This window comes from Thunnus albacares, chromosome 19 (assembly GCF_914725855.1).
Source record: "Thunnus albacares chromosome 19, fThuAlb1.1, whole genome shotgun sequence".
Taxonomy (NCBI): Eukaryota; Metazoa; Chordata; class Actinopteri; order Scombriformes; family Scombridae; genus Thunnus; species Thunnus albacares.
The window spans coordinates 22,129,907-22,274,085 of NC_058124.1; the positions used below are offsets into that span (position 1 = coordinate 22,129,907).

Sequence of the window (144,179 nt, forward strand, 5' to 3'; positions counted from 1 at the left end):
TTCACAAGAAAAAATGTGGCTAAAAAACCCCCTAAGGATGTAGGGAGTGAAACAAAGACAAACAGGAAAAGAGCTGAATCACTAGTTGAGGTATTCTCAGGAACTGCCAGCACCCACAATCCTCACCTCCTGGCAGCGTGCAGCTGTTCTCAGTGGGCTGCCTGAAGTTGCTGTTGTCAGCATTTATCATTCTAATGAAAATCCCACCAGCATGGCGAGGCCGGACGGGTGCGGTGTCCTCCAGGAATTCTTCATAAAGCTCCAACACTCTGGTGATAAATATTAGTATGAACCAGCTCAGGGTATCACCTGTTCTACTTCTATATTTAGGTTCAATACAGAGGAGAGTACACATCTGTGCAGTTCATTGTGTTGTATTTTATTCCATCTGTGTAACTGTGAAGATATTATTATATGATATAAGCAGACAGAACAGGTATGATTAGTGAGCAGCTTGTGAGTTCGGACTGTAAAGCCAATGATGGTATTGGGAATTATATGATTTGGGAACACAAAGTGTGCATGCTCCCCCTGCTGGGACCATATCGCAACTTCAGAAACTGAACTACAGTGAACTCATAAGTCAAAGTTTAAATTGTGAGTCTGAATGCAGAAGTGTTTGGTATATAATCTCTCACTTTGGGAGGGAGGAATGTGTACAGAAAAGAAAGGAGAGGGGAAGGCACTATAAAACCTTAAATTTCCACTGATTTATCCATCAGTAATGATGTTTTATGAATTAAGGATTATGGATTTTAAGGATATAACTGATGTTTTTTAATGATTCTAATATATTTATTACATGCACATCTCAAGGGGTAAAAAAAACCCCATTAAAACTGACCCTTAATGTATACCCTAAAAGGATGTTACTTTTTCAATTAAGGTGAAATTTCACACCACTTACAGTGTAACTATTCAACAGTTATCAGGCTGAGCTACTGCAGTAGCCGTTATTCAATGTCAATAAGTAATAAGAAATTGTGAAGTTATTTAACTAGTGGAATGAGATAAAATAATAGTGCTCCATAAAATAGTTACCAGTTAACTAAAATGAGATTAGACATAAAATAAAGTGACGGGCAACATTAAATTTAAAAAAAAACAAGAAACTGATTAAATGCTTAAATGGTGTGTCACTGGTGGACTGCTGCCAGTGATATGTGGTGATAGTCCTCAAAGTAAAAGCAAAAACATGTACTAAAGACAGATTAAAAGTATTTCAACAACATTTATTTATGTTTTTTGTAAACAAACACATTGCCAACAGAAAAATGGCAAGTAAACTCTACTGTAATAGGTCAACTTTAATAATGCCAAGCCCAGTGTGCAGAAACATTAATGCCAACAGTGCAGAAACATGGCACAGCATCGTCGAGTGTGCAGTGCTTTACTGCAGCTCTTCCATGTTTTGCTTGTTGTGTTTGGGCAGAGGAGGCTGTGGGGGCTGCGGGGGCTGCCTGGACATCAACTCCTCATGGAGGGGCTCCGGGAGTGTAGGCGGCTGAAGGGTGAAGAAGACTTGTCTCAAATCCTGACAAAGTAAACAAACAAGAAAGACAAGGATATTTACTTCATTACATGACACATCTCAGTCTAGACGTCAAGTTCATGACACATCCAGGAAGTACTTACACTAACAGCAGGAGGTCCAGGCTCTGGTGGACAATGTAGAGCAGCCTGCTGGAAGTGGGGGAACGTTAAGGGTCCGTGGAGGCCGTCGTTGTACCCAGCAGGCATGGGTGGTGACCATGGCATGCTAAACAGGAAGTTACCATATGACGCATAGCTGCTGGGGTAATGAATGAAGTGAACAACAGGCAGAGGTGCAGACTGTCCTAATTCACCGAAGTAAGGGGCATCTGGAAAGAAAGTTGAGACTTTTAAGTTAAGTCTGAACAGTAAAATCTGAACAAATCAAAACCATAAAAATTTCTTTCTTATTTGAGCTTGAAAGGTCATTGTCCTTGGAAACAGCAGCTGACAAAACAGTCTCAACTCAAGGTTGACTTGAGCTTGTTCCTGTCAAAAGCTCCAGAACAAGCATGTAAGCGGACTAGAGCTGAAACTGTTTAGTCATTAATCGATTAGTTGATTGACAGAAAATTAATCAGCCACTATTTTGATAATTGATACATCATTTAAATCAATTTTTCCATGAAAAATGCTAAACACTGAATGTTTCCAGCTTCTGTAATGTGATTATTTGCTGTCTTTCTTCTTCTTATGTAATATGAAAAAACTGAATATCAAATAATATCAATAAGAAAATTGAAGACATCCCCAATGGGCTGCAAATAATAGTAAGTTGAGGCCCTAAAGTAGATCTTGACTTGAGATTGTTTTGTCAATCTGTATATTAATTTTAAACTGGGGTTTTTAGATTGAAGGACAAGGAGGTGCCCAGTTTATATTGTTACATGGACAATAACATGGACACTTATTATTTACATTCAACTCAAAGTACATACATGTATCTCAAAGTTGTTTTTTTTTTTGTGTTTACTGTACTTTTCATATTATTATTCCTTATTTTATCTGTTGTTTTTAATCACTTTGAGCTGCTTCAAATACATGATGTCTTAGGTTATTATTAAAAAGATTACTCTTAACGTGTAATGTAATAGTACTCAAATGTGTTTTAATGATCATAATTTTTTTGAAATGACGGTCAGAAAATATCCTTGTGAGTGTGTGGCAGCTACGACGTTTGCCCCGCGCGCTCTGCCGATCAGCAGCTCTGCGGGTGTCCAGTGAGCAATATTTTTTTCTTAGGATGGCGAAGTCATGACCCGCCCCACCCTGCTTCTGATTGGCTTATCCTGATATTCTTAACCTAACCCTAACCAACCCAACCAACGAAGGCAACGAGTACTAGCCAATCAAAGGCACAGTAGCACGGGTCATGACTTCGCCATCCTAGGGGGAAAAAATGGCGCCGATTACTCAGCCGTTAGCTCCTTTTAAATGGAAATATAGCTTGCTTAGCTAGCTTTAGCTCAAGCAGTGTGGACTATCTATCCGTCTATAAACTTTAAAAATTTAACTCGCAAATTACAAAAATGTTCATTTACAAAGCAAATACACAAATATGTACTTTTTTTTTTACTTTACTTACTACAAGACACGTCAAAAATGTCCCGTCATGTAGCCATGTTCATTGTCTGATATTCTTGGTGTTAAATTGGCTTTTATCTGTTGTTGGTCTGTTATCTTATTTGGGAAATCTACCAAGCCGCCAAATAAATATTATCAAAATAAATCTTAATGGGAAAATGCTTCTCAGGATCTCTTAAAAGTTGTTTCAATCCAGTGTGCGTCACATCTTCGATAATATTAAACTTACTAATAAAAGGTGTAACTTACATGGGCCTTCCTCGGCCACTTTTGAAGCAAAGGGCAGCACTTCTCTGCTGTCTAGGCCGGCAACACGCTCTCCTCCCGCGGTAGGTCGACTCCGGACATCGTGAAAGCTCCGACTGGCGGCGGCAGCGGCAGCGGCAGCACTCTCCGAGGTCGACGGACGACCACCTCCAGTCAGGGCGGCTGAGCTAACTTCAGATGTCTTCTCAGTTGCTGGTTTCGCCGAACTGGCTCCGGGTCGCTGCTCTTTCTTTTGGGGTTTACTTTGAGCTTTATTCAGATTTCGCTGGAGGGCTGTGAGCCGAGTCCGCTGTGTGATGAGATAACACTTCCAGCAGTCGCAATTAGCAAACGGGCAGAACTTGATGTGACCTTTCTGAGGGACGATGATCCCGTGGTGGCGACACCTGGTGCATTTCGGCTGTCGCGGTTGCTCGGTGGCTGCTGCCGTCAGCTGTTCTTTGGATAAACTCATAATAAATGACCAAGCAGCTCAATAGTTAAATTTCCTGTATTCTGAATTTATGTGTTAGGTGCCCGCCTTTAGAAGAGAGACCCCGTCACATATTATTAGCACTGCAGTGAACTAAATGAACTTTTTATAAAATGTATCATTTTCATGCGCGGGAAGATATTATTGGCTCATAGCCCACAGACCAGTAGAGACCAATCAAAATATGACCTTTTAAACTGATTAGGTGCTGTAATGTTGCTGCGCAAATTAAACCTTACATACTGTTCGGGTGATATCTGACCCCCCATTTTGACATTTGAAAGCAGCAAAAACACCCTAAATGACATTATTTAAGGCAGAAAGTTTATGACTTTTCCTAAAGTGGCCCGGTACATACAAAAATGTAAATTTATTTTTGTGCAGGTGGTATAAATATTTGTAAATGGAGGGTGTTCTGGGTCAAATTTGACCCGTATTTATTCAAAGAGATTTTAAAGTCACTAGAGGGGGTTAAATCAAGGTAAATGATGGTTATATAGAAGCTTGAAAGAGTGAAACTATAAATTGGCATGTCTATCAAGCTCAAGGGGACTTTGACACTGTCACAAGAACTGGGCATGTTCCCACCATATTGCAACATTTGTCAGGTTCCCACGCAGGTGGGCATCTGCACCTGCAAACATGCCTGTACAAAGTAACAAATAAAATCCATCAATCCCCACACAACCAACATAGTGGTTGCCCAACATAATCCTCTCTATAGTGGAGGGCAGCTTTCATAGGACTATAAAAAATACCTGTGCTCCTATTTCACTGATTTGGTGTATCTGTTATTCCAAGATGAAAAATGAGACAGTGAGTTGAGGAGAAAGTATTAGAAGAGGATGCCAACATGGAGGAAATGTCCTTGTGACTTGTCTCATAGGCGACACCTATCCTTCCCCACACACCAGCCACAGCAGCACAGTAGCCTGAATCTTGCTCTGATCAGTCTGCAGTCACACAGTTTATTAGTTTTATTCTAATGAGTGTTGTGGGGTAGCAGTACTTGCTGTTATGTTTTATTTATTACAACAAGAAATGTTTATTTATAGGCCTAAAAGTGCCACTGTGCCACTTGGAGATTGCAGTTAAGGCTCCTACCAAAATTGTGGTGTTGTTGCATGGTCAACCTGCAGAGGTATTACTGTTACATACAGTGTGTCCTTTTCCACAGCAGTATCTACATGTGCCAAAAAAGAGATATATGGAATTATTTTTTTCAAGTTTAATGTTAAAAATTATATTTCATGTTACTTTATATTCATACTCCACAACACTTCAGTAAATTGTGCTTTCTTGTCAACTGTATTAAATTGACATATAGTTACCTTGGAGATTAATATTTTACTCAAAATCCTTCAAACCATTTGTAGATTTAACACATGGTTATATATTAAACTCTGGCTGACTACACAGTAATGCATCAGCAATAATAATACAATCATTGTATATCACTGACAGGTGTTATTCTGCCTTGAGTACTTCTACTTGTAATACTTTGAGTACATTTTGCTGATAATATTTCTGTACTTTAATTTAAATAAATCACTGAATGTAGGGCCTTTACTTACAGTATAATGTATTTGTATTTGTGTATTTACACATTGTGGTAGCCTATTACTAGTTTTACTTAGTGTAAGTAAAAGAGCTCAATACTTCTTCCACCACTGCTAATCAGCAACGACTGAAGTATTCTTCAGCAGGTTACTTACACTATAATCCATGTACAGTATTCACAGACCATCACTGGGTGGCTGGAGTTTAACTGCAGATATCAGTCTGCTACTGCCATTCAAAACCACTCTGTCTCAGTTACATATGATCCAACAAGTTAAGCATTACACATTAATTTTCTGTGAGCTATTGTATACGCAATACAAATAAACTTTAGCGATAACATCTTTGTACATATTGAAAGAATTCAAGGAAACATGGAACTTCAAAGGCAAGAAATATGGCTCTGATAATACAGAAACAATGGTGGCAGTATGTCAAATAAAAGTCTCAATATCAATCAACTGGAGACTAAAAGGGGAAGAAACCTCTTCACTCTTTGCCCCCAAGGCTACAACTAACACCAGCAGGCCAAATTACATGGACTGGATCATTAGGAGTGCATGTATATGTCATAGTCACATTAATTTTTTGGTATGGATATGGTTATGGTTAAAATGTTATCACAACTGCTCAGCCACTAGTCATCTGTAAATTACTCTGGATTATTTGCAGTGTCCCTTTTTCTTATTTTAAGTTCTATTAATTGATTGATTTTTTAAATTTTTTTTATTGACCACTACCTACTTCTTTTGTGTAAGTGTAAAATTTGAAAATACAATAATATATATATAATAAAGCTGCAAGCAGTGATGATCTTGCACCTTTGTGCACATCGGGGTGTGCCGCAGTCGAAGTGCTGTTATTGCAGAACAACATGATGCAGCAATACATTTATCAGAGTGCAACAGACATGGACATACATTTCCCTGAATATTGGACCATTATGTAGAAATGTAGACCACACACTTTAAATTTCATGTAAATCAAAGGAAGTTTGTAACATAAGGCTCGCATCCTGTTGCCAGCAGGCAGTGATGCACAAGTGGGTCATTAATGCAGCAATACATTTAGCGGAGGTTGCTTGACATGCATATGTCATTGCAATATTGGATGTTGCACGAAGGAGTTGAATATCACTTTCTGTGACCACTATGTGGTGCTTGAGAACACTCACTAATTATACATCATATGTTGCTGTATATCATGTGTAAACACCATGTAAGTTTCATTTAAATCCGGTGATGTTTGTCACATAAGGTTGACTTCCTGTTGTCAGTGGGTGGCACTATGATTATGACTCAATATTGACATGTAGATATGTTTAGGCCTGGACTCCAATCAAGCATGAGAAGTTTGGGGCAGACTGGACAATGTACATTTGAGTTACTCCAACTCCATGGTGAAACATCAAAATTCACTGCGTCGCCATGGCAATGGCATTCAATGAAAACTCACAAGCTTGGTAACTTTGCATCGCAAAGGTCATTAGATGAAACGGACCCAATTTGAAGTTGCTCTCTTTAATTCTCTAGCAGTTTCTTAAAGTACAATGCCTGCAAATGGCAAAAACTGCAAAAATTGCACAGTAAATTCAAAATGGCTGACTTCCTTGCATTACAATACAAGTGTTTGGGCCCTAAAAAGATGAAAAACATTGGAATAATCTATTATATGATTATAGATAGATTATATAATTATATGATATAATGTGAAACGATTGTCATCAGATTTACAGCTAACATGACTTTTCAAAATTACAATTCATAAGCACAAGAGAAACATTTCATTTCCATGTTTATTTACATAGCGTAAGGTGTTGCAATAAAATTCCTTGTCACCATTTTATTATAAATACACCATTTTAAACAAGGCTTGATAACCCTCATTAAAATACATCCTTCAAACCCTTTGAAACGTAATAATAATAAAACAAATGCTTTTAAGGATACAACTATTTCATTTTTGCATCTTTTAAATGTTAGTAAATCATGCAAAGCAGAAATATAGAGTACGAAAATAAAACGATATATAGATTTAATGTGTTGCTTTACAAAGGAGAATTAACATCAAAACAAAAATATGTAGTGGAAAATAGAAATACTGAGTCTGGTGGCAAAGCTTAAAGATCTTTCTCAAAGAAATGTTAACAAATGGCTTTCAGCAATAGTGCTCTATGTAATCATCAATATACAGTACAGTACATACGTATGTTACTTGTTTGTGAAGGGAAAAAAAATCAAATAATGTAAATATTAGTTATTTAACATTCAAACCATACATTTAAGCCCTGTGTGACTACCATATCTATGACAGCAACTTACGAATTTATGACATAAACTGTTATTATTTTAAAGTTAGATTGTGATACAGTTGGACTGTAAAAAGGCTTACCTGATAACACAGTAATCACATCATTCAGAGTTATGGATAGCATTGTTCTTTCAGTCATGCATCAGTCAGTTTACAGTATAACCACTGCACCATCTAATAATATTCAACATCCTCTCAAAGTGTTAAACAGTATTTTGCAGGCACTTACAAAGCGTGGTTTAGGCCTTTAAATGAGTTCAAGATTAGTCTCAAAATGGTCCACTGTTAAGAGAATCTGATGAAATGTATGAGCAATTCTGTTTCTGTACTCTTGCATAAAATCATTGATTACAGTGAAGGTCACAGTCCAAATTAATGCCATGGGTCTCTGGAAGACATCTGAGTAAAGACCTGGAGAGGAGTGAAGACAATATCTGAAACAGATAAAAAAAAACAAAAAAAACAAAAAAAAACATTGCAAGACAGCATTAGACTCAAGGACTTCAAAGACACTGAATGACAAAAACATACCAAGAAAGTACAACTAAAATGCAAAGTGATGACATGTAAATCTTCTCTGTACGTACCTTGGAAAGTGTCCGGAAAGACAGGGACTTGTTTATGTTGGTCTTGAGGTTGCATGTGAAAAGTCCAGAATTGTCTTATTGTGTTTATTGTCATATTTGGCTACATAATCCTTCCATTTATGAGAGCTTGAGCTTTGCAGTTCATTTTACAAGGTTATCATGTTGTTGTAACTCCAAGTTTCATGACAGACAACTGGGAATGGGGCAGAGTTCAGTAATTGGTAGAGTATTGTTCGGCAGTGTAGCCCGGGAGAGAAAAGATCTTGAAGCTTGGCATTCTTAAAGTAGATACTCTTAGTGTTAGACTCCTTATTCTGCTCTGCAGAGTGGCATTTATCTTTCTTTAGCTATTTGTTTTTCAGTTTTCAGAAATATACACATGCACAGAAAAGTTTGTTTGTACACCCAATTTGGTTCTGTTAAACAATCAGGCTAATGGTCTTGAACACTTTAGGTTATAGTGTTACACAAACAATATTGAAAGTAAATAAAATCTTGTTTGTGGAACAGTAAATGCTTATGATATTAGACCTTATATTTAAAAATAAAAAATATAATGTACACTTGAAAGACTTGTGATAGTTACTGGAAATAATAAACAGCTCTTGTGTATGTGAACTGCTTACAGTACAGGAATCAGAAAGTCTGATAAGACAGCATAAACATAACTAAAGTAAAAGTGAAATATACAAAAAACAAAATTATTCAACTTGTATAAAATTAAATATTAAAAGTCCTGTAACAACCACATGCAGAGCAGAAAAATGGTAGTCTTTATTCCACTGAGAATTAGGCATCTGGTGAGCACTGTGGCTTTATAGTGTATCCTTCCCTTAGAAATTCATTCCTTAACATTGTCAACTGAACTCATTAGTATCGGCGGCCGTAGCTTGGTGAACTGTAGGAGGATGAAGAGAAGGTTGTTGTAAAACTTGATCCTGTGGCATCAAAGCTGCCTCTTCTGGAGCCTGACCTGGAACCAGTCCTGGAGCCAGACCGTGACCCAGTAGCGGAGCCAGATCCACTGATGCTATAGGGACTGTAAAGGCCTTTGCTTGACTGAGATGATGCTTCCAGTAGTCGCAGACCAGTCCCCTCTTCTATCATGCTTCTATCCAGAGCATCCTTGTATGAGATTTTAAGCTTGGTTTTAGGGCATGTGAGGTATTTTGAGTATGCACTAACATCTCGTAGTTTCTGTGCAGTGCGTGCATCTAAGGTGCCCTTCTTCACAGCCTCATCTATGGAGACTCTGTTGGTAACATCTGGTTCAATTAAACCACCAGTAAGATACTGGACCTCAAGGAATCGTTGTCCAGCCTCATAGTACAGCCAACCTTTCTTTAGAGCTTGGGCTGCTGACATTTTGGTTTTGGTTCTAGGATCCTCAAATCCATTATGGGCCTTCTGGGCAAGACTGATGCGGTCCACCATGATTTTATCCACAAGCCCTTTGGTCATTGCATCTGCAACAGTGAATTTCTCTCCAGTATTTGGGTCGATGATGCCTCCTGTGCAGGCCTGAGCTTCCAGCAACCTTTGACCTGTTATGTTGTCCACAAGGTTTCTGTGTATGGCCTCTGTGATTGACACCTTCTCCAATGTTTCTGTGTCCAAGATTCCAGCCACAGGGCCAGTTTCCTCTGTTGGGTCGCTCCATGTGGTTGCTGGTGTTTTGATACTAGGCACTGGACTCATGGTGTAAGAGGAAGAAGAGCCAAAGGAGGATGACCGTGATCTGACACCGCTCATGTTTCCAGACAGCATGTCTGCAAATTCGGTGATGGACAGAGTTCCTGATCGGTACTGATCCAGAGCTGACTTGTCAATCAGGCCCCTTGAAATTGCATCATCAATGTCATACTGCCGACCAGACCTTCTGTCAATGATCATGGATTTCACAACTCCATCAGATGAAGTGATGGTAATTTCCTCCCATTCACACTCCTGCTCTGCCAGCTCTAGATAGGTCTGGTGGTCAATAAGCCCTTTCTGATACGCCTCATACACAGACATCTCTTTGCCCGTCTCTGGATCAACAATGACGACCCTACGCTTGCGAACAGATGACTTGGATGATGTCTTCCTCTCTCGCTTCTTTTCTTTCAGCAGCAGAAGAGCAAGGCCTGTTTCTGGGTCTGTCATGCACCTCTCCATTAGCCCTAGGTAGGTGAGATTTTCCTCAGTGTTGGGGTCAAAGAAGCCTTTTGTGTCATCAGATGGGTCAGTGAGGATTTCATTCATTTCCTCATCAAAGAGGCCGCGTGCATACGCAGTTTCAACTGGCAAGCGGTGGCTCTCCTGTGGATCAATGATTCCACCGGTAGCAATTTGAGCCTCTAGCAGGCGAATGCCATGGTCTTTCAGAATGAGGCCCTTTTTCATTGCCTGGAATAGTGAGATGATCTTGCCAGAATAAGGGTCCTTGTAGCCGGTGACAGCTCGCTCAGCTGAGAGGAGTTTGTCTTTAAACTCTGGGCCAACAACACCCATCTTGACAGCTTCTGTGACATTTAGTTTCAGGTTTTTTATAGGGTCGATTACATATCCTGTGGCGGCTTGAGCCTCTAGGAGCTCAAAGGCAGTCCCAGGTCTGATCATGTTCTTCTTCATTGCTTGGTAAATAGACAGTCGGTCTTTGCTAGATTCTACATACACGCCAGCAATACAGCTGGTGCCCTCAAGGTATTTCTTAACTTCCCTGCTGACCTCCTCCACTGTAATGATGCCCTCAGTGAGATCATTGTATGTCTTTTGGTTGATGATCTGAGAACGAAGCAGCTCATCCACAGTGATTTGCTTTCTGAGACCCTTGAAGAGAAGTGTTCTGTCTGCCAGTGAAAGTAGCCTCAAACCACTTTCTTTATCAACTCTGCATCTTTTCAGTAGCTGAGCATAGGACTGTTTCTCATCTGTTGTTGGATCACTGTAACCTTGCACATCCCCAGTAGGTTCAGATATTCTGTCAATTGTCTCCTTATTGATGTATCCACGTTGCATGGCAACATCTATGGGAAGGTGGAAGTAGTATTCAGGATCCATTAATCCTCCAGTAGCATTCTGGGCTTCCAAAAGCCTCAAAGCATAATCCTCAGGAATCAGGTCTTTTTTCATTGCCTGGAAGAGAGAAATCACTTTGCCACTATACGGATCCTTGTAACCTGTAACTGCTCTCTCAGCGGAGAGGAGTTTGTCATGAAGTTCAGGGCCCACAAGCCCCTTGCGCACAGCTTCATCAACTGTTAGAAGTTCATCTTTAACTGGATCAATCATGAATCCTGTTGCTGCTTGGGCCTCGAGAAGATTCAAAGCAACTTCAGGCTTAATCTGTCCATTCTTCATCGCTTGATAAATACTGATCTTTGGAGGACTGTCTGACATTATTCCTGCGATGCAACCAGTACCAAAGAGATACTGTTTTACTGATGGCATTTCCATTACCTCACGAATAGACATTTTTTCTTGTTTCAAGAGGTTATATGAGTGCAAGTCAATAATTCGAGCACTGTAAAGCTCCTCAATAGTAACTCTCCTTCTGATTACATCACATGACATGCTCTGCTCTGACTTTAGAGTCTCCCTTTGTTCAACAATTTCAATGATGATGATTAGCATTCTTTCCTTTGTGATTTGTCCCAAGCGATACTGCTCCATGAGGCGGCGCCTCTCCTCCTCTGGAAGCATATTTGAGTTCATGACTTCCCAAATGGTCAGACTCTTTCCTGCAAAACTCTTATGAGGAATCTCAATTTGAGTGTTAGCTAGATCTGTTTGGGCTTGCTCCTCTGTGTATTGATAGGACTTCTCAACAGGAGCAGGAGTTTCAACCTTTGACAGAGACAGGTAGCACAGACCAGAGTTGGGATCTCTTACACATTTCTCTAGCAACTGCTTGTAAGTAACATTTTTGTTGTTGTTGGGATTGGTGAAGCATTTAATGTCACCTGATGGTTCATTGAAGGACTTGGCCATTTGTTTACTGAAATAGCCACGTTGAATGGCCACATCATTGGGAACACGATGGCTGCTGACTGGATCAATGATCCCTCCTGAAGTAAACTGAGCTTCCAGGAGAGGAATGGCTTGCTCCCTCAAAACAAGCTCCTTCTTCATGGCTTGGAATAGAGAAATCTTATTGCCTGTATATGGATCTTTGTATCCTGTCACTGCTTTTTCAGCTAAGAGAAGTTTCTCATGAAGCTCTGGGCCAACAACACCAACCTTCACAGCGTCATCCACAGAGTATTTCAGATTTTTAACTGGATCAGTTATGAAACCAGTTCCAGCTTGGGCCTCAAGTAGTGCAATCCCAGTGTTTTGTTGCAAAACTTTGTTTTTCATTGCTTGATATATGCTCAACTTCTCATTTGACTCTTCCACTGTGATACCGTCAATGCGGTCTGTGCCTTGCAAATACTTCCGGACCTTATCAGTTTCACTGACTTCTTTAGGTGTCTTTTTACCCTGTTGGAGCAGGTCAAATGTAGCCTTATCAATGATGTTGGAATCAAGTAATGAGCTTGCAGTGACTGGTGCCCTAATGCCTTCAAAACAGGCCTCTTCCTTTGTTTTGTCCTCTTTTTCATCAACCATTGTTATGACAATCTTTACCAACCTTTCAACTGTCACCTGCCCCATTCTGTACTGGCGGATCAACTCTATTCTTTGCTCCTCAGTGATGTATTCAGAGTGTATGATTTCCCAAATTGTGACTTTTCTTCCTTTGAAAGGCCCATACTCCAACTCCATAGTTGCCTGGTTCAAAGCCTGTTTTGTTTTAGCCTCTGTAATCTGTTGGTCTTCTTTAGGCTTTGAGGCCTTCTTTGAGAGGGAAAGCAATGGTAATCCAGTTTCTTTGTCTGTGACACATTTTTTCATGAGCTGTGAATAGGTTGTATCCTCTTGTGAGTTAGGATCATAAAAGACTTTTGTTTCATCAGTGTTCTTGTTCAAAGTCTTGCTGATTTCCTCATCAAAATATCCACGTTTGCAGGCAACCTCATGTGGGATGCGATAGCTTTTATTGGGGTCAATGATTCCACCTGTTGAGAGTTGTGCTTCAAGCAGACGAATGCCGTGGTCCTTCTTTATGAGGCCTTTGTTCATGGCTTCAAACAGAGACACCTTTTTCCCTGTATATGGATCTCTGTAGCCGCTGACAGCTCTCTCTGCAGACAGTAGTCGTTCATGGAGTTCTGGGCCCACAAGACCCGACTTGACAGCTTCATCAACAGGGATCCTCTCATTTTTGACAGGATCGATAATAAACCCGGTTGCTGCTTGAGCTTCAAGGAGGTTAACCACAGTCTCTGGTGACAGTAAGTCTTTCTTCATAGCTTGGTAGAAAGGCATTTTCTCCTTTGTGGGTTCATTCAACAGCCCAGCAATGCTCGGTGTTCCTTGTAGTGCCTTTTTCACAGGCTCCATCTCAGAGATCTCTTTGACTGTTATTTTGCCATTACTCAATTTGTTGAATAAGTCTTTGTTTATAACCTTAGACTCTAAAAGTTCACTGGCAGAGACTGTAGCCCTCAAACCATTGAACACATTTTCATTATTCTTTTCCTTGTCTTCCACAACAGTGATGACAATTTTGATAATCTTTTCCACTGTGATCTTGCCCGTCTTGTACTGACGAATCAGTTCTCTTCTTTGCTCTTCGGTGAAATATTCTGAATTTATGACTTCCCAAATGGTGACTGTTTTTCCTTTGAACTTTCCAAAAGGCACATCAACGTTTGATTTACTGAACACCTCTCTTGTCTCTAAATCTGTGTATGTTCTCTCACTTTGAGCAGCTTTCTCTGTTACCGGTAATATCAGTAGGCCTGACTCTGCATCCTTGGTGCATCTCTCCAGTAATTGTTTGTAAGTGAGTTGCTCCTGAGTGCTGGGGTCAATGAATAATTTGCAATCATCACTGGGATCAGTGAGTTTCTTATTCATATCTGCATCAAACTGACCCTGCTTGTAAGCTGTTTGCAGTGGTACTCTATGACTATTGATAGGGTCAATGATGCCACCAGTTGCGAGCTGTACATCTAGGAATTTGGTGGCCTGCTCCTTTTCAATAAGTCCCTTTTTCATGGCCTCAAAAAGAGAGATTTTGGCTCCAGTATAGGGATCTTTGAAGCCGGTGGCTGCTCGCTCTGCAGACAGCATCTTGTCATGGAGTTCAGGGCCAATTAACTGATCCTTAACAGCCTCATCTACAGAGAGGAGTTTATTTTTCACTGGATCTACAATGTAACCAGAAGCTGCTTGAGCTTCCAGGAGCATTGCGGCAGTGTTTGGAGTAATCTTGTTCTCTGTCATGGCCTGATAGATGCTCATTTTCTCTTTGGATGGAGTCAAGACACCTCCAACACAGTTCTGACCCTTAAGACATGATTTAACTTTATCTGTCTTTCCGAGGTCTTGCACAGAGGCTTTGCCCTTTTTCAATTTGTCAAATTCTTTTTTGGTCAGGATACCAATTTCATGGAGCCTTTCAGCAGGAACTTTCTCTCTTATTCCATCAAACGCTAATGGTGATTCTCCATCTTTCTTCACTCCGTCAACTTCAACAGAGCCATTGTAAACTTTCTTTGTTGTTCCCACCATTGTCATGGCCACTAATTGCTCCTCAGGAACCTTGTCAGTCTGGACCTCAATTTCCTTTGTTTTGGATGTGCTCTGTTTTGACGCAACCTCAAGATTCTGAAGCTTCTCTCTGAGCTTTTTATTTTCCTCTCCCAAGACTTTTTCTTGTTCATTCCTCTTCTTTTCAAGCACCTCCATTTCCTTTTGCTTGTTTTTCATCTCTGCTTCAGCCTCCTGTTGTTTCTTCAAAGCTTCATCCATAATGGCCTGAAGTTTCTTCTTTTCTTCTTCCATTAGCTTCCGCTGACGCTCTTGCTCATCTTTGAGAGCTTTGGCCTTGTTCACTTCATCCTCAAACTGTTTCTCAAGCTTCATTTTCTCATCTTCAACAGCCTTTTCTCTTTTCAACAACACTTCCTTCTCAGTGAGGAATGACTGCTGAAGAATGGCCTTCTGTTGCTCAATTTGTTCTTGTTGGGCATGTGCCATCTATTTAGAAAAAAGAAGAAATAAATCAGTAAAATGTTAATAAAACATCACTCAATAATTGCATGTAACTTGAATGAATGAATATATATATATCATCAAACCTAAATTATTTACTATATTTAATAGTGACCATTTTCACTATTCAGTATTGTGTTTTGAATGACATTCATATAAATTGCTGAGTATGTTACTTTTTAGCTCTGCAATTTACATTAAATGTTACATTTGCTTCCACAAATACTGTAGTTAGTGTGTTCAACAGGATTTTGTTAATTGTAAGGGTTGTATTCTGTATATTGTCTGACAGTGTTAATTTACATCACAATACCTCTTTAGACTTTTTCTGAAGCTCCTCAGCCTCTTTTTTCAGTTTCTCCCTCTCTTTTTCAAGGTCAGTGATGGCTTTCTTTAAGTCATCAGCTTCTCTGGTGCTCTGTAGCCTCTGTGTCTCCAACTTTTGCACAACAGTTTCTGTAGTTTGTCTCTCTGTGTCTTGAAGACGAGTTTTTGCTTCATCAGCTTGCTTCCTGAATTTCTTAGCCTCTTCTTCAGCTTTTGCCTGAGCTTCGCTGAGCTCTTTCACTCTTAATTTCAGTTTCTCTGCTTCAGCAGAAACTTCAAGCTGCCTCTTTCGCTCAGCCTCTAATGATTTTTGGAAGCCCTCTGTCTCCTTATCAAGCCGCAGCTGGATCTGTTGTTTGTCTTCTAGTAGTTTTTTAGCCTTTTCCTGTGCCTGGTTCTTCTGTTTCTGGAGCTCCTCTGCCTCAGCTTTCAGTTTTGTAGCTTCTTGGATGGCCTGCATTTTCTCCTTGAGCATTTTCTCTGCAAGTGTCCTCTGTTCAGCCAAGTCAGACTCAGCGATCTGTCTCTGTCTGGCTGCTTCCTCAGCCTCCACACTGAGCCTGGCAGCGTCCTCCGCCAGGCTCTTCATTTTCTCAGCTTCTTCTGCAAGTAATTTCTGTGTATTATCTTTGTCTTTCTTCATGAGACGCTGGTTTTCATTCTCAATTTTGAGCTTAAGTTTCAGGAGCTCATCCATCTGGATCTTAACTTTGGACAGTTCATCCTCCACCTGTGCCTTTTGCTTGACAGCATCATTTACTTCACCCTTCACTCGCTGAAGCTCCTCATCTAACACAGCTTTCTGTTTGTCAGTTTCATCCAGTTGCAGTTTAACCGTCGTAAGTTCCTTCTCAACCTGAGACTTCTGCTTAAGAGCTTGTTCAGCTTCTTTTTTGTGCTTGGCCATCTCTGAATCAGCCTGCTTCTTCTGCTTTAGAGCTGCTGCCTCAGCTGCTGCTCGCTTGGAGGCCTCCTCCTCTGCTTCTTTTTTCAGTCTCTCTGCGTCTTTTTGAGCTTTGGCCTGTTTTGCAGCTTCATCCTCAGCAGCTTTTTTCTGTTTTTCAGCCTCCTCAGCTTTTTGACGGAGCAGGGCAGCCTCTTTCTCTGCTTTCTCTTTGGCTTTTTCGGCTGCTTGAGCAAGTTTCTTGGCCTTTTCAAACTCCTCTTTCAGATTTTCCTGTGCAAGAATGTCTTCTTTATTTTTACTGAGCACATCTTGAGCTTTTTGTTCCGCAGCGCTGCATTTCTGTGCTGCCTCTTTCGCCAGAATAGCCTGCTTCTCTGCATCTTTCTCAGCCTTGTCTTTCTGTTTATTCGCTTCAGCAGCTTTCTTTTTCAGGCGGTCAACTTCCTCCTGAGCGGCTTTGCATTGTCGACCTGCCTCTTCCTCTGCTGCTGTAATCCTCTTCACCTTCTCCTCAGCTTCTTTCCTTTTCTTCTCTTCCTCTGCAGCAAGTTTTTTCAGTTTCTCTGCCTCTTCCTCAGCTTTGAGTTTGCTCTTCTCAGTCTCCTCTGCAATGCCCTTCAGCTTCTTTAATTCCATCTCCAAACCTGATTTGTCTTTTGATGCTTTCTCAAAGTTGATCTTAATGATATGAATTTCTTCTTCAACAACTTTCTTTTGTTTAATAGTTTCTTCCACAATTGTTTTTTGTCTCTCTAACTCAGAATCAGAAGAGCTCTTCAGGTGTGTGATTTTCTCTGCAATGTCTCGTTTATGCTGAGCAGCCTGATCCTCCAGCAGCTTCCTCTGATAAGCTTCATCCTCAGCTTGTCTTTTGAGTCTTTCATTCTCTGCTTCTTTAGCTTTCAGGGCAATCTCTGCTTCAGTCTTCAGACGAGTTGCCTCATTGATGGCTGAAAGTTTTTCCTTGAGAATTTTTTCAGCTTCAGCTCTTTGCCGAGCTGCTTCTTCCTCTGCAATCTGTCTTTGCTTCTTCGCCTCTTCAGCCACTGATCTCAGCCTGGTTGCTTCTTCAGCAAGTTGTTTCATTTTCAACACTTCAGACTCAAGAAGCTGCTTGCTCTTCTCTGTTTTCGACAGTGTCTCCTTCTCTGCTTGAATCTTCATCTGCAAAAGAACATCCATTTCACTTCTGACTTTAGCCAGCTCATCTTCCAGTTGTTTCCTCTGGCTTTCTGCAGCATTCACCTCATTTTTTAGACGGTGGAGCTCATTATCCAACAGGCCCCGCTGTTGCTCAGCATGTTCAAAGTCAGCCTTTAAGCGTATGCATTCTTGTTCTGCAGAGAGCTTTTGCTGGGCTACTTGTTCTGCAAATTTCCTTTGTTTTTCCAACTCTTTCTCTGCATTGTCCTTCTGTTTAAGTGCAGCTTCTTCAGCCTTAGCCCTTTTCTTGGCATCTCGCTCTGCCTCAACCTTCTGCCTCTCTGCTTCCTCTTGAGCCTGGCTCTTCTTTTGAGCCTCCTCCTCAGCTTGTAGCCTCAAGCGGAGAGCCTCATTGGCTTTCTGTCTCCATGTTTCAAGCTCCCTCTCTGCTTGCTCCCTGGCTTTGCTAGCTTCGTCTTGTTGTTTCCTGAGTTTTTCAGCTTCCTCTTGCAACTGAAGGACAGTGCCCTGCTCTTTCTTAAGGGATTCCTCGAGTTTTGTTGCCTTTTCATTGAATAAGATGGATTTACTTTGTAACTCTGTAGCAGCACTCTTCTGTGCTACCTCCTCTACTACCTTGATCTGTCTCAGTTTCTCCTCCTCAGCCTGTTTCATGCGCCTCTCTGCCTCCTCGGCCTGCATTTTGAATTTCTGCAGGTCATCCAGTGCTTTCTGTTTTTGTTTGGAAGCCTCTTTTTCTGTCTCAGATTTACGCTTCAGCTCATCTTCTGCATCTTTCTTTTTCTGAGTCTCTTCAGTCACCTGCTTGCGAAGCCTTTCGGCCTCATCCTGAGCAGCCTTCCTGAGTTTCTCAGCCTCAGTAGCCTTGACTCTGAGCTGCTGTAACTCAGCCTCAGATGTGGCCTTCTGTTTTATTGTTGTCTCCAACTGAATTCTAATTATGTGGATTTCTTCCTCGATCTTGGTGCGGCTGATCAATGCTTCTTCCAGCTGCTGACTCTTGGACTTGATCTCCTGCTCTGACAGACTCTTCAGGCAGTCCAGTTCCTGCTGTATGTTTTGCTTTTGTTTCTCAGAATCCACTGCGACATCTTGCCTCTTGCTAGCCTCCTCTTTCATCTTCAACTTTAGCTCCTGGGCTTCTTGTTCGGCTTTGGCCACAGATTTAGCATGGGCCTCAGCCAACTGCTTTTGTTTATCTAACTCAGCCTGTATCTCTGCCATCCTTTTCATCTCCTCTTCTTTTAGTTTTTCAGAAGCTTTCTGTATTAGTAGAAGCAAAGATAGAGTAAAGGGAATTGAGAAAATGTTAGAAGTGTTAAATACAAATCTTCAATATCAAAGTAGTTATAAAACATGTAGGTACATTGACATGTAAATACATGAAAATAGGTTACAGCTATAGTTAATTATCTATAATAGACTAGCAGTTCTTTTAACTAGAGGGAAAATACTGTATTGGGAAATGCTTGTCATGTTTATTTAATGTATGGCACACAGACACTTCACAACACAACACCACACTTTGCTTTCATGCAGTTGAAGTATTTTAATTATTTAATATTCTATTAAATTGCTCTTCATCTGTGTAATAAGGCCTGGCACAATAAGTACTGTACAATGTGGGCTTGTAACAAATAATAGAAAATTATGTGTATGTAATAATAATAATTAGTGATTATATGTCATGTTATATTCATATGTCAGTGTCATATTTGATATTGATATGGTTTGTTGTTGTATACTTCAGTTACCATTTAACATTCTTGTGTTACTGTCTCTCCTCAGTCTTTACAGTCGCAAAATAAAGCAGCTTTTGATAAATGTGTAAAGTAATTGAGAAGAAAGAGGCAGGGAATAAATAATTAGCAGCATGCTAATAATAAGCACTGTGGGAAAGATACCAAAGGCCTTAAAGAAGTTAAGAAACAACCAAATAATTTGAATAAAATTATTATAAGGAAGCAAGTCAGAATTCAAAGAGTACACATCAGAATACTAAGACCACTAAGAATAATAGCATAGTGATGCAGCAAACACAGCATGATTTCATGTAACACAGAACACAAAATAAACTTGGATTAAACCTGCAGTGCGGAACTTTTACTTTTAAATAAATGTCCGTAACATTCAAGCCCTTGCCAGACGAGTTCACACAATGCTGATTAACCCTATCACCGCCAGGTAAATCTCTCTGTATTTCACAGCAGAGGTTTTTAAACTGGTGTCGGAGGCGACATTCCCGCACTGGCCAGATGAATGCATACTGTGCATGCTGTATAGGCAGAGCATGCACACCTGAGACTTACGCCGGCCAAACGGCTAACTTCCAGTTAGCCCTCTGCTAACTTGAATGGGGATAAAATACTCTAATTATGCTGCTCTTCTAGACTTTGCAAATGTTATTGGACCAAATGGATCTAATTCTGATAAGGAAAAGAGTAATTTCGCGGGGGTTGCGGAGTCGGACTGGAACAATGGGAGAAATCCCGGTGGGCCGGTTGCTATGTGGGCCGCTTGAGCAGCCCATTATACAAAAGCAAGAGCGAGAGAGATACGTCATCGATCCAGCAGCAGCAGCTGCAGCAGTAGCACCCCGGTCTGTGTAAAAAAAGTCCAGGGCGGTTTTTTTGTCTGACCCTGGGGGGTGTGTGACACTCAAAATTATTTATCTATCATAACCGCAACAATAACAACGGAGTAGGCTACAGCAGAGCCTATGATGTAAACACGTGTTGACAGTGTTTTTGTAATTACTCTCACTGCCAGAAGGGGGAGACAAAAGTCCTGCACTCCAGCTTTAAAATGTAAGTGACAAAACAAAAATCCAAGATCAAATTACACCGATTCTGATAACATGAAGAGATGAGTTTTACTGTTTCGTACGAATGGTGAGTGCATAGTGTTAATCGTACAGGTGATTGATACCCAAAAGGAAGGTTCAAAATTTTAGAAATCTGCCATAATTGTCTCTAAATAAGCTCTGATTTGGGTATTAAGAGCTGAAATAATTAGTTAATTCATTGATTAGTTAACTATTTTGATAAAGGAATAATTGTTTCAGTAATTTTTCAAACAAAATGAAAAAAATTCCAAACATTCTCTGATCCTAGCTTCTTGATTTAGAGGATTTTGATGCTTTTCTTTGTCGTTTTTCACTGCAACATGAATGTCTTTTGGTTTTGGACTTGTGGTTGAACAAAACAAGACATTTGGAGACGTCACCTCCCACTCATAAACTGAACGATTAATTGATTAAACAGTATTGTCAAAAATGCAAATAAGTCATTCAAAAAGGGTAAATGCTTGTATGTCACATTATTAGTGCATAGATTGGCATTACACTAGCAAAGCAAAAAAAGCTAACAGGAAGTTGCTGATTGCTCCGTCAGAGACAGAATAATTCCTAATAAACTTAAAAGGGGCTCAATTATGAAAGGTCTCCAAAAATTCTTGAACCTTCCCTTCACTGTAGACAAGGGTCTGATGTAGAGAGGAATGACATGGACTGAGAGCGTCTTCTTTTAAATACCTGGTACTTTGGGGTTAATTCATCTCTTAAGTGCGTGATTAATATTCATCATGACAAAGCACTGGCAAGCAGTTCAAAAGGATCAAACACAATACAAAGTTAGAAAAGAAGAAAGGGGGAAAAAGTAAAGCCGTAGTTTGAAAAATAATATATCTGAGAAGGCAAGTAACCAAGCTGAAGCCTTCAAATCACAAGTGTGGGTGATTTCAAGAGGAAATAAAGAAGCAAATATCCACGGAGGGTTGAATCGAGGGCAACTGGACTTCTTGGTTATGCAACCAAGAAGTCCAGTTGCCCTCGATTCGACCTTCCTTGGATAACCATGACCTGGATGACTGAGAATCTTTACAGACAAATAAGCAAATACCAAATAAAAATTGTTGGACAAGCAGTTGAGCAGTTGAGGAGAATGTGACTGAATTTGGGGCTGATGCTCCGCAGCCAAATCAGAGTCATGTGTACAGACTATGTGACATGATTTGAATAAATACACAGTGTAGGGGGAATGAGAGACATATGCTGTAGTGGGGATGTGATGTGCTGCAACACTAGGATGAAACTGTTTGCTTCACCAATGCACACTGTCCTATTGTGCTAAACAGATTTGGACTCTGAGTAACACAATCCACCATCTGGAGTGCCAACATTTTCAAAGTATTTAATGACAAATGATTTCCCATACATTAATCAGTTAACAGGTAAGGGGTGACATTGTTTGTGTTAGTGGGGCTTTGGGTTTTTGACAGAAGCCTGTTGCTACTGACTGTGTAATTACCTCGTTATCCTCCAGGCGTCGCTGTGCGTCCGTGATGAACTTAATATACTGGCTGGTGAGCGTCATCAGCTCGCTGTAGCGAGTTCTCAGAGTAACATACTGTAAGAAATTCAGCGGCATTAAGTATTTAACAGTGTATTCACTTGATGTCTAACTCAAAACCGTACTTTTGGTATCAATTTCCAACACTCTTTATAATACATTTACTTCCAAGGATTACGTTTGTAATACTATAGTTAAAAACATTTTAGATGTGTTTTTAGCAGAATAATGACAAAAAGTTCACAGTCACTCAATTTCAGCACCAAAACCAGACGTGTGGACGTTGCTCTTCTCACATTTAAGTGTATACAAAATTAAGTGACACCAGCTGCATCAAATATAACACTTCTTCAGTCTTGTTTGTAAAACCTACCTCTTGAATGATATTATCAGATACACACTCCATTTTGGGTTTCTTTAAAGGAGAGGCAATGGGATCCTGGAGGGCTTTGTAGGTCAAAATCTGAAGCTCATAATCCTAAAAAAAAAAGAAAAAGAGAAAAAAGTTAGTCGAGCCATAAAGTAAACTTGTTGTTTTTGTAAAGCTTAACAACCATCTGTACATACCTTGACTGAATCAATGTAAGCCTTTGCATTTTTCTCGCAATTTTCAATCTTGTCCTTGTTTTTCTCGATCTCCTCCAGGAGTTTCTGCATGTATAAATAAAAATATTAAACACTGAAATAGGCTACAACATTTGTTTTAATTAACTTTATTGCAAAAAGAAAAATTCACAGCTAGTCCTGATATTATCGTTACTATAAACACACATTCATGGTTCACAGTCAGCAAGTATTTAAAGTCAGTAAAGAAAGACTCTTAACATGAGGAAATGTTATTTTGTTATTTTTAGTACATTTTCAGTACATGTGTATTATCAGTGTATCCACCAGGGGGCGACATAATGACTTTTCCTCTCTGTACCCCACACAGCTTATTCTTTTCCTTTACAATACCTTCTCCTCTGCCAGTTGCTCCTTGAGAGCCTTGCTGTCACCAATGGGCACTGCTTGGATTTTCTCCTGCCTCTGCCTCGCCTCTCCAAGCCAGCGGATAAGCCACTCGTAGCTTTCGCGGTAGGACTTCATGTGGCGCCCGAGGAGGTCAAGCTCCCGCTGCCTTAGGTCGATCTGAGCAAACACAGCCTGCCAGCGCTCCAGGAGGCTGCTCACCAGCTGACGGTAATGCTCGAGCTCAGCATCGCGCTCGCTGTGGATCCGTGTCATCTTGTCATTGATAGCTGTTGCCCTCTTAAGCTCGTCCTGCAGGCGGTCAAATACCACCTGGTCGGCTTCTGCTTCAGCATGCATTTTCTGTCAGACAAAAAAAAGCAGTGATCATACACAGATAAAGGTCACATCACTTGTTCATGCAGATGAACCAGGTATTATAATTCTGAATATGAAAGCAATGCAGGCCAGTATAGAAACAAACCCAGATTAGAGCTTCAAATCCAAGATTGCCAAATATAAAATAAAATGTGCACACTGATTGTAGATATGAAAGAACTGGAAACATCTTGACATGTTCTCCACAAGAAATAATACCTTTAGCTGAGTGCGATGGTCCTCCACCTCTTTCTCCTCAGCTGGCACTTTGTTGACATCTCGCAGATGAGTCTCATAAGTCTTCAGTGTGTCTTCTGCATCTTTAGTGTTTCTGATCACTACATCAATGGTTTTCAGCCTGAAAATGAAGGGTTTACACTTTATAAAAGAAACAATACCAGTTGGAAATTCAACAGTAAGCATTCAGAGAGTCACAAAGCCTCACTTGTCCAGATAGACGGAGGAGAGACCATAGACGTGGTCCATCTTCTTCAGAGTGACGTCCAGTTCGGAGCGCAGCATCGGGGCGGAGCTGGACTGCTGAGGAGACGCCAGAACCTCCTCTGTCTTCTCAGTGATAGAGCTCAAGTCCTTTTTCAAACCCTCCAACTCTGACTGGACTTTCTGTTACCAAGAAAAAGGAATAGAGTTTAGTGAACAAATTATATAGTATCACCAGGATTAAGCCAATAACATCCACATATCACTATTTAGTCAACATTAAATCAAACAATATACATATTTTCATATAATAGCCTCAAAAACATACTGTTGCATATTAAAAGGACTTTGTAATTGAGATTAATTGAGGTTATTCTGTTTCCTTCTACATCTGACTTTGTGCTCATGTTTTTTAGAGCTGCATCGATTGGTCTGCAACTATTTTGAGAATCGATTCATCATTTAGCTAATTTTTTAAATAAAAATAGTGGTTTTAGGTTCTTAAATTTGAGAATTTGCTGCTTTCTCTTGTCTTACATTACATAAAATTGAATATTTTGGGGTTTTTGACTGTTGTTCAGACAAAATAAAATATCTGATGATGTCATTGTGGACTCTAGGAAATTGTCGTAGATATCTTATCTCAGGTCTTATTTTTCATGATGATACCATTTGCTCTGCAGTCTTCAGTGCGCAGGCTTTGAGAGGCTCTTTGTCCACAGGCTGGCGAAGGCGTGTCACTGTTCGATTCTCGCAGCCCTCCAGCCTCAGACGAAGGTCTTTGATCTTGGTCAGGTAAGTCTTGCAAACAGACTCGTCTTGCTCTCCTGGAATATAAAAAGGTATAACGTATATTATGCTTTGGCAGAGAGCACAACCTCTGGATACATAAGCTGGTTGTTAGTTCAAGTTAGGTTTTGCTTTGGACGTAGGATAAAGCTTGTAGTATTTGCACACAAAAAACCATACTCTACAAAAACCACAGCACAATCTTAAAAGTACTACAGTAGCTAAAGAATCTCTGTTTTTAAACTGTTTTCTATGTAATGCATTTTGGTACAAGGTGTTCAAATGATAAAATCTAAAACATATATAAATCACTTTAAATAATTTGGAAAAATTAAGCTGTTTAAACGGCAGGTTTTACTCTCTGATTCGTTTCATATTACACACAATAAATTCACTTCATGCTTGACTTGTTGCATGTTGATTAGTCTTCAGAGGTTTATCGGCTGATTAATTCATTCACTGATTAAGCCTGAAAAGTCAGTTACAGTGAAACCCATGCACAGAGACAAGAAAGCAGTGAAGTTAGGAGGAATACTAAAATCAGCGAGGGTAATTAAGATGATCAAGTTAATGGATGAAATGAAACATGACAGCACAACAGCCCTCAGTGCACACAAAGTCCTGATCAGCCAATCAAAAGCTCCAACTGGACATCTGACACCTTACCTGCCCTGGGTGGCACATAGCCTGTAATATGAATCCAACAGTCAACTTACACACAAATGACCATGGGTGAATTTCAACACATGTGGCTTGCAAATGATTGATTTCATGAGAATATGATCTGACCAGCTTGAAACAAAATAAAATGTATAATAATGACTTGAAGGCCATGTTTTGGTGATGATAAAAGAACCTATAGTGACATATGAAAATAAAAAGTACACACCTTGCTCTGCAGTGCTGACCAGTGTGTTGTAGTGTTGGTTGGCCTTGTTGTAGTTGGACTCTACTTGCATACGGTCCTCTGCCCCGAACGTCTGGGAGTCCTGGCTGTCTCTCAGGAAGTCCTGGTAGTGCTGCTCCAGGTTCCTCAGTGCCAGCCGGTACTCCTCCACCCTCAGGGTCTTAAACTGTAGGTGACACAATGAAAGTTATGAAAGTTCAACACTAAAGCTGGTTATTTACATGCAGATGAAGTATATTAACTAGTAGAATGTAAAGTGGCCAATAATCAGCCAACATCAAACTGATCTTGTCCCATTTTAAAAGATATAAATCAAATATATTAAACATCACTACTCAACAATACGAGCATATAGAAAATCCACTACAAATTAATTGTCTTAAGTAGTTTTCATACCTACTATACACACAGGCAGAAATCTAATGTATATAATTATGTAAGATGTAACAAATACAGACAACACAACTATTTTCCTATCCTATTAACTGATCTAAACTGTCATTTGTAAGAGGCTGTATTCATGTGTGCTTCAGTGAGTGTGTGTTGCTCTCTCTCTAATATATCCTAATTGGTTACCATGGTGATGTTCCAGGTGTTGATGATGTGGATATCTCTCATCAGGTACTGCCAGGACAGCATGCTCTTCATGTCCACAAACATCGTCTGCCACATTGTCTGCAGCCTCTGCAGATTTCCATCCAGTCTGAGGAAAGTAAAGTGGAGTTAGTGCAATCTGTGAGTGTGTGGATATTAACTTATATAAGACACCCTGGGGCGACTCTCAGCTCACCCTGCAACGCTATTCACAGCGTCCTTATTGGTCGGCGGAACAAGGAAGCAGATAGACGGTACAGACGCCTCGCTGCCTTTATCATTCAGCACTTTCCACTTGTGGGGCTGCGAGTTGTTCAGCAGAGCGCATTCATCTCCTCTGTGGACTGTTATCTGGAGGAAGATAAAAACAGATGTTCATAACTGACTGGTCAGTGGACTGAATCCACCACTGGAGATTACTGTAATTTACTGGCAATCTGAAAACAATAGAAAAATGTACTGTCCACGTAATTTCACTTTATTGAAAATTAATGAAAAGCTACTCAATTCTTTGATGAGATTTTGGCTACTATAGTCAAGAGGAAACACGGGGATCCACGCAAGGATCATTTCATGTACAAAAAACAGATTTGATCTCCTGATTACCTCCATCTGTTTGAAGTCGCAGACGGCCTGGACAGGCAGTTTACCCTTTATTGGGGTGGCAGGGTTACGTGGTTTCAGCTGGATGATGGTCTTAGCTCTCCGCTTCAGGCCTTCCAGGTGAGTTTTGAACTCATTCAGTTGCTCTTTCTCGTCCTGTGAGGAAGACAATAAAGTATGAAGCTCAACAAACAAACATTTTTTTTTATGGTAGTCCATGCACTATTATTACTGTTATTGTAAAGCTGCACTAAAAAAAAAGCTTTTATATACATATATTTCTACGAATAAATGATTTTTTTCACCATCTCCAAATGTACTAGTGACTCAAAGGAAATGTCTCAGTAGGAGCTCAGCTGCTTAAGTGTCTCCAGCAGCTCTGAATCAGATGCTGTATAATTTGCCAGTAAACAGAATAAGATGTACTCTTTCATGTTACTCCAAATACTAACAATGTTTTGATAAGCGTAATAACAGTGAATAAACCTACAGCTGCGTCCTGCACAAGGTCTTCTAGCCGTGTGACTGTAATGGAGCGGTCACATGTGTATTTCCTCTTCATTGTGTCTTGGATCTTTTTGATCTTCTCCTCTGCCTCTTTCACATCAGAGAAGAACTAGATGAGGGGGAAAAAAGTAGAGAAATTAAGTTGTAGTGTTGTTTTGAGTTCATTAAATGTACCATTTATACAGAGAGCAAAGGTATGACAACAAAAAGGGCAACAAATTAACTGAGGAGAGAAGAAGAACTTGAAATTATGCTTGGATAAATAACCCGACTAAGATAACTCTTTATGGATAAGGTAGTAAACATACTTGGAAGTAGGCAGTGTTTTCTTTCAGGTGGGTTTCGATGCAGCAGCACAGCTGGAGAATCCAACTCCACTGAGTCTGCAGAGCTGCAGTAAAGGCCTGCAGAGGGAGAGAGGGAGGGAAAGTAGAGAGGAATTAAAGGTGTATAGATGATGAGGAGGACAAATAATGTATGCCAAAACAGTTCAAGTCAATTTTATCTGTATATTCCAATATCACAAAAGACAAATTTACCTCGATGGGTTTTCAATTTAAAAATTATACATTAATAATACAGTCATGTTTGTTTAAATTAAGATTTCTACAATGTAGTGTGGTGTATATAGTCTGCAGTAGTGCACTGAGTCTTACCTCTAAGGTCTTCCTGGCAGGGTGTCCGTCTCTCAGCAGTTTGTCTCCTGTGGCCTGGACACCGTTCATCTTCTTCTCTCTGAGCTCCAAGTCTCTCATCAAACCCTGTTCAGCAACAAAAACATTAATAAAGCAGAATCATATCACTGTCATCCTCACCAGAGAGCACTGTGGGTAAAAAAATATCATATAACAACACTGTTACTCTACCGAATAGTTTTCTTTCTTGGCTGCCATGTTGGTGTTACGTTCACTCCAGTCGTAGTTGACCTCTTCTTCCTCTTTCTCATTCAGCCACATCAGCTCTTTGGTGGCTGCAGTGACGAATGCATGAAGCTCGTCCAGGTAGCGCAGACGGGCCTTAGAGGCGTTCTAAGAGTGGACAGATGACACCAGAGTTGTGATATATTTTAAAGGACTGAAAGAGCAGTTTGGAAGGACACTGGAAGGGAAAAGAGGGCTTCAACAAGAAGACAGTTCATTGAAGTTTTTTACTAGTCGTTTACAGTTTTTCTCTAATTTAGTGTTTTTTTTCTGTAACTTACCAGGAGCTTGCCGTACTGCAGCTCAAGTTTTCCCAGATAGTCACGGTAGGCGGCTTTACTGGCAGGTGAGATTTGACTCTGGAGCAGAAAAGAGGCAAAGTCAGAGGTCAGACAAGCAATAGTTAACGCTGTTTTGCCCAAACTGTCAACACAGTTACGTGAATTAACACAGACACTAAACAATTAAGGGAAAAGAAAAATGGAGGAAAAAGAGGAGTGGGTAATAAAGTAGGGAAAAAGTATGTAAGAGAACATTTAAAACACATTAAAACACCCCCTCAACATAATAAAGCTGTGGATTAAAACATCTGCACTTTTCAGTCCTTAAAATGTCCAAGAGTTTTTAAAATGATTTAACACTGATGCAGCTAACAACAGTGTGTCCTGCAAAGCTGCAGTAGAGCTGCTGGCAACTGCACAATAAACATGTAATCAGTTTTGTTTTTCTGACTCCAATTTTCCTGTTGACCGATCATACCTCATCAGCCTTTGCCCTTTCGATCTTGGAGCGGAATTCCTCCACAGACTGGTGCAGGCCGCGGTGGCTGCCCAGCTGGGATTCAACAGTGGGAAGGTCGGTGCCCCACTCCCCATCATCCACCCGGCGCTGGTTCTCCTCCACCCAGGCCAGCAGATCTTGGATGTAGCGCATGGTGACTTCATCCAGCTCAGGCCGCACCCTCATGGGGGCCTGTTGCAGGACCTGGGCTGTGTGGATCTGAGTCATGGGGATCTGAGTGGTGGTCACACCGGACTTGAGACGAAGGTTGTACTCACTGCGGAGGTTCACCAGCCTCTCGTGGAGACGGTACACTCTGGAAACAGAAAAATGTTGGTTAGTGCTGAAATTATTAGTCGATTTTTCATGTTCATAAAATTGTTTCAGTCATTTATCAAGCAAAAATACCAAACATTCACTCGTTCCACCTTCTCAAATTTTAGGATTTGCTAAATTTCTGTTACCTTTGTAATTTATATTGTTGGTTGCATGTTTTATCAGATTAATCAGTTAATCAAAAAAAGACAAATTAGGAGAACAAAATAAAATTTGTTGCAATCCTACTGTCAAAGCTTAATCATTTCTACTGTTGCAGAGTTTGATTAGTTCATTTCTTCTGCACCTGCGATACATCTGCTCAGCTTGAAGGTGGCGTCCATCTTTGAGCAGCTGAACATCATTGAAGAGGAAGCGGATCATTCCTTCTGCTTTTTCTAAATCTGCCTCCATCTCTGCTGTGTGCTGAGCAGGTTTTCCTGAGCTCAGCATCCTCACATCCTGCAACACAGAGAAAACAATTCAGCTGTGCACTGGGCTGTAATGATTTTTGGTAAAATGCTTTTTTCTCCAACACAGGGTGGAGTTCTCACCGTCTGCAGAAGAGTCTCCACTTGGTTGAGCTGCTCCTCGCACACCCCCGACTCCATCTGGACCTTACTGACGACCCTCTGAAGTCGCTCCAGCCTGCAGTGGGAGAGGGGAGGGGGAGAGGGGAGGTCAAAGGTCAAAAATCACTTTAGACAAGGTAAACTACCTGACATTCCTGTTGGCCTCCAGGGTACATTTTCTGCTTTGTCTGATGAAATTAAGATAAACCATCTCATGACAAATAAACTAAACAGACAAAAAAGTTAAGTGAAGTAATTAAAGCACTTACTCCGTCCTCTGGCGGAATAAATACTTAAAACTGTATCCCTGATGCAAGAAAGCCATGATGGACTCCTTTAAAGCTCTGTCTGTCCACTAAGGTAGAGACGATATTTTCGAATCTCTCCACGGAGCTCTCTGAAGTCTGGAGGAACCAAAACCCAAAGCTACGCCCTGCCAACCTTGTGATTAAAAAATAAGTTTATGAATGACTATCAAATGACCATATTATTGTGAGATTGTTGCCGTGGCGATCGCAAGGTTGTCATGTGTTTTCCGTAATTTGATTTTTGTTGCCCCCACCCACAAAGCCAACTCAGTGTAATTTTATTTCCAAAGTGGACTTAATCATTAGGAAATGAGTCATCCTCATGGTCACAGAACAACGGTCGTGTGATGACTCATTTCTGACTTTTTGTGGTTTTTTTCACCAGCTTTTAAAAATATGTGAAGTTTGCTTTGGCAACAGAGAGCATCTGTTAAGATTTGGGTGCCTACTTACCTCTCAAATTCTGTCCTGAGGAGACGCTCTCTCTCCAGTATAGCGACGTGCAGACGACCCCATTCCTTCTCTACATCGAAGGGATGGTAACCTGGCGGCACTTTGACGTGACCTGCCTGGACTGCACCCTAAAAAATAAGAAACAGAGTAAACTGTTGTTAAATAAATCTGTTTCGATTCTTTCAAAATATGGATACATTACCCCGTGGACTGATTTTGATCATTAGACTCTTGTGATTAATTTGGACATAAAGGTTTCAAGGATTTCGCTGTTAGACAGCCAGAACGACTTTTAAGGTTTCAGTTGTACACTCTGCCATGCATTGCACCTGGATTACTTTTTTTGAAAATGATCACAAAATGACAGACTATTAATAAATATAAAACATGTTCATATCCATGTATCTCCATAACAGTAACAGTCTGTTTTAACTGTCAAGTATAAAACTAGAATTTATCTCAGTTATATTTGGAAAAAAAATAGTACTTAAACGTTGAGGATTCTCTGAACATATTGAAAACTTGCAAAATAGCCTGCAGAACAGTTGGAGCTGCTGAGGACACTCACCTCAAAAGACTTGAAGATGTGTTTGGAACGGTTCTTGTCTGCCTCCTTCGCAGGAAGCTCTGTTTCCTTGAACTTCAGAAACTGACGCCAAAGAACCTGCAGATCAGAAAAATGACGCGTCAGATTATCATCAGGTTCTTCATCATTATAATCCTCATATAAACTTAAACAAAACAGTATTTTTAAAGTAGAAATAGCCCAGAGCCACTTACCTCAATCTCCTCATAGCTGGTGGGGAACTTCTTCTCCTCAAAGACGAGGATGTGGTGTCTGATCCACTGGAGCAGCACGGTGACCAGCTCGTAGTACTCCTGCCAACGCAGCTCCAGCTCCTAAAAGACACATGTACAGGTTCAGTTTCAATTTCTACATTTTCTATCGCTATAATATCTTCATAAATGTTTTCATTATCTTAGGACTTCTTTATCTTTATCTTGATCCTGCATTATGGTTTCATGGTGATAATGCTGATAGCAATATATATAGGATTTGTTTTCTTAACTCTTCATTGCTCTCATGATTTAAGAAAAAATATGACCAAAATATCAAATTTATAAATTAGATTATGTTTAAAATACTAGTATGAATAAAAATATATAAGCGATAAGGCATTTATTATTTACATAATTGCTCCTGCAGATGTAAGTGTCACCCCATCTCTTGTCTCTGCTGTTAACAGATCTTTATAATGATCTGGAGGAAAGATTAATTGATGATGAGGAAGAGGAAGACTTACATTGGCTTTGACACCATCCTGAACGTCTGGTACTCTGGGCATGACATCGTACAGAGAGGAGACATATGTGATGATGGATTTCTCGTCGGGATGGGGCACATCCACATCTACAGAGAGATAAAAAGAGGATTTAAAGTAAAAAAGTTACTGTTACTTTCAGTTAAATCCCAAAGGAAAGAGGAATGTTGCAACCATGTCAGTGCCAGATTTCTGCAAATACTGAAGAAAATCAAGTATAAGCTACACCTGAAGTGTAGTGAATAGCCCAAATTTTAAGAGTGAGAAGCACCTAAATAGAAATAATAACAATAATAATATTTACTAAAGAAAAATATTCAGAGTGATAAAGTGAATATGTGCGAGTCTTCTCACCCTCAGGATCCAGCAGTCTGGTGACACCCAGGTCTCTCTCTGCCACGCTGAAGGCCTGCTCCAGATTCTCCTGGTTGGTCTGTCGGTACACTTTACTCATGTCAATCAGAGTGGGCCTGCGGACAGCAACCAATCAGAGAGAAGAGTGAGTGGAAGTGGGTTGTTATTCTGTTATTAATGTCAATCAAGATTCAAGATTTGCCAGATTGTGTGTGACAGTTGAACATCGTCAGTGACATATTCATTAATTATCTTTCGGCGTTACCCTTCAGTGTTTTTGCAATTTATTTCAATTGTTTACCTGCTGGCTATAATTCCACAATGACGGCTGCCAGGTAAAAAATGTAATGTTACGTATTTCATGTTTTATTTTGCTTGAGGCAGTTTCATCATGAGTATAGTGTGTTATGTAAAGGGCAAGCAAAAACAAGATTCCTCACTACCAGAGAAGCTTAAAATCCCCCTATCGTTTTATACGCAAAGAAAAGAGGCATTGCCTTTGAGTACACTTGGCAGGAAGACGTAACTCCAGCAACATGTAGGTACAAGCACAGAGCATCTCACAACTCTAAGGAGATAAAAATGCACCTCATATCCAGAAATATCAAACAGGATGATTACAAAATGTACAGTAAATTCTGCACAGTTAAAAAAAAAAGCTTCAGAGTATTCATACACTTGCACAACTCTCTGGACGTAGTATTCTCTTTGTGTCCGTGGTGGTTCCCTCTCCACATAACAGGCCTGTCTGTAGGACAGTCGGTCCCTGCTCAGGTGAAAGATGTGAGGCTCAGATCCAGATTCTTGCTCGTCGCTCTGGGAACCTCGACTGGAGTGGGCCCCGGGGCTAAGGGAGCCTCGGCCCAAGTCGAAGGAGTTCTCAGCGGGGATGTCCTCACACAGCATGACCACTCTGTCTTCCAGGTCACTGACAGAGCCTGCCGTGCTGCTGGAGGCGCTGTTTAGCCGCCTTTTGGAGTGGAACTTTCTCTTCAGCTTCAGCATTGTAGTAACGGTCAAGTTCGACACACTAAAGGTTTCCAAGTGAGTGGAGTCCAAGTTTTAACTTTTGTTTTGCAAAAACTGTTAAAAAGTCATAACAAAAAGTTGAAGTTATGTTAACTTATCAAGAAAAATGTCATCCTTGCTCAAGTCCACTGTCCTGCTTGTATCCAAATCCTCTTCTTACTGTTTTGTCAGATTTCCACTGTTCCACTAAGTCATCACTAAGCCTCCGCACTGCGCTCCTTTGCAGCTCTGCAGCTGTTAAATATCTGCACGTCCTCCTCTTCCTCCACCAGGAAAGAATCTATGGCAGAGCGGTTAGCGTACTTATGATTTGCTACAACCTGCCGAGCCTCTAGTGAGCATACCTCCAGGGCGATCTTTTCTCAAATTAGAGTGATACACCCACACTGTCAAAGGAAATGCTTTCTCTTTTCTTAACGAATGATGCCAACTCCAGTAGTACGTGTTATTTTTGTTTCGCAGGGATCCTGCAGGGCTTGTTTTTCTGCGCAAACACAGAGACTTAAAGTGGCACTCCACCCAAAATATATGGTTTGAGTATGAAACATTTGCTCCATGTAGGCTTGAAAGGTGGCTGTTAAAAGTTAGTAGTTTTCTAAGTGAGGGAACCAGCAGCTTGCCTGTTACAATGGATTCTTATGGTGACAAGTTTTCTAAGCAGAAAAAACAAAAATCAACGCGTCCACAGAGACTTTTCAGACTTCTATTGCACCATGTACGTATGTTCTGGACAGTTGTTGCTAAATACAGTATATTTCTGCTGTCAGAATCACAGTGTATTTCACCACAGTTTGATGCAACAATAATCCTTTGCAACATAGCAGACAGATGGGCAAGTGGATTACACTACAGGAGCAGTTTGTGAAGTTTTTATGAGCGCTTTGATACTTTTTTCCCCTACAGTGAAACCATTGTAAGCAACATAAATTCAGGTTGACCGCAGCTGCTTCCTTTCAAGTCTACAGAGGAGTGTTTGATACTCAAAAACAAGATGGTTACACTTTACTTCAAGCGTAAATAAATTAACTGAGTGAGTGTAATGAGTAAAGTGGGGAGTTCAAGCCTCAGTCAACAATTATCTTGATTTTATGATTTATGACGACCGATCAACATTTTGTCCCGACAAGTCAAGTGCACCACCGTAAAGCTCAAATATGGTTTTGACATTCCTGTCTCTGACCTTACTGCAATAAATAACAAAAAACACAACATGAAATATGCAGGAGGTCACAGAGAAGACCTTTTAACTGCGTAAAATTCATGTCCTACGGTGTAATAAGATCCCAAGTCCAGGCAAGCTTTTCTAACCACAAAATGCAGTTTGAACCACTTTTAGCATCATCAACACTTTTTTTTGCAATACATTATTCATGCTCACTGTATAATCAGACCTGAGTTACTGTAGATGCTCAGACTTGTTTTTCTTCCCCTTTTTAGTCTTAGCCTGACATTTTGATCTATACACTTCTTGATAAGATCAGTGCCTACATTTTGAAAGTTGTCAATGTCAAATGTCTAAAATTATCAGTCTGGGGGCCATGCTCTGACCTTGATCTACTGAGGTTCAGTGTCTCACCTGTGTTTGTGTATGACGGCGTTGAAGAGCTTGCCATCCCTCCAGCTGGTGGTGAAGTTGTCACAGCGCAGGCCCTGGTATCCCTCCACCATCCTCTGAGACCACAGCAGCAGCTTCTCTTTGGCCGTCATGTCGTCTGACTGGCCGTTCACCTGAATGTCAGAGATCTGGAGGGGGAGAGGGTGCAACTAGTCAGCGATAAAAGGTGCAGATTGAGCAGATAGTAATTTTATTTCTTTAAAAAGGCACTTGAATCATAGCTCTCTTTTTAGCTGTTAATTGGGAGGGTTGCACTTCCAATTTTTGGTAACATGGAGCGCGTTCATTCTGAGTGTGATTGCACTTATTTTAAGTTACTCTGGACAAAAGAATCTAATTTAAAGTAAATATTTCAGGAAAAGGATAAAGAGATACACAAGAATAGGTTCAACTGAATTGAACAATACCCAAAAAAAGCAGAACTTTCCCCAAAAGGCACATACGACTGCCATATGTAGTGGTATATTTATTATAAAAGGATTTCATGGAAAAATGACTTTTTTCATAGTAGAATATGAACTCTTCTGTGATGTATTGAATATGACTGAAGTGTTGGGCAGGAACACTTTTTCCAGTGTATACGCTGATTTCTTCCAGACTTGAGATGAGTCACATATGAAACCTCAAATAAGAACCGCCACTTTTACTTGAAGGGCACATGAAATCCATTAAATTCACTGTTTTGGGGGGGAAACATGAAAGCTTCACAATTATATAAGTGCACAACAGAAATCATGTGAGTGAAAACGTCTACTATGAGTCACTGATCTTACAAGGTTATATATTCAAATCTATAATTTCACTAACTACTGTGGAGGCTGTAAATGAATGTCGGACTGTGTTACAGCCCAATTCACAGGCAAATTCCTCTTTTTTAAGAACTGCGAGGCTCAGCTATGAGTCACAAAAAATCCCTCTGCTATATATATATATAATGGTTATTCTCATGAAGAGCGACTACAACATAAACTGCAGATTTGATAAATACACATGTGCTTGAAGGTACATTCTAGCACTGTGTTGACATTGAGGGATCTGGCATTAATTTTACTGGTTTGATTTTGTAGTTGGTTGACTTGCTGAGTGTCTCTTCTGCATTCATTCATCACCCAGTGGCCACCAGATCTATAATCAGCTGTATAAACAGTACTTTTGAAAAGTCTTTGGTGTTTGTTTTGGTCTGCTTGACGTACCAGAAGGGTGGAGTTTACTACATAACCTGGCACACATTTATGAAAGTTGCAACAATCACAGGAAACCTTTTATAAGTCAGTTCTGTTTGCTTTTTTTTAAAAGTGTCTATTTAACTTGGCTTGATGCAGAAAACTCTACCTACTCAAGGCTGCAATTAAGTTAAAATAAATATTTGCAACTAATATTTGAGTATTTATATCACTTCTTTGTGATTTTTACCCACAGATGAGACCAGAAAAATAGACAAAACTGAAGAAAATTGACCGTATTTTAGCTCCAGATGATGCATTGATAAGGGCTGCAATTCCAGTCCAGATAGATTTCATGGTTTCTTACTGGAACAAAGACCCCTTTATTACTGCTATATACTATTTTCAGTGTTTTGGGGTATGCTGATGAGTCATAGCAGAACTAAAAGAATTCACTTACAGGCTGTTTTTTTTTGCAGGAAAGGGTGGAGGAGGGAAAAAAGAAAGCATTTCTGTTATTTTCCCTCCACAAGGGAAACCCCGGTGTGGTCGTGGTCAGCGAGTGACTCAGACACTGAATGGAACAAGAACCTCCACCCTCACACCCTCTTTTAAAAGTGCTGAAAGGATCCCAGCTCCGTCTCTGTCACGAAGCGGGCCCATTATTTAAACCAGTCACCTGTGTATCACTACACTGTGAGCAGCACCTGGGGGACTAAGAGGAAACTCACTATTGTTTGTGATGACTAGCATGTGCCAAGAGAAAGAGATTATGGGTTTGTTTTGAAGAAATAATAGCTGCCTGATGAATAAGTGTGCATACAATGAGGTTTTTTTGTTTTATGACCTGAAAAAGTACATTAGTATCAGACAATAGTTAAGTTTTAAAACACGGACCAACAGCGGGGAATCATTTCTCATCATTTTCACTGCAGTTTGATGTTTCCGACTGAGTCCCGAGCTGTCACACCCACGCCTCTTTCCAGCTTCCTCATGGGAATCACTGAGTCACGCAGGACAAGGAAAAGGATCCCACATCCACATCCTAACATAACCATCATTATAGCATCAAAGAATCTTCATGCGCTCCCTCGCTTTTTCTCTAAAATCTTCCCAACCATCTGCTAAACAAATATCCCAAAATGCCTCCTCATCATCGGGAACACATCTGCCCACTGACGAATGCTTTCCTCCAGTGTGGCTTGTGCTGCCAGAGATGGTATGAGCAATTTTATCCTGTTTATGTTTTGGAATGAGGACTGTCTGTTTGAATTAAACCTCTACATTTAGATTTGGCTGTACGTGCAAAAAAAAAAAAAGGCTTTGAAATGTACTGATTGACACGAGGACATCCCACTTTAAAAATGAATGAATAGCTTTTTTCTAGTGTTTAGTCTTTGTGCACTCAGGAACTCCAGAAACGGTGGTACTTGTGTTTAAGAGCCTAAGTGCTGCCAAATGTCCGATAAAGCCCATTTGGAAGTGATCGGCTGCTGGACTCTACTGTACTATAACTGCAGTGTCAACAAAGGATAAACTGAGACTGATGACTAAAACCCGGAGGGAACACTGCGCTTTGATTTTCCTTACCGTTCCATGGAAGCAAACTAATCACAATATAATGAAAGTAAACTGTACAAAACGCATGTTACTCATACTTAATCTAATGCAATTAGGTGCAAACGTGCAGTTTAAGATAAACACCAAACGTAGCTCAGAAAATATGACTCAGCTGTCTTAACAAGGCTCAGGCAGTTTACTTTGAATACATGTAAAATATAAATAAAAGCAATCTGTGCAGAAATGACTCACAATTTCAGTTCACTGCCATGATACTAATAATAATCTAAAGTGAAATGACTCCTAAAATGTGTCCTTCATTACCTGGAAGTGAAGGATGATGGTCCATATCAGCCCCAGAGTCAGCTTGGGGTTTCCATCTGCAATGTCATCATTCCTGATGTTGACCAGTTTGACCTGAAATGTTATGAACAACGATGAAATTATTTAGATTCCTGTCTGTTTATGATATTTTTCGGTTAGTTAAACTGAATGTTTATCTTCTAAAATCACAATCATTGTGGTATGAAATTGTTTTGTGATGTTTCCTGTGACAATGAGTCACAGCGGAGGGATACATCCTGCTAGTTGCCGTGCCAGGGCAAAACACTATAATAATAAAATTACATGCAACTACCAGAACGATGATACCAACATGACTTGGCTAACTGAGCTTTGGATAAATTTAATTATGCATTTTTTGCACAGAACAACAACTGTGGATTTTGCTCCTCATTTCTTACAACGTGGTCACAATATGAAGGTATCAGTATGGAGAGGAGGAATGATTATAGCAACCAATAAGTCTTTCACTGTACGTATGGCATGTGAGTTTTGTATTAAGATGGACTTGAAAAAATCCAAAATTATCCTTTAAAATTATGAAACACAATCTGAGCTAATGTGGAGACATAAAAAATGAAGCCACCATTCCACAAGTGGAACAAAAAAAGCAACGGTAGTTAATGAAAAACAGAAGCTAAACTAGGAGGAAAACAGAGAAAATCTAAATAAAAATGCTGCTTTTTTAGAGCAATGCATAAAAGATCTTTACCGACCTGTCTGTGTTTGAGAAAGTCCAGTGCAATCTGTACATTCTGCAGCTTGTGGAAGCGCATCCGGCCTTTCTCCCGCGGCTGTAAGAGACGAGAAGACACCAAACATCAGGAGGAGAGAACACATGAGGTTTGAATGATCAACAAACAGCAAGACCCCATGACTGAGGAACAGGTGTTTCAGTGTCCAGCAACACCCTCAGTGTTTAAAAAGAAAAGATCTACTCTATTTATCTTTACAGTCATGGTCTTGGAAACTTAAAAAAAAAAAAAAAAAAAGACAGCAAATTTGAAGTGTGATTCAAATTCTGCGTGGTTGTGATCAAAGCGTTTGGCCAGACCTTCACCAGATCTGACTCTACATGACCCTGAAATGCAATAAAGATCCAGCCAGGATGTTTGCAAGTGAAAGCATGATAATGAATGATAAACATTCTCAGTGATTCTCCCAAACATCAGTCGCAACTCTTGTTTTCTCACAGAACTACCGACAGCTTTTTCCTGTTTCTTATGAATGGTCCTGTGTTAACTGATGACTGAGTCCAGTCCAGCATCTTCAATACACGTCTACGATTTCTAAACCCTCAACCCCAGCTGTCTGTGTGTTAGCCATGACATGCATATATGCTTCAAGCTTTGAGCTTTTGAGCCAAGCTTTGTTGCAGAATTAGTCGACGTATCAGCTTGCAGTGATGCAACGTTGCTTTCAATACAGTGAGGTACAATCCAGTACTTGCAATCCTTGTTTGACCCTAGACAACCTTAAGAGGACAATACCAGTGGTTTGCATGTTTAGGCTTTAGGCTAAATATAAAGACTTTCAAGGCAAAAGAAGAACAAAATTTTGATTCCATTCTATGATTTCAGTCATTTGTGTCTTTTCATTTAAGCGCTGTATGAAAATCATCTTGCAGAGACAAGAAATGTCCTTGACATAATCCATTTCCTGGTGAATCTGGCACACAAAAAGGAATATTTTGAAAAAAATCTATTTGTCGGTGTGTTCAGTCGTACTGTGCTGACAAAAAGCACTGGACTCATGAACTACGTTGTTGGAAAATTACACAAAGAATAAAAATGAAAATGAAAATGAAAAAAAATTGTCATTTGTAGGATGAATCTCCTCTCATATTGGTCTCCATCCTAGCATTTGTCTTCTTGACTTTACATATGAAAAATAACTACCACTGAATGTCTTTAGTATAAGCAACAACTGCAGGACCTATACACAACTAGAAGTGATACAACTACTTAAACCTACTTAAGCCACTAATAACACTACATGCACCTCTTGTCTACTTAGATAACACCTGATAAACTTATAAGTTTCTGCCGGCTCACTGATCAAATGGAAGAGGACAATGTTGGACACAGAACGGGACATTACAGGGAGTGTGACTGTCATCATGCACGACCCAGCAGCCACCTGGGGTGGTGACACATGCCACGCCCGAGGAGGCGGCCAGCCACAGTCCAGGCGCCACTCACCAACCGAACGTTCCTCACAACGTCACGTTCCCTCGGCTACCACAGCAAGATTGCATCGCAAGAGAGAGGAAGGCAGAGGCAAAGGAGGAAAGGTCAGGGCAAAGGTCAGCAAACAGGAATTAGAAAAAGGGAAAAAAACCAGGGCTCAAACAAGTCAGTGCAGTAAGGTTACGAGATGAAAGCAAAGAATGAAGATTAGTGTTTTAAGGCTACATCACCAGAAGGTCCCAAAAGACCGGTGGTAAGGTAAGTAAAGGAAAAGAGAGCGCATAACCTCAGCATGTACTGAAATGTCCGAGAATCTCCAAAGAATCAAATTCAACACATGCAAGACTGGAGACAAGAAACCACCAGAATAATATAAAGATAAACATTTAGAGCAGTCTGAGATACAATGAGTAGACTGGACAGTAGAACACATATGACAGCAAATAAAGTCTGTAGGACAGGGGGGAGCAAGGAGAGAAATAAAGGACTGGACAGAACATGGGGTTACAGCAGAAGCAGATGTCCTAACATCTAAAGATCAAACGTCACCGAAGCTCACCAGTGTCTCTCCAGAGAGCACCTCCAGCAGGGAGATGAGGTTGTGTCCATCTCTGAGGTCCTCGTACAGGTCGGTGATGTGTCGCTGGGCCTGCGGAGAGAAGAGGGGAGATAGTGTTTTTAGTGATAATTTCCACTTCAGGGAAATATTTTCTCCAATCATGTCAACACCAGTGTTGAATAAGTTATTTTGCACACAGCATTGGAGTTGTTGACCACCTCAACATTAATAGCAAGGAATTCCACACTAGGCACGATTACATTTTAAAAACCTCTAAAAATTAAACTATAACACCTCAGCTAAAAATAAAGAAAGCAACATAAAGGGAAGGACCTCGACACAGCAACACAGTAAGGGATTTGAGCTACTGTCTGCCTTCTGCAGTCACAAAAGGGTCCATATTTGGGGTTCTTTTCAAGGATTTTTCTACAACATTAGTGTCATTTTCATACTGCAGTTTTGGTCGTATGGTATCGTTTCACCCACCAGGTTAACAAGGACAAGAAACATGAACGTTCAGATGATCATATGAGCTGTATACAAACACCCAGTTTAACCAGATTATCAAAAATGCTCATTTAGAGGTGAAAATTAAAGCAAATACTCAGAAATGTCGACTGCAATCCCTCATTGCATAGAAAAACAGCGTGCACATAACTACGAAGCACATAAGTACAGTCGAAATTGAGCCATGAGCACAGGCTGGAAAATATGATGAGCATTTTAAATAGAGAGACTGGTTAAAACTTTTAACTTTTAACTAGTTTGGTAAAAACTGGGGTTTGTTTGCAACTTCTCTGATCATCTAATCACTAGTTTTCCTTGGGCGTAATTTTCCTTTAAGACATGTAACTACAAACTTAGCAGAAGTTGCTGGTCACCACCTGTAATCTTATTGCATGCCGCTTAACACTTAAGTACATTTTTAGTTTTTAACTGTTTAACTGTAAATGGAGTTATAGAAAACATCTAAAGACTAGCTGCACTGCAGAAAAGGCTCTTATAGCCATTAGAAAATTGTTAAAATGAGGGGGGAAAAAAGGTTGAATGTTAGCAGCAGGTAAAGGACGGGGGAGGGGGAGGGGGAGGGAGGGTGAGAGGGAGGGAAAAATGTTAACACAGACATGCAGGCAGAAATGATTGTATGTCCACTCAGCACTCTGCTCACAGACAGGACCTACCTCTGCCTTCCAGTGCTGATGTGAAAGGATGGGAGGACAGGATGAAGGATGGAAAAAGGAAACAGTTTGATGAGAGAAGATATAAAACTGTGGGGATTTGTGTGGGAACAGAGAAAATAAAGACAAGCACGCAGACACTGGTTTGATAAGACTGATGTTAGACAAAGACAGTTGGTCATGGTCTGTATCATTTTATTTATTTGATTTTATCTTTGAAACTAAAGTAAAAAAAAAAAAAAAATGTTTTTCAGTTCTTGTGAATGTAAATGTGCTTCAGCAGTCTTGGTCTGGTCTTGATTCTAGTTGGATAAACTTACATAAAAACACTTATAAATAAAACAAGGAATAATGTCTGGTTTTCATTCCCTGTAATCTGAAGTGAGATGTAAAACATGCTACAGTAGATGGCACTTTTGAGACAGTTGACCACGAGAACGGAGTGTTCCCGGCCTCACAGTTTAATCCCATGACTCTTTCGTGACCATGAGTCCAAAACGCCTCGGGGGGGGGGGGGCAGCCAAATCGCCGACCCTCTCGCGTCTTTTTGGATCCAAATCTGAGGGATTTTCCGACAAAGAAACAACGACTGACGACAAAGCCTGTGAGTCATCTCGCATAGAGCCCCGTGTCACAGGACGCACATGGAAGACAGTGGACATTCCTCGCGGTTAAACACACTTCAGTTCCTGTGTGAAAACAAGGATTCGTCAACCTGAACGTGCCTCTGAGGAGCAGTGAGACGCAGCTGAAACACTCCAGGTAGAGACAGGTTTTACACTTGTTCCATGGCAGCTAAAACATTCCCTGAAAATATGATCAGTAACACAGTTAGAGTATAAAAATGCAGTTTATTAAAAACATGCAACTGCAACGTTCTTTGGTGTTTGTGTTTTATATAATTTAACTAGTCTGTTATTACTTGAAACCTCAGTGATCCCTATTATATACAAAAAACATTGTGGTCTGTTACATTATTTTCTTCTTTTCTTGTTGCCATAATATAAAATAACATTACATGATCTATTTGAAGGGTACTTTTAAGTAAAGTGTCTTACAGAAACGTTCCCTCTGACGAGCTCCACAAAATAATTCATAACCTGTCACCAAGAACACAAATATTTCTAGCATTGAAATCTTTTAATCTTGCCTTTTGCCTGCTGGGAATAGTTAATCAACAACTTAAAGGGGGTAAAATCTCCCTCCACTGGTCTGCTGAATGAGTAAACAGAACATTAATTGATTATCTGTCTGATAACATATAGTCTTAGTCAATAATTAAGAAAAATCTCCAAACATTTGCTGTTAAAAGTTTCAAAAATGCTAAGATAAGATTGCTTTTTCTTCAATTACTGTGAAAAGCATTGTTTATGATTAAATGATTCACTAATCCAATGAAAACAGAGTAAAAGTTCCCATCTCAAGTTCCCAGAACCCTGAGGTGAAGTCTTCATATTGTTTGTTTTATTCAACCAACAGCTAAAACAATATTAAATAAATTAAAACAAACAAACAAAAAGCAAACAAACAGAAAAGCAGCAAATCGCCACATTTAAGAAGCTGGAACCAGTGGATGTTTGGCAGTTTTGCTTGATAAAATCATCGTTATCAATCAATTATTAAAATTGCTGTTGATTATACTTCTGCAACTTATCGTTTTGGTCCTAATTAGTTGATACTGAATATGATAATCTGCTGCAGCACCACAGTCTGCACCTGACTACTTAGATCAGGAGGTTACATATTATACATATTATACGCAGGAAGTGTTTCCTTTTTAAGAGTCATAGGCCAGAACGCTTATGAAGTATTGCCTTACAGTATTAGGGGTGCAAACATATTTAGCAAGGGTGGCCCCCATTCAGTGCAGGAGTTCAGTCCTGGAGCTTCCTGTTCCCCTGCAGAGCCCTGAGCAGCCGCCCTGACAGTCTGGAGACCAGATGTGAAACCTGAGTGAGCCCGACCCACAATGCCACAAGTTCCCGAACGCCAGCTAAAGCGAGGCCAGGTGTCCATGACTCACTCTCTGACACGCATACAGTTAATGCAAATAGCATGTGTGCGTGGAGAAGAGATTTGTATAATGTTTTTCACCTTTTTCCAGAGCATTTCACTTTTTGGAGATAGGTGTGGCGAATCAAACTCCGATTTTGCTTTGCGTTCTCTTCCCGGTTGATGTACCGTTACTTACAGGTAATTTTTTCCAGAGAAATCAGATAGTCCAATATCTTCTCAGGAAATCTTTTTTACGTAATCTAAGCAATTGTAACCAGCAGGGATATGAAAGAAAAGGCTGGAATTTGACTTTAACAACAACAACAACTTCTAGGGTCATTCAAGGACATCTGGAGTCCTTCAGTAAATCACCTTGAGCTGTACGCCACAAATGAGCTGAAGTTGATACTTCTTAAGTATATTTTACTTTTTCAACCTAGCTGATTGTATATTTGTTGTGAAAATAAGTATTTGCGCTAGTAAATGTTGTTGCAGTGGGATCTTACCTTCATAAGGTGCTTGTTGACCCATTTTGTGAAGGTCTTTTTCTGAACTCGGTCCCGTTCATCTGTGGAAAGACAGACAAGACAGAAGCTCGGTTTAGCAAATACAACTGTTTAACATTTTCCCAGAATCACTAAAGTTTTATAGATGTCTTACCATCCAGCCACCCTATGGTTTCCATTAATGTCAACAAGCTATTAAAACCAGTTTACAGAAATATAAAACATGCTTGAGAGAAATAACCCATCACTCTGAATATTCTGTCATCTTTATTTTTTGTCAAAGTTATGATGCTGTTGGGTAGTAATTTTTAATTTGACGAGGATCTGAAAACTTTATATGTTACAAAATGTTGGTGTTTGGTTTCAAGTATTGAAATCTCTGATTACTGTAACCATAAGACGACTTGTGTTGTGTTAGCTGAGATTATCACAAGTACATTTCAGGTGTCTGTAAATTGTATTTACATAGTGAAATGAATGGAAATCAATGGCTGCTTGGAAGAAAGGAATTCAAACTAAAAGGTTGGTACAGTATCATCACAAACTCTACGTGCTGCCCATCGTCACAGCTTGCATTATCAACCAGTAGTGAGCAGTTACTTTTACCTTTTACCTCTCAGATGTATTTGTTTGAATAGTTTTTACAGGCCAGATGAGGTAAAATTATCAGGTATTACGCAAGAAAAAGGCAAATAATTGGAGCAAAGTCTGAAACAAATAAACAATTTTGTTTGCGCGGAGATAGATTTTTTCCTTTCCTATTCATAGTCATCTCACATCCAATAAAAGATTTATTTTGTGATCCCTCAGAGGGGTTCTGACCCCTGATACAAAATCTGAATTTAATGAGGTAAAGCATCCAAAACCAAAATCCCACATTTGATGAGACCCTACAGGGAATCACTGAGATACAAATAAAATTGAATTTGGTTTTCCCAGAGTCAAAAACAGTCTGATAAATATTTGTGCTCCCCAAAGCCAGAAACCCAAACGTTGTACATGTGATGCCAGCAGAGACAATAAACTGCAGACGATGCAGCAGATGACTCAACAATTGACCCCTACTCCCTCTTATGATTGTTTAAAATGCCTCCATTAAAACAAAGACAGGAAGGTGTTGTGCTTGTCAAGGAAAACGTGAGTAAATAACATCTGTCAGTCCTCTACAGGAACATGTTTCACCTTGCAAAACTGTTGGTTTTGATTTCACGGTGTGATATTCCAACAAGCGCCCTAACATACCAGCAGGTATAAGTTTGGAAAGTATCCAAAGTTTGGATAAGGAAAGGAAGGGTTTCACTTCTTCACCATGGTGCTTTAACAAGTGATGAGAGTGTTTGTCAAACACAGGAGGCCTGTAAGACTTAACGAAACAAGTCTGATTCGGAACAAAGTCGTTCAGATTCGACACAGTGTGACTTACTGTTTCAGATTTATAAATCTGACAAGACAGTGAAAGCCATTATGTTGAATTTTCTTATCAGTCAGACAATGTGAGGAACTTGATTGAATTATCTGGATCAAAGCTCATGTATAACAGAAGAAGTGATCGGATGGAGAGGGAACAGAGAAACCAAAAGAATACAACATCCTGTGGTGCCAACGCCCATTTCAGGGTCGCATTATGTCTCTGACTCACAAGCACGCTTGTGACTCGTGTCTAAACAGAGAAGTGGAAATAAACCGCTAAAGCCAAGAAATTCTGCTATTTCACTGGATCATGAAATCACTGCTTTGTATCAAGGTTGGATGAATGTGATTAAAACAGAAAAAAAGGATTGTTCTGCAGACAATAAACCATGCAAAAAAATACCAAACTGTGGACACATTAACTGTTTTGTTAGCTGCTCGGCTTCTTCGTGCCATTAAATACAACCTGAGGGATCAAGGTCAGATTGAGGCTGAAAGCACTTAATATTCCAAAACTAAAAGCAGTGAAATGAAGATGACAGAAAAGCAAACTTTACTGATCCGTCTTACAAATAATGTGTTTGCCAGGTTCACTTTTGTAGCCTGGAGCTGCAGAGTGAGCTGTGGATGTTTTCTTTCATCCTATGAGTCAAAGAAACCTCTAAGGTGAGGTGAGAGATATCAGGTCTCCGATATCGGGTGCTCATTGCTATATGGCTGCGAGACATAGACAAATCATCCTGTCACTCTGCTGCTGAAAAATGCAATTGTGATGTGAACAGTCAAACAGAAACAACTGCTTTTGAATATGATATTCTGTTTTTAGCACTTGAAGAAAAAACATGTCTGGCTGAAGCATATGATTACTGCAGTAGAAGGTATTGAAGGTATTTGAACTCTCTGCAAAGTTAAGTGTTTTTTTCATATCTGTCGTCTTTGTGATGAACGCTGTTTCTTCTGGAGCAGCAAAGATTTAGATCAGTTGGTTCATTTCTGAAGCAAAACAAGTGAGATGAGAGTGAATCCTGTCATAAATCTTTCTGTTTTTCAGTCTCTTCTCAAAATGGGTGTAAGCGAAGTTGACCAATAAAAAGAGGAAAAGTCATGACACATTAAGGGGTGTGGCCCTTTTAATAAAAGGGAGGCAGAAGACCACCACAGACAAAAAATGGGATTCTAACTGCTTTGCAAATTTAGACATTAAAATAGATTTATACCTTTTCTTCATAATATATAATAACCCCACAAAATAATGAAGATTTTCAAACTGTTTTGATAAGATTTGACAGTGAGCTGTTGAGAAACAAACTGAACAACCTGCACTAAAACTAAACTTTGAATCAGAGTTGTAGTTCCCAATCAAAGCTGCAGAGAAAATGCATAAAGGTCTAAGGCAGTACCAGTGAAACAAAGCAAAGATTGGGACAAACTCTACCTTTCCTGTGATCCATGGCCTTGAGCATCCCCTGGTAGTAGGAGTCCTCTACGAAGACCCCGTCACTACTAACACTGTCAGAGGAATAGTTTCTGAATCTCTGCTCCATCGCCATGCTGGCGTTATCTTAGTGATCAAAAACAAAATAAACGCCTCTGCAGGTTAAGAGGAGACGTTGTTATGAGACTTCCACTTCTTCTTATTGCCTGAAACACTGCTCCACAGCGAGGGATCCTGTAGTTATGTGGGAGTGTTCAAGCCACTGATTCAGTTCCTTAACATAAGTCTTGGTCCCTTTTTTCCTCCCTTTCCCTGTTTGCTGTGTCTGACATTCTACGCTCACAATTTTTTTTTTCTTTTCACCAGCTCTTGTAAAATGCCTGCCTGCAGGCTACAATGTCAGAAGCTGTCATTCAACACGGAGTAGCCTGTGGAGAAGAGAGGGAAGATTCTCCTCCTGGCCTAGCCCAGTTATGTAAACCCCGACCCCACCCATCAAACCACACCTCAAAGACCCTCACAGAGCACCCAACCAAAACAGACCTCTGCAGAGATTACGTACAAATGCACAGATAATGTAGAGTTTAAATAATGTCCACGTGTCTCTAAGTTGACTTTACAGTTGCACTGATTTTGAAATGCTGCTACTCAACCTCTTAACAGCCAAAAGTGATGATGTTTGAATGTTTTACTTCATTAACTATAAATTACTTCTACATTTTATACCAAGCTGCCTCTAGTTTGAGTTAATTTCACAGATGTATAACAATGTAAAACTGGTAATCACTCAGTGTTTTTGTCAGTTATCTGATAATCCTGTCATGATTTTGGCTGTTAAACAGCAACATTTTCAACACAATCAACGAAATTAACATGACTCATTTTCACAATGAAATGTGTCATCACTTTTTGTGTTGTGGATTTGGTTTCACATCACAAATCTCAAGCAAGTTTCTCCTTTATGAAAGTAAATTTTCATGAATGATTGGAAACAAATGGTTGGTCGTTGCGGCATTCTTTGGAGAATTGTTGGCAATAATGTAAAATATAAGCATAAATAATTGTAGTTAATAATCTTATACTGCACTGGTACAACCCTTCCAGTCACTACTAACAAGAGCATCAGCAAAACTGACAACAATGTCAATGTCTTTGGTTATTTTCATTGAGTGATGCACTAAAATCACTGTGCACATGCACTGTGTGTCAAAAACAAGGGCTTTACCTCAGGTCTTCTTACTGTAGGAAAGACTGAAAGCACAGAAACCCTGCTGTCCTAAAATCTACAGTGTGTCCAACTAACTACTGCATGAAACTTCCATTTTCAAAAAAGGCTGCACAGATCACTAATTGGGAAAAGTAGGCATTCCCTAATTTAGACCAAGCTGTACAAAATCAGTCCAGTGGAGATTGTTAACCTCAACTCAAGTGAACTCCACGTGCACAAACTAACAGTCCCAAGTGTGTGGTCAGAGGTGGGAAGGCTGGACATGCCACACAACTCCACAGGGACTCAATGAAAGGCCTGTTCCTAAACACAGAGGAGACCAGGAGGCAGCGGTGCCCGGCAGTGGGAACAATGTCCTCAGCCCTTTCTCAACGTGGTACAATCACAAGAAAAACCTCAAGTATGAAGGCTCTTCCTCTGTCAGGACATAGTTACAGAGAAACTGGCACCGACAACGTTTCTCTTGGGGGGGGGGGGGGGGGGGGGGTTGTGTACAGGAGAGAATCTAGCAGCAGAAAGAATAAAGGCATTGAAGATCGCTAATAAGAACAACCTGCAAGACTTTATTGGAGGGATTTGGTTTGGACTGTTTTTCTTAGATCAATTTCCAATCTTGTATAAAAGCTTCTGTCAAGCCAGTTCAATAACAAACCAGACAAAAAAAAAAGGACAAAAGAGGCAGTAAGACTTGGCTCTCAAAAAACTCTTAATAGGGTAACCACACTGCTGCAGAAAATGATCCCAGACACAAAGCAGCTATTGTGTGTCTGTGTGTGGATTGACTGAACAGTGCGTCTATGTGCATGAGTGCAAAAAGAAAAGGACAATTGTTGCATCTGTATCTTTTTCATGCAATGAAACACTTCAAACAACTTCTGCTTAAGATCATCTGCGCACATAATCTTCGGAGAGAATAAAACTCTGCATTGCAGTAAGCATGCAGACAATTTTATGCCTAGGGAGCTCTAAACCAGCACCTCCACCCTACCCCGTACATGTCCCATAGCACCTAAATACCTGCAGCACCTTTCACCTTTGTAAGCATCAATTTTCTGTGCGGATACTTACATAAGGATGTAAAATAGAGATTCTTCAGATGCCTGCAGAGGGAGGTGGCTTGTCAGGACATGAGAAATGGAAGCTGCTGATGTTGCCCCCTTCCCTAGACTCAATGTGAACCTATAAGCTGTGTATGTGCTAGAAATGAAACTCTAGACTTTAAAATGGGCCTTGAAGTCACTGACAACAGAGAGAAGTCAAAGATTCTTGTATCTCTAAATCAGCAAAGTATAACTTGTGTAAATCATCACATGCTTGACGAGAAGTTAAATGAAATTTCAAAGTTTTATGGTTAATGAACTGCAAGTCATGACATTATCAGACACTGCAGTACAGTTGGTGTTGATTTATTGATTTAAAGACCATATTTGTATATGCATGTTTAAACAGTAACAAAGAGGTGCAAAGTTTTTGGTGATGTAATTATGTGGCATAAAAAAAGTTATCAGCCACTATCTACAACAGGCTGGTTGGTACACACAGAGCAGCACTGTGTGGATATTTCTCTATTCCCTGTTACTGATAACACGCAGCGATAAACCCGAGCAGTGAGAGCTGATATGACTTTTATGACAGTTCTGCCGTGAGAAGCATACAAGTCTATGCATTCCTGTTGAGGGCGCGCCCACCCACCTCACAGACAGGAGGAGCCGCCTTCCTACGATAACACCCCACGCCCGAAAAAACTCCAGTCTGCCTGTTCCTCTGTGCGAGTGACAGCATGCGATGTCAAGTCCCACCGAGGACAACAATGTTAATCGACAGCGGGTATCATCTGGCTCGCAGGTCCTGAAGGGGTTTATGATGGAGGGATGTTGGTATGAATGCTGGGCGGTTCAGGGAGGAACTTCGCCAAGGTGAGGAATGGAAGCTCCCCCGAGCGTTATGGGACTGATCCAGCATGAAGCTGGCAATGAGGAGGGTATGCACTTCCACAAAAGAAGATGGATCTCTGACTGTCAAGATAACAATGTTATAACAGGATGTTTTTCCTTTTCAAAACAAACTCAGGTGCTGATAGGCTGTGGATAAAAAAAAAAAAAGTGGGGGCTGCAGACAGACAATAAACTCAATGAACCCAAAAGGCAACAATGGGCAATGTTGTCTTTAAAAGTTGTCCTTGGAGTTGCCCTCATTATGTTTCATTATGTTTTCTCTCCATGAGTATAAATGGACTGATGAGTCTAACTCAAGAGCATCATTTTAAGGGAGTACAGCCACACATGGTGTTCACTATCTTGCAGTTATGAAAATATGAGATCTGCATAATTGCTGGATTTATGATCTTCAGATATGACAGCCGAGCCAATATCAGAGAGGATGAGCTTGTTGTTCAACACAGTTTGTCTCCCTCTTCTGATGAAAAGGCTACAATACAAAACATGGGAAAAGTCTACTTTAATCAATTTAAATGTCTAACTAGTAGCTTCTGAGGCTACTGTTGAGAAACTCCAAGGTCACACACTGGGGAACTGCAGTGTTGACTTTTGTTCATGGATGGTCACTTCTGATTGTGGGAAGAGTGATTTGTGAGAGCGGTTGCCATGACAACACAGCACAAAACACACAGCAGTCGCGAGCGTACTGTTTACAGAGGAGCGGTTTTGGCCTCAGACCTCTGGGGAACTGTAAGTTTTAGGGGGGGAAAAAAAAAAAAGCGTTTCTCACAGCTCTTAAAATATCAAAGAAATACAGAGAAACTGAGAAATGACAGAATATCTTTGTAGCACTTTCAGCAAAGCAGGATCAGCAGGTAAACAAATAGTAAGTTAAGTTTCCCTTCACTTTGATTATTCAGGCTAATCCTCTCAGCACACAAACTGAATTTGCTCAGGGAGTTTACTCAGTCACTGTCAGAGTATTCATTGATCGTCAGTGACGAGTAAACATTCAGTCGTTCAACGTGGTGATCACGTCAAGAAGTGCGGGTGGGCTGTAGTGACTTATGGAAACACACACATGATCCTTTTTTTTTTTATCATCAGAGATCATTAAACAGACTCCACATCTCAGTTTGAAACATAAAGACAACACCCTAAAAAAGAGTTTGCATTACTATTACTGTAGGACTGCAATTAATGGTTAAATCTATTAATCTATCAATAATTTGGTCTAATAAATATCAAAGAAGAGTGACAAAATAATTATTGCAATTTACCAGATTCCAAGTAAGTATTCAAAACAACACTTATTCCAAAACCCTCCTTATTTTTTGATTATCATAAAAGATTTATTTAAAAACACAAATATTGACATTTGAGAAGCTGGAAAAAGCGAATTTTCGCCATTTCTGCTTAAAAATACTTAAACGACTTGGACTGATATCAAAAATTTTGCAACAGTATTTTTTTTTTTTTTAATTGACCATGTTTTCAGCTCTACATTACTGTACCTGCTCTGTGTGAGCAGAGCTGATGAGATCACTGATAAACAGAAAAATCGCATTAACGTTAATAAAATGACAATAACATCATAACACTGAAAAATCTTTGCTCGCTGCACTCAATTTTGGCCCTTGGGGCGTGTTGTATTCTGGGAGGAGGCATGGAAAAGTTTAACATCATCACCATCAGCCCCTCCCTACCGGAGCCTCCTCCTATTACAAGCGCTGAGAGAAGGAGACGGCGGCTGAGCGCTCGGACCTACCTGCGCAGCACATGCGGCTGTACAGATGAGACCCCACTTCTTCGCAGCTCATTTCATGGATGTAATTAGTTCGTCGATATATAATTTCCCGATCCAAGCCGCCGCACCAGGACGGCACAGCAGCATGCACCGTACCCTCCACTTCAGCCATCCTGGTGTGTGTGTTTGTGCTGCCGCGTGAACGCAGAGCGCGCCGGACTTTCTCGAAAACGCCCACAAATACGCGTATTTCTCCTAAGTGGTCCCAGCCCTTAAAACTTTCTCCTCTGCTCTACTCGAGCCACATGGAGGAGGGAAAAAAAAACATAGGGTCGTGTCAGATTGCAGACACTTTTTGAAAAGCCCGGCCCACTTTTGTTTTGTTTAGTGAGATGAATATGAGAGCTCTCCGCTGCTCCATCCTGCTCTGCTGTCGCCTCCGTGCGTAATAACGATTTGTGCTATTAAAGCGCGCCTGGGAGGGACATCCCCGAAATACATAGACCGGAGGATTGTATAGACTGCGGAGGACTTCAAGCTACGTCCTTATTTTAGCATGTGTAATGTCTATGCCTTTCCCATGATTACATAACCCCTCGAGGCTCCCTAATGCAAAGCAGAAACTAGTTTAACTTCTGGTAAGACACGTCTGATGTGTGATTATTAGAACCAGGGAGCGACGCTTCTTTTTATTCTCTCTCTGTGAGGCAGAGTGCAGGTTTGACAGCGAGCATATTGCAACGTTTGCCCGTCGGCTACCTACTTTCTCCCAACATTAACACATTTATGATCCACAACAGCTGTGGGTCATAAATTATTTTTATGATTCTTGTTTATTCCTCTTTGCGTAACATTGAGAAACACCTCACAATCACGAGCATTGTCTTATTTTCAGTTCAAGGCAGCCAACAAACTATTGCATGTCATAGTAATTAGATATTATTTATTGAGGAGGAGTGTTTTTTTAAAGTACAGCCTAGATTAAAGAGTATAATTTCAACAATATAAGATCTTCAGTTACAGCTGAGACAATGAAATCACAAATCAGGCAAATCTCAGATCTATTTTTTAATAACGTTAACTTAAAGGAACAATAAAGCTTTTAAATTTCCAGTTTAGGTCAGCCAAATAATATTCCAAAACTTTAAAAAGAGTGTGTGAATCTCTGCACTATGAATTTGTGCACAATAAGTATACTTTCAGTGTTTTTTCTTATTTACCTTCAACTAGTCTTTCATATTGTATTTTAAATTACAACCTATAACTGTGCGTTTTCTGTGGATGTTGTAAGTAAGTTTTTAAGCGTGCCTGCACATCTGGACAGTGATATTCAAAGTAGGAACGATAAGAAATGCAGCCATCTGATCTGATTAATTCTCTGGAACACAACAGTGTTAATACAAATGTTGCAGCAAAACACAGTCTGTGTTTCCAATGAAGCCTTTTTGAAAACATCAGTAAACACCAATAAATAAAATAACTAAATCTCTTATTACATCTACGTCTTTAATCTTGAACTTATTAAAAATGGGAGTTTTTTCTAAAAGGAATGATTCAGATTTTTCCACAAAGCGTGTCAAGGAGACACGGATGCTGGTTCTTGACCCTCTGAGACATAAACACAGATCAGAGCCAAGCTCCTGCATCAACATGTGACAGAGTCACCAACACGGGTACACCGTGTATTGAATTATATGTACTGTATTTTATTTATTTAACCTTTAATTAACTAGGAGAGTCCCACTGAGATTAAGAAACTCTTTTTCAAGGGAGACAGCCAAGACAGGCAGCAGTATAAATAAAAACACATAGTTACAGACAGAAAACATTGAGGACACTGTCCTATGACAGAAGACACGCCTGAATACTAGAGTGGTTTACCACTAATGTTTTTTTTTTGTTTTATTAGTTATTGCGAAAGGCATGTAGGGTGTATGGTGGGCGTGCATTGTTTTCAAAACATGCCATGTTGTTTCACTTTTTAGTTTAAGCAGAGTGGGCTGTCTTCCCTCCTCAAGCCTGTTATTACAACCACAGTGACAAGAGGCGGGCAAAGTGAGTCACAGCTGCTCACCAACAGCCAAAATCTGAATCCAATCCTACAATGTGCTGTATGTGGCATGTGGTTTAGCAGACAGAGCCGCCAGTCTGCAGGGCCGTCCGTGAACACCGCTGCAGATTTGGGTGTGGCTTCCTAAATGGATTTGATAAAGTCGGTGTTGAAGCTGGTGTTGTGAAGTAAATGGCTCTTCCTAATCTTTTGAATCTTCAGGGAGCTTCATACAAAATCATGAACGGAAATCTCAGGGCAAAAGAAAAGGTGAAAGCCAACAAGAGACGGCGCTTAAGTGTGTTCAAAATCAACAGAAGCTTCCTGCTGAACATCATAACTGTTTATGATTTCTAGAAACTCATAATCACTTAGCGCAAATGACGTCTTAATTGCGTGCATACCCACAGCACTTGGAGTCTTTTAAAGGTCCAGAGGATCAACGTGGGGCCTCGTCAAGGAAAATCATATAACTTCTCCTGCAGTTTGTTATGACGGTATCCAGGATACACAGTCCACCGTCCCCAGTGTCAAGTTTACTACCAGTAGCCAACCCCATGCGCGGCACTTGGTGAGCTTTTTTTAAACCTGGCTCTGGTTGAAATCCCTTTTACCTACTTTCACCTTCCTGCTGTGTCAAAGGCATCTTGTTGCTCCAGCAAACTATATTTCAACTTACAGGAGTGGACAAGTTGTGTCGTTAAATCCAGCATGTGACGCTGCTGATCTCTGACTTGTACTGGACCTGTAATGTAAACAGTGACAACACTACAGCCAGAAATCAATCACAACACGTCCCTGCTCTGTTAAAAATACATCATTAAAGTGCAGACAGAGTCTGGGAAGAGGAAATATGACCGTGGCTGATGTACAGGGTGTAGACTTATTGTCTGCACTGCGGCAAATACAGAGCTGAAAGCATATCTCTTCAAATTCAAATCAGCTGGATATTGACAGTAGGCAGAGATATCACGCAGCCTAGTTTTGCAATGCCTTGTTTGCCTGCTATTTACCAGTCAAACTACTCGCCCAGGGAACCTTGATCAGTACTTCAGCTGAGCAGTTTACTGAATACATAGTCAAGCGGTACAGATGGATTTAAAAGGTGGATTTTGGGGATAAAAAGAAAATATGTTTTTAATTTCTCACTTTTTGCTTTTGTTCTATGAATTCCACATTAAGTCTCTGCATGGCTATTCTCCTTTTTCTGATGACTTGTCATTAAAATGATAGTTCTCCTGTCATAACAAACTGAGGCAATTCACTGTGAAAAGTACCTTTATCTACTCAGGTGCGTCCTTTCCTCCACTTCCTTTGAAAAGGACTGTGCAGTTTATTATCTAACTCAGACCAGTGGGAGAGATAAAGGAAAAGTACAATACCTGGCTTCAATTTAGCAAAACAACCAAGCACACAAGATGATGAGCATCCTATTACAGTTTACACCATCCTGATTTGAAATTAGACAAAACGTGAGCACTGTAGAGCAGGTAGAGGAGTTATCATGTGACTTGAGGCTACTTGAGGCTTTTAGGTTGTTTTGCGCTGCTTCATCGTTTGTAGGAAGTCTGCCGAATTGTTTCAGACTACGTCCACACTAATAGGTTTTCATTTTAAAAAGAAAACGATCTCCGTCCACACAAGTGTTTTAGCACCGTTTCAGAAATAATCTGATCATACTAACACGCCTGAAAACACATATCGCATGACCATTCATATACAGGCTTCTGATTGGCCAACATGGCTAGTGTGATATCGCTGCATGCTCTTGACAGTGTTTTGTGTTTTCATTTGGATGGAGATTATGATGCTTGTGTGGATTTTTTTTGAGAATGAAAGGGGGAAAAAACGTTTTCAAAAATACCTGTGTATGTGTAGACTAGGCTTCAGAGTGCCGACTGTGCAAACTGGTTTTTCATATTATACTCAGAGGCAGAAAAAAAAAAACAATTGTCCTCCATCTGCACCTGCAGACTGTCTGTCAGATATCCTTTAATTTGACTCAGGGTGTGTCTCCTGCACAGGTGTGTTTGACAGCCTCTATTGTTGCAAGCTGTGTCAACAGAAAAATATGGTGAACAAAGGCGTGTCTGGTGACTTTAAAGGTCACAGATGCCTGGAGGTAACCTTCAGGCTGTTCAGTAGACTGAATAGATTCTTAATTCTTTTTCCCTGGAACCACATGATTGGTGTGTGAAGAGGATATGCTTAACTTTTAACTCTAAGCATTCCAAGAGGAAACCGGCTGGACAAGCCAATTAACAACACAGGAGTAACCACAAATAAAGTCAAGATACTCTGAATAGTAAAGAGCTTAAACTCACATTAAGTCACCTTAAGGGAGCCAAACAGCTCTGATCTCATTTCTACAAGGACAGAACTTGACGAAATGATGGAGTGATTTTTAAAGAGATACTATTCAAGGAAAACCCCCAGCAGAGAAGCAAAGCTAATACAAAGCTGTGACGAAGCCAAAACCCTCCAATCGCAAAGAATACTCCAGCTCTGACGTCATCAAATTACAGCCAGCATTCACAGGGTTAACTACAACATCTCCATACCACAGGAAACTGAGACGTGTGAGGAAAAAAAAAAACGGGGGGAGTGAGGAAGAGAGTGGAGTGTGCGCCACAAAAACACACACGACAAGAGAGAGCAGAGACGACGGATGAGGACAGCCGGCAAGAAACTATTTTGCACTGAAAAATCTTTGATCTACCGTCCTTTCAAGACCTTAGGGACAGTATCGTCATCTCCTCTGAAGTAAGCCTCAGTAGCAATGAGTTTTCCAGCTTTTCTTACCTTGCTTCTTGCGTATTCTCCACTGCCAAACAGCGATTAAGGTAACAATGTGACCCACAACCACCAGGGTTGGGAACACATGTCCAGGGGGGCTTGTCGGCATCGGGCCTGGTACAAAGTGGAGAGTCCCAGGCTCTGAAGACAGGTGGGAGGGCTGGTGGCGGGGGGTGAAAGGTGAGGGGGAGTGGTGGGGAGGAGGAGGGGGAAGCCCCTAGGGGTGTGTTGCCATCCCGGACATTAAACAAGAGCTGCAGCCAAGTTGTCCGTGACTTTTACAAGAGAGAGAAGAACGAATGAGCACCCCTCCCACTCCTCTCTTCCCTGTGACTCAGTGCTCTAGCTGAAGTGGCTGATCTCCCTCCCTCCCTCCCTCCCTCCCCCTTTTTCCCTCTACTTTACTCTAACAATTCCTCTCCTTCCTTTCTATCCACTCTTATATATAAACTTGCACTCATAGTCCAAAATTCGCTCAAATTCTCCAAGCATAAGTAACTCTTCAGCCCCGACGAAGTTAAAAAGATCCCTCCTCCTCTGAAGTGAGTCTACAGGTTTGCCCTACAGGAACTGGCTTGCTACTTCACTCGCTGCAGCCTATCTGCAGGAGTTAATAATATATGAGGCTGTTTTGTGTGACACACACAACACGCTCATTCAGGTCAACCTTGATAAGAGGCAAAACGAAGTACAAGTGAAATCCACCTTGAGCTTGTGTCAAAGTTCTTACTCATTCACTCCATAAGATTTTCTTTCACTCACTGAAGCCCCTTGCAGTTATTTTCCATTTTGGTTTACGAGTCACAGACTATCCAAGGCCAGCCCCTTCCTCCTTTTCCAAATGTTTACACTGAAGCCGTGCCTCCACATTTCATTTTTCCCCTCACAGAGCAACCCCCTCGCTATCAATTCATTCTCATTATGTAACTTTACAATGTTTCCTTAAATGCTAATTGCTTCCTTATGTTTGGACAGCTCAACCAGTGCCTATGAGTTTCCCAGAAGCCTATTTAACTGGATACTGTTTTACCACCAACTATTCCAGAATACAAACTACTTTTTTTAACCCTTAAATCAGTGAGTGCTTTTCATTTTTCTTCTGGACGAGACCTGTTATTAAAACAGTGAAGAGCCTTGGGGGGAAAATGTCTTTTCAAACGAGACAGTTTGTCTGACAGTGTATCTTTAAACTCAAGTAATTTAGGTATTTTCAAACCTGCCAATCAACCATAAATACCTCTGCTGTCTGTCTCTGTATGATCACCAGTGAATTCCACTGTGAGCATTTCCTTGTTCTCAGGATTAAAGCAACAAACCTTTTGTTTTCAGTGTTACCTAAGAGAACAGAGCTGTGCACAGACTGTAAGCCCTTGAAAAACTGCAACTGCAATAATATACACTTAACACCTGCTTGCATCACTATTGAGACATCAAAAGCATCATGCAGCATGGGCAAAATGCCATCTTTACCAGTGTTTATGTTCTGTTATCAGAACATTGTGCAGGCATTGGTGTGCAGCACTAACAGTGTCACTTTCATCTCTAAAGCCACACAGAAACCCAACACCAAGACAAGGGGCATGATCATGCAGTCAAGGCAATGCGATGCCGCACGCCAACCATGCTCCATAAAAGGAGCAGAAATAGACATTACAACTTAAACGTCAAGTTGACATTGACATGAGAACAATGTCAAATTTTTTTTACAGAGAAGAATTCAGGATGGTCTTATGATCTACAGCACTTCTACTGCCAGAAAAAAATCTAGGATGCAGCATGTTATGACATTAATAAATTTAAAAAGACAACCAGTTGAAATCAGAAGCTGCAACAGGGAAGAAAGGGTGATTGCAACTGAGTGAAGTTGGACTTAAGTTTTGGCAGTTCGTTCTGGGTGAGACCTTCTATGATCTTGAAAATGTCAGCCAAACACCCAAAGCTCTAGAAACTGGAAACTCAATTTCGCAATTAGTTACAGCGAAGACTGAGCAAAGGGAATAAAATGAAGGGAGCAGTACAGATGTCTGAAATAAATTCATTCCACCACTCCTTCATGGGAGGAGTCAACCCACTCCCACTCTCTTCACATGTGTTTGCTCAATGATTCCCATATTGTGATACATGCTCGGTATACTCACATGTATGCAATGTATCCCAATTTCACACACCTATACAGTCTTTTAAGTAAAAAGTTCTTTTGACTTTAGTTAAAAAAGGCTTAATAGTTAATGATATAACATAAAATAACATTTTCTTATCAGCACAGGTTGGTTTAGGTGAGCAATGAGAGGAATGTGAGAGATGTTTTTAATCTACAAGCTTCTAAAACAATAATGATCCTGGGAGTGGCACTGCCCTCAAAAGGCATGCAAAATGCAGGAATTTAAAGTCAGCCTTTTTTAGTTTAATTCTCTTAAAGCATCACCATGTGCAAAGATAGATTCTAAAATTATATTTTCTCATGAAAGGAAAAACGTACCGTTTGGTGGTCCTGAACAGAAACAACAGCATAAGTCCATCTTCTCTCAGCGTCTTCACAACTTTTAGAGAAAATACTGAACTGCCAAAGAGTCAGATCTGACCTCATAACATTGTGTCCTGATCAAAACCAGGGGGGCGTGCTGAAAAAGCAAGAGAAGAAAAAAAAAAAAAAAAAAAGGGGAACCGGAGGCAAGGCTGGGAAGTAAAACCTAGACAGCGTTGCAAGTTTGATTTAATTCATGAGGCTTTCCTCAGTGGAAACAGCATCTCATGCGTGGTGGTTTCTGACGAGCGTCACTGGATGGGATCCATGTGCAGGACTGCAGAAACTCCCAGGGACACATTCATATATTCATACAAGATTTAGACAAAGAGCGGAAAAGATGATTTTTGCCAACAAGCTACTGTGACAAAGGCTTCTCTGTGAAAGTCATAAAAAAGTTGGAGACAGTGCAATTATGCACCATATCCACAGGATATGGCTCATTCTGTATGACTACTAGAGCAGTGGCTTTGATTTAAAGCTGAAACAGTGAGAGCTGGAACATTTTGCTAATATTAGACAATAACCCCACTTTTTTTTTTTAATTTGACTTTTGGTCACACTGGCACACTTCTGTGGCTTTGTAAGTGCAATCCTTCCTTTTGGTCATGATTCTTTCTTTAGTTTAGTTGTGTTGAGCTGTGTAGAAGGTTTTAAGATACACTAACGATAAACAGTGCTGAAAAATTAATTGATTAATTTATTGGTGAAAAGACAAAATAAAATTTGACAATTTTGATTGATTAACTGCTGATAATGCCAAACATTCACTGGTTCCAGCTTCTCAAATATGACGAATTTCCACTTTTATGTATTATATTTTTTTGCTTTTTCAGGAAAAAACAAATTATTTTAAGTTGTAATTTATTTGAAGTTTTCTCCCTTTTTTTGTACATTTTTTCAATTAAATTATTAATCAAGAGATTCTACAAGTAACCAATAATGAAAACAATTATCAGTTGCAGCCCTAAAGATAAATAATAATACCATGCACTCTGCACTCTCATACACTCTATTCCAGGCAACATACAGTATGCGTGTCTTAAAGGCATGTTATCTATGCAGCTGTGCGTTATTCTTGAGCCAACCCAGGCCTTGTACTTCACCGTGATGCCTAGCATTCACCCATAATAATCTTGTGCTGGGGAGAGACAGAAAGTAGCCAGTCAGAGGCCTGCCCGCAGCCCACACCCCCCTGGATTTAACACCAGGGAACCCGATCCCAGACACTGCCAGGCAGCGTGGGTGGTGTCTAACTCAAGGTCTTCAGTGTAAAGTTGTGAACTGTAATTTGCTTCAGTCTTATTCTCTAAATAAACACTCACTGTACAACTGGCATTATAATAAAGAAAACACAGAGGGTGCAATTCTGGTAAAAAAAAAAAAAAAAAACAATCCTAGGAACACTTAAAACAATGTGTTGCCACTTAATTAGACATGCAAAGACCTGTCCTATAGGATTATCTGATACACCGGCTGTGAGAGACACACTCCTACCGCTTCAGCCTCTTTGGTCCTCTCCATAAGCTGAGACTCACCATAAAGTATTTCTATGCTGACACCTTTTGGTAAGACGACAGTACTGTTCCAATAACAAAGATTCCTACCTTGGCCGTGTTGAATCAAAGCCTCCATGAAGTCTCTATTGTAATTCATTTCCATCCGTAGCTCAAGTGGTTTCTTGATGATTTCTCTTTGTCACTATATTACGAAACAAATGCAACACATAGTACTGTACTATGAGACAGCAGGTTTGTAGCTCTGTGTGCTACTGTGGCTATTCCATTGAAGTACAGTATGGTCTTTTTAAATGTTGGAGTTTAAACTCATTGCAGGCTGGGCTAAAAAATTGAAGGGCAGATGAAAGGTGGCAACTGCCACATGTTCTCATCTGGACTGCTTCGGCTGGTTCGCCCCTTCTTGCGGAGGCACAGACAGGAAAAGCTGAGTGTGGCTTAATTGGACTCACATTTCCCAGTCTCTGCTTAGTCATATATCTGCCTTGACAATGGAAAGTTGTAACGCAGACTGCGTATTAAGGTAAAGCCTGGTGGTTTAATATGTGACTTAAGCAGAAGCACTGGTCAAACTAACATCTTATTCAGGCTTTCATCAACATTTATATGGGAACTGTGGGGAATATTACATGTTCTGTAAGATGCAGATAAAATGACCTGACTGGACGGTCAGTATCCTTTCATGCAGGTTTTACATGTTAATATTGTGCAGTAGCAGGACAGTACTTAGAGTAGGTCACTTTCTATCCAGCAGATGGCAGAATGAACTCCATCAGTCATACATGTCCAAACACAGCAGAACAGTAAGCACATGGATATTGGATCCACAGACTCATTAATTTTTATATAGTATATATGCAGAGAGAAATTTCGCCAGGTTAAATTAACTAAAAATGTGTACAAAGATTTGATTCTGAACAAGCCATATGTAGCTAAAGGCTTAAATACACTATTGAGGTAAAAAAAACAACAACTTTGAACTAAACTGTATGTATACAAGCATGTATATTTATTGTACTGGTCTCTTAGTAACACTGCTCTACAGTGCGATAGAGTCCAAGACAAGTTTCCCACGGGGATGTTGGACACACTGGATTTGTGGGTTTATGTGTAAGTATAGACTACAGACACTCTTGGATAACTGCCTGCTGTGTCTACTTGTTTGGAACGAGCATATATTTGCATTACTAGACTTATAATCTGATGCCTCTGCTTGTCAGAGACAGTATAGCCTCATGAACATACAGTAACACAAGCTATCTGTTTGGTTTCACCCCTAAATATCACACAGGAAGCCTTTGTAAATATTTGCCGTGTAGATAAAACAGAGCAGACATAAAGCCTCACAGGCCACACTAAATGCAGGGGAAAGAGAGAGTGGGCACAGAAAGAGGAAACAAAACAGCACAAAAACACACCAGGCCCTTTTTAACACACACATTCAACAATGAACATTGTGCAAGTATTTTTAAACTTTCCTATGTGAGATTCAAATTCAGATATAAAACTTCCACTTAATAACTGGCCATGCAAGCATGTCATAGGTTGGCACAATTCTTCATGCACCCAGTAAAATGACACCTAATTAGCAGTCTGGTTGTTATTTAGCTATATGGAAAATGACAAGACCATTACTTGCATCATTAGAAGATCAAATTATCTCTCTCTCAGCCTCACAAACACAAGCAGCGCCCATAGCAACGCCCAGATAGCCTCTACTGCAGACAAGAGGAAAAAGAAGGAAACAGAGGAGGAGAAAGAAGAACTAGGATGAGTTCAAACCTTCTAAGAAGTCAGGCCAGACCCTCTGAACCTGCTCAGTCTCAGGGTCCTCTGTGAGGAAGCCCCAGTCTCCCTGAAGCAGAGTTGTCTTCGGGGCAACAACTGGATACTCTGAAAAGTCTACGGTGGCTGGACAGTCTGCCTCAAAGGTTGCATTCTTCTCCTGCTTAAGTCCAAGACCAGAAGCTGTGACAGGTGCAAATTTGGATGAGGTTTCTAAGGGAACATGAAGCTGAGAGATAACTTTCATAGGAATGATCTCTGTCATTACTTTCTGGGTGTCTTCTACATCATAGTCAACCACATTTTCCTCTAATAGGTCTGTGAAATCATCTGTATCTGTTGATGGAGGGGTTGGTAAGTCGTGATCAGAATCAGCAGACGCATCGGTGATGATCATTTCCTCAAGAACACCTTCTTCATCTTCCTCTATCTTTTGCTCTCTGTCTTCAGTAAGTTTTGAGAACAAAGGGATTGTTTGGGGGTTCACTACCACATGTTCACCTGCCTCAACCTCAGGTACATCCTCTACAAGCCCCTCCAAGGCAAGATTCAGGGTCTCTCCTCTTGTTACATCTTGTGACAGTTCTTTTGAGGGCTTCTTGATTGTAGCCTGTTCTACAATTGTGTGAACCGCCAGATTCTCTTTGGACACCTTTGGTACAATTGGAGAGGAACTGAGGACTAAAGAAGCCGGTAGCTTGGCCTTCTTGACTGAGACATGACATCTGATGGATCTGTCCTCGACAAAGAGAGAATCAGTTCCAAAGGGTTTACCGTGACCTTCCTTGGGCCAACGGTCCTCTCCTCCACAGAGATCCTTGCCTCTCTTGAAGGTCTGAGTCTGAACCCCAGGCTGAACTGATGCATCACGCTCGCATGAGGCTTTTAGGTTTTTTGGAGGCCTCTCAAATTGTTCTTTCTCTTCTCCAACTCTCTTGTGACGGTAAATACGCCTGTCCATCACGGCCTCCTGGCTTTCTCCTCCAGCCCTAGGTTTTGGGATATAAGTTGTGGGGGCTTTCACTGTCTGAACTCGAGCAGAGGATGCAGGGCGATGAACCCTTTGTAGGGGTGCAGGCATGATCTCCAGTGGAAGGTGAAGGTAGTCACGCAGGTATGAAATTCCTTCATCGGTAAGATAGTAATAGGCATGTTTCCAAGCATATGTCTCCCTGACATAGCCCTTAGATTTGAGGGAGCCCATAGCACGGATCACCTTCAAGTTGGTGATCCCCTTGAAATCAGGGTGCATGGACTGTGGACGCTTGTCCTTCTTGGCCACAATGACACCATCTTGGAAGAGAAGCTCATAGATTGCCCTCAGATCGGCTAAGGGCATTACCATTCCAGCTACCATTTTGACTCCTTTAGTTTTCTTTTAGCTCTTCAAGGAATTTCTTCTTGAAATATTCCAGACTATTGCAACTTCAACATAATATTTGCATGCAGTAACATCCCCTAAAAATACTTGTCAAAATTAGGTCTTTCTGTATCTATTTTACTTTCCTGTGATGAAGCATCAATCTAGAAAATTGTCATCATGAGCCAGCATGGAGAAACTGCAATGCTCACAACCCCTCCTACCTTTCTCAGTCCCCAGTCGAAAGAGAAACAGTGTGGACGAGAGGCGAGAGTGAAAAAAGAAGTAGAATCCAAGGGGGTGTGTGCACACAGGATGCAAACAGAAACCAAAAGGATCAGAGGGAGCCGAGCAGAGGAGGTTTGTACCCTGTGTGGCTAAAGAGCATTACTGATACAAACCCACCACCACCTCATCTGCCAGCTTTAACAGAATGTGCAAGAATCAAACATATGATCAAGACAAAAAAAACCCTGCATGTCAGATAAAGTGAGCTACATAACAGCAGCAGCTTATCCTCACTCATCTAAGATTGTCTCACACTTTCTGACAAATACAGGCATCGTAACTGTTTTGGAAAAAACAATTTCCTCTATGTGAAAGGTAAAGATTGTGTGCAATTTGAGTTGGCATTGGATAATATTTACACAGTTGGTAAATGTGCAAATCAAACAGTGATTTGACAACCTTACTTATGATGTTTACATGACAGTATTCAACCACAAAATCAACCATGTCTTTTAAATTAGGTTGAGATATCTGAAGTGCTATTACAGCAGCTTGTCTAAGACACTGACGTCAAGAGCTGTAGACCTCCAATTTGGCTGCCAAACTGTGTCACTGCACATCAACTGAAATCCCTCCAGTTGCACTAACAATCATACATGAAATGATTATCTAGAAAACCATTCTTGCCATATATTGCAACTTACTGACAAATTAAGTAATTTAAAGGTCACGTGAAACACCTGCTGAGGAAAATCTTAAGTAAAATCTCACCAGAAAAGGGTACTATTGGTGCTAGACCCAAAACAATTACATACATTTAAACAATATTTTTTAAGGGACTTATGTATAGACCCAGTTGAGTCATTGATGAAGTGATGAAGTGTCAAAAATACTTTTAAAACTATCAACAGAAAGTAGGTCTCTCACCTCTGGGTGGGCAACACTATTATGACAGTGTATAATTTATAATTTTGAATGACAGTGTTTGACAAACACTACAAACTCAAGCTCTGAAGACCGAAATGTCTTTAATAAAAATTAGGACAAGCGATCGACAGTATGTGGAATGTCAGTATTTATATTTGGCATAGGAAAAGTTGACACGGCAGAGAAAGTGTGGTGCTGAGCTTTTGGTCAATGGTCTTTAACAAAAACAGAGTCTAATAATAACCAAATGAATAACAAAAGGACAGAAATAATCCAGACATTACCGCCTCTTGGTACACCACTGACAAAGTATTTTACACAAATCCAGGTCAATGATGAATGTTCCTTTAGAGGTCATGGATCTGAAAAAATATTGTGCTGTTCCTCACATGACTGATACACAGGTGAATATAAAGAACTGTAACACGTCTGCTCGATTGAAGGTTGGTACCAACATTGCTTACTTTGTCCATTTCTAAGCCCAAAACATCTAATTTTGTTAAATATTTCAAATAATAAACTACTTTGCCAGGGAAGGGAGATCATTATTTCCAGTGCAAATAATATTATTTCAATCATTTTTGAGAATCAAGTGCTATTTTCATAACCAATGCAGTGGTCTGTCTCAATGTGTTGTATTTTGTTTTAACATAGCTGCAATTATTCTTAAAAAAGAAAGAAAATAATTAAAACAAATCTGAATGGCAAATATGGACTGCATAACTTGGTGAGATACATATTTTTATACTTTTTTACATTTTTGGAAACTAACTCTTCATACAGTATACAGGTCCAAATTCTAGGCTTGAAATAAAACAACAAACTATTAAATCAGATTAAACCACACTACAAATGCATGGTATTTTACATGTAAATTGAAAGCTTTGCTCCTTTGTTGGTTACTGTCAGTTATACAGTTTATCTAGTCATATTGCAAAACAGTAATTAATATTATATCCTTTGTTCGGAGTTAAGATTTATAACAGATAGTCACAAAGTTGGAACACTGTATTTGTAAACCAGGTTGAGTGTATCCAGAGGAGGAATGGAGCTGACAGATAAAAAAGTTCATCTGATAAGCAGTTGAGATGACACACAACCACAGGCCTGAGGGGAAAACCACCATCCACACAAAACACAACACATAACAGAAAGCTGCAGCGGGTCTTCAATATGCCACTCTGACGAAAAGCAAGGGTACAAAATGAATAGACCTCTTTGTATGTAAAACTGCTGAAGGTGTCCAATATACTGTCAAAGTCATTATTTCCAAAGGTAAGGAGTTGTGTCAGAGGGTTCTTATGTTTCTTTTGGAAAAAACTAAACATCACTAAAGGTCAATCACTGACAGAGTCCATAATCTCTGGTCTCCCTGATTTTCCCTCAACAGTCGTAGCCCTCATCCAAAACCAGCCAATGCTGCAAACCAAAACGGAAAAGCCATCAAGTCCGTTTTTTCCCTAAGAAAAAACAATTGTGCCTGTGTTAAATGCTCTTTTACTCAACCTCCGCTTAGACTGATTGACACTGGAAAGCAATATGAAATCCAGGATAACTACGTTTGCCAATCCTAAAAAAAACAAAACAGGAGGTTTGGAAAATGCAGGGGATGGTGTTTTTTTCCCATTTTTCCCCTCCCAATAAGGTGCTAGAATTCAGTCGCCCTGTGATGGCTGTACTGTTTCACTGTCATCCTCTAACTTTATTACATTAGGATCCATATTAAGGTAGCGCATAAGTCTGTGCAGAGCGTCTAGCACAAGGCGAAATAATAAGATATAACTGAGAAGCTTCATGTTTTGCAGACATGGGGAGAACATCTGGTGTCACTGTTCTGTTTCGAGCAGTCGTTGTTCTAATAATTTATCCCCTTAATGAAAATCACCTTCTGCCTGCTTATTTGTCACTTTGTTTGTCAAAAAATAAATTTGAAACAGACTCTTTCTCTATTGGGAGCAATATTTCATAACAAATCGCTGTGAGTAACAGCATGCAGAAGAGGCACTAAAGCCTAAGGATTCCAGCAGGTCTGGGTTTAATGGTATTCACCAATAATTCTTCCAGTTCAATAGCTTTCTACAAGGACTCTCTCTCAAATACAATAGTATGTAGAGTCCTTGGTATCCCTTTCTGTGACTGACAGCTTATCTAACCTTGTGAACTCTCCAGATGGAGATAACCCCACCCTTCTGGGGCACGGCAAAGTTAAAACAACCACTCAAAATAGTTTTTCCCCATTTTAGGCTCCACTGCAGATCATACCAGGTGAGTGGTGTGCTGCCAATTCCTTGGTATTTTGATAGTCTTTCACAATAATGATAGATATGCTATACTGAAGTGGTAAGTTAAGATATCTGGAAGAATGGATCACAAATCATAAACATGGATGAAATCCTGCTTTTCTTGCATGGGCAGAGTCTTGATATATGACACAGCAGATAAAATCAAAAAGAAAACAGATCTCTCACGGCACAAGAATTCAGTGGTCTTTTTCTTTTTGATTAATCTTAAACCTTGAGGCCTGTGTTGAGTTCTTTCACTGGATGGACTGACTCTATCTCCATGTGCTCTCCATTACCTGTCCTGTCCTAAATCAAACAAAACAGCACCAGTAAAAGACTTTTGTTTGGTTACCAACCACCAAACAGATGGAGGGCGATGAAACAATGTGTACCTGCGTCAATCCTCCGCCAGCTCACAACTAAAGCCTTTAATATTACACACTGCGCACAAAGTATTGGCTATTACAAAACGCCAAATATATAGATAAATGCTGCTGAGTAATACATTCATTGCCAACCAAATGTAGTTAATATACCGCAGCGGAAAACTAATTTAAACCAAGACTCCTTGGAAAAATATCTCAACCTTCTCTGAACACCTGCTGTCGATGTGCCCTTGAGCACCAAAACATACTGATTATTCTGAGCCGCTACCCAATGTGAACTGTGAAGCACAGCCTGCCTGGATATAAAAAAATCGGGTTTACTGTAGCCGTGATGGAAGCTCATTGCCATGGTGGAGGTGGAAGAGGACGAGGGAACGGAGACAGCTCAAGGTGACAGCGGCTGCTTTAAAACAAACTCATTCAACTCTTCTGGCAGATGAAGTGCTCCCCACATTCCAGTTAATAGTTTATAGCAAGTCATTTAAGCTTTACGGTTGTCTTCCAAGTCGTTAAATGCAACTCTGCATTTTGATACTTGGAAACAGAGCAGTGCTGGAAGGAGTGTTGCTTAAACGATGTACACACATTATAAATTTTCGAACTATTCCGCAACTATCACATTTTAGCTCGCACCCGATACATTGCTCAATAAACGCAAGCGAGTAGAGAAACGCCCAGGGCCGTTCTGCTTGCTAAGTTGTCTGCACCGAAATAAAAGCCAGTTTCTACGGATATGCAGTATAAGTATCAACGGGTGTCACTTCATCTGTGTTCTTATGTGTTCCATTTGTTCTCTCTGTTTTTGAGTACTAACATCTGTCCAACTCATGTTCAATGAAATTAAATATCTTTTACCGATTCTGGGAATTATGATCTGCTGATGTGTCTTATCAGAGATCAGCTTGAGAGGAGCTGAAAGACTCAAGAAACAACTTTGAGCTGAAAGGCTGAATGGCTGTTTAATGATGCTTTGTCAGAAACCATAGACAACAGCACCATTATCATCCACAACTGTTAAGATGTTCAAAGTCCTGCTCTCTCTGCTCTCTCTCTAAACTGAATATTATTATGCATATATATTATTTAATCCACATTTCACTGTGTTTACTTTGTAAATAAAAAAACGTGTCCAACATAGAAGTTTACATGTATGAATTTCATGCTGAATTCTGACATGTCATCGTCCACATTGACAGGATTTGTGATGTGTCACAAATATCGAGCATGTTCGACATGAAGTGAACTCACTCCAGATGCAGTTGTGTCACTTGTGAACAAGCAGGACAGTGACGAGGCCCAGCCCGATGTGTATTTTGACTAAATGACTTGTGCCCGCTCGGAAATGACACAGACCTGCCGTGTCAATGAGCGGGCAGCTGATGTAATGCAGGCCAGTGAGGTGAGCCAGACTTTCCCTGGGTTCACACCCTCATGACTGCAAGGTGTCCTCGAGCAAGATGCTGAATCTGAATCACCTGCTGGGTGTCATTCTGTTGCTGACGAGTAGCCATAGATAAAAGAAATCAAGCTGATATACTATTGTATATTATGGTATGGGAGTGTATGGTATGGTGGTGCAAAGAGAGACATTTCACTTTATTGTATAACACCAATCTTATTAATTAAAAGTAAAAAAAAATCAACACTAGATCTTATTAATTGGGATATGAGAAAAGTTGTCCAAGTCTTCAACAAGATGTTGCACATGACAAAGCAACACAGCACAAACAAGATATCATATAAAACAATCAGTTTTATCCGGTATCGCACAAAGCACTCAGACTATAAATGTTCTCTAGTATAAAAGCATTGAAACATGAGCTGTCCAGAGGGCAGCTGAGCTAAAATGGCTGTCTGTATGAGCCGTTAATGGATGCTCACAGGACTGTGCACCATGACTTTAGCAAAACTGCAAAAACCTTGTGGGGCAAAGCAGAGAGGCAAAGAGCAGCTGCAGTGTCGATAAAAAGGCATTTAAAGTGCTGCTCAGCGTGAAGATGTCTGTAGTTAAGTTTGTCTGAACGTTTACCGATGTAAAATGGCCGGCTTGGAAAGCAGCTAATGGATGCACTTTGCCAGATTTGCCAGTTTGCCAAATCAGATCAAAAGAGCGTCGTGTGATTAAGAGGAACCACACCTTAGCAACAGAAGAGGAAGAAATATGAGAGTTTCCGTGTGCATGCGTGCGTGTCTGTGTTTGTGTGTGAGACCCGCCACTGCAGTGAGTCATCAAAAACCCATTGTGGGGCGTGGTCGGCGAGGAATTTCTGTAACCATAGAAACATGACACACCACAGAAGTATGAGTAAATACAGCACAAGGCCAGAACAGTGGTCAGAGGCGATAGCATTGCTACTGGCAACAAACAAAACAGACTCATTCTTCCTGGAAGTGAAAACCACCCAGTGGCTCATCACTATGCAACCGTCACTCAGCATCCAAAAGTTTCAGACGATAAAAACATCGAAAAACTGGCAAAGTGATGCTGATACAGGATATTGTGAGTGCAGTCTGGTTTTGTCATTATTTTGGAGTGGATGCTATTTTATGTTGCCATGGACACACTTTGATCAACTTGCATATTTAAAGGAATACTCCGATGAAAATCGTTCCAACATCCTCTGCTGTTAATCTGTATGTTCAGTATATTCCAAACACTAAATTTGTCCACAACATAGCAAATTACACCCCCTAATAGCTCAGAAGCTCGGCTGGAAGCATTAATTTACTGGTGAAGCAGGAATTGTTTACTACATACTGAACATACTTAATCAACAGCAGAGAAGTGGATTATGGTGTAGGAGTGGTGAGAACAGTTTTTATGAACTGTTTTTGCTGTGACTCTGGATTGCTTTTGGAATCAATTTTAACCGCTGAAAACTCGAGTTTAAAGCTGCTATTTTCCAAGAAGGAGCAAGATACAAACATTTCAGTCATCTTTAAAGCTTACAGGGGGTGATCTACAAAAGATAGGATTATTAGTTTAAATTCACCTCTCTTGGCTTTTGAGGGGACTTTCAGATCCCAAACTGAAATGCAGTGATTGCTTGGATTTGACAAGACGTACTGTAGATGTGACTGAATTTTGCAACCACATGGACAATTTCTGGGAAACAGCAAAATAAAATTAGCTTTACCGCTTAAGAATGGAGCGTATACAGTAGATTGGTTTGTTCATGCCTAAAAATCATCATATAAACTCATGCTCATGGAGATCTGGCACCGATTGAAATTGGTCAGTCAGGGCCTAATCTAATTTAAGAACAGGGACCAATTAGTGATGCATATTAGCGTGGAAAAAATCAATTAAAGCATAACTAATATAAACTCTAGGGTATTGTGTGCAGTTGTAGCAGCACATAGTTACACTTGGGCTACTTTTTCTCCATGAAGGCTGCAGGGCCTCAATCAGGCAGCTTCATGGCTCATTAAAATACCCTCATTCTCAGATTTTGAACACTTCCTGTCTTAAAAGACACAAACTAACTAAAAGAAACTTTGTCTACAGATGCAGTCACTGCAAGGATGTCACCCGAGGGAATTCAAGGTAATGGGTAATATATCGACAGTGGTGCAACAATGGTGTTTTTGAGTGCCAGATAAGCAAGAACAAAACTTAAAGGCACTTTGGCAAAGCCTTGGATGACACTCCTCTTCAGTCCAGGAAAGACTCTGAGGCCACTTTGTCAGCATGATATGTGAGGGGTTCCATTAGTGGAGTCCTATATATCAGCTTGCCCTCCTCATAAACCCAACTCTGACAGTGTGAAAAGGGGCTACTTTAAAATAAACCCTTTCACCCTAAGTGCTCCACCTCCCCTCTGTCCAGCTCCTGATTGTGCCCCAGTCCACTGGTCCTTTCCAGATCACTCCCAGACTTTGCACCACCTTGAGAAAAATCCATGATAGTAACAATGATCTGCCTGAAGGAGAGTGGCAAAGAAGAGGTCTCATGAGGAGAGAGCAGATTTTTTTCATGCGGCGGGCGCCTTGCTGGCTGTCGTCGGCTGTTTTGCCTGCGGTGAGGGTTGGAAAACAAACAGCCCCTGCAGCTTTTATAACATCATCTCATGCCAAGCAAGTTCTCGAAATGGCACAAGCACAACAGCTTTATAACTTACAATTACTGACAAACTTAAATGTTAGTGGGAGGAATAAAAACATTTTTCTTTTTAAATCAACAGTATGATTTTGACATGATGCTTGAAAATAACTAACTCTGGTTACATAAGAGAAATATAGTATGAGTAGTATATACAGGAAACGAGATACTCTGAGGTCCAGACAGGATTTCTGACGCAGAAACTCATCAAATCTGATCACAAAGCCAACGGATGCTGCCTAGAACTGAAACAATTAGTGAATCAATCACTTTGTCGACTGACAGAAAATGAATCAACAACAATTATCAATTAATTGTTGAAGTTGTTAAAAAATAAAAAAAATGTTCATTAGTCATTAGTAACCATTTTTAACTTTTTCTTGACTAGACGATGGATTACAAAAATAATAAACAGGATAATTGATGAAAATAATGATTATTTGAAGCACTGATACTGCGCATAAAAGGAGACCCTCCGACTGTTGAATCTGACTGTGAGTTGCTGATGTTAAACACATGCGGTCCTATCTTTTCATCAAGGGATTACAGATTTCCCGCAAGAAACAGAAGTACATAAAGAAAGACAAGAAAAGAGACAGAGAACAGCCTCGAGCTGCAGACCAGATCCAGTTGATTCACTTGGACTGACATCAGAGCAAAGAGAATGTCAAATATGATGACAAATATCCTGAAGCCTCACAAGAGATCAACAAAAACAGCGTAGACTCCCCAGTCATTATCGTTATTATGTCGAATAAAACGCTAAATTGATTCGCAACGGTGGTGTGTAACAAGTGGAACATTGAATAAATAGGGGGATATAGTGAAAAAGGCAGAGACTCAATATCATAAAACTCTCTTTTTTGAGAGGACCAAAACCAGAGGACACTTGGGATGAAAGAAAAGGCCAAACATTACGTGTAGGTTTGATCTGCAGCTCATACAAGAAGGAGGGGCTCACCCTTTCTGTGCCAACTGACCACCTCCACCGGCCCATACCGTCACCTTGTAGCCACAAGTCAACCCACAAAGAGTTTTATAAAGCAGGAACAGCCACTTACCTAGAAGGAAAAAACACACAAAAAAGGAGCAACACAGTTAGAGAAAATGAGGTTTGTTCCAAAGTGAATATCCACAATTTAAAAAAAAAACATACTCTTTAAAATTTTTACTGCCAGTAAAAATGGAAAGAAAGCGCTTTAAAAGCTGGAATGGTGTTGACATAAAAACACAGAGTGTTACTACAGTTGTTAATGGATTGAACAGCACCAGGTCTATTGGAGAAAATACTTTTAATGGCATGATATACAGATCAATGTGTAGACCGCAGGACCATTTCAGGCAAGATTAAAGAAAAATAAAATAAAGCCAAATGTCATGGTAATGGAGGTAGCAGCCCTCTTTATAGAACTTAACTCTTGAGAATGTAACCTCATTAAGGCTCCACCATTTCTAACAATATGCATCAGCCTGCAGTAGCTTCACTAACAGTGCCACCCTCTGGCCACTTTAGGGAAAGCTCAACAAGAAACCCAGATGCTGCTGTGTTTTAAAAAATTGACTTACAAGTGGCTTAAAAGTCACCTGGTTTCAATCTCCCAGCTGATCCCCTGTCTCCCTGACAAAACAAAGCATAAAAAAGTGTAATTATGTCCCACGGAGAGGAGGATTAGAGAAGGGAGGGGATGATTAGGGAGGATGTGTCAAATTACGGCGGCAGTTGCCCCTCTCAATTACAGGAAACCTGAGGTTAATGAGATTATGTAATCACATCAGCGAAGTTAGGACGCTGCTCAGCTAGACTGTGGTTGGACTTGTCAACCAGCATGACTGACAGACTCACTGACAGCTATAACAGGATTACACTGACTATTACTGAGGAATACAAACCAAAGCTGTCCAGATATTCAGTGCTCACAGACTGAATTATACGACTAGAATACATCATTACACAAGGATCTCAATTAGGTGGCTGGAATACCTTGGTCTTAATTGACTTGGTAAAAGTCTGTTTTCTGATTGAAACTTTTTTTAATTTCATCAAAAGCAATCCTGCTCTGACCCATAATGCACTTCTACAGTTTCCCACCCTGTGAAATGCAGGTTCTTTTGTTCATACTGCTGTTTGGTCACTAAAACGCTTAATTGAATCGCTTAATTTTCCTTCAAGGCTTAAAACCTGGACTTTTTAGTTATTCTGTGAAATATCTCAACATCTTCTGGTGGCATGGGTCTAGTGATAGCAATGTCTGTCTGTTAGTAGGTTGGTCCACCACTTTGGTCCAGAATGAAATTTCTCAGCAAGTATTTAATGGATCACAATGATATTTTGTGCGAACGTTCATGGTTCTCAGATGAATCCTAATGATGTTAGTGATCCTGTGACTTTTCATCTTATGCCACCATGAGGTTGACATTTGTGGTTTCCATTGAAATGTCTCAACAACTGGTACACACATTTATGTCCCTCACGGGATGAATTATAATCACTTTGGTAATCTCTTAACTTCTCATCGTAACTTCTTCTAACCCATCTTCAGGTCAAAATATTTGTTTGTGAAATACTTGGTTTATGATCAGATACCTGCAAAACTAATGACATTTCTATCAGCCTCAGCTGTTGTGTTTGGTGCCAATTAGTGGATGTTAGCATGCTACCATGCTAAGCTAAAATATGTCAGTTGTTCCCTGAACCACTGTGTATAAATACATCCGAACAGAACCGGTGCAGTCTCCACTACAGCCACCAGCTGTAGAAGTTTAGCCTTGTTCATACTTAAATCTTTAATATCTGTTGTGTTGACCAGTTGGGGGCAGCGGAAATAAGCTGTAAACACAACACTTGTTGTTGTTGTTATGAGGAAACTTGTTAGCAAATAGTTAATTATTTACATGTTCAGCAGCTAAGGATTAACATTAGCATTCATTTGGAGTTTCTGTCCACTTAATGAATATAAGTCTGATATTCAGTCTCTATCATGTGATCCATTGTTAATATAAAAATATGGATTATAGCCACTTTAATCAGGGTGGGACAAACTCTTAGATGTGTTTTTGTGATTCTGCAGTTTTGAGTCATACACTTTATGTGACTCCTGTTATCCCATCTGGAGTGAATCATACCTCTGGCTGGGCAGAAACAGGTGAGGAATCTAAAACACGGTTGTCCACCGATTCCTGCAGCTCAAATTGCCACTGAAGCATCTGAGAGCCCCTCTGACACTGGGAAAGTGACATATGAGCCCTTCATCTCTGACCATGAAATACCAACAGGATGTATGCATCAGCAACATCTAACTGATCAGTCACGCTGAATGAACGAAGCCACTTGATACATGATATGTTCAAGATTTACAACAGTACAGAAATGTGGTAAAAAAAAAAAATCTAGTGTTTTGTGTATTATTGTGTATTAGTATCATATATGTCAAACTATGAGCCCCTATGCCCCACCTCAGCAGCTAGTTATTTATCTCCTGCATCATCCTCTTGAATCATTTAATGCTGGTAAATTCTTGGCAAGCAGAAAGTGCAGCAGTGGAGGAAAGAGAAAATGCTGATCTGATGCTGGACTGGACCAGACTGGATTGTTATCTGCAGATATCAAACAGAGCCTGACTGCAGATATACAAGTACAGGATACTTTGGAGCAATGAGGAAGCAAATCATAGAAGAATACTTACTCGTCCCCAGATTGCAGATTCCGATCTAAACCATCTACTTATAGTCCATCAGGGAACCACATAATAAGCCTGTCATGATGTTAATCATGTTGTTTTTTACTTGAGGGAGCCAACATACTGTTTATGTGTCCCACTGGATGCAGCAATCAGGCCTGTGAATCAAGGCATCATGATCACTCATAAGGTGAAATTACCTATGACTGAGAACACATCTGCTTAAAAACCATCTTCTGTTTTTGTATAAATAATATCAAAAGTGAATTCAGTTAAACAGTAAAAAGACAAATACATCTTATTACAGTTTTGTTGAAATGTGTAGATGTAGTATACAGTGCATTTGCCTCACTGATATTGCTATTGCAATGTCAAAACAATATCATGTGTATCACTGACATTGAAAAGCACTTCCTGTCCGCCTCTGTTCTTGTTAGACACAATGGACTGCCCTCTGGGCGCGTGGAGAAGACAGCTGACGACCCCAGATCAACTGCAGGGTTTATTGACGAGCAGGCTGTCAGCTGCTGCCTGTTCAGCACTGTTTTTACAGTACAAACTCTTTATACAGTAAAAACAATGACTGATGCAGCCTGAGCACCCATCACTTTTATTGTGATGTCTTATCGAACGCACACCTGCTCAAGTATCAGTTCTGTAAGTATCAGGTGATATTGTGAGCAACAGGGTTTACTGTGTTCAGATATTTTCTGGCATCATGATGTCTGGGCACGACAAAAGCAGCAGCAAGAAAGAACTGAAAACCACTGCCACCACTCAGCAAGCTTCTTATAAATGTATTCTATTACAGTTACCTCTTCAAATTGTAATCAGTAATGCATCCTGATTATTTGCTGTTAATTTCAGATCATGTTGCCCAGTTTAAGACGTGAAGAAGGTGATAAGAAAAAGTGAACATTGTCGCAAACTGGCTCAAGAAGGTGACAAGGAGGGAGTCCACGCAAGAGCTTGCTTAAAACAAATGTTTATTAAAACTAAAACTAACACAAAACAATAAGGTGTTTAGAACAAAGTTTAAAATTAAAAGAAGATGATGCAGGTTGGATGTCAGCAGACCCAGGTGAACCTTATTACACTGACGACCCTCCACTGTCAGCCAAAATCCAGAAGGCAGCCTCCGAGACAGTGGGTGGGGCATCACAATATCATTAATATTAACAAGTTGTTTTTCTGTACGTTTTCATACAAAATATGATCTGTACCACAGTGAGGATCATTTAACGCCAGTTACAACTACAAAGGACTTCAGAGTTCTCACCAGAACCAAGTTTTTGCAATGGAAACACTCATTATAACTCAAATGTCTTTTATCATAATACAATCTGATTTTTAGGTACTGTAACAATACATTCTGTTAAAGGAAGAGTCTGGTGATATTCTTTTATTTTTATTATTATTTTTTTATTTTTTGGGAAATTCTTTTGGTTTAGGTGATGGTTTCTAAAAACTACAGTGCCCAGCTGTTTTAGGAAAACATTTAGCTTTTTTAAAAAATTAAAATTTACTTATATTCATGACCTATTTTTAAAGAGATATGTTCATCTTCAGTAGGAACAAATGAGTTTGAGCTGAGAGCTACAGACAGATGGATAGATGGACTATTGCCCTTTTGGTTTTGGTCTTTCCAAGGGATTTGTTGACAATAACAAAAATATAGAATATCACCAGCCTTACCCTTTAACCTTAACTGAAGTTGTTATTTGCCTTGTTTGTCTGCAAAATTCAAGACTGAACCTGCCTAATGTCAGGAAGCTACTTTGCCTCTCTGCCATGCACTGCAACACTACACTGGTCAGAGGTCAGGTGCACTGACCCCTGCCCTGAACCTCTTTTTAACTGGATACTGTGCTGTTTAAATGCCCAGCAATCTTCCTTTCACCAGCACATAACCTTCAGAAAGCATAATTCACAATAGCATACTGTTTGTGAAAACATGCTGATAAGGGCTAGACAGAAACCCAGGTGTGGAGAGAGTGTTGAAACACACATATTGACAGACACAATAAGTGGTAGCGCTCCACAAATGCCAAAGGTTAAATGAGGTTGAGACTGTCAAAAGGCTGGTGGTTGAGCTCATAGTTAAAAAGGGGATAAGAAAAGTAACAAAGGAATAAAAAATTAAGTGAGAAAGACAGAAAGGATTAATTTCATTCCAAGCAAGTGAGGTCTTAGCAAACGTAGCCACATGCAGTTTCTTGGGATTTTTCAAAAGTCTTCCTCGGTGCCTGTTCTGAGATTTGGATAAGCCCAAAATTAGCTCAAAATATCTGGGTCAAGACCCTGAGCAGGCTGGTAGAAAAGAGGTAAAGCAGAGAGGAGGAGCACCATGCTGTTATACTGGGTGAAAACAACTGCCAGTGACAAGGCCGTGTTTCAAAAGTGTCATTGGTGATCTTGAAACAAACAAAAGATCATCAACAGACTCTTGTGTTAAAGAGTTGATTCTGTACCAAGTGCCTGAAAATAGCTGACAAGAATGGACAATGGGAGCAATGGTCTTGAGGTGACGACATGCTTACAAATGAACTGGGTCTGACTGAGTAAGCAGCAGTGTCCAACATATTAAGTAACTCCATTGGGAGCGCTCAGTGAAGCGAGGGAGCTTTTGTCTCTAAAGCCCAGGGGAAAACATTCTCAGCCTATCCGAGTGGGTAGGACTCCTTCAGATCCCCCTCCAGGATCATTTAAATGCCTCTGCCGCTTGGAAAACTGTTCCAAAGTGTTACCACATTTCACCAGGCCAGACAAACCTCAGCTCCACACAGAGGAGCTTTTTAAAGGGGTTATCCTTTGGGCACAGCCAGATTCACCAGTCTGGCTGGGTTCTGTCAACTCAAATTAGAGACTTTCTGTCCCTAAAAATGTCAGTCAGTCTGCTGTTAATTCTTTTCTTAGTGAGATGTAGATGGGGAACATTGATCAAAAGATCTGTGTATAAGTAGCACACTCTCCACGGCCTGAATATCTGATTAACTAAATCTAGAAATACCAGCCATGCATCGCAGACAGTAGTACCTGCAGGGTGGAGGAGACATGAGGGAAGACAGGAAGAGTATTTGAATAAATTAAGATGCCCTAGGGATACAAAATTTCTCAGAGAGTCCAGACAGTTGGGTGGATACCAATTAATAAGTTAAAGAAATACATAAAGGATGCTTTACTTTGCTTAAGTGGTGAGGTCCTATTGAGTGAATCTTTTTAATGCGTTGTCACAGCGACAACAAACAAATGTTGACAGGGGTCGCAGTTGGTTTGTTTTTCTCAAACTCAGCAGAGAATAGGGCTGGCTACATTTGAATTTTTGGAACTAGTGCTGATATAACATGCAAATTTCAGTATAGATATTAAAACTACACATCTTTTCAAAACTGTGAGAAATACAAACTTGTTACAAAAACAACAACAACAAAAAAAACGTTCTGATATGTTATAAAGGTCTATATAACATATGAGAGCTGTACAAGAACAAAAGCAATTGTACAAGAAACTTTCCAAAATTTCATTGTCTATAATTTCTCATTTTTGAAGTGAAATACTGAAGTGAAGTAAAGTAGGAAGTGAGGAAGGTGGGAGGAGCAACATTGGTGATGTAAACTCTAAATGTAAGCAAACATGGAACCATGCTGCAGCCTGACAAGCAGAAAGAACGTAGAGATAAGTTTCCTCTACATGCACAGATGTAGAGTTTTAACCGTGCCCTCTGCACTAACAAACCCATCCCTGAGTGAGGGGCAGGGCAACACTTGGCCACCTGCTGTTACCGCGGCGATGCAGCAGCAACCTCTCTACTCTGCATCTCCCAGCGCAGACGCATTCAACGTGCCGCATGCAGCAGCAGCAGCAGCAGCAGCAGCCTCCCGCAGCATCTCACACACACACACGCTCATAAAAAGACACCGTCTAAGCATAATTATTACCCCTGACCCTTGGTCCAACCCCCGTGGTCACGCCTGGACACAAAGGGGAACAAAAGCTTTTCATCCCTTTTATCCACAAAAACATGCAGCTAGCGAGCGAGAACAGAGGATTATAATTCCTCAATCTAACCCAGCAGCACTTAAACCTTCAGAACTGAACTTTTCGTTCAGCCTGCATCAATACAATGAGGAAGTCCTCACCAGAGAGGGATTGTGGGAAAACAAGGCGGTCCTGAAAGCATATGATGGTGATAACAAAAGTCTGAGGGAGCAGTATGAAAAAGTACCTTTAAGAGAGCTGATCTCATGCTGGATAGACCTTGCAGGATCCATGCTCGCGGTCTCCTTGCTTGCAGCTGCCTGAGGCTCCAAACGGTCGAGCCTGAGCTCTGCAAGGTCAGCTCAGACCCGCACCACCACGCTGGAGGATGGAAACGTCTCTCTGCTAACGGCAGGCTGTTTCTAACCCTCTCTGCTTCCCTCTCTCTCCGCTGCTGCCACAGGAATTGGCAGCTTAGTGTTTCTGTTCACTCCCTTTCTCTCTCTCTCTCTCTCTCTCTCTCCTGCCCTCTCGCACACAATCCCTGACAGCAGAGAAATTGTGAAAGAAAGAAGCACACCTCCCTCCTTTCCACCTCCCACCCCTCCCTGATGTCCCGTCTCATCCTCGTGGTGTTTCACAGGGAGGTGCCTGAACCAGTAACAGTAACACTCCACTGTCACATCATAACAGTGTGTGTAGTCAGCACACGGAGAGAGGAATGATGACTTCTTTGATTGAGAGGTAGCAGGTAATAGGAAAAAATACTGCTGAAAGAGGTACGCATGTTTTATTCAAGGACAGGTTTGAATGCGCTGATAAAATATTCCTCTAGTAGTACTGGTCTAGGAGATGAAGTTGAACATATATCTTTAAATGGGCTGGAGTAAAACTATGATATCCCTTCAAATAAAAATAAATTGTTGAGGAAAACATGAGAGATATGATATTTTTTTGTTCTACATCAAGACCACAGTGTAATTTCCCACTCAATGACTCAGCATTATTTCCCCCTGAAACACTCCACCACTGCACGAGAGGAGACTAGTTTTCATGAAAAGTGCTGCAGAGGGGACCGTGGACTTCAGACGGATTGGTATGACAGAGCACATTTTAGTAAACTAAAACTTGCTCTCTAAATGCTCCTTTTTAACAAATCATTATCTATAATAATTAAAGGGGACTTATTATGCTTTTTGTGGTTTTCTGTTATTTATAAACTGTTATGATGTTGGATATCTATGTTAAACATTGTCAAAGTTCCAAAACTTGAGGTGAATGTATGTAGAAATGTTCGCTGCAAGTCAAAAGCCAGGACTTCAACCTGCTCTGAACGCTTCTTTATGGTGTTTTTTTCTACCTTGCCAACAAGCTGACATCAGATCGTTGTGCGTGCCTGTAAACGGCCGTCCATTCTGTAGCCTTGGTTGCTAAAGTAGCTGCTAAGATTCTTCCATGTGTTGGTTCATTATTTGTTTGCAATGCCTCCAGAACAGCTGGAAGTCGGCTGTGACGCAGCTTCCTGAAGCTAACCAATCAGAATTTAGCGGGCTCATCAGGAAGGAGGCCTTAAAGAGACAGACGCTAAAACGGCATGTTTCAGACAGAGGCTGAATTACGGGGCTGCATAAAGAGCTATTATAAGATAAATAAGGATGATTTTTTTGAACTGTGAATCATGCAAAGCTACTCTAGTGGAATCCCAGAATGAACATATAGAACTGGAAATGACCATAATAGGTCCCCTTTAAGGCTGCACTCGACAAGAATAATAAGTGATGAAATGAAGAACATATCCCCCCATCAGCTGCAATCACCAATTACAGCTGCAAAACAAATTCTCTTCATCACCACAAATTGAAAGTTACGTAAGTAATAGCTGATTGTACAATCCAACTGTATTATCAATAAATAAGACGTTTTAAAAAAAATATTTAGAAAATAGTCAGATCCATTTACTTCTAGGTAATTATGGTCAGTACACCAAGAGTTATAAAGGTTTAAATTTCAAAAGCCTTGACAGTATTATTTCAGAAGATGACAGTCAAGGGTATGATGTCTTTGACTCAGCAGTCTCTTCTAGCCTCTAGTGAATGGCTGGCACTTCTCTGCTGTGTCGTGCCTCAAGTCAGCAATATTGAAAATGCTATACTGACTAAGTATAAACCAACAGAGAGCATATGCAACTGCTTTCACCAGAAGTGGAAGACAACACATGGCTTGTGTATGAAGAATTTGTGTATTTCTAGAGCTGCACCCTTTTATCAGCTCCTGATTTCAGTAGATTTACACACTTTAATGAAGAATAATAATAATTCTGGTTGTTGAAGTTGCAAAGATAATTTAATTTGTATACAAAGCTAATTGGCTCAGATTTCTGCAGCACTGCAGAGCAGCTCTGTTATGGTAAAATGAGAAGCTAGGACAAGTTTTCACAGATGGGGGGGAAAGAGGTCTCAGAGGATCCCGGATCAGCACAAAACATGTTCCAATGTGATCTGTGTTTGTCTGAAATCAATACTAGAAATGTGATGATGTCACTCCTGTCATCACACCAAGATGATTGCAATGAAGTTACTGGATAGTATGAAATAGTAATCCAGATTTGTTTCTGCATTGGCCATCAACATTATTAGTCTTTATAATCTAAGAAACAAAATAATTTAGGACTGCAACTAATGATTATTTTCACAATTGATTAATCTGTTGATTACTGTCTTTATTAATTGATAAAGTGTCTGCAACATTATATGCAACCTTATATGTTTTGTTTTGTCCCGACCATGACTGACCAGTCCATAACCCAAAGATACAGCGCTGTTTGAAAGTTTGTGAACCCTTTAGAATTTGCTCTATTTCTGTATAAATATGACCTAAAATGTGATCAGATTTCCATTCAAGTCCTGTAACTATATAAAGAGACATCAGTTAAACAAATGAGACAAAAACCTTACACTTGTTTGTTTATTTATTTAGGAAAATTATCCAATGTTACATATTTGTGTGTGGCAAAAGTATGTGAACCTCTAGGATTATAAATTCATTTGAAGGGGAAAGTAGAGTCTGATGTTCAATCAATGGGATGACAATTAATTGTAAGTCTGGGAGGCCCTGCCTTATTTAAAGAAAAGAAATCTGGGTCTTCATTATCAAAGTCTGAGCTTCACAACACAGGTTTGTGGAAGTGTGTCATGGCTGAAACAAAGGATATTTCTGAAGAACAAGAGTTGTTGATGCTCACCAAGCTGGAAAGGGTTACAAAACCATTTCTAAAGAGTTCGGACTCCACCAGTCGACTGTCAAGCAGATCCTGTACAAATTAAAGACATTCAACACCATTGTTACCTTCCTCAGGACTGGTCGAACAACAAAAATCATACCAAGAGCAGGCGTGTAATACTCTGGGAGGCCATAAGGGACCTCAGGGTAATGTCTACAAAACTAAAGGTCTCTCTTGCAGCGGCTACAGTCAATGTTCACAAGTCCACCATCAGGCGAACATTGAACATCAATGGTGTGCATGGCAGAGTTGCAAGGAAAAAAGCCATTTCTCTCCAAAAAGAACATTGCTGCCGTTTATGGTTTGCTCAAAACCACACGGATAAGCCAGAAGGTGATTGGAAAAATGTTCTGTGGATGGATGAGACCAAAATTGAACTTTTTGGCTTGAATGAGAAGCATTATGTTTGGCGATGAGCAAACACTGCATTCCAGCATAAGAACCCTAACCCATCTGTGAAACATGGTGGTGGTAGTATCATGGTTTGGGGCTGCTTTGCTGCCTCTGAACCAGAACAGCTTACAATCATTGAAGGAGCTATGAGTTCTGAGTTGTACCAGCAAATTCTACAGGAAAATGTCAAGGTATCCGCCTGTGAACTGAAGCTCGACAGAAAGTGGGTCATACAGTAAGACAACAACCCTAAAAACACAGGTTGTTCTACCACAGTTAAAGCAGAAGAAAGATAATGTTTTGGAATGTCGGAGTCAAAGTCCTGACCTTACACCTGTATTGTATATGTATGTAAAGTATTGTATTGTGTCAAAAGAAGATGATATAACAGAATGATTAAGACTGATGGGAAAACCAGCTCACTGCATGTGAAATCCACGACTTACTGAAACACACAATACAAGAACTTTGTCTAAATCTCAGCATCCTGGAAAGCATGGATCACCCACTTCACAATGTACTGAGTCAGCACAGACGTGTTTGTTTTGTTAATAGGCTTTGTAAAATGGAGAATGGTGAAGTTAAATCAGTCTTTTGTACCCAGGCTGATGAAGCTGTGGATTACTCACAGCGGACGTGAGGCTGACCTGTCTGTTTAGTATAGTCATGTTTATTTGTGCAAGTGTATGTGTGAGCTGTTTTAGATTGTGTATGTAATGTTTGTGTGTGGTCTGTTTCTGAGTCCTAAAGTGGGATTACTACCTCTACTTCTATCAATATCACATGATCTGACTAATTACACAGCTCTATAGGACAGATGGTCACATGCATCAGGAGCACAGGTTCACACAGGTTCTTGTTTGTCGATGCCATTTCCTGCAGAGGGTTTGTTTTCCTCCTAATTAAGTGTTCAGTGGTCGGACTACTTAAAAGCAAATCTATTAAAATTCAATGAAAAGGGTTGTAGGTTTTAAGTGCTGCATGTCTGAAATATTCTGCTGATCCAAAGAGCATAGCTTTGACAGCTGCTTTGTATTATAATAGATAAATAGCTGAAATATTTCACATTCTCATAGACATAAGACCCATAAATCATGATAACAAAATTTAGAAATGTCCTCAAACAAAACAAGGCTCCCTTTATGAGGTAAATCAAAAACATGAAACACACATTACACTAAATTACTGGCAAATCTGTCTCAAAATGCTGCAGCTACAAACAGGAAATACTTTCACCCATATTAAAACAGGAAAAAATTAGCTGCTGGTTTTTTTTTCAGTTTTCCAAGAGGCACCTGGTTTAGGAAAAATTATTTTCTCTGCTAACACAGTGCTGCTGAATTCAACAACCAGGCTCTGACTTTGCACTCTTTCACACACTTATCCTTCATGTTGTACTTCTGCCCAATTGAGCTTAGGTCAAGTGTGATCAAACAGAAACCAGATACTGGTATCAATGTAGAACACCTGTATAATAAATGGTATTACAATGTTGACATAAAGTATTTTTAGCCATGGGTGCTACAACCTTGTGTAAGGGTAAAGATATTATTCAGGAAAGCAGTAATGACCCATTTTTCCAATCAATATACAATCAATGAGGGCTTGTCAGGCTGAAGTTATTGCATAGATCCATTTTCAGCCAACTGCTGCAGCAGCAGCAGTGAAGAGACAAAGATAGATGTTGAGTACCTTGGGTGGGAGATGAGGTCTGAATGAGATGAAGACTGTGGGGAACTAACTGAGAGATTAACCCTTCAAGTGATGACAACAGACCCCAGATTTTATATAATTATACACACTGACTGTAACAGACAACACAATGGGACAAACTCCACTCAATTATTCAAATGCTCCTTTTTAATGCATACTGCCCAAAACTCTGCTCTATGTATTACTGCCTCTAAAGCACAATTAGAAAAGCAGTCCCTCCAAAATCACTGAGCTCCTTTCTGTTTTAATCAAATATTTCACTTTGTTTTGACTCACAGAGGACTTTTATCCACTAAATTGAGCCTATCAGGCAGCACTTTCTTCTCAGAAAGTCCAATAATGTCCAGGGGCAGACACAGCTCATTGAAGTCCTTTAACATTTTTTGGACTTGTAAATCTAGCATGCTTTTAGCAAAATTGGATATTTTTTTAATGACTGGATATAACGTTGGGGGTGAACAACAGAACACAGAGAGGATATTTTAAATAGTAATAGAAAAACACAAGAGTAACTGATAACAGTACTGATGGCTCTGATCCATTTAGGTGTCAGTCAGCATGAAAAAAACAGAGTCCTGGCATTAGCATATCTAGATGGACAGAATTAATGTTATTAGATGAGCCTGATAAGACAAATTGTCTATTAGAAAGATAAACATTTAAACGCCAAACTGCAGTAGTGCGGAGAGATGCATTTTGGTGTGATTTTCATCAACATCAAGGGTGGCAGACAGTTAAATTAACAAATGATCACAAATTAGATCACAAATACTTGGACTAGGGATGTCAACAGTTAACTGTTAATAGGTTAACTGCTGAGAATATTTTTGACCGCTTACACATATCGGTCTATAGGTTAATTTGCATACACACTCCGCTAACGGCAAGACAATTATGTGTTCACAACATCAGATATTCTTTTTGAATGAATATAGTAGTGGTTTTAAAACCGACTTCTACACAGACTGTTGCATTATGGGTTGTTTGTAGCATTAATGTTGCTAGGTTAGCAAGTGTCTTAAAGTCTGTTTATAGTGAGTGTGTTAGAGTCATTCAGCACTAAAAGTGAATCATTAGTCCGGTTTAATGTGCAGGAGTTTCTGAAGGTTGGTGTAACATCTTTTTCTACCACGGAGAAAATAAATTCATGACGAGTGAAAACGAGTCCAAAGCATCTTCCAACGTCTCTACTGCAGCAACGGAATATGTCAAACTGCCAAATACCACTGTCACAGATGATAAGGAGCTCAAAAAGACAAACAGGCAGTCGTATAAATGCTGACAGCTGGAGAAAATCATTTTTGACTGCTTCCAAGAGCCTGGTAGAAGAGTGTGTGAGTATGTAACTATACTATGATGTATATTATATTCAAAAAGTAATGTTATTTTTCCAAAAACAGCTGTTGGAAAAGGGGGGGTCATCTTATAATCAGGGTCACCTTATATTCGTATTATTATTTATATTCGTACCTCGAGCCCAAGTACGTTATGCCATCGAGAGCTACTGTGATTAAACGCACTGAAAAACACTTTGAGGAGAAGAAGGATGAGCTAGCTCTGATCACCTACTGTTGGACAGCTCTCACAAATGAAAAATGAACCGGTTAGTTACCAGTTAATGGGTGTCAGTTTGTTCACAGCAGAATTAACCGAAACTGACATCCCAAGCTTGGACTACCACAATTATGGAATCAGACAAATTATGCACCATGTGACTGTTCAACAAGCAAATGTGTTTGATCCAGTAAATCTGAAGTCCTCCGTCAGTGAAGGTAAAGAAATACAGCTTGTCAAGACCAAGCAGCCTCCGCACTGTAGCAGGGCAGCAGTAGAGCAAACGGCTTGACATGAAAGAAATGAAGCCTCTGGTGATGACAGGGAGTCAAAATTACACACCAACTGGCAGACCACATCTGAAACATCATCTCAATTGGAATATTATAAAAAGAAATAACGTATATGCCTATTTCTCTACATAAATGTACACTTTTCATACTGTATCCTCAAAAATATGACAGTGGTATAATATTCACACCTTGACAGACGTTCACATACTTGATGCTCTGAGAATGTGGAACTAGGTTACTGTGCAAAACCAAAGCTTGCATAACATCTTATGAATTCACAGCTTGCTGAAAATACAGATATCCGTTCCAATAACCAGAGACAAAGTGTGAGACATCTGATACATGTGCAAATAATTTGTTTTTGTTTTTATGTTGTTGTTGTTTATTCCAAAAATACCATTCTTCAAAGGTATTAACTAATTAGTGCAGGTCTTCAAAAAGCAGTTGAAGTATTTGAGGATAAAGGAAATTAAGTTTTCTTGCGAAATGTCATTACGTGACATACTAAGCCACCAGACTCCAGACCCTAATCATAGCCAAGTCTCATGTTCCTCTTAATCAGAGGTGCAAGACCTGACAAACTCCCTTCACTCCTCTCTGGGATGTGGTTCTTCCCACCATGCCGGAGCAGAATCGGTGCACTCTGTGGTGGTGGGGGTTGTCCTGGGTCAGCTCCAGACACAAGCCAAACTCAGACATGACACACGCCATCAGGGGGAGGAGGTGATACAGTCCTGGGTGTCATCCCTCACTGTCTAGATTCATCAGAGTTACTGTATATCAAACTCCATGTGCAGTTGTTGCATCTCATCTGCACACACATATACAAACAGACACAAAGCACTCAGGGAGTCATCTGTCCGCAGCTAAAAATAATCTGTTTACTATTGCCACTCCCTGCTTCTCTCACACATAAAAAGGGCAAATTCTACAGTTCATGTGAGCAATATTTCACAACAAGGCGTCCTGGTATAAAAAGATAAAAATAAAAGATGAGGTGTAGGCGAAGAACGCTATGATGTGAAGCAGAGTGACAATTCCCCCACAAAGTCTGTTATTTCTTATATCAGGACATCTCGGAGTGCGTTATTGCACATGTACCACATACCACATGTAAAAAGAAAAACTGTGTTCAAATCATCATCCATAATTTAAGGCCTGTGCTTTTTTGTCGGGTTGAATCAGACTAATTTTCCCCCTTGGTGCGATTAGTTTGAGCAGGTCTGAACATATCAATCGTATTTGGGGTGTGGACCAACACAATCGTACAGAGACCCTTTGAGGATGTGGTCTTGGTCCGGTCCCAAACAAACTCTGGAGCGGTTTGTTTGTTGTGGGAACGTGATCTGACCTTGATCTGACCCAACTACTTGGCGTATTCTGTGAGCTTGAAATAATGCTGGGATGTGGATGAGCAAAATCAACAGTTGGTAGCAACTAGTCGGAGAATGACTTGAGGTCCAACATGGACTAGCACAACAATTGGCCAGAGGAGCCTTTTCAGGACCTTCTTCCTGTGTTTACGTTCTTGCTCACGTTCTCTCATTTTGGTTCGCTAGGATTTTTTTCTGTGTGAGAAGAAACCGAACCAAAGGGAAAACACACCAAGTTTACCAACTCATTCCATTCAGACCAGAGCAAAAGAACTATATGTTTGAAAATGCCCTGAAGGTGGTTCGTAATCAGTTTGACCTATAATACAGTCCATTTCATGAGGAAAAGTAAATGTAACATAGCGTAAAGCAGAGGCACTGTTGTTACTTGCAGTTTCATATACTTTCCAAACTGATTTAAAACAGTGGTTAGTTGACCAGAACTATGTTTGAGGTGTATACAAAGGTAACACACACGTGCCAGCCAATCAGAACAAGTATTATCTGTTGACTGCACAATATGGACGACATGTCTCCACTTCCTACCGCTACGCAAAAGTGAAGCCAAAATATCTCATTTCCGGGTGCTGCCATCTTGCTTGTGTGACATCATTTGGAGCCAGAGTCTGCGCAGTAGAGTCAGGCGAAGGGATGATGGCCTGCAGGACGCACCCCCTCGCCCGCCTGATGGAGGTTTGAGAGTGGCTGTCACAGCTGTCAATCCTCACATCACACCCCCTTTTTATATCATCAAATAACTAATTAAAAACAAATTATTAGAAAAATGAGCCCTTGGTCAAACATAAGTGTGATAGGAACAACCTAAAATGATAGAAACCATCTTTGGGAAAAAATTATTTGATGTGTTATTTGATTTTTTAGTTTGGCTCATGTCCCATCCGCTAACATGGAAGGGGCGGGACTTATGACCTATACTGCAGCCAGCCACTTGGGGGCGATCAAGTTGTTCTGGCTTCACTTTTGAGGAGCTGTCATGACGTCCATATTTATATACAGTCAATGGTATTTTCCATGTCCATGGTACAGTATGATCATCAGTAATAAATCTTAGAAGACCAAAATGACAGAGGAGTCACTGCAAAAGCAACTGTGTGTGTGTGTGTGTGTGTGTGTGTGTGTCATGATGAAAAATGTTTTCTGAGGCCTGTGATCGTTCAGATCTACAACTCTGAAAGAGAGACATTCAAGCTGTCTTTTTGCCTTCTGTGTAGCATTGATAAAGATCCACTAGAGGCTGTTCTAGGGCCACCCGGAAGAACCGTTTATTACCAAAGAACAACAAATCCATTCTGTGTGAATGGTGTTACTGATAACTGCGACCTTTAAGAGAAGTGAAGATGCAGTCTGTTTCAGATCTAATTAAATTATTATAGTGATACTGAGATATTTTGAAACACATGGTCATTCATGGTTCAACTGAGGTGATCTTTCAGTAAATGCTACCAGGAAATGAATGTGTATGACATCTTTGATATTGTCACTTTTAAATGAAAGCCTTGTATTTCTTGACCAACATGCTCTTTAAGTTTCTCCAAAATGTTCTGAAAGTGATTTATAAACAGATGGTAGAATTTTCTCAGTTCATCATATACTTTTAAATCCTTTGTTTTAAGAAAAAACATGAAAATGATCTTAACTAGAGTAGCAATGTTTTGAAATGACCGGAAGAATTTTTGAATAACTCATAAAAGACAAAATACGCCTTTTGATTACAATCTTATCTCCATTTACTTTTGTTCCATTTTCTCCTAACTCTGATCAACACCTATGAGCTCATTGTTTTCCTGCTCAGAAAATTAGATCAAAAGGTGAGGTTAAATCGATGTAAAAGCTGTTATTGTTGAACCACCATTACAGATCCATGGCTCATAGCTCTGTGAGCGCTGCAAAAATGTGAGAGGGGTAGCAGAGTTGGGCGTGGATACATGGAAAAGGCAGCAAGCCTTCTCAAACCCAGGCACCCTGCAGAAAAATAGAGTGCATGCCAACCAGCTCACTACTGGCATTCCTGGCATTAGTCTGGCTTACTGTTGCATGGCAGAGCCAGGGTGTTAGCACTATTGTTCCACACCCCAGGACCAACAGGAGGCCAGGATCTATGTACTCCCTGATACACAGGTCAGGCTGAGGGATGAACGGTCAACAACCACATAAAAAAAAAACAAAAAAAACAGGGACACACTGGGTGTATTGTAGCAAGGCTGGAGGTGGTGCACAAGAAGAGTTTCCTCAATAAAAATAAAGCAGACAGAGGAAATAAAAGACTGATAACCTGTATAGACTAGGTATATCAAGCAATAATTTGACTGTTGGGAAATGTGATTGTTTGCTTTCTTGTGAAGAGTTGAGAAGATCGACACAACTCATATCTGTACAAAAAATCCAGAAAAACCAGTAGCCACTTAGGTTAGACTAGCATCAGCAGTGCATACAGATTTCTAGTCTTTATGTTAAGATAAACTGACTGAGTCCAGCTTTAAACCAAGGGGCAACTACCACGGCTTGAGGTTGAAGCCATTGTGAAAGTCCCTTAAAGTGCCACCGACGGCCACTAGATGCTGGCTTCAGCTGACTCCCACTCAAAAAGCAATTATTGCTCCATTAATAAGATTTGAAGACTTATAGTAGCTTTGATGTCTGCTGTGTGGGCGTTGATTGACAGCTGTGATTGACAGTTGGCTCACCTGCCGCTCTCCATGGCTCCAGGATTCGCACTGAGTCGGACTACTGTTGGATAATAATACTTGCCCTGTTAGTACACTTTAGCTAAAGTAGCTAACGTTAGAACATGTGTGCAGCGCACAGTGTTCCCAGTAAACTAGCATTAGCTTCGGTCCGAGATAGTGGGGCGTGTTTCCAGGGCGTGGAAGGCAACGACCCACACTGTTTATTTGGGGTCCACACAGAAAAGATGTGTTGACGACCATAAGCTGTGTACAGGTTATGTATTAAACTGACAGATGAGAGAGGTATTGATTTTCTCAACTAACTCTTGGCAAGAAAGCAAATAAGCATACTTTCAAAACTGTCAAACTATTCCTTTAATCAACTCCCAAACCAGATATGTGTGCAGGTATTGAACTACACTCCATGATATAGAGTGGGGTGAGTGCAAATAACTATTTGGAATGATATTTAAATCTATTTCAGGATCACAATCTTTTATAGCTCGACTGCAGTGCACTCAGGAGGGATAAAATGACCGTTTGTATTTGACTGTATCCTGGAGACTGAAATCTTCCCGCTACCAGACAGATTTCTCTTCTGGCGATACCATCCTCTCAGGCAGATTAGAAAGACCTTCTTCATAGTGTCACTGCTATCTATCAATATTCTACCAGACGCACTTATTGACTCCGTATGCTACAGTTTCTGTACACTGTGGGAAAGTAAATACTGACATCATGAGGTTAATTGTTAAAGACCAAATTAATTCTTTTTTACTAAAAGCTGTGAAACAGGAAGAGCAAATTTTAAAGCAGATTCGGGTGAAACTTTGAGCAGCACAAGCAGGAAGAGGCAAAAAAATATCCATTCAAACAAACCTTATTACGTTGAAAGTTTTTTTTATTATCAACTGATTTTGTGATTTTGATTTAACATCTAATAATTTAAATGTCTTAGTCATAATTGCAGGGAAAAAGTTACCAGACTCAAACATGTCTTAAGTCTGATCATCAGCAAAACTAGATTATGTTTTACAATTTAATAAAATTAAGACACAGTTCTTTAGCAGTTTAAACAGTTTATTTTTTAAATTAATAATCTAATTATTTCAACAATAGATACACCTTTCTTAGACTTTAAATAATTCAAAAACTTTGTTAAAAGCAGTCAAAGTTTCCAAAAATATAAATATGATGTTAAGCATGAAAGTTCATTTTCGACTTTGTTTTTCTGGAGCTTTCAACCACATTTCAGCAGATGAGGAAGACCATAAGATGTGTTTGAAAGCGTCAGAGAAAGCTAGTACAGTAAGTGGACATTTTATTTGGTCAAAATATTGGACTATTTATCTTGTGTCTGGTGTAATTTGTCTGGCTGCACAGAATAAATTTCGTCAACATCCACTGAAAACAAACAAACCTACTGTATGTCTGTTGGTAGTTTGGAGGGTTTTAAAGAAAAATCTAACTTTCAGATTCAGTTTTAGATTAAAATCTTTCTTCAGAATGAGTATTTTACAGTGTAGTTATATAATTTATGTCAGCTGTTATTGACTCTCCGGGTTTGGGAAGACACTAATCCTCCGCTCTAACACAAATCCCATCTCAATTACAGCAGTTCAGTCCGTCCTCTCCTGTCCCACCAGCAGACTTTACCAGGCTGGGTTCACTTTACACTGCTGCATGGTTGGGATTTGTATTTCTCTGCAGACTTGAAATGGTTGCATAGAAGAAACCAGACACATAGTAAAGAAACCAATTACATCTTGATGTCATTTATTATCAAAGGGGCTTTTGACTGTATGAAAGAATGTGAACTCATCTATTACTGCCAGATAAAGTGGCATGACCAATGGAGACTATGCTGGGAACCTGGTCTTGTGCAGTAAGAGAACAGTGAAGTTTTAGACCAAGTGGCATCAGAGAGGGCAGTTTTGACTCAAAGTTTCTTACCCTTAGCAGGCATAACAACTTTTTATGGTTTTTATTGGCTTCAATATAATGTCTAATATGTTTATTGATCTTTTACATGGACACAGGAACATCAGAATGAAGTATTAATTGTGGCCATGTTTTAATTTCAGATTATTTTCAGGGTTATTAGCTTCCATTTTTGGATAATTTCACAGCTCATTGTGGATCATTCTTGCTTACTATTCAAATAAAAGAAAAAAATATAATAATCATATGTGATATATTGCCCTTCACGAGTCTGCAGCTACATTAAAGTTTATAACCATGTCAACTGAATCAGGTCTGAACACAAGTATTTTTCCATTATTTTTGTAAAAATCTTGATGTGGTTCCATAGTTTTTGAAGTATTTATCTGTTCCACAATCTCCAGTAGAGGAACTTTTTAGGGGGAAAGCAATCTGTGGCAGACAGCACCACAGCTTGCCCAGCGTGGTTATTGATTGATTTAATGGATAAGGCTTGAGTTTTTCTATATTTTTCTTATTGGCAACAAATTTCATGTTCAGAGCCAAACAACAATGATCTTATCCTACTTTTAAGTGTTGTGTGTTTATCCAAAGCCTGATATATCCTCTAAACATACGTCAATGAGTCACATTGTTGCACAAGGTGACATGATCCTTTGTCCATGAAGAGTTTGATTACCGTTACAGATTACTATAAGCTTGTTCAGCAATGGCTCCAAAGATTAAAAATATCAATAAGATAGCAAGTCATACTAAAGTTCTTTGAGAAATTTATAATGTAGTACAAAGTCAAGAGGTTGTGTTATGTAGCACAACAAGCTAGTGAAGCTCTGTAAATGGAACGCTTTTGTGAATGCGCAGTGGCAGGTTACTATCTTATCGCTATTTTTACTCTTTGGGAGCCGTTTCTAAACAAGTTATGATAAACAAACTCTTGACGGATGAAGGAACATGTCACCCAGTGCAGCGGTGTGACTCATCAATGTGTCTTTAATAGTTTTTTGGCAACAACGGAGGTCTACGGCACAGAGGAATAAGATATATCAGGCTTTGGATACACACACACAAAACTTAGTTAGTAGGATGAGTTCATCGTTGGTTTGGCTCTGCACATGAGATTTGTTGACAATAAGAAAAATGTAGAAAATCACCAGCCACGTCCTTTAATTCTGTTTTATATCGTATTAAACTGAACATATTCAAAGATATTGTTTGTGGTTCCGCAAAGCTGTGACATGCATTTATTAGTTTGATTTTGTAGCTTAAATCAATTAAAGTAATCAGTGATTTTCATTTTTTCAGTTCAATTTAACTTGAATGAATTCTATTAACAGTTAAAAATGTATATTGATCACCTTAAAACTGTTTTTCTTCTTTCCGCAGAAGCACAATTTGCTGAGATTCATGAAATTTTAATGACATCACTAATACAGACACATACACGTACACACACACACACAATGTACTCAGCACACAATATAATATATAACAGCTGCACATGTGAACAGACACACGTCATCTTACAAACTTATGTGAAGTAGCAGACAGGTGAGAAGATTCTGCTGCAGCCTCTGAATCCCGAGTAATTTACAGCACACTAAGCCGTCACAGCCCTGCGGGGATAGAGTGTAGGTGTGAACATATGTGGAGATAATATATGAGTGTGTCCTCTGTCAGTGGAGGTCATCGCACTGTGAAGCCCTCAAACAATACAAACAAAAATAAACTGTCTCTGTGTGTTTCACATCTGCAGAATGAGGTTTGGAAGGTGCTGAAGGAATTTTAGAAATGTTTAAACATCATTAGAAAAATTGCCTGCTCATACGTAGGTTAAGGAAACTATAAAAACTCCCACAAAAACACATTGAGATCAAGCTAAAACAAAGCTGTTTCATTATCATGAGGCACTGAAACGCTCTGAGAGAAATAAAACTCTGCTAATGTCTCTATTCATGCATACAGACTTAATCATATTCCATTACTGAAACTTTCCTCTGGACCCACCATGCACACAGCCTGCCTTCCAGCCGCAAGGCAGAACGACTGAAAAACTGATAGATGAGAAGAAAACTGCCGTTAAAATCACACATCCACACTTTCCACAACTACTTCCAACAGCTACAATCTGACTATTTTGGTCTGATTGGTTTTAAAGTGCTTTGAATTGCGGATTAGTTTATCTGCTGTTTCTGGTTATGTGTGTTCACAGACGCCAGAATAAAAGGGACAATGAGACTTTTTCCTCTCAACTCAACAAAGCCAGGTATTACGGTCATAGCGATAATGTCTAAGCCTACTCTAACATGTTGGACCTTTAAACCCAATCATAATCAACCAAAGTGATCTGACATGGTGTTGTGACAGAAAGGAACCAGGAGAAGCGAAATGCTTCATATGGCCACATCTATCTAAAAGAAACTAGACCCTTTTATTTTTCTTGCCTGGATGTGTGTCCAGTTTAGAAGTGTCTAGTATCTTTTCACATATAATTTAACACACCAGGTTTTCAGGAAACTGGTTAGAGCACTATAAGACACAGACATTTCATTGTTCTACTAATGTAAATAGCAGGTGCTCTTGGTGAGCACCTGTGCTAAAGTGGTCTTTCATTAATGAGTAATGTGTCCATCTGTGTTAAATTAATAACTGGGCAGTTTTGGTGCCAGTTCAGCGTTACTGCAGCAGCAGTTTCATCAGCTGTGTCATATTGATTTCCAATCTAGTGGACATGGGCTGCTTGTGGTTGCAACAGCACTAAAACTGCTACCATTTCGATCTGGAATAACCCTGATGAGAGGAGGGAATGTATTTCTTACTGTATTTTAGTTAAAAACGGTAGGCGGCTAGGCTGAGATTGAAAGAAGTTGATGTGAAAAGCTTCACTAGCCTATTACATCATCCAAAGCTGGGTGTCCCCCCACGTCAAAACTCATTCTAGCGCCGCTGTGCGTGTTGATACTAATCAGATTATGTCAGCAGATGATTGACGAGCCTGCTCAACAGCCTGGACCAAGCAACATATTTATCATACACACATGAGAGTGACATTGATGTTCTCATATAACTCTCTGCAAGAAAGCCAATAAGTGCATTTTCTAAAATTTTTGAATTAGTCCTTTGATGACAAACTTCTAATACTGTATTTCATGGATAATCTTTACATAATACAGCTAAATGGTAAAATGCCTTCACTCTCTCCCTCCTCAATACTCTGTTCCAACTCCTTCACTCATCTCATTATCTACTTATTATTCTCTGCTCAGTCCACATCATTCTACATTTGCAAGTTTCCTTTCCGAAACGAAATTAGTGTTAATGGGTAGCCATTGTTGCTGTCCCTTTATTTAGCTTCAAACGTAGCGTAGCCTACTAGCTTAGCATCTAGGCATGAACAGTTAACACAGCCTCACTAACTGTATAACGACGGCGTGTGTGCCAACTGTTCCGCCTTCACAGAGAGGATATCTCTTCTAGAGAGATGTGACATGTGCATAAATATTACTATTTATAGTACAATGGCTCAAGGTAGCTGATATCTTTATTAATAGCTACTGAAGCAATAAAGAAACACTTCCTGCACCAGATTTTATCATGGCTCCCAGAAAGATTTGATTAGTAGTTATTGATTAGTGGTCACCATTACTGTGAGAAGAACATATATAATTGCACTGAGAGACTCAATACAGATACTGAAAGATGCTTCCACAAAACAACAGGTGCACTATGTTAGTGAGATGAGGAGACTTATTTTCCCCTTTTCACAACCTGTGAACTGGACTAATTAAGACTAATTTGTCACACCTGTGTGTGTGTGTGTGTGTGTGTGTGTGTGCGTGCGTGCAAAGTGCACAACTTACATGTATAACATAACTATTTTTAAATTTGAGGTCAAGTTGCATGAAACTGATCTGGGGCAAGTACTGGAAGTGAAGTGTTGAGGGGGTTTTCTCTGCGGACGCTCTGGCTCAACAGTGATTCACAAGACAAACTTATCGCAGCCATTTTAGAAGTGAACCCTTTTGGCATTTACACACGCACATACTGTAAGGCATACACATACTGCAGAGTCCAAACGAAGAGACATGGTCTGTTATAGCTACATTTCCCAAATGTTCTGGCTTATTTTAGGTCTTTAAGAAGGAGTGGGACACTGAATACTATTAAAATCCACCTCTCGGGCTGGATTTAGTCATAGACCTCCTCTTTACTGAGTAAACACAAAGATGAGATCAGCAAAAACAAAGATCTCATTGTCTATTGAAGAACGCTCGAATGACCAAAAGGAAAAACAATAAATTGATTAAAATGTTTTTGTTTGTTTTTTTTTAATAAAAGATTTTATTTAGTGTTTTGTTTCCTTTTTCCTTACCAAGGGTGTTTATTAGTTTCACCTCTTACTGTTTTACTAGTTTTGGTAGGTGGTGCATTTCTTGTTCCATTTTTCTTAAGGTATAAAGTTCAAAAAATACATTTCATGTGTTTTAGGTTTATAGCAGGTATTGTAATCCTTTTCCGTATTAGTTAAAAAGCTTCTGCCAGGAATAATTCTCAACTTTCACCTGTAGGACCGGGGGCTCAGTCTAGTAAGAAGTCCACCAAACAAAACAAGAGGAAACTCCAATCAGGGGCATCAGAGTTTAAGATCACTGGTGTTGACAGGTGTAGGTGGGTACACTGCAATTGTGCTGCACAGTCTGGCAACGGCATCGTTTAAACAGCTTTGTTCCAAGAAGGTATCTAAAATCAGTAAAATGTGACTTGCACTTACAGAAAAAAACATGATTTGATGCTGCAAGACTTATAACATTTGTAAAACATACAGTTAGACTTATTGTCATTACAGCAACATCTCATTGAACTAAATGTCAGAAGTCTTTTCAGTTTGTCAACCAGAATAACTTGAAGACTGACGGAGTGGACTCTTGGGGTATATTTGTGGTGAGTATTTAAAGCAGAGGTGCATGTTTTACACTTAAAACACGTCTTCTGTTACTATTATAACACAAAGCGCTCCACTCAACCACAGTTTATCATTCCTATGAGAAACTCAAGTTCACCTGTTGCAATAACTTAAGCAAATGACTCTCACAAGACAGCTGGTACAGGAATAACAACTTGTTGAATGTGACATTATGTAATATTCATGGGATTCAGTGCATACATGATTAAGAAAAACAGTTCACATCCAACCTCCCTGGTGGTAAATACAAGTTGTGTGACTTTTTCAGACTCTGATGTCTCTCACCAGTGTTATGAATGTTAAGTGCTGACACTTGAGGTAAAAGTAGAAGAGAATCCATCACCATCAGCAAACCAAGGTACTAAAAATGTAAATTATCCATTATATTCACACTGATCATTAATGATAACACACTCAGTGTTTCTTTCAAGTTGCAGCAACAAGGTGTTATTCTGTTCTTCTGCTTCGTCTGATACGACATGAATACTGCAGTAGGCAAGTTTTTCAGCTCACACACACACATATAAACTTGAGCAATGGCTTTGGAAAAAGGGTTGACATCTTATGACAAACCCCAAAACAACAGACCCACTTTTAGCCCCAAAAAAAAGATCAGCTTTACACCACAAGGAGCAGTTTGATGAAAACAAAAAGTACTTTCACCCTCTTATACTCCACCTCCTTTTTTCACCCTGATATGTGTCCAAACTTTCCATCCACTCTGGATTTACAATTATCTAAAACAAACAGCATCAAGTCAAAAACCAACAATAAGAAATGGTAACAGGAAGTGCGATTTTGGCAGAAAGACTAGAGGTTATGACAGGGGCGTGGAGCACCAGACTGGTGCCAGAGGGGCACAGCAGGAACACTGCCCACAGTGACACTCACAGTAGGCAACCGCATGGGAAGAAAATTACTAGACTAGAGTTCCCAACATACCAAGACCAGAACCAGGCCCATTTGTCTTTATTGACAGTTGTAGCTGGAGTGGAAACTGTGCCCACAGTTATGATTTTTATTTTTATCCGGACATTTTGCCAAAAATGTTCTTTCTCAGCCACAATGTCCTGTTTTAAATTAATACAGTTTTACACATGGGCTCTGTAAAAAAAAATGCACAGTACAAACACAGATTTCTACTCAGTGGTTAAACAAGAAGGGGGGCTGCCTCTTCACTTATGTCCTGTATTGAAGATGAGAGGCGTAGAAGAGCACAGCTGTCCTGTCAGCCTGTGTCCTAACACAAACCACCTCCAGATGTTGCTGGAATTCACCTGCATTTATTTGCTTGTTGAGCTTGGAGTGACCCATGCAGACAAGATGCAGCTGGTCAAAAACTGGTCAATATGACACCTGCTGATCATTTCCTCCTCTTCCATGGCTAATACAGGGTGCCCTGGTGAACTAGAGGTTAAGGCTCCAATCATGTATGGCAATATCCGCGGTTTACGCCCTAATATCTTTCTCCTCATTTCCTGTTATACCTCTATTGTTGCTGTCCAATAAAAGCATAATATGCCTAAAAATATAACTAAAACAGAACTAATACAACTAATTTTGTTGTTAAAAGCAACCTGGTCTGTATTAGAGAGCGATGATGTCTTAAAACAGACAGACAGGTGTAGGTATTTGCATCAAATATGCAAATATCTACACCTAGTAGCTAAATACTGCATCATACACTATAAGGCTTGCTCTGTGAGGGTTTAAGACTCATGCAGAACAGTACTTGAGCAGTTGATTGTAAGTAGACTTGGGCAGAAAATTAAAGCGAGAATGTTCCATTAATGCTAAAACTATTGATGATGATCATTAAAAAGCAATCTGGTGATTATTTGTTTGATAAATCAGTTAACTTTTTGTTCTGTAAAATGTTGGAAAATTGTGACAAATGGTCATTACAGTTTCCAAGAGCCCGAGGTGACACAAAACCAAACCAACAGTACAAAATCCAAAGATATTCAATTTGCGATCCAGCAAATATCTGGTATTTTGGAAAAATATTTGACATAAAGTACCCTGTGCAGTTTCTGATCACTATGGTACAATGTTTTGATGATGTTTTTTTGTTTGTATCTTGTGCACGTGAACAAGGACGCACACATACGAGCATGAGGGTGACGCGATACACATTCCTGCCAGTGGTTTCTCACTATTCTACTGACAGGAGGCAGTAATGTGTCAAGAAAAGTAGCAATGCACCAGAAAAAGGCAGAGAAGAAGAAGGATCCTTGTCAATGTAAACAATGCAGGTTTCATATTTTTACAAAACTTAATTTGTTTAGAAGAAAACTCCACAGGGTGCCTTTAAACAAATTACATTATTCTGTTGATCAACTAAATGATTAATGAACTAACTGTTTCAGCACTACTTCTGACAAACTAAGTCGTTGCTTTTACAGATTAACTAATCAAGCTTTCTATTGTCAAATCTGACATTTGAATCTATTTGTTCGTAAAGGACGGCAGCATATAAGAGCTAATCTTGCAGCGCAGAGGTCATGATTTCCTCCCAGATTTTGCGTTGGTCAATTTCAGACTCATGAAATACAATAAATAAGCAAATGACAGGTGAAGCAACATCTTGAGGCTGATCTGGCTTCCTGTGTCTGAATATAAACTCTTGCAATGCTTTCTTAAATAAAAATAAACACCGTCAAGTCTTGCCAACATTTACCCAGGCATAATCAGGTGAATGTCCTTCTGATGTGCCTCTATGCTGGCTAGCAGCTCTTATCACTCATGTTGCAGTCTTGGACTTGTGCCATTCAATCAAGGGCCAAATGTGTCACCTCTCTGCGGCCATACCGCCCAGTGATTCCCCTGTATGCAAAGGAGGCTGCCGGGTCAGAGCCGAGGACACAGAACTGTGTTTTATTAATATTCGCTCAACGTGTATGAAGGCTACAGCTCAGCCTCTTCACAGACAGACATCTTTGCTTTAAACTCACCCAAGGAAGTGACTCAGTCATGCATCACTTCCACCAAGCCCTCTTCAACCAAAGTACATCTAACCGACCAATATGGAACCAATTAATACTAGTAAGTCAGCAGGGTTGACAAAATACTACAGCATTACTCACTGAAGCATGCACTCACTCACTCACTCACACACCCACCTCCCATTCAAACATGCTCTTCAACATGATTCTCAACTGTGCAGTAAAAGAAGAGAGTAGGGCGGTGTTGTTACCTTTATACTTCTCTCTGACATTCTCATAGGCTTGCACATAGTCCTGCTCCTCTGGCAGCCGCTGACCTGGGTCAAACATGGGCATGGACATGGCCTTGCTGATACTGAGTCAGGGTTAGGGCACCTTCCTTTCTCTTCAAACTTTCCTTTTAACTTTCCACAGGCACTGTCCACCTCTTTTTTGTGTCCTCTCAGTGCTGATTAATCAAAGCCCCCCCCTTGGTTGTCTGTCTACCTATCTGTCTGTCCCCACCTTCTTCCTCACCCACACTCAGTCACTGTATTCCCTGTAAAGCTGTAGATTTCATTCCAGACCACCACCACCACCACTCCCCTCCTATGCTTGAGAAATACCCATACACTCACACACACACACAGATATCAGACCCTCCTCTTAAAGGCACAGAGGCGAACACACACACACACACACCACAAAGATAGATACCAGTTGAGGCAGAGCAGCAGATCCCACAAACACACACGCACAAACTCCACCCCAGATAGAGAGAGACACACATGGCTACCTCGGTGAAAAAACAAATGACGGAGCGGTGTGGGGTTATTTGAGTTCCTGCTGCTGGAGAAACTGGTGCAAGACACGGCCAGTGGCTTTAAAAAAAATCCCAAAAAACTTACATGGTTCTCCTCAAAGTCACGTCATATTCCCAAAACTGAATGACGGCAGATTGTTGAGAGCACCACACCTCTTTAGTACAGGACACAACACTGGATCAGAGCTGGATCACACAGCTCAAAGCTGAATAACAGTGAATATGTGTGAAAATTACAAACACAGCCTAAACTAGATGAGACTAAAACTTTGAGACTATACAACCGCTATCTAACTATCTATGTGACCTTTTCCAAAATAGCAACATGTCAGTTCACACAGTGGTGATCCAGCCATCATTCTCACAGTGATTTAAGATTTTAGAAACATGCAAAAGATCAACCATTTTTGAGTTTTCATGATTTATTTAAGGCATTTATAAACCTGTGGGCAGCACTGTTTATAAGTTAAGTGATCCAGACAATATCAACTTTAATTTCCTGCTCATATTTAATTTTGGAAAAGTCCAAGTGAATAATTCCAGCTATTTACACACATCTGCATAAACATGCGGCTTATATCAAGAAAACTACTAGAAAGATAAAATATGGATAGAGTCCAATTCTTCACAAGCCCACAACAAACAGTTCAACTATTACATTCAAATGACAGACCCTCACAGATGAAGCACAGACAATAGATGCCAAGAAAAACTGCGGCTCCACTTGGATCTTCCCACGGGGAAGTGGTTCTTGGAAGAAGCACTGAGAGTTATCTCCGACAGGAAAATTGGAAAACATCAGAGAGAGAGTGCAACTTTTTTTTTTTTTTTTCAAAAAACATGTGAGTCTACACCAAATTTTCCAGTGTTGATCAGAGAGAGCACATTTTTCAGCACTGATTCTTTGGATTCTTCAGAGGATTTTGCAGTGAAGTTATTCGATTATTAACAATAACATAAGTTCTCCTGGATGGAAAGGCATATCTGTTGACAGTTAAGCCACATCCGCTTTTTTTTTAATGAACTCCTTTTGTTACTGTTGATCATTAATATATATTGGACAGGCCTTTTTTCACAGCAGACATTGTGCACAAGATTTATTTTCCACCAATTCATTGTCCCAATTCTAAGTGTGAAATTTCTGCACTATACTATGTCCTCAAAACTTCCTATAATGGAATTAAAAATGTAGTGGCCATAGCTAAAATCACAATTAATAAAATCACACAAAAGTGACATCACACCTGTCAGTGATGGTGCAAAATGATGATGACTCATAAGTGTCCAAAATCACGACTCAGTGCTCAGTATAAAGCAGTAAGTTGTGATTTCCAAACACTATTAAGTAAAATATTGACTGTTTATTATGTAAGGAATAGTGAACAAGTGAACAAGAAATGATTTCTGACTTATCTAGCAGGCAAAGCACAGCAGCAGCTAAAAATATGAATGATGGTGGCATTCCATTTACGTGTCTCAGTAACCCGTGACAGTGAACTTGCAAGCACAACGTCAGGGCTCTGACGGTGACGCACTGTAATGGAATCCAGTAGTTATTAGTGATATTAGGTTATTAGTTACACCCGTGTTTTCCCCAAGCAGCACAATTTAATAATATTTATAAAGTAATTCAGTCCAGAACAGTAATACATTCTCATTCTCACTGTTAAAAACAACAAAATATGGCAGATATCCTCGCAGCCTGAGCACATGTGTGTGTGTTATCACTTTCTCATACTGCGGGGGGAGTTTGTGTTTACTCAGCTATCAGGAAAAATGAAGTCAATTTCACCAGCATGAAACTGCAAATTGCAAAATTTTCATATATAAATCATGACTAGAATGTGAAAAATATGTCAACACTCTGAGACACTTCGATAATCAAGCGCAGTGTTGCAACGTTGAGTCATCCAACTCAGAACAGTGTTTTTCTAACGGTGAGTTATGACCTGAAACTGAGTTGCAGGAGTCTTCTGACAAGAATGATGATGTGCTTCTCTGCAGTGATCTTTAGTACCTCCAGCATTTTCAGCTGAGGTTTTTAAAACTCCATCCATCTCCAAAATGCATGTGGGGAGTTTCAAATAAATTATAAATCCATCTTTAAATTGAGCCAACTTTCAATTTAATCTAAAAATAGGAATCCTCAACACTAGAAGACATTTTTTACATAAACATTAAAAGCAAGGATAGAGTAGGAGTGCAGGAGTATGGCAAAAATGATTTTTATACAGACATGTCAACAACAAAACTGTTGTTTATGCAGCAGCGAAACAAACAGTGATCAAACACACAATTAACCTGCAAACAGGACGCACCTGAATTGATACAACAGGGCAGGCAGTGGTTGCAAAGCAAAATTATTACAATTGATAAAGTTGAATTAACTGTGGAGGCCAGAATCATGACATGTGCAGCCCTGAAGATGGCAAATTTTAAAGTGCAACTCAGATATTGCTTTAGATATTAGCATGAAAAGTCCTTACATGAGTAACAACAGTGGTTTGTTTGGAGTGAACGGCAGGAACACCTTGCAGTTCAAGTGACATGACAGAGCGCCACCTACAGAAATTCAAATTCCATCAACAGAAAATCCAGGAAAATATTGTCACTGTATAGCAAAAACTGACTGATCAACTCTGGGAAGTGCAGCACAAACCATTATATCAGCAACAGCTCAGTACTGAACCTGTCGCTAAAATAATTACAGTACAACTTTATAGGAGATTTTAAAATGCAGACTCAGTGCTTTCTTCAGTGATATTGCATATGACATTATACTGTATATCTGCCACATTACGGGTGTAAAAAAAACATCCCACTGTTTTGACATCGCAGGCCACCGGATGGTGTCTCTCAGAGACAAAGTCTCACTTTTGTCTCTCTGTTTGCTTGTCTGGCTTTGGCCTGAGTGATTGACTGCAGTGCCAAACAGCCCTCCCACACATCACCAAACTACAGACTGTGCCCTGGCTGTGCCACTAATTTATGTCCTCTGTTAAAATAAAACAACAACACATGTGAGGATGGATACAACCTCCCCCTCGCTATTCATTGACTGTTTTTCTGTGTATTCACTGGTTTGTGTTTGTAAGACCTTGCCTGGTTACCAGCTTTCAGGTTATCAGCATGAATACCAATTAGGGGTTGAATCAGAGTCAGCATTGGGATAACGAGTTCCAAAGTTGTATATTACTGTAATCACATTATTTATACTACAAGGCAGTAAAATATTAATGTTCCAGTTTCAGTAATCACTGCGATGACAGGTCATTAGTAGTGTTATATTCTTCCTCTTAAACTTCTTCAGTGATAAAAAAGTTTGGCTTCTCCTGACTTTATGACATGGGTCACTTACACATTAATTCATTCGTTTGTTGATGATCAGCCCCTGCTGGTTGTTATGAGCTAATGACAGTGTCCTTATTTTCACCAGCACTTAATGGTTTTGTTTTTTCCACACTCATCACTCATTGCTGACATGAACAGGGTTGACAAGAGCTGTAACTATCTGATCAATAAACTTGCATGTTAGTAAGCTACAAAAACCTCAATACAGTCTTCCTGACATCTTATTTAGCACCGGTCAACACTGCCGGCCTCTCAAACTGTCTGCAGCTTGATAACAAATGTTCCTGTCTCCGTTTGTTGTGATATAAAGCCGCAGCCTCGTATGTGTCTCACAAGGCTAATGAATCGGACCAGGGCCATTATGGCAGCCATCCAGTGAGACAACATTGATACAGTCGCCCTTATCTCACATATTTCATCCTTGGCATCCTGTTCACGTCAAGAGAAGAACATTTCTTTGAACATTTAAATCTCCAGAAATAAATTAACCAGATACTGTGTCCCAAACACTCTCCCAAGCTCTAGATCATCAACCTGTCCTGCACAAGTGCTTGCAATCAAACAGTCCTGCTGCTGCTGTTGTCTGTACAGAGATAATAACACCCAGTCACACAACACTACTGCAGTACCCCACCCCACTAAATCAATATCAGAGACAACCAGGGAGAGGGGGGTTGGGGAGAATGAGGTCTGTGTTGCTGTTTGTGGTCCGAAGAGACAGTCTGAACTCTACACCACAGGAAGTGCTGAGGCAGCGAAGTCGTCATCTGAGCCCTGCCTCAGTGTTCAGACAGTGAACAGAGGTGGAGGACCTGCAGAAGCCTGAGAAGCTCTCTGGTGGATACAGAGACACTCCTGGAAGGTTGAAACCCCCCAGAAGAAATAAACGAGCATAATGAGAAATGGTAATTATGTTGTAATGCAATATATCTCAGTCAACTGCCTACAAGGGTCTCTGGGGTAGTGAACACTATATATGTGACTATGGAATTAATGAATGTTGATATTTCTTCTTAGTACTATGAAAAGGGTACATGAATATGAACCTGAATATATGTATGGAGGGGGGTGGGGGGGTTAAAGGTTAAATCCCAATGGATCTATATGGATTTTTAAAGGGAATATACAGCATTTTATGGAGAATAGAGATAAATGTAACCCAGACAATCCACCTGATAAGCAGCTGCAGGATAAGACACACTAGCTCCTCAGCAGATAATTATTATACTGTATATACACATCACAAGAACACATGACTTATCTATATCTTAGTTATATCTTCAGTATCTTCTTACCAAATGTTGTGTACAGCAGATGTTCATCAGTAAATGGATTTATGCTTAAAGTTAGCAATGATTGTGGCTAAACAGCATAAACTGCAGAGCAGGACCTCAACAGTTTGGATGTAAAGATATGAGGAACAGTTAACAAGCTGTGACATAGAGCCATTGCCTGCATAAAGCCATGTTGAGTTTTTTAAAAAGCCAATATTACAGGGAAACTATTATGTGAAAGGTCTGTGCATGTTTACATCCCTAAAGCCGATGCACAATATTTTACCCTCTAATAATGACCCTGGTTGGCAGTGAGTCACTAGGCAAGCAAACAAAACAATGACAATAACAAAGATAGAAATCCACCCAAGAACAAGTCAGCCCGTACCTCTCCTAATGCTTCAACATGAGTTTTCACATTTCACCACTACATAAATCAACAGCTTGAAAGCATAATAATGCATCTGCCAAACACCAGCTAAAAGAAATATCACCCCAGACACCACTATAAATTAATTCACAAATACCAGCGTAGATGCCAAGACATGACCTGAATGCAGGTCTGTAGGACAGAAACACAACACAGCCAGCAGCACTGCAGCTTCTGAGCTTACTTATATTGGCAAGTACACATGCACAGAACCAAGCCAAGAGATCAAGTCGTAATATGAATGTTAGCATAGGCAACAAATCCTTAGCTTGAAGTAAAGCAGTGAGTCAATAGCCGGCAGCACCAACAGAAAACTCCAGCTTTCAACTTGAAGTTCGCATTTGAGTCAACAGTTATGACAAACTATTGGCAAATGGAGTCATGAAATGCCAGCAGCAGCAAAGACTTTGACATAAACATGATGTCTTCTGCAAAGCTACATAACTAGACTGGTGGCAGGAGAGCTTATTAAATGCTACTGCACATGAAGAGGTAGCAGCAAGTTTTTACAGCAGAAAAGTTTGCAAGTAATCAGTAAAAAAAGGTGGAGCAGAGTACTGACGGCTTCCTACCTGCGATCCGGATTACGGCCCTCTCTGCTGGGTCCAGCACTTCTCCAGAGGCTGACTTGGAGCGCTTGATGCGATGGTGTTTGGGCAGATTCCAGGGCAGTGTGTCTCCAGGGGACGGTGAGCAACTTATTGAACTCAGATCACTGGAGCTCTCTTCCGACGCTGCCCTGACCAGTGGCCTTCTCTTGGGCTTGTCTTTCACCTCCTCCATAGTCTGGATGGACCCAAGCGAGGGGAAAACGACAAAGATGGAATTACAGTCTGTATATTCTGTATCGGTTACAGTGCAGTGGTAACACAACCACCAAATATTAGTGACAGGTAGTAAGTCATCATGGCCCTAAAAAAAGCTATAATAATAGCTACACATTGGGACAAATGTAAGACAAACCAACATTTTGTGGCAGATATTTAATATTTAACATATTGTAAAATATATAGTCTGAGGATATACAACTGAGTTAATTACAGGTGGGGAGATTTTGCCATACTATATGGCTACTGGATCTTTTTTTTATGATTTTTGGATCAATGTGATGAAGAACTTTGGTTTGCTGTGTCAACAAATACACATATTCTCATTTACTTCTTTGTCTATAAACAGTTACTCAGCAGACCTTTGTCACAGCAGATATTTTGATTAATCATAGCAGGAAAAATGCAGGTGTAATTAATAACATTAACAATGGCTGCATTTTATTTAGGTTTCCTCCTGTTTACAAATAAATATATTAGTAAGTAAACATGTCTAGAGCTGCAATGATTAGTTGACTAATCAAATTAGTTGCCAACTATTAAATTAATCAACAACTATTTTAATAATCAATTCATCGTTTTGAGTCGTTTTTAAGAAGAAAATTCTCAAATTCTCTGACTTCAGCTTCTCAAATATTAATATTTTCTGTTTTCTTTAGTCCTCTATGAGTAAACTGAATATACTGTTGGTCGGGACAAAACAAGACATATGAGGACGTCACCATGGGTTTTGGGAAACAGTGATTGTCATTTTTCACCATTTTCGTACATTTTATATACAAAAAAACTAATCGATTAATCAAGAGAATAAATGACAGATTAATCAATAATGAAGATAATCGTTAGTTGCAGCCCTGAACATGTCAAACTGCAGGTGATGGGTACTTCTGATCACATTTTACCATCAGAATGACAATCAATATTAATGGATAATTCTAACAACTTTCAGCTGAGTTGATACTGAGGTACTGGAAAAACCCTAAAGCACTTTCATTGAATGGATTAATTTGTTGACTAAATCAATGTCCTGTGAAATAATGTTAACCAGAGGATTATAGATATATGACACAAATAGAAATAAAATATGGGATAATTTCCTTGTTTTTCTTATAGATTCTTAATTTTTTCCCCCTTTTCATGTATATTCTGTTGTTGTTGTTTTTAAACTGTGTTGTGTTGAAAATCATTTGTGAAAAATTGTGTCCTTGTATTTATTTCTGTTGTTATATGTTTAAAATAAATAAACTGGGGAGAAGAAAAACAATATTCAGTTAAAGGCTCTCGCAAAATTAACAGACATTCCTTTATTTTGTCTTTCAAAGTTTCTCACATTCTCCTGTAAGCTATTAGAAGTAGTCAGTTTTAAGACTAAAAGGTCTCAAGGTGTTACTGTTGATGTTAGCATTTTGTCTTTTGGGTCTCACCATCTTGAAGCATTACTTCCCATGATGTATTACTTCTTGGACACCTGAGAGATGTTGTCAAGTCCATTTCTGTGGTATAAAAACTCTGTGACTGGGTGTGACACACTTTCCACTCATTAACAGTTTTAATTTCCTCAAAACAAGTAGTTAAGGTTGCATTAGAAACCGCCAGTAAATTAAACTTAATTACTTCACACTTCGGGAGCTGACTGACTCCAGCGCAAACTAGCTGTTATGTCAATTAAGTTAGCCTAATGGTCCAGTACAAAATTACTACAAACAACCCATAATGCAACACTCTCTTAAAGCAACAGGCTCACTGTATAATCAAACAGGTGTCCTCAGCAACCCCAGAACATTAGCTGTTGTGAATGAAAATGCTACCATGTTAGATAATTATTTATATGTATCCTTTTCAGAACCACATCTCAACTTCAACTGAAAGTGTGCGCTAAGTGTGTGGCAGTGATAAATAAAGCGTTCAGAGCTTCAGTGGCTTCCTGTTGTGTTTCTAACCAGACTGGTTGCAGTGGGACAGCATATCTAACTAACCACCTGTAAGAGATAGTGGTGTTCTCCTTAAGCCACAAAACAGTAATACGGCCAAATTTTAAATTTACATAACAAAATCATCTTATGTTTGGGTCTATATGGTAAATTTATATGATAAATGTCCTTAAACACTTAAAGATCCCTTCCAGGCATGTATAAGTATAATTATAAAGTATTAAAAAGTAAAATTACCATAATATAAGTAAAATTGCCACTTTCAAATCTTTAAAATGACATCTTCCTCTTCTACCTCATTAAAAATCCCAGAATCTATGAATATGCAAATATTCATTTCAGGTTTACCTGCTGGACACAGACAAGACATCTCCTACTGCACCGGGAAGTCCATTCACAGTGTTTGAGGCTTCACGTTTACAAGTAAAAGTCCTAGATTCAAAATCTAACTTAAAGATCCCCTCCAGACATGTTTTAAAATGTATATAAAATACTGTACTTTGAATAATTATCGTTATTCCACAAAAAAAGTTCAGTTATCTCATTAAAATCCTTAAAACACATGCACTCCTTTTCCCTCATTAAAAAATCCAGAATCTATGAATACTACTACCTACTTCACTGTGAAGTCCATTCTCAGTGTTTGTACACCGGAGCCTTCAAGTTTCCACATCACACTCATGAAAGTTGTATACGAGAGCATGATTGGCTCCAAACTAGTTGTGATGTCACAAATACGGTCGTAGATACAAACCTTAAACTCAGATTGAGTGCAGAGAAACTCTTCATTTTGAGCAGGTGAATTTGAAAACAGCCTTACACTGTCACACTCTGCACATACATGATTCTGTACAACGAAGCTCAAATATCCAAATGTAGGAATAAGAAGAAAAATACATTTTTGAGAGGAATATATTTTTAAGTGAAGGGGGACTTTAAGTAAAAGTACATGTATTGGCAGCAAAATGTACTTGTACTACTAAAAGTAGTCACTATGCAAAATAGGCCGATTTAGACTTATAATAATTGACATATATGAAGTATTTTATGTCTTGGTATGTTTTAGATGTTTTTTTTCTTTTTTTGCACATTGAGCTAGGAGTAAACATCAACATTCTGTCATTTACATGTATGTTCTTCAATAACAATAAAAGTCTAATTTGAAATAAATATTTATCATATACAGTATATTACTGGAATACTAATTCTGCAATACATTTAATGCTGTCAAGGTAGAGCTAATTTACTATTGCTATAGTCTCCATAATAATGCATATTTTCTGAACTGATTCTATGCTTACATGTAAATTATTGATCTGAAATGTAACTTTAGCAGTAAAATAAATGAGTAAAAAGTACAATATTTCCCCCTAAATATGGTGGAATAGAAGTACAAAGCAGCATAAAATGTAAATACTCAAGTTAAGTACAATTATCTCAAAACTGTACTTAAGTACAGTACTTGAGTAAATGTCCTGTTAGATTCCACCACTGGACAAAAACACATATAAACTAATTAACTCAATGTAACTGTGTTCCACTGATATGCAGACAAAAATCTTCAAACATGAAAAACATAAACTTTAATACATTATTTTTAGTTTTTAATTGCAATTTTCAGATTTTTTCAGCAAATTTTTACTAATTTTGCCAAAATTATACAATAAAAAACTTAATGATTGCATTGAAAACTGATAAATGATAATGTTGATTGATTGCCTTTAAGTCTATTTTGGAGCATCTACTATAGAAAGACCTAATTTATAGTAGTTAGAACAAAGGCTCGGTGCTCAGGCTGCTGTTTTCAAGAAGAGATATTTTTCACCAAAATCTTAAGAGGCCTGATATATTCAGAGAGCTGCTGTGAGATGCAGGGCAGGTGCTGCTGATGCAATGTACAACGTCACCACGCTCTCAGCCTCCTTTTCAGCTGAGTCACCATCCAGTACACAGGATGCTCTCCACAGGGGCGCTGGCTGCACCGCCACAGCCTCTCCGATTGGAGAGGAGCAGACAGGACTAAAAGTCCCAGGTGTAACCTCTACAGTGCATTAGCTACAGGCTCACATTCACATTATGATGTAGCTTTCTGGTTATTATGACTGCAGCACTGCAACACTTTTGCACTTCTTCTTAAATCTTTATTTGGACAGAATCTATCAGAATCTAGAGCAGACTTACTGAATGGTGTCAACTTCAGGAGCGAGGCGAGTGTGAAAATAAGCATCTGCACATGACAGCTATTATTACACAAGGACACACTATTACTCAACCTACAGTATCTGGATGTTTTCTTTCAAAGGAAACTTATGCTAATGGCTTTAATATTGACTTATCCCACTATATCTCAATGTGTCAAAGACAAACTAATGACATTGTTTGCCTCTGAAAGTAGAACGGTAACACATTTTACTCTCCGGTGTTGTTCATTGACTGATCTAAATGGAAGTATGGGCATTTGGCCAATATTATCTCTGCCACTTTTACCATTAGCAACCAATAGTAGTACACTGCTATTAGGCTTGAATTCACTCTTGCTTATACAATAAAAGATACTAAATGAACACCTCAGCAAAATGCAGGCTGAGCTATTTGAAAGCTTTGAGCAACATACAGTAAGGGAGTCGTGTTAAAAATTCATAGCTTCTAAAATAGCCCCCAACCACAGCAGAGACAGATTGCTTCGAGCAACTGAAAGGTATCATATATGCCTATTCATCATTGTTGCAAAGCCCGAATGTATTGAATTTTTAGTCAGTCAGGCAGCCTTTTATTATCTCTAGGGAGAAAAGAATGAATCATTACTGCAGATCTCTTTAGTTTCCCCATGCACTTACAGTAAGACACCAAAAGCATCTGCTACTTTGACTTTAAGACAAATAATAAACATCTCTAATGACTTTATCACCTCTGTCCCCCTGTCTCTAACCCATTACTATTCTGACAGGCTTTGCTTTCTTGTATGGCCTTCATCCAAGCAAGCTGAAAGCATCAGGGTGATCCGCAGTTACCAGGCAACCCTGAAGCGTTCACAGAGCATGCTCCTGAAACTCTGAGGACTTGGAAATGGAAGAAAGTTAAGTGGTGTGTGCTGGTATGAATAGAGTCTGACAGTGGCTGAATCACAGTGACAAGCTGACAAGCGGCTCCTCACTCCCCTCTCCTCCTCACAGCTTCATTAGGACTGGATCTGTTGGTCGTCAGTTTAGACAGATAAAGCTGTCAAGACTGGATCATGTCCAGAAAGCTTGAGCTCAAAATCGCACCCAGCTGCAGTGCATCGCCTCATCTGACCTGTAACGTTACCGACTGCAGTGAGGAGACACCTGACAGGTGCACCTGCTGTTTAACAGGTTAGGATGACCGCTACGATGTAAACATCCTCACTCCTTCTTATAGGAATGGTAGGACGTGTTATTTTTAATCAGCCGGTTTGAAATGACACAAAAAATCATGTGATTAACAGTGTCGACGATGCGGCAAAACATGACGGATAATGTCAACTGTATTTACGGTTTACTCACGCCAAAAACATCCATAATGACTGCTGTTTTGGTCCCGGGTAAACAATCGCACAAATCCGATTATGCAGCGGTGCCGTCGGCGGATTCGTCCCAAATTAGATCCGCTCAAAGTTAGAGAGCATCCATCCTCATCCGCAGCGGCAGTCGCGCCTGCGTCCTGCAGTATCCTGGGCTGTGGGATGATGAGGCGGTCAGACCTGGACTGATTTGAGGAGGAATTTGCACCTCAGCATGCAGCCTGCAGCCTGCATGCCTCACAGCTACCACAGCTCGGGGGAAGTTTTTTGCTAAACGGCAGGCACGCATTAGGATGAAGATGAGAGGAGAGCTCTGATTGCATGCTCCGTGCGCATGTGAAATCTGAGTTTAGATCAGGTTGATTGCAGCGTGCGAAGGCAGGAGCTTCTTCACATCTTATACCCTTATTTTTTGTGAATGCGTGTAATTTAATGTCGAGCCTGTGAGGAAACTACACGATGATAGCTAATATGATCAAAACTGTGGGATGGGTGAATGAAATACTTGTCACATTCTCTACTATATATCATATTTTGTAGAGACACCCTGTCACAGCCTGTCAGATTGGGAATGCTACCCTTTCCTTTAACTTCACACCTTTAAGTTGCTGTCACAAGAGAGGCAATAATACCAGCACACTTCTGCTGAGCTCAGCATCTGTCTGGCATGTGAAAACAGATGGTTTATTGTGATAGTAACATATGATTACATTGAAAGGATGTACACTTCTAAAGTGTCCTAATCTGTCCTTTTTTACACCAATGTATCTGTCTTTAGACTAAACTGGTGTTATTTTTTGACAGAAATAACAGCCTATATCATACAATATGTCACATTTTAAAGGTTTGTGATTAAATGGAACACGAGACAAAGTTTACAGCAATTTCTCTAATTCTGGGACAAATTACCCTCTCTGTTGGTTGTCTTAAAATATTCTAATAAGTTGCAACAACAACTAAAGCATCTCCATGATAACTGAGGTGTGGAATTTGGTTGAAAGCTCTGGAAACAAAACATAAATGCATCTTGTGTTGAGAATTTTTCTCATCAAGTTGAAATAAACTCATTATTAAACAAGCAAACAAACAGAAAAGTTCTCCCAAACTGACCAAATTTTTCCTAAATGTTTCATGGCAATTAAAGTGATCAGCATAGCAATTAACATTTAATGATGATGTGACTCGTAAAGTTAGAATTATGTAAAACAGTAAAATGAGAAATGGCAGGTGGTGCAGTCTGTTTTATTAAAGTCAATTCATTACATCTTCTATAAACCGTATGTTTGCTGACCTCTGCCCTCACTTCACACTTTAATGTCATAAAATGCAAATGAATACCTATTCATCTGGCAATTAGTCTATTTTTTGCCTTGCCTTGTTTATTTTGTGTCATGTTTTTTTCCAGTTCCTTCTTCTCTCCAAATGGGGCCAAGCTGTACTGAGCTGAATTAAAAACTGTCGTGCTGAGCCATTACATAATCAGAACACCATGAATGATAGATTGCTTGTTTGTGCGGCCCCTACGACATGATTAGTCTCCCCACTTGTAGAGTGAACCAGTGGGCACGGAGAAGCAGTGGGGGTATGGGAGGTGAAGCGTTGGCTCAGTCCTCCTCTGTGCCCACTCTTGTATTCATAAACTATACGTGCCATCAGTCATGAATGCCAGTGTCTGTGCCAGCGTTGTACCCATTGTGCTGAAGACTCAATCTGATCAACCAAGTGCTTCATGAAACCAAAGAGAGCTGAGGAGGCTTGAAAGATGCTCCACGTCATTTTGGTTATACTCCATCCAAGCCATTACAACCATTTTATATTTACTGTATTATAAAAATAAAACATTTACATTTATGCAGAAAACACTCCAGTCAACAGTGGTCAATTTTAAATCATTGTTGCTGAACATCGGACACTAGAAAATAAGTTGTAAGCCTCTTGCAAGAAATTCGGTTACTAGAAACACACAATCCATAGTGAGAGAAATTGTCAACTTTACACTGTTGTCACTAAATGAGCAGAGAGAGTGTGAAAACCAAAGTTATCAAGCCCCCTTAAAGACCAACGCAAAGCAATATTGTCTCTATGGGTGTAAAAATCCACATGCATTAATCCATCAGTACACAGTGAACAAACAGCTCAAATCAAAATAACTTTTAGTGAAAAATGAGCATTAAAGGACAGATTCACAATTTTTCAAGTCTGTCGTAAAACAATAGATCCCTTCTTAATGTTCAACAAAATCGTTGTGCATCTGTGCACAAATTTATTCAAATAGTTAATCAAATCAACTTCCAAAGTTGGTATTTTTAGTACCAAATTCCCTCTTTCTTTTTCCTCTGGATAGTGTTTCCCTGTTGAGCTGCAGTGGAAGAACAGACAGTAACATTGAAAGACAACCACTTGATTTGACTAATTTGGATACTAAAGACATATTAGCTTCAGATAAAACACTTGAATCCGTTTTTGCACAGAAATAATGACTCTCAGTGGAGAAATATTCCTCACCTTTTGTGAGGTCACTGAAGTCACAGTTTCCATGCCAGCTTTAGGAGTCCGCCTTTTCCTTTTCCTCACCGCTGGACCCGGCGCCTCCTGTGCAAGGGTCACGGACTCCTTCGGCACCACTTCCTCCACCTGGACCGAAGCAGCTGGCTTCTCTTTGGGCTTTTTCTTCCTCTGAAATGACAATCTGCCTTCAGTTGTTTCACACGCTTAACCTGATGCAGCGCTGAGTCAGTCAGTTGTTACTACCACTGCATCATCATCAAGCAGCTGCCTTCCTGACTTAACATACAGATGTTTATTAGTAAAGGTGGGAAGCTTCAGTTCAAAAACTATAGAATCACTGTAACATGTTTTCATTCCCAAATTAAGTATCATTCTCAAAGTTTGTTGTGATGAAAGACTGTTGTACCAATTATAGATCTCACTCATTGGAAAACTCTATATATCTGGCATGTACTGACTGGTGCAGACAAAGCCTTCCTTATTCAGAGGCCACTGATTATGATTAGCGCTGTCAGGTAAACAAATGAGGTTTTGTTTTTCCTGCTGCTGAAATTCCCTGAAGAGGAATATAGCCACAAACGAGTTTTTACACCCAACAGAACAATCTTTACTTTTGATTGAATGGAAACTGGAAACCTAAGTTCTTCATTGATATCATGATAATAGCTTTCACAGTGTGGATCTCATATATTTTTAAGGTATTAACAGTTAAAAGTTCAGACAATATAGTGTTAACTGTGTTTATTCTGACATTACAGTTACTAATATATCTATTCAGTGGCTGTTTTTGTTGTGATCTTTCGGCATGCGCTGGGATGAGTCATGAATGTGTGCTTGGGGATGAATAAAGTCCTATCTTATCTTACCATGCAGTAATCAGCAGTTAAAGAGTTTTGAGGCACGCGATATTATGAAAGAAGTAATTGTTTAGTCCATTCTGTGCCATAGATTAAAACAGACACGACTGACATTTGCATGGTCAAAAACAAACAAGCCTCTCATTCATTCAGTTATTTGAGAATCAAATGTAATCATAATGAAATCATTCACATGTCGCATAGACAGTGTGATGGAGAAATGTTAGGCCGCACGGCTCTGCTGTAACCTCTGAACCTCCAGCAGACGCAGGTCATGATGGGAATATTCATGGACTCTTATCTTAAAATGTTAACAGATTACATTCATCCTGCCTTTGATAAGATGGAAGCACATGCTTATAGTTAGCTTTTGCTGCAAAGAGATCCGTAGTTTCCCACAGTTGTCCACTCTTGTGTTTGGTTATTATGATTTCCAAACAGACACTGACAGCCTGATAACTTATGGTCATTGCATTACGGTGGTTGATGTGTGTAGCTCTGTTCTTCAGACAGAGAGCTCACATGTCTCTTTGTCCATCTACTGGCTGCTGCAGAAGGAAGTGGACCTTTGCTGGCATGTCAGTACCACGCAGACAAAGGGCTTCACTCATGGAGCCATTTCAGAGAGCCTCTCAAACTTATCGCACACAATGACCACACAGTGCTTCTCCACTCCACTGTGTAACAACACTCATACTGACTGTGCCAAAACACGCTGAGCAAGGCCAATACAGTTAAACATCTCTCAATATAACATGAGCCCACTTGCAGTAATCTCATAATGGAACTGGCGTGTGATAAAGCTGCTGCTGCTGCTGCTGAGAGGTTATATTACAGTACATAGATTATATAGGAATTACATAAATAACCTCCTGTCTGACACCGCCTCAGAGAGACATATTGCATTCATATTGTATTGTTAATATAATACACAAAGTGCAGTGGGAGCACCAGTGTAGCATCTTCTCAAAAAGTCTCACAGCTCACCTGTTCATTTAAAGTCTCCCTCCGCTCAAAAATATGTCGCTCTTCTTGTTCCTACAAGTGAATATTTGAGCTTCTCTGTGCAGAATGATGTAAGTGCAGAGTTTGACACTTTAAAGCTGTTTTCATGTTCATCTGCTGAAAGTGGGAAACTTCTCTGTGCTCATTAAAAATTCAATTTGAAGGGGCGGGCCTACGTGCAAGATTTGTGACTTCATCAACTTACAAAAGTGTGATGTAGAAACTTGAAGCCTCCAGTGCACAAACACTGAGAATGGATTTTATGGTTTAGTAGGAGACATCTTGCATCCAGCAATTAAACTTTTGAGATGATATATATTTTCATATTTATAGATTCTGGAATAATTTTTAATGATGGAGAAGGAGGAGATGTAATTTTAAGGATTTTAACAAGATAATCAAACTTTTTTTGTGGGGAAAAAACATCAGAACAAATTATATTTTTAAATTATATATATTAAATATTTTAAACTATCTTAAAACATGCCTGGAGGGGATCTTTAACAATAAATGATATTTGTAAAGCTTTCAAACGACTTAGAATAAGAACAATGTACTTTGTTTGAGTCAGTAAATGCCAGTTCCTCATATGCTGTATTTATAGAGAAATACTGTTGCTCATGTTGGAAACATTAAATGCATCACTTCCCCTTCTTTGTGACAATGGCAGAACTATGTGAACATGAATCATAATTGTGCCACACATGTTGGCAACAGTTTCAAAATGTTTTGAGTCACGCTAGCGGTTTGGTGCTTTGTATGTCAGTGTCGGTCTGTTGATTGAGTACTTTGGTCCAGACAGAAATATCACAACAACAATTGGATGGGTTGCCATGGATTTTTTTTTTTTACAGATGTACATGGTCCCCAGAGGATGAAGCTGAATAATATTAGTGATCGTCTGGCTTTTCCTATAGCGCCACCTTAAGACTGACACTTGTGAGAGAAATTTTGAGAGCAGCTATTGGATGGATTTCATTGAAATTTGTTCCAATCATTGCAACGTCCCCCGCAGGACTAATTAGCAGATGTTAGGAAGTTAACATACTAAACTAAGATGGTAAATGTGGTTCACCTGCCAAAACATGCATGTTGGCTTTATCATTATGAGCATGTAGGCATGCTGACATTTAGCTCAAAGCATCACTCATAAGTACAGCCTCACAGAGCTGCTTGTGTGGCTTTAGACTCTTAATCTTGTTCATTTAAATCTGAAAATGTTGCAAAACTATAATTTATATTTTGTAGGGTTGTAAAGAAATAAATTCATACAAACATTCTCAATGCTTAATTTGCAGGCAGTCTTTCTATTTAAATGTTGCCGACCTGCATAAAAACTTAATTTTAAGCCACGTGTTTATTTTAAAGCATCAAACCTAGTTAATAAGAGGCATCCAGTAAAGAATATTCAAATATTGCGAGTCAGGTTTTTTGAAATCTGAAGAATGCAGCATTTGTTTCCAATGATATAAAGGTCAAATCCACTTGTGCTTTGCTGAACTAATATCAATCTTCCTTTAAAACCTGAAAAACCTCTAAAATTTAAATTAATTCAATCATTGACCTCAGATCACACAATGATAAATTCCTGCAATATGGTGCCTTTGAGGCTTCGTGGCAGATTATGACTTTTTAAAATACACATAAAACCTCATAACACTTTGCATGATGTTAAAATCATGTCACCCTGTCATCAGATGAGCAGATGACAACTGAGGAAAGTGCAAGTGGATGAGGACCTCTGGAGTCTAATGTAGATATTACAAGCTGACAGGCGAACTGCTTAAGTGATAATGAACACAGAGCTTTGAGGAATCAGTCAGGGTTATACAGGAGGTGAATTTAAGGTATGAAGTGTTCACATTATTTCTTGATGCAATTGAGGAAGTTGTTTACTAAAACACACAGAACATCTCTCTCATATGGGACTGATTTGCTCACCTGAGATGAAGCTTTAGATTTGGACTGCTTCACCATCACTGCATGAAAACAAACACATTTTTATTTTAGAAGGCACTAAATAGTTTCACATATTTCACACATTTACAATAAAATGTGGGTCAGTCATCATCATTTCAACTGTCATGAAGTGATTTAAAAACGGACATTGCTTTAGGGACAGAGATTCTGCAGCGTGCCATAAATTCCTCTGTGACAAGTTACTATGACTCTGCAAATCACTACAGCCTGTAGGACTGAGTTGCATGTCAAATTTATAACATGTCATTAATCTCACATTCTGCGCTAAACTAAAGTTCCACTTGTCTGTGATAGCTTACAGCAGTGTCCTAAAAATAAGATTTTTTTTAACAGTATTTATGAGAATGAAAAACCCATTGTATCCACTCACATGGGTAACAGCACATTTACACAGTAATCAGAAGAGCTCCAGCCACAAAATGGAGCCACAGCCAACGAGAGCTGGCAATTCCTGGAAAAATGTGTATAGCTACTGCAGTCTTGGAAAGGAAACACTAACAATTTACAATTACCGGATTTGGGGAAAAAATGCATTTCCACTGAATATCCCTTCTAGTACAACTCAGCCTGACTTGAAGTTAACAAACATCACAGTGAGACATCAACATCAGTACAGCTGTAGGTCTTTCACAGGCTTCTACACACCCACAGAGGTGGGTGAGGCGGGGAAGAGGGTGGAGGGGTGCGAGGGCCCACCTACCTGCCAGGTACCTCTCCAGAGCGGGCGAGGATCTCTGGTTCCGTGTGTAGCAGCAGAAGAAGAAGAGCCAGACCAGGAGGGTGGCCAGCACCAGAACCAGGACCCAGAGGAGCCGGGCCACCGCTGGGTTAGTGACAGCCCAGGCTGTCAGGATATCCATGCTGAAGGCTGGTGAGTAGTCTTCTTGTCACCAGTTGAGCTGCACAATCTAGTGTGAGTCTGCCTGCAGTGGAGCTCATGAATGGGTTGCAGTGGGCCGGTTTGTGTCCTCTCTGGGCAGCTACAGTGCCTACAAGCAGCAGGAAAGAGCAGCAGCCAGAGCAACAGCAACCACAGATGGATCCCAGCTGTTCCAGAAGGAGCCCTGCTCAGACCTCAGCCCACGTCAGCTCTGTGAGTGTGTGTGTGTGTGTGTGTGTGTGTATGTGTAAGCTTATGTGTGTCTGTTGTATTTTACTGAGTCCTGGAAAAGTGTTAGAGCAAAAAAAAAGGAAACAGTTTGTAGGAGTGGCTAGGAGTTGCCGTGGCTGGCATAACCGTCAGCCACTCCCAGGGCTGAACATCAGAAGGAATCCTCACATGGACAAAGAGGCCGTATTGCTGAAGGGCAACTCAGAAATGCACCTGGGACACTTTCCCATCTTTAACTGAACACCTGCAGGCAGTAATTTGTGTAACGACAGAGGTATGGCTGTCTCCTAACACAACTGCACATCATGTGAAAGGTATTCTTGTGCTGAAGCCTTTCATTATCTTCTGTGACTCTTCTGGATTACCCAGGTGAGTCCATCAACCAAGTGGACGTACAGACAAAGACTGAAACCTTTAATTGATCAAAACTATTCACCTAACCGGTTTTAAACGAACCTTGTTCCTTAAAGCTGCACGGTGCAGTAATAGTGCTCAAGTATGTACTGTACACAGGCTTCACATTTACAGAAGTCAAATATTTGTTGAGGATATGCTGAAATGGAGTATGCTTTGCAGCGTCTTTCAATATTAAGAAATAAGGTGTGGTTAAACATTTACGGCATTAGCAGAAACAACAATATGTAACTGACAAGACTACAATAAACAAAGCCAGGATTGAAAATGATAGAAAGCGTGTGATGGTTAATCTGTCTTGTGAGTCACCATCACAGAGCTTTCCATCTTATTTGGTCTCCATAAAACAGCATTTCAAAAGTTTTTCCCTTTCAATTATCAAATCATGATTGTCTCTTGTTCCAAGGCTGGCTGCATAAGTGACAAATTCAGCGGCTTCTTTCAAAATGTTATCCTGTTCTTGCTTTTGCAACAGATCATATATATATACACCAAATACAGCCCTTATAGTGGAAACTGCAGTAGAGCTCACATTAAAATGTTGACTTGTAAAATGCCAAAACTGAATGGAGACAGCAGACATCAAAAATGAATAAACACCGCCATCTAGTGGTCAAATATTCATAGAAGAAGAGGAAGAAACAAATCACTGTCTGAGAAGGCAAAATGATGTTTAATGTTAATTCATGACATTTTCGTTGGATCTACTAACTTCCAACATTTAGATGAATAAAATTAACACTTGGCATCAAAAGCAAACCAATTGCAGATTTCATATAGACTAAGTTAAAATGACAAAAACAACATAATGTTCACACTTAATGTAAATATCTGTAAGTGAATATAGCAATACCTATTTACATGACTTCAAAAAAGCCTAGCTGCCTCCTCTTGGATGGTTTTAATTGCACAAATTACACTTGCAGTTAAATAAATAACAGTAGATAAATTAATAAATACATTAATCCAATAAAAAGCCTAGATAATATTCCGCGAGCCATCTGCATCCTCCTGACGTCGTTTTTTTCATTTTAGTAGAAGCCGGAGTCTTGAGCAGCCCAGTTTGGTGTCTGAGGAAATGACACAAAAAACAAAAAAGTTAGAAAGAAATGCTGAAGCTACTTTATACAAGTAACAAGAGATCTGTTCCTATGGGAGACGTCCTCCAACTGAAAAACACCTGCCAGCTCCTCTCTTGAAATAACTATTGTGACCAAATTATGACCAATTATACAAACTAACTGCATCATATGTTTCTTTACATGATAAATGACTCAAATTGAAATCACAATTAATTTCCCACCAAATAAATGCACGTAATGGATTCATGTATGTCAAAACTAACATTGTTTTCTCCTTACAGGCATACGGCTTGAATGAAAATCTATAATTAGAAAAACAGTGATCATAATTACAAACAACTAAGAGAACAGTCTTCTCACATCCATGACAGGGCGGGAGGACTAAAGAAAACGGCCTGAACATATTGACATGAAAAGGCAAGCACAGGGAATGCAAGTTATGCAACACACAATGGTTAAACCTGCAATTACACTTTTTGGCCACTTGGGGGCAGCGGAAACAGGCTGTGAACACAACGTTGACATATCTTTTAGAGTGATAGGGCAAATTTGTTAGCAAAAAAGTTGCTTATTGCGAATCCAGCAGTTATGGAGGAACATCATCATTATCACCCTTTTAGCTCTCCATCAACTTTCTAACTGTTTGTTTGCCGTTTGGAGCTGAGCAGGTAGTGTGCAGTAGCTTTTTAGGGCTTTATCTCTGGAAACAGCTGTCTGCTGCATCCGAAAACTTTGCTATAAGAGCAGCGAGAGAAGAAAAACAACAGTTAAATTGAAGGCCAGAAATAGCTAAACAATGAAACTTGCTATAAAACTCAGTAAAGCCGAGGGGAGCTGCAGAGTTGCTGATAATTCTCTGTAGGTTCACTACGTTGTAATCTTTTTTATTGGTCACAGCTGAATTTACTTTTCTGTTTTGTATCTTTAAATGCAAACATTAAAAATGACTGCAGATCCAGTGTTTACTTGTACAAGTATAATGTTATGACAATTTAAAATAAATGAAGCCTTTACTTGGTGGTTACTACACTCAGCCTACAAGTTGACACTGATAAGACTTTCTTTTTAATCTGACAAACATTCTTTGCAAACTGAGTCGTGTACTGAAGAAAAACACTAAACATTATGTTAATTTTCCTTCTGAAAAAGAAAGCAACAGTAAGTTCTGTCAAGCAGTGAGTTGACATCCTTAGTGCTGAGTTTACCTCATTCCTGTTGCTGTGAGCCACCCTCTTCTCGATGTTCATTGCCAGCATCTGGCTACGGAAGGACAGACTCTTGGTCTTCTCGATCACCTGCTGGTACGGCGACACTGCGTTGTTGCCCATCACCACGTGACCCTGAGCAACAAATTCACACATTTGATTTTATTTTTTTAAAGACTGATTCTCGCAAATGCACTGCGCTACCGATTAAATCCCGACAGGGATTGGATGCTGCTGTCAGTCTGACAAGAGCAAAAATAAATACACTGAAATTGCTATATTAGTGCTCTAGTTTATTAGTCTTGTCAGGGTTGTTATGTTAGCCTTAGTGTTTTGAAGCTCATCTGACAGAAGGTGGATCAGTGAATGCAGAGCCCCACCAGTTTAGAGTCGATCTTGGCATCCAGTCTGGCGTTACGGATGAGGTTGACGATCCACCTCTCCGCCTCCTCAGGCGTCATGTTGAGCTTGTCTGCCAGCATGCTGAGTGGGGAGAGAGGAAAAGGAGGGGGCAGCGCAGTTAAATAAATATTTAAAGTCTTCAAAGTTCCTTTTTTACAATTCACTGTTGAATATACTTGAAAAACTACGGGATATGAATAACATCTAAAACTTTGGAGCATTGAGAAGTAAAATTACTGCAGAACATAAATCAGCTGGGTACAAAAGTTGAAAAGATCGTTTCGTGGCTGTTTTTCCATCTTCTAAAGAAACTGTGCTTTCACAAATAAAAGGCATTGCACACACTGTTTCTGACAAGTACAGAGACTGTGTACCTGATGCTTATACACTGATGAATCCGACAGAAGGTCTCAAAGATGAAGAGACGGGCATTCTCGATAAAGTCCTCAAGACAAGCGACCAGAAAGAAGTCGTTCACGAGAACCTGGAGGACAAAAAATACATAAACAAGCATTTATATATCAAAGTGTGGACAAAAATCAGCAGGAGACATCATGTTCCTACAGATAGATCTAGTTTTTCTCTGCATGAATGCGGTGTCATCTTCAAAACATGTGGTGAAATAACAATCTACATTTCTAAAGACAGTTAGCTGTAATTTCCAACCATAACCATATTTTTCTGGAATGACAAGTATATTATAAGTACATAATAGCATGTGCATGATGTGCTGGCAACTACTTCCTGTTGTTTGGGGGTTTTCACCTCGCTGCTCTGGCAGAATTTCCGGTTATTGGTTGATCCACCCAAACATTAAAATGTCCTGGTCAAAACTACCAAACCACACAATTCAGAGAGTTTTTCTTCAGACTGTTTTGTATTTGGTTCCTGGTTTGGCTAATGTGGATTTTTTGTGCTAACTGCCAATTCCCAAAAACGAAGGATATGGTCAGCCAAGCTGCATGATATCACACCACAGAAAAATTTGAAAATTTAATTTTCCTCATTGAAATGCGTCTTTATGCATCAAGGTGCTTCCAAATTTCAGCTGTAAAGGAGATTCCTGTCGTGCGAGGATGATGAATGGTTCAAAACGTACTAGAGCCCGACAGGTATAACGTTTCCCCCAGTCATTTATCAGCATATGTCAGCTGATAAATATGTTATATGTTTTAAAGCTATAATATGTAACTATTCCACATTAAAATGTCTACGAACAACTAGATCTATGTTATATGTTTTATTAAGTTGTGTACTTACATTATCCAAAATGTTTCCAACAATTTTCAAACCCAGAGAAATCCATAATTTTAATTAAAGTAACGGTCTGTTTCACTTGGTTGCCTGTCAGTGGCGTCATACCCCCTCCACCAAAGAGTAAATGTGCATAAAATGCATGAGTCAGCATTGTAGTTGTCTGCCAGAAAATGTCATAAATTGACTTTTATTCAGTTTTAAGCCACATTTTTACGATAAACTTTTTAGATCTTGGTCGTTTTTTTACTATATCTTTTAACTGGATGAAGAATTTTAGTCATTGAACGTCTGGATCTTAAGTTATCAGAGAAACAAGCTGAACAAACGTTAGCAGCAGCTCGGCTAGCGCCCCCCCCCCCCCATGATTACATATCATGCGTTTAAAACCATGTCACCATTCCATAGTTTGTCTATCAGAAAGCAGTGATGCATTATTTTTCAGCAGTAAAATGTCCAGCACACATCTTCATTGCAATTGTGAAAAAAATAAACATTTGAGGGAACCTTATCAAAAATGTTCATTTATGTTATGAGTTGTATAAAGAAAATGAATATCATCGGACATATCAGTATCAGATCTTTTTAAACTCTTCAATTCAATGTTGGTATCAGCCTCAAAAATCCTGCATCAGAGGGACTTTATCATGTACTGTTGTCGAGTTATACTTTCTAGGGCGGCAACTAACAATTATTTTCATTATCAATACATCTGCCATATATTTCCTCTGTTAATCAATTAATCGTGGTCTATAAAACGGCAGAAAAATAGTGAAACATGATCTTTACAATTTCCCAGAGTCAAATGTGACTGTCTTGTTTTGTCTGACCAACGGTCCAAAATGCAAAGATATTCAGTTTATAATCATGTATGACGAAGAAAAGCATTAAATTGTTGTGCCTTTTCGTGTTTTCCTTTTAAAAAAATGACTAAAATGATTAATCGATTATCAAAATAGTTGCAGATAAGTTGTCGATTGACTAATCATTCAGCTCTAATACTTTCCTAAAAGAATTTCTTCAGGCAAAAATCACAACAACTTTCATCTCTATCAACATCATCAAGCTCGTACTGAAGAAAACATGGAAGCAGATCGTCGTCACCCGACATGAACCTTGAAAACCATCAGCAGACATGGGCCCAGCAGAGAATTTGCAGGAGATTATGTCGTGACGTCTCTATCTGTGTTTTTTACAGCTACGATCACAAAAACATCAAATGGAATTTTTGGCCACCTCAAATCTCCAGAAGAGCTTAAAATTTCTGAATACATTAGTGTCTGGGATTTTGAAAGGAGATGTGGCACCATTATTTCACACAGAGCTGTTATTGTGTGAGAAATCCAATTATTCAGTGTTTTGCTGTGGTAGACACACTGTAAGGTGCCACAGTCGACCCATTAATACTCAATTAGTCCATTTTTTTTGTATTTAAGTTGTTGATTTGACCCATCTTTATCTCTAGAGGTAAAATTAACAAAAAAAATATTTAAATGAAATTCCCCTGACAATTAAAAGCCAGCAGAATTCATGACAACAGGATGACTTAATTAACTATGTTTATTCTTCTGTCAATATGCTCAAACTCCACATCTGACACGATAGTTGAGGTATATTTGCAAGCGCTGCATAATTTATACAAGAAGTGTAAAAGCCAAGCGATGAGAGTGCTTAGAGTATGCGCGAAGTGGTCCCCGAGCACAACTACAAAACTGCAGTCAAGGGTTTCTAAAGAGAAGGCAACCGAGCCCCAAATCTGACAGCTGTTCCGCTTTGAAAATCAAATTGAATAAAAGTACGAGCCAGCAAATCAGGCCAGACATGGATTTGCTGAGGCTGAATAGCTGCAAAGTTAAATGCCTGGGACTCAGGAGATCAGAGCACCATAGCTAGGGGAAGCTTCATATAACCCCTCAGTCCCAGGAGACAGCTAACTTTTATGGGGCGATTTAGGCCTGCGCACCATGACAAACGCACAGTGTCAAGCAGAGAAGCAGACTTTTTTAGATGCCATCCTTACCGACTCACACTCCCTCAGCTTCTTCTGGGCGCTGTCAAAGTCGAAGTTGACGTAGAGGCACTCCACAAACTCTGTGATGGGGTCCTTGTATGTGTACGACTCCTACAGGAGAAATCATTATTCATGGGTTGACTGTATCCTTGAGGCAAATTAAATAAGAATTTTCTTGCTACACTAAATGGCCTTACTTGTTGAATGACTTTCACCAAGTCCTTGAGCACTTGTCTGCGCTTTCGTACGTCTTTGTTGGTGATGACTGCAGTTGTAAGGTATCGCAGGATGTGTGGGCACATTGTCTGGATGGCATTCAGGTACCTGGGAAAAAAAAAAACAAAAAGGCATCACACAGTGGCATCATCATTAGTTGCCATCGCGACAGATTTGGGTCCCATTAGTAATTTTACTCCAAAAGAAAACATTTGTTTTTCAACACACAGGGGGTCGGCTGAGAAATCTCATGCTGTTTAACACTTTAGAGAGTACAATTTTTAAACAAAACCTGTGCACTTTTGTGTCTGCAAAGAAAATAAATTGCACCGTAGGGTGGCCTTCCAACTAATAAGACTTATTCAATAAAGGGAAGAGGTTTGAACAGTGAAAAAGCCAGTGTATCTGTCAGCTGTATATTCTTAAGCAAGACAAAGAATTCAATAGAAGCCGGATGGATAGATGAGAACACAATTACGCAGATGTATATGCCTTGAATTTTATCTAAAAAGTCTTTGCTATATTGAAGTGAGAGTGACTCACTGAGGCTGGTAGAGGAAGAGCTCGATGATGTTGTCTCTGCCTTTAGGGTGGTTGAAGAACACAAAGAGTGACCAGTGGATGAGCCAGGTCCTCTGCTGGAGCGACTGAAGAGGAGAGCTCACAGACTAAGAAGAAAGAGGAAACAAACATAAGATGTTATGAAATGTTGCATCAGATAATGTTTGCAGTAAATCATTTTTACTCTGACATGTGATTTTCTACTTCAGAAATTGCAATTGTAATACCTACATAACCTAACCTATTCACTTACATTGTTATCAATAGTCTCCCTTAGTCGCGTGAGATCCTCCATGGCTGCTTCCCAGTTCTGCATCAGGATCTCAGAGGCCAGTTTACCCCACAGAGAGCTCAGGGCGTTCCTGTCTGTTGAGGGAACCTGAGCAGAGAACAACAAACTCAGTGTATCATAATAAAAACAGAGTGAATCTATCATGGCTTTTATAGAACTTTGTCTATTCTTACCAGGACACGGAAGAAGTAGAGGTACTCAGCCGCCCCAGAGTAGTTACCACACTCGTACTGGAATTTGGCGTACCTGTACAGAGTGTCCAGGTACTCCTGACGAAACTATGAAATTAAATACAAGGGACATAAAAACTTAGATTAAAGCACATTGAACAAGGTTCAAAACTGACCAGCAATTCCAACTGGAAGATTTGTCATTTGTACTAGAAATGTAACTGTTAAAAGAATTTTAAAAGGCTTAGCAAGATATTAAGGTTATAATGAAAATGGAAATTAAAAGTCTATAACCCTGGAGTGCAGATACATTAATCCACGGTTTTTAAACTGCCTTTGATTTTTGTTTTCATCAATGAAAGCTAACTGGGTGATGCTGCACTGCTAACAGAATGTGTCTGATTAGGAAAGGTCACATATCTTTCATCTTTTTTTGCCAAATCAAAGCCTCTATTTAGAGTAACATGTGACAAGGACATTGTTTTCATGTACTGATGTGGAGTAATTTGTCTGTAGATTATACATGAAAGGTAACATTAAGAAAACATTGGCAGAAATGTTTCTTTACTTCTTCCTTAAATTGACCACTGAGTGAGTAATAAGCAAATTGGTGGGTGTCTTGGTTGTTTTTGATGTCTGAGATTTCAATAACAGTCCTGTCAGCTCACAGTGGCAGCCAGTTGTTATGGTAACAAAAACACACATTGTGCAACCCACCTTGTGAGATTAAAATGGAGCGCACTTTTTATACAATAAGATGAATACTGTGAATACGCTGTTAACATTTCAAAACTCACATTGTGTTTCTCTGACAGATAGTCGAAGAGCATCCTCCCATCTCTGATGAAGAATTAAAAAACAAAACAAAATAGATCAATGAATGTCCTGCAGACAGATAAGCCTTTTACAGTCCACAGACATATTTTCATATAATCAATGACCAAATGATGAAAGCATTGAGAAATGCATGTCTTAGACAGGTTGATCTGACCTTGTGGACTGCATCTGCCGTGTGGTCTCTGGGTCTTCAAACATCTTGACAATTGGCTCCGTCTCTGACTGGAGCTGCTTCAGCTGGGCCACCACAGTGCTCCTCTTCTCCCTCAAGGCTAATCAGGACATTTTCATAATAAACATACTGGTTAGAAGTGAATATCTAAGAAAGATCTTAAAATTAACATTTTATTGGTTGGAGTATTGACAAAATGTGAAATCAAAATTACATTACAATATGTGTTTCTACTCTAACAACCATTCCCTGGCTGGTAACCAAGCATTTTACAGATGACCATTATGTCTGGGAACATTTAATTATTAAAGCTGCTCAAATAGATGGATTTGTGATTCGGATTTGAGCCATTAATTTAATTTACAAATCATTTGCAGATCATCTTCTTAAATTATGTGATTGTTTGATCTATAAAAAGTCAGAAGATAGTGAGAAACACCCATCAAAATATTGATGAGCCTAAGCTGACATCTTCAAATTGCTTGTTTGGTCTGATCAAAAGATATTCAGTTTACTATCATAGAAGACTAAGAAAACACAAATTTATTCATATTTGAGAGATTGAAACAAGTGAATATTTTGCATTTTTGCTTGCAAATTTCGTCAATGGCTAATCAAATATCAAAATAGTTGCAGATTCATTTTCAATTGATTGATCAGTTCATCTCTAGTCTGGATAATCACAGGCACTGACGCAGCAAGACAGAAAGCCTCTATCCTGTGACTCTGTGGTGAAGTACATCATTTAAACTGTAAGCTGGGGCATCAAAACAAACTGATAAACTAAACCTTTCTTACAGTGTGGGATTTCCTTGTCTGGATACAGGTTTTTGTACACATCCATGGCGAAATCCACCATGTTTGTGTCGCTGAGGAGATCCAGCTTCCCTTGTAGAAGTTCCTTTTCATTGTAGATCTGTTCAAATTAAAAAATAAAAATATGTAATTTTCTGTGGCATATAGACTCCAGTTCCCAAACAAGTGTGCAGAAGTACAAAAAAGGACGTGAACGCTGCTCGTCCTATTCAACCAAATATGGTTAATTTAATCCTGCGCACTCAGTATAAAGAGGCTAGGCTAATAGGCTAACACAACAATGACAACAATGATGACGACAATGAGAAGTTAGTTAGCTAAAGCCATGAAATTACGGCGTCGGTTGTTTTTGATACAACAATAGCAACATTACGATAATTACAGACGGAAATAAATTAGTAATTTAGCTAACCAACTGCCAGCTAGCCCGGCTGATCGGTGCTGGCTATGAGCATATTTAAAGTATAAATGTCCCCTAATGAACAGCTATATTATATTTAGGCACATTCCGACTCAGAAATCGTTGTACCTCTTTCACTGACAGGAACTCCAAGAGAGGAAAAACCAAATGCCGGTCTAAAAAATGAGCAATCTTGGTTGTCAAATCGTACTCAGCCATCTTGGCTTCTTTTTCTTCTTCTTCGTCTTTTTCTTCTTCTTCTACTTGTTTTTCGGCGGTTGACATCCAGCTTATTGGTGTATTACCGCCACCTTCTGCTCAGGAGTGTTGTGGATCAGATGATAGACTTAAAATCTAAATCCCTTCAAAAAAAACCCTTCACACACACACACACACACACACACACACACACACACACACACACACACACACACACACACACACACACACACACACACTGTAGACTACCATGCTATCCTCCATCCTCCAATCTAGTCCTATTATAAAATCCCTATCCATGTCAGCCACCCTAGCATCATATCCTAAAACCCCTGTAAGACCCCTTGTAAGAAAGCTAACAGTGCCCTGACCTGTGCTCTCTCACCCATGCTCAGTAATCCTTCTAATGTCAATTCCTGCACCCCCAATTCCCTCAGATTATTCCTTGTCATCTCTCTCTGTGTCCTATACCCCATACAACTCAGAATTACATGCTCCACCGCCTCCTCTTCCTGACATCCCTCACACAAGCCTGTCTGGTGTTTCCCTACCATTTTCAGCGTTTCATTTTAGTGCACAGTGCCCCAAACTTAACCTTGTCAACACAGTTTCCTCTCTCTTATGTCGTCTACCTACCCTAGTAATTTTGACAGTCTTTTGAATTCGATATAGATGCCTCCATTTCCCCTCTCTGTCCCACTTTTCTTGTCACATTTGATTGTTTTTCTTTTTCCCAGATTACAAATTTAACCTCTGATTTACTGATACTAATTTGAATTTCTATACTTCCTTTCTTTGCCAACTCATCCACCCTCTCATTGCCCCTCACCCCTACATGCACTGGAACCCACAGAAACATGTCTTAGCACCATCCTACTAAATCCGTGTTTTTAAAAAAAAAATTTATTCATCCTTTATTTAACTTGAAATGAGATACAATATCTCTTCTGCCAAGGAGTCCTGGTCAAGATGTCAGCAGAAAACAATAAAAATGTTTCATATAAAAGTAAATAGGAGGACAAATAACATCACAAAAAAAATACCAAAACAAAACAAACAGACACAAAACATACAGGGATCAGGAGCTAAAAAGATTCATGGAAAATAATGGCACTTAAAAGCAATAATATTGTTCTGTAATATCTGATTTTAAAGTATTTTTAAACATGTCAAGAGAGGGTAAAGATTCCTAGTTAAGTATGCCTTGCAGCTCATTTCAAGCTTGTGGGGTGTGAAAGGAAAAGGCAGATTTACTCAGCTCTGTTCGAGTGGTTGGGGCCATGAGGAGAATTTTCCCTGATGATCTAGAGTTATAGCTACTGGGGTAATATTTCAGTAAACTGGAAATGTACTACAGTAGTTTAGCCATTAAAGCTTTTGCAATAAAACTTAACATATGGGTTTTTTCTCCTTAAACACAGTGACGTCCTTTGAGCCATTTCATATAAGTTACAGTGATGTCTACATACACTTGCACCAGTTACAAACCGCAAGGCAGCATAAAAGACTACATACAGGTTTTTCAAACGAGATGAAGATCCATGCATATAAATTACATCACCATAGTCCAAAACTGACAAAAAGGTACTTTAGACTAATCTTTTTCAAGCAGTAAAAGGAAGGATTTTTTTAAACGAAAATAAACACCTAACTTTGGACTGAATTTTTTTAGGAGGCTATCAATATGGACACCAAAGGTCAACTTGTCATCAAGCAAGATGCCAAGGTATTTGTAAGAGGTAACCCTCTCTAGATGAGTGCCATCCAGTGTTAAGACCATACAATCGGTGGGTGATGCATAAAGATCATACATTTCGTCTTTTTAGATGATCAAGTGACATTTGCAATAAGTTAAAAGCAGTTTGTAAGGAATCCATTGCCACTTTTAAAGTTGGTGCCACAGTATGAATAATAGTGTCATATATCATGTGTAAAATCACTGTACTCTTTCATTACGTGATAGTTGAATGCACTCACCAAATCAGTTTTATCTATTTCTTTCATTTTTACCTCTAACCAATACCAGTCTACCCAAGCATCCATGGAGCAACCACTGGATAAACTACTGAAGGGCTCATCCTCAGATCAAACACTCCAAATTCTTTTGCAAAGTCATTCCCTACCCGACCAAGTTATCCCTCTGATACCTCCAATTCTCCCAGCACTCCTGCAACACTCCTTTTGTGGGGTGAGAATCATTGTGTCCCTACAAATTAGCCCAGTAATTTGCCATCAGTTGCATCCTTCTTAACTCCAACCACATTTCTTCGATTTCTACCTGTAGGGCAGCTACTGGTGATGTTTCAAAAGCCCCACTGCAAACTCTCAATGCCTGAAACAGATCCAATTTCCTTATAAGAGACCTGGCTGCTGATCCATACGCTACACTGCCATAATCCGACTTCCAACCAATCTTATCAAGACTACATGCATTCTTTTCAACTTGCTTCCCATTCCCTAACAGTCAAACATCTTTTTTTGCATTTTTCTTCTATTTTCCTGATATGGTCTGCCCATGTTAACCGTGAATCAAAAAGAAATCCCCAAAATTTTAATGTTCCAACCTTTTCTAATTCTTTCCTATACATTCCTTCCTCAATTCTTTGCCTGGTGAAAAAGACTGTTTGAGTTTTTTCTACTGAAAACCTACACCCCCAGTCGTAACCCCATTCCACCACCTCATCAATTGCTCCTTGTGCTTTCCTGATTGCACGAAAAAGAAGAAGTACTTTATTGATCCCCGTGGGGATATTGATCCCCTGCATTTGACCCATCCTATACACACACACTAGGAGCAGTGGGCAGCCGCAGTGCAGCACCCAGGGACCAACTCCAGTTCTTTTACCAGTGTCTTGGTCAGGGTCATTGACAGAAGTATTAATTCTAACAAGCATGTCTTTGATGGTGGGAAGAAACCGATGCACATGGCGGAAACCCACGCAAACACAGGGAGAACGTGCAAACTCCACACAGAAAGGATGGGGTTCACACCCAGGTCCTTCTTGCTGACCACTGAGCCCATGTTCCATGCTCCTTCTTCTTTTCCACAAGGCCCCATCATCCGCAAACACTGACCTACCTACCTATCTACTGGTACCTTTGAGAAGACGTCATTGATCATAATAATGAAAAGTAGCAGGCTTATCACACTGCCTTGAGGTGTGTCATTTCCAACTGTGTACTGATTTGACAAGTCTGACACAATCCATGTCAGAATTTTTCTTCCAAACAGAAAATCCTTAATCCAGTTAAAAACTCTCCCACCGACATCCATCTTGTGCAGCTTAATTAACAATCCTTCCTTCCACATCATGTCATAGGCTTTTTCTATGTCAAAAAAACCACTGCAATGTCTGACTCTCTATTTGCCTGGGCCTTTCTTATTTCAGTCTCTGGCCTTATCACTGAGTCCATGGTATTCCTTTCTTGCCTAAAACCACTCTGATAACTTGCCAGCATGCTTCCCCTCTCATATGATAACCTTTCTGTTATCATCCTTTCCTTTATCTTGCATATATTTGATATTAGTGCTATTGGCCTGTAACTAGTGGGTTTAAACGAATCCTTGCCAGGTTTTCTCATCGGAATCACTACTGCTTCTTCTCATGCACTTGGTAATCTTCCTTCCTCCCACACTCTGTTATAAAGGTGCAGCAACTTCAAGAACGCTCCTAGATTCTTTAGCATAACACAGCATATCAGATCATCCCCTAGAGAGGTTGGTCTTGATCTATTTATTGCTATCACCATCTCTGCCAAAGTAAATGGTTCATATCATCTGATTCTTCTCTCCTGTTTAACACACCTGGATACTAACTCATTGTTCTCAACCTTCTCCTTCTCCGTTATTTGGACTAATTTTCTTAATTATGTATCTTCGCGAATCACTTGGCCATGATCTCTGCCTTATCCCTATTGGAGACTGCTGTTTCCTCCTCAGATATCATAACTGGATATTCCCATTCCCCTCTGTCTCCCATCCTCTTTATCATTCCCCACCTCCCTCCCATGCCTCTCCCACAGATGTTGTTCTTCCTGTTTTGTCTCCGACTTGTCTTCTTAGCTTGATGTACCAGTTTTCTACTCATCCTATTTTTACTCCTGGGTATAGATCCATCTGCTGCCATAATAAGTGCTGAGGTTACTTTGTATTGTTTACGTGATTGATTGATTGATAGATTTTAGTCGATGAATTAAAATACAATATACAGAATGTGCATACAGTACTAAAATTCATCAGGATATTGCAATAAAGTCACATGACTTATTTCCAATGGGGTCCTGAAGTCTGGGCTAGGAGGCAGGCAGGAGAAGGGAGTGACATGTATATATTACTTATATCCCTTTTTTACACAAATACAACCAAATAAAAAACATCAAAAATTATACAATCATGAAAATAATAAAAACTACACAGGTACAGACACCAGTCCTAAAAATATGTCTCACTATGCTAACTTAATCAGCATCCATTTTTTCAGTTGTTTTTTAAAAACTATTCAGAGAATGGGCAGATTTAATTTCATTTGGGATTTTTATTCCCCCCCATTCATGTAGAGAAATGTACTTCTCCCTACTTTACTTTTCAGATTGGGTTGTTTCAGGTTGTATTCAGGCCATGAGAGTCCTGAACAAATTGAAAATACCAGGTAATTTGATCATAAATCATGTTAAATCTTATAGACCATTATAAGTTTTAACTGTTGAACTCTACCTTCAACGGGGAGCCAATTCAGCTCTTTAAAATTGTTTGGGCTAATGTGCATTCTTGGACTGAGATTAAAGATGACCCTCATTAGTTTGTTCTGAGCTTTTGAAGTTTATCTTTTGTTCTTTTAGTTATACCACTGTGCCAGGTTATGCAGGTGTAATCATAGTGGCATTGAACTAATGATGTTGCCAGTGTTCTCATAGTTTCCTTATCTGGGAACTTGGATATTCTTGCCAGATATTTTGTTTTTAAATAGACCTTCCCCGATGACTGATAGGGCCATAGACTCACTGGACAAACACTGTTCCGGTCACATCCGAGATAAGTAATAGACCACTTGTCCTGTATCTTTGTTCCATTACATGCAACAGAAAAGAAATGGTTAGGTCCCTTAATCCGTTGATCCAAAAACAATACATTCAGATGAACCTATTGTTTGTTCTATCTATATCTCCAGAAATGTCAATCCTTTTCATTGTGTCCTCACTCATCTTCTGGGACTTATCCCAAACTGCTTTTCCAAAGACCCACTTTGGGATTCCACCACCTTGTCTCACTTTCACTCTTTCTCCCACTGAGCATGAGACTGGATAGCGATAGCTCCCTACTGTTGTAGCTGTCCAAATGTCCCAGTTACTAACTTCAGCCAAGGGATTAGATGCTAATGTAATATCTAATGCTGATTCAGTACCTGGTGTTATGTTTACCCTTAGTCCTCTACCGTCATTCATTCATACAGACCAAATCCCTATCATCCATCAAATCTTCAATTACCTTTTCATTTGAGTCTGTATGCGAACCCCAATCTCACCCCCAAACCCTATCCAAATCCAACCTTCTGCATAGATTGCAGTAGTTAATTATAACCTGAATATAACCTTTCCTGAAAACATTCATCCTGAAAACAATCATTTGCAGTCATGTCTTTAATTAAAATGCCTGAATGCCTGGCCATTGGCCAGTAAGCTCCTGGCATTCCATTGTAAGAGAATTACCATAATTAGTATTAACCAACCCATGGTGTTTCTTGGCTTGAATGATTGGTGATGTTCCCCCTCACTTCTTCTCATGTCAGTCCCACTAATCCCAAATGATTCACTGCTGCTTTGACAACCAGCTGAATTTTATCTTTTTTTTTTAACTTAACTTCAGCTTTACTATTAATCACTCCTGCAGTGAATGTTACTAAAGCCCTTTTGTCCACATAAATCCTGTCATTTGTTCTTTGTTGTAGCTCTCAAACCCCCCTTGCTCCTTATTCATTAGTAGTATTGTTCTGTTCTCTTGACACTCTTACAGCTTTGGCATAAGTGATCCTTCTTTCCACTCTTACTTTTTGGATTTTATTCCCCTGTCTCATAACCTCACACCCACCATATGTCACATTATGGGCTCCTCCACAGTTACAGCATTTTGGTTGCACCCCTATTCCACACTTTCCATAATCATGGTCACCCCCACATCTAGGACATCTCCTCTGCTCTTAACTGTTTTTGGCTGTGTGTCCAAACCTTTGATAATTAAAGCACCTCAATGGCTTTGGCACAAACACTCTCACCAGGTAACATAAAACCCAGGAATACCCTCTTTGGCACACCTCTCTCCTTCAAATTCAATCAATACTGTTTCATTATCCTTTTTCACTCCTTCTTTGTTGTTTGAAATTCCTAGCTCCTCCATACCTAGACTCATTCGCACCCCTGTGATCACTCCTTTACATCCACCATCATTTCGTTCTCCCACCTTCCCTGTGCTTGCCACCTTAAGTTTTCCTATCTCTTTTAGTTTGAATCCTTTCTCAAGTTGTTCTTCATTTGCACATCTCACCAATAGGTTGCCATCATTAAGGACCTTCGTATATAGTATCTTATCTGTATCTTACTTGCCAGAGTTGTTGTTAGCACAAATGGATTGACTTTCTTCATATTTTCTTGAGTCTTTTCATTAAACCTTATGGCAATACATGTCTCAAGTCTTTCCCTCTGAACTTGCTCATGCCCTTCTTCCTCACTTTAAGATCCCTCATCATTGTCATTTCTTATTCTTTTCTTCACTTTTACTTGTTTGCCTTCGATTTTCATTCATCAGTCCCCTCATTTCCCCTTGTTCTCTTCATCTCTCCCTTCATAATAATCCATTTCTGCCCAACTGCCTATCTCTCTTCCACTCACAGAGCAATTGTGCTCAACCCCCACCAAGAAAGTATCTTCAACTGGACATGAATTTGCCACATTTTGCAGATTATTATTTCCTCGTTCATGTCCTGCTGATGTCGCTGCCATCTCCCCAGAGACCAGGCTCTTCTCAACTTATGACCCACTTTACACATAGAACTTTAAAGGATAGGCTCACAATTTTTCAAGTTTGTCTGCCATCTTGGCTGGCTTCATAAACAAACTTTATTGACAATCCAAGCAGTGATGCAGCATTGTAAAGATACGTACCCATGGCATAAACCACATAAGCCTAGGGCACCAAATAAGGGAGGGGGCACCAAATGAGTGGGATGTGTTTTTCTTTCGGTTGTTTCTTACTGACAGGTGTGCTGCTTGTATACAGCTTTTGGAAATATGCACTTGTTCTCCCTTCTTAACATTTTTCCTCTCTTCTTCTCCGTTGACTTGCAAGGATTTTCATCTAGTTTGATTTTCAAAGCCTTACCGTTCAGTCAGTTTTCACCAGCCACCAAACTTCATCATCTGCTACCTCATGCCATGCCATTAAACACTCATTGAATGATACCTTGACCCCCACTTGCCCTTTTGTCTGGAGGACTGGGAGGACTTTGTCTGGACTGGAGGAACTATTGTTGCACTTTTTGGGGCTCCAATCTAAAATCTCACCTAGGACACCAACATAGTTAGGGCCGTCTAAGCTATGCATTTCTCAGAATGCTTTGGTCATTTACTGTTATAGTACTATAGTATTCGTGAAAATATGCCTGTGGACTGTAAAAGGCTTATCTGTCTGTATGACATAAATTTTGTTTTGTTTTTTCTAATTCTTCATCAGAGATGGGAGGATGCTCTTCAACTATCTGTCAGAGAAACACAGTGTGAGTTTTGAAATGTTAGCAGTGTATTCACAGTATTCATCTTATTGTATAAAAAGTGCACTTTATCTTTTGGGAACAGCCTCATACCAGTCTATACTTCATACATGCATACTTGCAATATACATAGATCAAATACAACAAAGAAGAAGCTGTAATTTAGCATGAAAACAAATCAATAAAATACCAGTTACAGTTTTCTTTTGCTCAATATCAATATGTCCTACTAACTAACATAATGAAAGCAATTATCAAGTGGAAAATAAAGTGATCTACTCTTCTTTTTTCACAAATGTGAATTTACCAAAAAATAATGTCAAGGTAAAATCAAATCAAATGGTTTTGACATTGCATCGCATTAATGTGATGTCAGACTATAATTTCTTTCCACTGCCCCACAGTCCGTGAATAGATATATAGCCTATATAGCATTACTTGTTTGAAGAAGACATATTATGCACATTTCCACGTCTATATTTTTATTCTGGGGCTCTACTGGAATATCTTTGCATGATTTATAGTTTAAAAAAAACACCTCCTTATTTATCTTATACTGGCTTTTTATGCAGCCTTTCAGTTCAGCCTCTGTCTGAAACATGCCGTTTCAGCTCCCGTCTGTTTAAGGCCCCCTTTCTGATGAGCCCACTCTGTTCTGATTGGCCAGCTCTCAGAAGCTGACCCCCAGGAGATTTCCTCCAGCTCTGGAGGCTACGTCAACTAACTACAGGAATAGGATTTCACTTTTTCTCGTTCTTTACTCGAAATATAAACTTCTCAATACATCCATACATATTTGATCCCAAATCCTATCTGAACTATGGACAACACGAACAACACATGGAAAAACCTTAGCAACAACCTTAGCAACCAAGGCTACAGAACAGATGGTCATTTATTGGCATGTACTACAAGCCAATGTCAGCTCGTTGGCAAGGTAGAAAAAAATTGCAAACGAAGTGTTCAAAGCAGGTTGAAGCCCTAGCTTTTGACTTGCAGGGAGCATTTGGAACTTTGACCATGTTTAACATAGATATCCAATATCATAACACTATATATATATAACAGAAAATCAGAAAAAGCATAATATGTACATTCAAATTACCACATACAATGAAACTCTTTGCTGACCCTATCTAGTCAGTAGTTTTTTTCTTATGAGATTCTTAGACTGGAAAAACATTTTTGGGAGGCAGTGAAATCACAGAATTGAAAGCAAATAGCTCTGAAGATGTCAGTGTGTTCCTGTAAGTGCTTCAGCCCCATGAATGTACAATTGGTTTTAGAACTCAAGCTGTGGATTGGTCCACATTATCACAGATTTAGATGATTATCCCCTGTAGCTATTACAAGAGCTCTAGGCAGTCAGGAGCACAATGTACAAAAACATCTTGCTTGGCACAAACATACTAGCACCAAGCAAATCTTGTCAAGAGCAGATATCAGTTATCAGTTGGAAATTAATTTCACATCCAAGAAAAGCTTCTGAAACTGACAGTATTGATGCATTATCTTAAGGTGAAACATATGGACACAAGGAGAATTTGGACTCTGTGGACATGTGTCCAATCCGAATGAGTCTCTGTTGTTTTATTGACTTTAACTTGAATGAGTCTCTTCTGTTTTATTGACCTGCTTGAGGTCAGAGTAGGGACCGGACAGACAGGTACCAGCTGTCACCACAGCATGGACTGTGATCAGACATGTGGGACACTGAGCTTCGTCAGCATCAGTCAATGAGGAGGGAAAAGCACTCCACAGTCTGCTGGGGATGTTAGAAGCTCTGATCAGAGAGTCAATAGACATTAAGGAAGATCTATTCTGTTTAGGAGTTAGTCCTGGTTGTATTCTGTATATTTGTATACAGAAACCTTGCACTTAACACTGTAGCTGCCAGAGAGCACATGGTAGAAGCAGGATATACCATATCAAGTTCACAGCTAAGGATTTAAAGGTTCAGTATGGAGTTAACTCAAGTTAAAAAAATATATTTATTCAGAAATGCCAGGGGAATATAAAAGGCTTTCATCAAGAGCAAGTGCTCCAAGATATAATTAGTCAATAATTGATCACAAAACTAAATGATCAAAAACAAAATGAAACACAGAAAAACAAAGCATAAAAAACAGCATGCTAGAAAGCCATAACAGGGATACCTAACAGATTATCCAGCCTAAACTACTCAGTACGAAACAGTTAGATAAGAATCCCAAGAAAAGATTATGAGGGTGAAAAAATATTTAAAGCTTATTAAGTTTAAGTCATTCCCATTATAAAAAATAAAGCTAAATACAAAAACATCGAGAGTGTTTGAATCAAAAACCTGACTTTAATAAAAGATCTGAGTTACCAGGGTTGGTGCCAAACAGAGAAGCCCCCACTGACTTCTCCGAAGGGTCCCAGTGGTATTGATGGGTGAACAGAACTGATACCTACTGTAAAGTATCAATACAACCGGTAAGTCTTGTTTTCGAGTATCGATACTAATACCAATAGGATCAATACAAAAAAATTGATCAGTTTCACATTAGATCACATTCTGGGAACATGTGCACTCTTCTTAGTGCATGCACTCTGATTATCTGCTGTGTGTTCGTTACCTCGTTAGTTCAGGGAATTCACATGATAACGTTAATGGAAGCATTAAAAACCATCCTTTAAGTCATTAACAGATAATTCCAGAGAGAAATGCTTAATGTCTGGCAAATCGCTCAGTGTGAATAATAATGTGTGTTCATAAGTAGTCCATTATTAAAGAGTTCAACTCATTAATCATAACCTATTAGTATCCCCTACATGGTAGTGCATTAGCTGCTTTTAATAATAAGAAAGTATTGATCTCACTTGGTATTGGATCTGAATACATTTTTGTTTTCACCCATCCCTATACAGTGGGTCTAAAGTCAGCAGAGCAGATTCACACACCTCAAAATGCTGCTGAAGAGGTCAATAAAATGTGAAGGACAGGAGATATTGACATGCCTTATTCATAGACTCTGGAGGAGGGAGTTAACTGTTATCCTAAAAGTAAACAAAACCAGGTCAGCTAGGAGAAATAGCTTTGTAGTTCCTCCAAGTCCTGAAACCATAATCCATAGTCCTAGAAACCTACACACAAATTAAACTAATATTCCCGTCTCACATGAAGTCTCATCGAGGTGCCGCTCATTGGGCAGAAGTTCAAGACTTTGCTTGAGTCAGACAATTTCTGTCTATAAAGATGCATCTGAGAGTTAAATAGAGGTAGAAGCCCATAAAAAGGCTGCGTCGTGTAACTTTCAAAAACTGCTCTCTCATCACTTTACAGCCATTTTCTCAGAGGCCACAGTTGAGCGTAGACATTTTCATCCGTTTTTGAACAGCAAGGCAATGAATTCCCACATGAAATCTCCATAGAAGAGCTTACTCATGCCGTACTATCACACTAAAAAATCCTAGACAAGAGTAAATGTCATTCTCTCAGGCACACATCCCTATTCCCTCGCCTCTCTCCGTTTCCCTCCCTCTCTCTGTCCATGCTCCAGGCCAGGACATATCCCGGATTCAATCTCATTGGCTGGCTGCCTTCCACTTCCACTTCTTTTATGGGACAAAGAGCCAGCTGGACGTGAAGTGCTTTGGAGAAGAAGCCAAGGATTTAATGAAGACATAAGAGCAAGAGACACGAATGAAACTGATTAATTACAGACAAAGTAACATTCTATAAAAAAAAATGTTATACTGCATCTAATATCCTCTTTTGGATGATCATTCAGATTTAGTTCCTTCTTGTGAGATTGCCATACTTTATACCAGGTGGTATACTGTACCTCTGCTCTCTGGAGCTGCTGAAGATCACAAGTGTCAAGGCGAATGCATTTCCATGCTCTGACAGTAAAGCAGTGGAGAGTACAGAGAAAACAGCAGGAACAACAGCCTGTCCTGGGGACTCCTACCCCTCCCTGAACGCCGACTTACAATTCAGTTTCCACACAGTCTCCCCTCTAACACAGTCGGCTGGGTGATGTTTACTTGTGCATTGGTATAAAAACATAACCAGCGATGACTTGTGGCTTTTTAGGTGTGTTGGCAGTGCTGCAGTCACCAGGCAACAGTGGCAAAACACTCTCACACTGCCCAGCCCTGTAAATACAAGCCAGACACTAAAGATAAAATGGTGAGTGCTGGTTGAACACTATCATTGAAAGGAGTGCTGGTCCCTCATTTCAAGCAAGGACGAACTAGATAATATATTGTTTGTGTCCTCTCGGTTTGTTTCCCTCCGGCTTTTTGCTGTATAAAGCCTGAGAATCCACTGATTGAAGATGAGCAGTTACACTTAATCTCTGAAAACTGACCTCAAAGAAAATAATCTGATGCACATAAGCTATGAATTATGCATGATTTAAGCTCAATAAGTGGGTAAATAAATAGATATTTCTCAACACTGCTGGCTGAACTCACATTTTCTAGAGGAGATGCAGTCTGTCATCCAATTTGAAGGTGCACTTAAGACCAATCTTTAAACCTTGTAGAGTGTTTGTCTGCTATACAGCCCAGCCCAACACATTTGAGTGTGAGAGTGGTTACAAGCCTCATACTATTTTGAACCACATATATATATATATATATATATATATATATATATATAAAGGGTCTTAGTAAGGTGTTAAGCCATTTTGTGTGCCAGAACAGCTTCAATGCACCTTGGCAATCATTCTACAATTCTGTGGAACTCTACAGGAGGGATGAACACCATTCGTCCAAAAGATATTCACTCATTTGGTGTTTTGATGGTGGTTGTGGAGAGCGCTGTCTAATGTGTCGGTCCAAAATCTTCCATAGGTGTTCACTTGGGATCTGGTAACTGTGAAGGCCATAGCATATGATTCACATCGTTTTCATGCTCATCAAAGCATTCAGTGACTCCTCGTACCCTGTGAAGTGAGGATTGTCATCCTGGAAGAGACCACTCCCATCAGGATAGAAATGTTTCATCATAGGATAAAGGTGATCACTCAGAGCAACTTTGTATTGATTTGCAGTGACCCTTCCCTCAAAGGAGACAAGTGGACCCAAACCATGCTAGCAAAATGCCGCCCACAGCATAACAGAGCCACCGGATCCCCTCACTGTAGGGGTCAAGCATTCAGACCTGTACCAGTTTTTCCTTTAATTTGTCACCCCTCTGTATATATATATGTATATACACATATATATATATATAACCACTGCCCAACAATGCCCCCCCCCCCAGTCAAGGTCAGCAGTTCTCCTCCCCTGCTGAAAACAGCCTGGGCCGAGCCCTGCTTCCTCTTCCTGAGTTTCCTGATGGTTTGCCAGAACTTCTTTGAGGCCAACCAAAAGTCTTTCTCCATGGCTTCCCCAAACTCCTATCACGACCGGGTTTTTGCTTCAGCAACCACCAAAGCTGCCGCCCTTTTGGCCCTTCGGTACTCATCTACTGCTTCAGCTCTTGCCTTTTTATAATATCTATCTATCTAAGTTTGCTTATATCTGTTGTCTTTATTTTGTCTGTATCTGTTGAATTTGTTTTCTGCACTGTGTATACTGAGTATTACTGAGAAACAGATTTAAATTCCGTGCATGTGTCAATATACAGTACATACTATATATCCATATACATACATACTTGGTTGGCTCTCATTGCTCTAACATAGGCGTTAGGGATGCATGCACAGTAAATATGTAAACTGAGTTAAATTGATTGTGATAAATGAGACTGAGACAGTAGTTGCGGACTCCATCAAAGCATTAAAAAAAACAA

At 39.7% G+C, this 144,179-nt stretch overlaps 3 protein-coding genes across 18 annotated transcripts; all 3 read right to left on the bottom strand.

The window, feature by feature from the left end:
- Positions 1-1,211: 1,211 nt before the first annotated feature.
- On the bottom strand, positions 1,212-3,942 carry LOC122969289 (doublesex- and mab-3-related transcription factor 1-like). Its single transcript, XM_044334871.1, has 3 exons — positions 3,367-3,942; positions 1,636-1,862; positions 1,212-1,534 (listed from the first exon to the last, which is right to left on the bottom strand). Exons 1-3 carry the CDS (start codon positions 3,836-3,838, stop codon positions 1,391-1,393), a joined length of 843 nt encoding a protein of 280 aa, XP_044190806.1. The 5' UTR covers positions 3,839-3,942; the 3' UTR covers positions 1,212-1,390.
- Positions 3,943-7,193: 3,251 nt separating this feature from the next.
- On the bottom strand, positions 7,194-109,300 carry pleca (plectin a). 16 transcript variants are annotated; one of them, XM_044334852.1, is made up of 36 exons: positions 109,093-109,300; positions 107,414-107,627; positions 44,477-44,538; positions 41,979-41,993; positions 40,798-40,887; positions 38,766-38,843; positions 38,032-38,124; positions 34,946-35,112; positions 32,341-32,456; positions 31,969-32,075; positions 31,445-31,564; positions 31,233-31,328; positions 30,665-30,792; positions 29,886-29,979; positions 29,639-29,793; positions 28,996-29,332; positions 28,518-28,595; positions 28,183-28,344; positions 27,973-28,077; positions 27,625-27,720; positions 27,300-27,425; positions 26,813-26,965; positions 26,403-26,557; positions 26,189-26,315; positions 25,595-25,778; positions 25,372-25,392; positions 24,586-24,743; positions 23,921-24,099; positions 23,695-23,833; positions 23,104-23,460; positions 22,714-22,797; positions 22,520-22,624; positions 22,105-22,203; positions 15,713-19,060; positions 8,314-15,384; positions 7,194-8,160 (listed from the first exon to the last, which is right to left on the bottom strand). In XM_044334852.1, exons 1-35 carry the CDS (start codon positions 109,093-109,095, stop codon positions 9,184-9,186), a joined length of 13,752 nt encoding a protein of 4,583 aa, XP_044190787.1. In that variant the 5' UTR covers positions 109,096-109,300; the 3' UTR covers positions 7,194-8,160; positions 8,314-9,183. The 16 variants fall into 16 exon arrangements, with proteins under 16 accessions (XP_044190787.1, XP_044190788.1, XP_044190796.1 ...); XM_044334853.1 differs by lacking the exon at positions 41,979-41,993; XM_044334861.1 differs by lacking the exons at positions 107,414-107,627; positions 109,093-109,300 and adding an exon at positions 101,236-101,504.
- A 12,369-nt stretch (positions 109,301-121,669) lies between these two features.
- On the bottom strand, positions 121,670-130,699 carry eif3eb (eukaryotic translation initiation factor 3, subunit E, b). Its single transcript, XM_044336541.1, has 13 exons — positions 130,563-130,699; positions 130,016-130,133; positions 129,200-129,317; positions 129,006-129,048; positions 128,212-128,316; positions 128,000-128,125; positions 127,729-127,853; positions 127,167-127,293; positions 126,979-127,080; positions 124,079-124,188; positions 123,683-123,785; positions 123,303-123,437; positions 121,670-122,085 (listed from the first exon to the last, which is right to left on the bottom strand). Exons 1-13 carry the CDS (start codon positions 130,650-130,652, stop codon positions 122,047-122,049), a joined length of 1,341 nt encoding a protein of 446 aa, XP_044192476.1. The 5' UTR covers positions 130,653-130,699; the 3' UTR covers positions 121,670-122,046.
- Positions 130,700-144,179: the final 13,480 nt, after the last annotated feature.

Coding starts and splice junctions, on each gene's coding strand:
- eif3eb (XM_044336541.1), bottom strand. CDS start 130,652: ATGGCTGAGTACGATTTGACAACCAAGATTGCTCATTTTTTAGACCGG. Junction 128,317..129,005: donor ATCTGTCAGAGAAACACAAT/GTGAGTTTTGAA, acceptor TTAATTTCATAG/TTTCGTCAGGAGTACCTGGA. Junction 127,294..127,728: donor CTCTTCCTCTACCAGCCTCA/GTGAGTCACTCT, acceptor TTTTTTTCCCAG/GTACCTGAATGCCATCCAGA.
- LOC122969289 (XM_044334871.1), bottom strand. CDS start 3,838: ATGAGTTTATCCAAAGAACAGCTGACGGCAGCAGCCACCGAGCAACCG. Junction 1,863..3,366: donor AGTGGCCGAGGAAGGCCCAT/GTAAGTTACACC, acceptor CTTTCTTTCCAG/ATGCCCCTTACTTCGGTGAA. Junction 1,535..1,635: donor CTGGACCTCCTGCTGTTAGT/GTAAGTACTTCC, acceptor TTACTTTGTCAG/GATTTGAGACAAGTCTTCTT.
- pleca (XM_044334852.1), bottom strand. Junction 35,113..38,031: donor CCATCATCCTTCACTTCCAG/GTAATGAAGGAC, acceptor CTCCCCCTCCAG/ATCTCTGACATTCAGGTGAA. Junction 19,061..22,104: donor GACGCCTGGAGGATAACGAG/GTAATTACACAG, acceptor CTACTAATACAG/AAAGCTTCTGAAAAACTAAA.